Source organism: Rutilus rutilus (genome assembly GCF_951802725.1).
Source record: "Rutilus rutilus genome assembly, chromosome: 18".
Classification (NCBI taxonomy): Eukaryota; Metazoa; Chordata; class Actinopteri; order Cypriniformes; family Leuciscidae; genus Rutilus; species Rutilus rutilus.
Genome location: NC_140231.1, coordinates 2,975,464 through 3,119,642, shown reverse-complemented (window position 1 = coordinate 3,119,642; position 144,179 = coordinate 2,975,464). Strand labels below are relative to the sequence as shown.

Below are 144,179 nucleotides of genomic sequence, written 5' to 3'. Positions count from 1 at the left end.
CATGACCAAAGTGCTGCACAACAGGCAAAATGGCACATCACTCTACAATAGAATTCATTAGAAATTGTAAAATTACTCATTTAAATACTAATAATTTAAAAGAAAAACATTATACAAAAAATCACCAGAGAAATATAAAACATAAAAGGTGCTACGAAGTTACGCATAAGCCATAAAAAAAATTGATATATTTTAAGAGATGATTTAAATGTAGATAGAGATGATCTAATGAAAAGAGGTAAAGTGATATTTAATTGATATTTTGGAATCGATAACAAACATTCTCAAGAGAATACAGATATTCTTCATCACAAGGTTCAAGACTTTAGTGTGAGTATTAAGCACAGAAATTATTCTCCAAAATGTTTCTTTAGGACCCGGCACAAAGTTTAAAAGACATTTTGTAGAATTGGGATTTCATGCATTCATTGGTTTCATGATCGGGTAAAATACTGTTTTTGTGTGATGTTTGTGTGATGTGTGTGTGATGTGTGTGTGATGTGCCATGAACTGATTTTGAACACAGTGCCGTAAGATTGCAGTCTTCCGGGGCTTATTATTGTAAGCCTATTTTAATATCTACACGTCAAGCCCGTGATTTTCTTATTCATCCATTCATTTTTTCATTGCTCAATAACTTTAAGAAGTCCTCTTTATATAATTACGTAACTTCTGTCCTGTCACTGGCCATATGTGACACAGGGGATCTTTGTCATTAAAGTTTTCTTCACCGCATTAAGACATAATGTGCAGAAGACTTCTTAAATGTATTCAGTGTTTTTCCTTATTTAAGGTATTTTCACCAAATATCCTGTGCTGGACTTGATTTGTTAATATAGTGATGTGATCAAATGTCAACCCTGTTGTCTGTGCTCTGTATTTTGCTTAATGTATTTATGTTTTTCATGCATTTTTTTTCTTTTGGGACAGTGAAAAATAAAATTGCACCAACAATTTATAATATTTAATTGGGCCAACAAATTGTTCCATTGACTCAGCATATTATTTCTGATTGAGTTAATGTCAAGACACTTTTTGAGTTGGAGAGGTCTGAATTATTATTATTATTATTATTATTTTTACAGTGAGCTGAGAGTCAGATCCGAACATTCTCTGGGAAGAATATGGGATGAAAAAGATCTGAGATGTAAGTAGGGGTAATGCCATACAGTGCTTTAAATACAAACACTAAAACCTTCAAATCAACTCTATATTGAACAGGTATGCAATGAGGAGATGCTAACACAGTAAAAAGAGCAGAGAACCCCAAGAAAAGTGAAAAAAATGATGCATAGAAATATGTTAAATGCTGTGCATTGGTAAAACAGTGAGATTCATTTATTCAATGATTCCTGATGCCAAACAAAGGTATCATCAATAGCTTGTTTATTGTCATTTCATGCCATTTAAGTCTGTAACACATGCGACAGGTTACAGGTAAAGTTAGATAAAGTTAGATCAACCATAACACACACACAAAACAAAATCATTCCAGAAACGTTCAAGTGTGACATGTTATGCTGGAGTAACACAAAAACACAAGATTAGATTCACAGTAGTCCACATTTGAAGTGGATCAAAAAAGTTCATCAAAGTTTTCCTAAGACAAGAACGGGTATTGTTCAAAAATCATGTGTAACTTTGACGAAAGGTTTTGATCCACTTCAAATGTGGACTGCTGTATACCAACCAAATGATATGCACTTCATTACATTTATTGATTAGGATGTCAGGTCGTTTTAGCTAGATTACGGTGACGTTTTAGCGTGCCTTTTTGTTAGTACAAGTATAATATGTCATCAAAATGCTTTAAATGCGGTTTATTGGCTCTGTCTCTTGAGTGCCTCCTGCATCATGGTGGCGATGCGGGACGTTTGCACGAGGAGAGCCTGGTGGTTCTCCACGAGGAGGCTCTGAAGACGGGCCATGCTCTGCAGGTGAGTGATCTCCTGTTCGCCCCGGTCGCTCGCGAGCCGCAGGACCTTCAGCACCTCCACCTGAACGCTGGCCGCCTCCTTGTTCTCCTGCACCAGCTGATTCAGGCCCTTCACCATCTCCCCCAGCCAGCCCCTGCTCTCCTGCTCCTCCTGAATGAGCTGAGCGAGAGAAAGCTTCAGCTCGTCCAGGCCACAGCACGCCGGGGACGCCGGGGGCGCCGGGGACGGGGACGAGCTCTCATCCACATCACTCACTGTCATATCATACGGGCTGATTAGCTCTTCATTCGCTAAAGGGAGCACACATACAGTAAGCTGCAAAATTTCCCCACAAACAAGTTATAGAATTATATGTCACACTCTAAAAATGCCCAACTTTGGGTCAAATATGGACAAAGCCAACTGTTGGGTTAAAAAATGTCATTTAAAAAATTTAACCCAACGACAGGGTTTATCCATATTTGACCCAAATTTGGGTCGAAACAACCCAGCATTTTTTAGAGTGTAGAATTATTAAATTAAATTACAGGTCCCTGAGCAAGACTTCACATTACATTACAGGTTCAGTACACACTCTAAAAAATGCTGGGTTGTTTCAACCCAAGTTTGGGTCAAATATGAACAAACCCTGCCGTCGGGTTGATTAGCTCTTCATTCGCTAAAGGGAGCACACATACAGTAAGCTGCAAATTTTCCCCACAAACAAGTTATAGAATTATATGTCACACTCTAAAAATGCCCAAATCTGGGTCAAATATGGACAAAACCAGCCGTTTGGTTACATTTTTTAATTACATTTTTAACCCAACGTTTGGGGTTTGTCTATATTTGACCCAAATTTGGGTTTAAACAACCCAGCATTTTTTAGAATGGCAGTGTTCTTCAAAACTGTCCCTCTGCCCTGAAACCCTAATCAAAAACACCTGAGCAAGATCATCAAGGACTCCAGAGTTACTGAACTCTATAAAATGCAGGGTTGTTTCAACCCAACTTTGGGTCATATATGGACAAACCCAAACGTTGGGTTAAAAATTTTAATTTAAAAATGTAACCAAACGGCTGGTTTTGTCCATATTTGAACCAAATTTGGGTTGAAACAACCCAGCATTTCTTTATTACATTAAATTGCAGGTACCTGAGCAAGATAAGCAAGGACTCCACATTACATTACAGGTTCAGTACGCTCTAAAAAATGCTGGGTTGTTTCAACCCAAGTTTGGGTCGAATATGAACAAACCCTGCCGTTGGGCTGCCGTTCTTCATTTGCTAAAGGGAGCACACATATAGTAAGCTGCAAAATTTCCCCACGAACAAGTACTGTAAAAAGTTATTGTTGGTTTAACTTAAAACAGTAAATTTTAAAGTAAAATTTTAAGCTCATTGAAGGTAGAAAATGTAAGTAATGCAATGAAGAAGATTCGTTTAATCAACAGAAACTCGAAATATTATGTTATCTGAACCACATAAATGATCTAAGTTGATTTAACGAGACAAAAAATGTTTTGACAACAAATCATGAAAATGTTTTTTTTTTTTGCAGTGTGTCCTATATGTAGGTTTCCTCACCACTGCCCTAAAAACCCTCATCACAAACACAAACACTTCAGAGTCACTACACTGCAAACAAACACTTTCATGATTTGTAGTCAAAAAGTTGTTTGTTTTGTCAAATCAACTTGGATAATTAATGTGGTTCAGATAACATAATACGGTAACACTTTACAATAAGGTTCATTAGTTAACATTAGATAATGTATTAACTAACATAAACTAACAATGAGCAATACATTTGTTACTGTATTTGTTCATCTTTGTTAATGTTAGTTAATAATAATACAGCTGTTCATTGTTCATGTTGGTTCACAGTGCATTGACTAATGTTTATCAAGATTTTAATAATGCATTAGTAAATGTTGAAATTAACATTAACAAAGATTAAAAATGCTGTAGAAGTATTGTTCATTCTTAGTTCATGTTAACTAATGTAGTTATTAATGTTCATGTAATATTAATGTAGTTAACTAATGAACCTTATTGTAAAGTGTTACAACAGTAACTTTTTACATTAATTATTACATTAAATTACAGATACGGTGAGTTTGATCTGGCTTTGAGCTCAACTCTGCCGGGCCGGATTTGAGGAACCCTGCACATACAGTCAAGATACCAGATATCATTTTGTATATTTTTTCACTAGTGTGTGCAGGACACTATAGTTCATTTCTGTAAGTGAGGAGAGCAAAATAAAATAAATTGTGACATATTATACCCAAACATTCTTACAGCGACTACCAGTAACATTTATAGAAATTAGGGACCAAATATGATTCGGACACTTTGAGCTGATCATGTTTTGCTGAAGTGTTTTGTCTTTAATTGCTAATGCTCTTTTCACACACAGACTGAACACAATGAAGCATTGCTTGGTGATTGGTTGAGCTAAACTGGTATTATCTAATTGTGTAGTTAAATTTAACAGCTGACAGATATTCAACATAATTCATGTGTGAGACAGTCTAACAGAAGGACGGACAAAACCAGTCAAATATCAACTGAGTTCTGCTCATATTTCATTACCATTTTCTAAACTATAGCGAATAAACTGATAATGTGAGAGATGTTGAAGGAGTCTGAATAAATGTAGTTTTGACTATTAATGAAGTTTATGAAATGATTTGTTTGGTGGTTTGACATGGTACACTTCATCTCAACTAAACTCACTCAGTTTAATGACCTCGTATTAACTGAAAGACTTAATGGATTGCTTTTAAACTTTCACTCTGCAGGAGCATTTCAATAATCCAGTGAAGGCAAAAAGATGCTTAAAAATGCAAAACATTTTCCAGGAAAATATGTAAACCTCCTTAAAAATGTTTTTAGTTTTTTGTGCATAAAGCAGTTTTATTCTCAAAACAAGACAAAATAATGGCAACGGGGTGAGAAAAATCAACGCAAAGTTCATAATCTTTCTCAAAATGACATTTCTTCTCTTCCCGATGATGCGTTTACAACCTGTCACTAGTTATGTTTCCATCCACCAGTTTTTATGCGCATTTTGGGGATATCACATAAAAAAAATGCTGGATGGAAACGGCAAGATGTGCATCAATACTAAAAATGTGCACAAATGTATTTTTTAACCAATAAGAATACATGCACATAAACTACGATGGAAACACATTTACTAAATAAATCCCTCGATGCGCAACATAAAACACACGTGACTTTGCCTCAGCGGAAGCTGTGATTGGATAACTGGAGTAGCCAGTGGACCAATGGCGTCGCAGCATCTCTAATGTTGGTTTGGTGTTTCTGAAACTCCGGAGTCGAAGTGTGTGATCAGAATAATTTGGTGTAATTCCCTCCAGAAGCGTCTCACACACACGAGTGTGTTCCCGAACACCAGCATCCGAACGCTAGAGAACATGACAGCGTTTACTGGGTTTCGTCTGACGCTCTGAGACACACTCGATTATGATGGAGGGAAAAAGAGCCACGATGGCGGATTTTGGCCGATTGCGGATATTTCGCCTCAATTTCTGATTTGACGATTTTGTTCTCTTGAACACATGAGGTGAAAACCCAGACAGCAACATAGTGTCGGCCCAGATCCGGACTGTGTTGAATCCACATGTGCCAGATGTGGGCCGGATCTGGGCCGACACTATGTTGCTGTCTGGGAACGCTGCTTTATTCACAAATGTTTGATGTGATATTCCAATTCCGTGCATAATTTAAACACATGAGAAAACCACAACCATCCGATCAATTCCCGATGGACAAAATCAGGTCCCATCCTACATTTGTTCTCGTCCCTAAAGCCGTTTCAATTGGATATACGTCACAATAAGGGAAAAAAAGCAACTTCCGTCTCATGCCGACTCTACTTTACCATACTGGAAAACAAAGTCTTATTATCTTTCACAATTTTGCTTCTCAAGAATATTTGTCTTGTTTTAAGGTGTTTAGATATTTTTACTGGAAAACAAGATAATAATAATAAAAAATGTATGGAATTTGTATGTATATTTTGTATCTCCTTTTTGTACTGTATGATGTGTTATGGACCTATGTCTGCAATAAAGCTTTAATAAAAAAAAAAGATTAAAAGCTTTTTTGCTCCACAAAAAGAAGACCTTCCTATAGAACAACATGAGGGCGATTAAATGATGACAGGATTTTCATATTTTGGAGACTTATATCTCTTTCAGAAAATGTAAAGCAACTTAAGATGTACAGTAAGCGTTCCTTTACACATGCAAACACAGTTCAACATCAAGTCTTGATTGTCATTCTGCATCAACGACATTACCCAGTGCTGTTGTTGAACTGAGGTGGACATCACGAAAAAGTGAAACGTCAGAATGTGGTTTGTGCAAAATTTAAGGCGTGAAATGCGAAGTAGCGGAAATTGCGAGACACGACTTTGGATCGCAGTTTTTGCAACAACACAGGGTCTTGTCACATTTTTGAAGAAGGGGCCCGAGCTTTATTTTTAACTTCGGAAAGGGGAAACGAGAGCAAGGCCTGAGATGTCAGTACGCGAGCGGGGAAACGTCTGAAGCGCAGTAGAAGAGCCCCTCTGATTGGGTCCCTCAGGAAACACATTGCACCGGTGGCCCGTTGCACAGCCACATCCCAGGGGTCTGTTTCCCATTCCCACTTTCACTTCTGCTTTGAGTCGGACAGGACTAGACAGGACTGTTACAAAGCTGGCCATCAAAGCCACAAACATCACACACCTGTCTTAAAAACATTCTGTTTCCCGTGCGCAGCGTTCACACACACCGCTGACATGATGCACTGCAACATTAAACTAATGCACTGTAGGATTGTTGTTATTGAATGCATATTTCAAGAATTGTTTTGGACAACAGACAGTGTCAAAATTATGGGTAACACTTTTCCTTCATTAATGAATAACTACACAGGAACAAATGAGTAACGCACTATTAACACTACGATTAACTAACGAGAAACTCTGATTAGTGAGTAATAGCGCTCAGCTGAATGTGGTAGTTCACTATTCGCTATCAGTAACTATTTTTCATACCTCACTAAAGACTAGAAGAACTACTATACAAGTTCATGATTAATATTAATAATGCATAATGTATGATATAAGGTAATGGTAACCCATTAGTAATGGATCGAGTGTTACTACATCCTTCTAAAGGAACTACTAATTTGGATCTAAAGTGAAAAGCGTGATAACTTTCTAATATTGACTGAAGTCATTGTAAGCTTTTGAGATTTTTGTAAGATTTTGGATAGTAATAATTCAAGTGTTACTACATCTTTCGAAAGGAATTACTAATTATTTGGATTAGTATCTAAAGTGAAGATCATGGAAACACACGAGTAATGAGTAAAAGTGTTACCAAATACACCCGAAGGAATTACTAATCAAAATCTTACAGCTTACAATGACTTCAGTCGATATTAGGAAGTTATCAAGCTTTTCACTTTACAATACTAATACAAATTATTAGTAGTTCCTTTAGAAAGATTTAGTAACACTTGAGTCATTACTTGCGGTTACCATTAGCTTTTATTATGATAAATTATGCATTATTCATGTTAATTATAATTAGCGAATGGTGAACTGACACATTCAACTGAGCGCTATTACTTACTAATTTGTTAATCTGAGAATGTTAATAGTGTGTTACTTATTTGTTCCTGTGTAGTTATTCGTTAATGAAGGAACATTATTATAAAGTGTAATAAAGTACTTACAAATCAGTCGCAAACTATTAGTTTGTAGTTGAAATATTGTAGTCTCTACATTGTTAATATATTAATATAGGCTATATACAACTAGTTAGTTCTTCATGCACGGTCACCGTAATTAACGAAATTATTATTGTTTAATTAGCTCATGTGTAAAGAGTTAGATAATGTTTTTATGCTTTGTTAACAACTTATTAAATGTAAATAGTTCTCACTTTAGATTAGGTCGCGGGAAATGGACAAATTAAAAAATCATCATGTCTGTGGAGAGTCTCGTAAACAAGTGAACCACATGTGCCAAAATGTATGTGTGTGTGGTGTGTGTGCGCGCGCGCGCGTGTATGTGTTTGTGTGTGTGCGTGCGTGCGTGTGTGTGGGGGGAGGGGTGCTTAATGTATTTGTAAACATTCTAAGGAACACTGAATATGAACGCAATTAATGTCTAATAAAGGTAGTTTTAAAGCACTTAATGACATTTTTCATTTTTCCTAAAATCCACAGTGAGAATATTTACAGTTGATAAGTTGTTAACAAAGCATAAAAAAACATGATCTAACTCTTTAAATATGAGCTAATTAAACAATAAAACTTGTGTTTAATACAGTGACAATGCAACAAGAGTTAACTATAAACTAATAGTACGTTTATGATTTGTAAGTACTTTATAACTGTATACTTATTATAAAGTGTTACCAAATTATGTCTTAAATTGCTCTCAGAATGAGGGTTACAAATCATAATTTTTTTTATCATTATTTGTTTATGGATCTTTGTATTAATTAAAAACATTTTTTAATTAAATTAATTACATTTTAAAGATTTTTTTTTTTAAACAAAGTGAGAAATAAAACAAACAAAATTAGTTTAAATTATAGCTTTTTATAAATGTTTATGTTATAAATTGTATATGTCAAAAATGTATTAAAAAAAAAATTTGTTGGAAGAATCATTTTACCAGTATACAGAAATAGAATTAGCCCGAAGTAAGTAAACAAACAAACAAACAAACAAACAAATAAGCATTTTAAAATCAAAGTTAAACATCCTTTATTTCTTTTTGCCTTTCACAACTGGACGATAACAGTTTTATTCCCTGCAGGCTAATGCCTTTTGTAAATGAAGCCTTCGTCAGCATGTGTCAGGCTGATGCCATCGCTAAGATTTGATTTCTTGCAGAAGACATAAAGCGAAATTGGGGAGAGGACTGGAGGTCTAATTTTACACATCTATCAATAAAGTTAGTATAGAGATAAGAATTGACGTACCTTTAGCCATACAAGGCAGTACAGCAATGAAGAGGGTGATAGAGAGCATCCTCCGGTTCATCTTTGTCACTTTAGGTTGGTAAAAACTGTGGTCTGCTGGTCTGAAACACTGCAGGAAAACTGGCTTAGGTGTGATGACACAATTTACTAAAGCCTCGTGCATTTTAACTTCCTCTCCAGACTGTTGAACTTTGAGTCCACTGAAAAAGCAACTTAGCCTTTTTTTACAAATCAGTTTTTTCTGTGCATCAGATGTAAGATGCATTTTCCTTTAAATTAGACATTAGACAATAAGACGTTGCATTTTTTTAAATCAGAACTGACATTTTAAGAGTGTTTACTATTATGTCATTAAATAAATAAGTAATATCATTATGTATTGTATGGCAGAAGAAATAAGAATAAAAGAATAAGAGCTATAGTTTAAGTTACTATAAATTAATTAACAACTTTTAAGTTGTTACTATAAGGTCAAAAATGTTGGTCACTAATACACTGATGAGCACAAAACATTATGACCAGTTACAGGTGAAACAAATATCACTGATCAACACATATTTGTCATGTACTGCTCTGATATACAGTTAGAAGATCTTTAGAAGAGCTTTTATTTGGGATAATCCACAGTTGTAATCCATAAACAGGCACGGGGTTAAAAACACGGGCTAACAATCCAAACATAAAACAAGGACCAAGAAGCACAGGCAAACTAGGGAATCCAAAGAAGGCAAAAGATCAAAACCATGAAACCGGGAACCGGGGGCCTGTACCATGACGGTAGATGAACAAACTCAGGGTTGCAGGATTAGTGTCGAGTTGACAAAACCAAACCAATCCAACCAGGCTTTGTTGGAACCGTGATGCTGATCATCAACTTTCTCTGTCAACTAAGGCTTTATACTGAGTTTATGTGTGACATCAGAAGCGAACAGCCAATCACATGCTGAGAAAGAGTGAAACTGAGATTCATTTCTCGCGATAGAAGCAGCGCGATTCACTTATTAAATAAAAGTATTAAAATATTACGAATTTAAACAAATTTACACAGCAAGAAGAAAATAGCTGTCTATCAAAGAGGACGACTAAAAGCACAGCGGACTTTTCCCTCCACAGACGCACGTCGGTAAATTAGGGAATGAACTTGTGCTCCCGGGGGACGGTGCAGCGAAAAGAGGAGGCGTGTTCCGGCGCAATCGTTCCCTGGTGCTATTTTGCAGTTTCAGAAAACAATTCCGCCACTGACCAGGAGAAACCTCGTCTAAAGTCAGTGACGTGTTCAGATGCTATTTTAAGGGCGCAAGCTTGGCCATAATGTACGCGCGCATACACTTTCCTTCTCTCATCTACACAGACGTAAGCAGCAGTTCCCATGTTTGCAAACCATACATAATAACAAGGAACAATATTACCACACAAGGGAAATCTGCTAAACCACACTGCTAAAAGCCAAACCACTTTCATGGTGCCTAAAACCCAGGGTTGGCGCAAACTAAACTGAAACATAGCTGGCTAGCCACCTAAACTGGCTTCACGGTATATGCCCCAGGACAGAACGGCTCAGAATTGCAGATGTAACACAAACAAGACTTTGCAGCACATGAGTGGAAACACAGGGCTCATAAATGCAGAGCTAAACAAAATAATCACACACAGCTGAACATAATCACACATAACGAGTCAGGCAATGGCTACTGCGAAATGGAGTTTATGATGAGGTAGCAAAGGAGACGGAAGTAGTGCCCTCTGGTGGCGATCATGGGCACTACAGCTGGCAGATGTGACATAGCCCCCCTCTTATACTATGTGGCCCATTGCCTGACACCATGGGCGTACATTTCATGGGGGGGGGGGGGGGGGGTAATAAACATAAAATTTCTAATTTCTAATTTCAAAAAGAGCAATTTTTGAAGGGGACATAAATAATACAGCCAAAATTGTACTTGTAAGGATATGTGGCAAACAACACAAAGCGATATTTGTTTCAATGTGAGTTAAGTTAATTGGTTCACCACGGGGTCATATTAAAATTATTAAATTATTTTGCATCCGCCACATAGTATTTTAGGTTTCGTCTGGGACAGAGGACGTCTCTTACTTGGATATTCAACTGCAGCAGCCCACTGATCTTAACATTTGCCTAAAATTAGACTTACTATTCAACAAGCTACCAAACAGACTAGATAACGCTATAATCGCTAACATACACACACTTGTGTGAGGTAAGGGTTGCCAGGTTTTCACAACAAAACCCAATTGCCACTCAAAACTAGCAGTTTTTTGGTGTGGTTCCCATAGTAAAAATAACATTCCAGGGGGTAATTAATAAATATTGCGTTATTGGTGTCACTTAAACCCACAGACTTGAAAAACAACCCGTGGCAACAGTGTAAAAGTAGCCCAATTCCGCAGGAAAACACTTTGCAACTTTTGGGAAAGCAGGTAGTGGACCAAAGCACTGTGAGGCAGGGGAGAGGAGACTCAGATTGTTTCTAAACATAAAACGCTTTTTTTTTTTTTTGCAGTGTTTGCGTTTGTATTGGTTTTATACTTACACAATTATTTGAAGTATATATCATATATTTTATTTACAATTCACAGCGTGGTTTTTAATATTTTTAGGGGGGGACAACCCTCAGATAGGGTGGGTCCTGAGCAGAGCAGAGAGAGGTTGGTGTTGACCTCTAGGGCCGAAACGAAACAGGCGGAGAGTTCAGTAATGGCCTCTGTGGCCATAACAGCGCAGGCAGGACATTCAGGAGTGATGTCTGTGGCAAGGCAAGCAGAGTCTTCAATCACGGCCTCCTCTCTGGTCGTGACCAAACAGGCAGGGAGTTCCAGATTTACCTCTGTGGTCATGACAGGACAGACTGAAACAGGACAACATCCGTAGACGTATCAGGGCCAATAGAGAGTAAAGGGAAGACCTCCGTAGATGTATCTGGGCCAATAGAGAGTAAAAGGAAGACCTCCGTAGACGTATCAGGGCCAATAGAAAGTAAGGGGAAGACCTCCGTAGACGTATCAGGGCCAATAGAGACTAAAAGGAAGACCTCCGTAGACGTATCTGGGCCAATAGAGAGTAAGGGGATTGACCTCCGTAGACGTATCAGGGCCAATAGAGAGTAAAGGGAAGACCTCCGTAGACGTATCAGGGCCAATATAGAGTAAAAGGAAGACCTCCGTAGACGTATCAGGGCCAATAGAGAGTAAAGGGAAGACCTCCGTAGACGTATCTGGGCCAATAGAGAGTAAGGGGAAGACCTCCGTAGACGTATCAGGGCCAATAGAGACTAAAAGGAAGACCTCCGTAGACGTATCTGGGCCAATAGAGAGTAAGGGGATTGACCTCCGTAGACGTATCAGGGCCAATAGAGAGTAAAGGGAAGACCTCCGTAGACGTATCAGGGCCAATAGAGAGTAAAAGGAAGACCTCCGTAGACGTATCAGGGCCAATAGAGAGTAAAGGGAAGACCTCCGTAGACGTATCAGGGCCAATAGAGAGTAAAAGGAAGACCTCCGTAGACGTATCTGGGCCTATAGAGAGTAAAGGGAAGACCTCCGTAGACGTATCAGGGCCAAAAGAGAGTAAAAGGAAGACCTCCGTAGACGCATCAGGGCCAATAGAGAGTAAAGGGAAGACCTCCGTAGACGTATCAGGGCCAATAGAGAGTAAAGGGAAGACCTCCGTAGACGTATCAGGGCCAATATAGAGTAAAGGGAAGACCTCCGTAGACGTATCAAGGCCAATAGAGAGTAAAGGGAAGACCTCCGTAGACGTATCTGGGCCAAAAGAGAGTAAAAGGAAGACCTCCGTAGACGTATCAGGGCCAATATAGAGTAAAGGGAAGACCTCCGTAGACGTATCCGGGCCATTATAGAGTAAAGGGAAGACCTCCGTAGACGTATCAGGGCCAATAGAGAGTAAAGGGAAAACCTCCGTAGACGTATCTGGGCCAAAAGAGAGTAAAAGGAAGACCTCCGTAGACGTATCAGGGCCAACAGAGAGTAAAGGGAAGACCTCCGTAGACGTATCTGGGCCAATAGAGAGTAAAGGGAAGACCTCCGTAGACGTATCTGGGCCAATAGAGAGTAAAGGGAAAACCTCCGTAGACGTATCAGGGCCAAAAGAGAGTAAAAGGAAGACCTCCGTAGACGTATCAGGGCCAATATAGAGTAAAGGGAAGACCTCCGTAGACGTATCCGGGCCATTATAGAGTAAAGGGAAGACCTCCGTAGACGTATCAGGGCCAATAGAGAGTAAAGGGAAAACCTCCGTAGACGTATCTGGGCCAAAAGAGAGTAAAAGGAAGACCTCCGTAGACGTATCAGGGCCAACAGAGAGTAAAGGGAAGACCTCCGTAGACGTATCTGGGCCAATAGAGAGTAAAGGGAAGACCTCCGTAGACGCATCTGGGCCAATAGAGAGTAAAGGGAAAACCTCCGTAGACGTATCAGGGCCAAAAGAGAGTAAAAGGAAGACCTCCGTAGACGTATCAGGGCCAATATAGAGTAAAGGGAAGACCTCCGTAGACGTATCAGGGCCAATAGAGAGTAAAGGGAAGACCTCCGTAGACGTATCTGGGCCAATAGAGAGTAAAGGGAAGACCGCCGTAGACGTATCAGGGCCAATATAGAGTAAAGGGAAGACCTCCGTAGACGTATCAGGGCCAATAGAGAGTAAAGGGAAGACCTCCGTAGACGTATCTGGGCCAAAAGAGAGTAAAAGGAAGACCTCCGTAGACGTATCAGGGCCAACAGAGAGTAAAGGGAAGACCTCCGTAGACGTATCAGGGCCAATAGAGAGTAAAGGGAAAACCTCCGTAGACGTATCAGGGCCAATAGAGAGTAAAGGGAAGACCTCCGTAGACGTACAGTATCAGGGCCAATAGAGAGTAAAAGGAAGACCTCCGTAGACGTATCTGGACCAATAGAGAGTAAAGGGAAGAACTCCCCAGACGTATCAGGGCCAAAAGAGAGTAAAAGGAAGACCTCCGTAGACGCATCAGGGCCAATATAGAGTAAAGGGAAGACCTCCGTAGACGTATCAGGGCCAATAGAGAGTAAAGGGAAGACCTCCGTAGACGTATCAGGCCCAATACAGAGTAAAGGGAAGACCTCCGTAGACGTATCAAGGCCAATAGAGAGTAAAGGGAAGACTTCCGTAGACGTATCTGGGCCAAAAGAGAGTAAAAGGAAGACCTCCGTAGACGTATCAGGGCCAACAGAGAGTAAAGGGAAGACCTCCGTAGACGTATCAGGGCCAATAGAGAGTAAAGGGAAAACCTCCGTAGACGTATCAGGGCCAATAGAGAGTAAAGGGAAGACCTCCGTAGACGTATCTGGGCCAAAAGAGAGTAAAAGGAAGACCTCCGTAGACGTATCAGGGCCAACAGAGAGTAAAGGGAAGACCTCCGTAGACGTATCAGGGCCAATAGAGAGTAAAGGGAAAACCTCCGTAGACGTATCAGGGCCAATAGAGAGTAAAGGGAAGACCTCCGTAGACGTACAGTATCAGGGCCAATAGAGAGTAAAAGGAAGACCTCCGTAGACGTATCAGGGCCAATAGAGGGTAAAGGGATTGACCTCCGTAGACGTATCTGGGCCAATAGAGGGTAAAGGGAAGACCTCCGTAGACGTACAGTATCAGGGCCAATAGAGAGTAAAAGGAAGACCTCCGTAGACGCATCAGGGCCAATATAGAGTAAAGGGAAGACCTCCGTAGACGTATCAGGGCCAATAGAGAGTAAAGGGAAGACCTCCGTAGACGTATCAGGCCCAATACAGAGTAAAGGGAAGACCTCCGTAGACGTATCAAGGCCAATAGAGAGTAAAGGGAAGACCTAAGTAGACGTATCTGGGCCAAAAGAGAGTAAAAGGAAGACCTCCGTAGACGTATCAGGGCCAATAGAGAGTAAAGGGAAGACCTCCGTAGACGTATCCGGGCCATTATAGAGTAAAGGGAAGACCTCCGTAGACGTATCAGGGCCAATAGAGAGTAAAGGGAAAACCTCCGTAGACGTATCTGGGCCAAAAGAGAGTAAAAGGAAGACCTCCGTAGACGTATCAGGGCCAATAGAGAGTAAAGGGAAGACCTCCGTAGACGTATCCGGGCCATTATAGAGTAAAGGGAAGACCTCCGTAGACGTATCAGGGCCAATAGAGAGTAAAGGGAAAACCTCCGTAGACGTATCTGGGCCAAAAGAGAGTAAAAGGAAGACCTCCGTAGACGTATCAGGGCCACCAGAGAGTAAAGGGAAGACCTCCGTAGACGTATCTGGGCCAATAGAGAGTAAAGGGAAGACCTCCGTAGACGTATCTGGGCCAAAAGAGAGTAAAAGGAAGACCTCCGTAGACGTATCAGGGCCAACAGAGAGTAAAGGGAAGACCTCCGTAGACGTATCAGGGCCAATAGAGAGTAAAGGGAAAACCTCCGTAGACGTATCAGGGCCAATAGAGAGTAAAGGGAAGACCTCCGTAGACGTATCTGGGCCAAAAGAGAGTAAAAGGAAGACCTCCGTAGACGTATCAGGGCCAACAGAGAGTAAAGGGAAGACCTCCGTAGACGTATCAGGGCCAATAGAGAGTAAAGGGAAAACCTCCGTAGACGTATCAGGGCCAATAGAGAGTAAAGGGAAGACCTCCGTAGACGTACAGTATCAGGGCCAATAGAGAGTAAAAGGAAGACCTCCGTAGACGTATCAGGGCCAATAGAGGGTAAAGGGATTGACCTCCGTAGACGTATCTGGGCCAATAGAGGGTAAAGGGAAGACCTCCGTAGACGTATCTGGGCCAATAGAGAGTAAAGGGAAGACCTCCGTAGACGTATCTGGGCCAATAGAGAGTAAAGGGAAGACCTCGCCGACAGGTTTTGTGAGATCACCGACAAATGCCCAAAATCATAGGCAAATCGATGCTCGTTCACGTGAGTGACAATCACACAGTGTGAATGATCAAAGATGCGATCTGAGAGAATCAACGATGAGTCACAGACGCCCGTGAGATATTTGGCATGCTAAATATCTGGACCTGTCTGTGATTCAAAATCCTGCTGTGTGAATGTGTTCTGACTGAAAACTACATCGGCGAAGACCTACAGCCAATGAGAGAGCAAGATACAGGACAGCAGGATGTTCGGGGAGGAGTTATAGACCACAATATCAGTATTTATGATTACAATTATATCAAACAGACACAAAGCACAAACATTTGCTTAACCAGCAGCACATTGCAAAATGATTTATTTACCCCCAACTCTCATTGCAGAACACACAGTCCTTGCTCCCCTCGTCTCCCCAATGATTCCCTCCTGCATAATCCATTTTTTTCTTCTCCTTTTCGCTGCAAATCAGCGCACAGACAATTTGGATCGCAATCTTCTTGCAGGCTGTCATTTTTAATAACAATTTCAGTCTCGCGCGAGAACTCCGGTCTCACGCACGCGTGATCTTGTGTTTGGTTGTGAAATGTAGTTTGCGAACCAGCCAGAAGTTGTCTGCGATTCTTTCTTTTGTTAAAGCATGCAGTGTGAAACCTCTTGTCGCAGATCCATCGTGCAGTGTGAACACAGCAGTGACTGAATGTTACCCCACATGGTCGTGCAGTGTGAAAAGAACAGAGACCCGACTACTTTGAAAATCGTGCAGTGTGAACTCAGCATTAGTAGCTTCAGGTGCAGCGTCCATGACAGCTTTAGACTCTGCCATGCCGGCCAAGAGTAGTTGTCGGAGCCATTTTAATGCAGTTATATATTTATCCATTGGGTGTCACTCTAACAATCTACCACCAACACCAGTGGCCTAGTGGGACGTGATAGTAGTAGTGAGGCAAAAACTGCCTATTTTGGGCAATTGATTGCAGAATCAGGAGAAAATAGCTCATCTCTAAATAGTGCATTAACAAACTTTCTAAACGAGAAGGTATGCGAAGAAAACCATTGTTGGAGCTGAACATAAATTGAACACTTAGTACTTATTAGTACTTGTTTTCTAAAGACCTTGGTAAATTTGATTAATTTATCTATTAGAGAAAGTAAATTCCTCTCAAATTGTAAAACTTCTATATAACCCCAATTACATTTTTTACGAATTATAGGCCAATTTCTATACTCCCTGTAATTTTTATGAAAACAATTCTGAAAACTTAAAAAGTCATATTCTTACAATTTATGTGAATGTTAAAGGTGCAGTCCGCAGCTTTTTTTGTGTTCAAAATTGACAAAGTTTATATAATAAACGAGTACATCGTGAATCCATTTTCCAAACCTTGGTTTTGTCTTATCCTGAATCACTACGGTACGCCTATTCACCTTATTCCGCCCCGCCCACTTTTACTTCTGTCCAGTACTTCCGTTGTAAACCAACTTCCGGTTTAGCGGACCCTCATTCAATTTCGAGGAGAACTGCAGAGAAGTCTCACTGATAAAATGTCACATAAGGTAAGCTAATTTGTGCCAAATGTGCTATGTACGTGTGTACCAACAGCACAGCAATGCACTGTTTCTCAGGGTAATTTTTAAACGACTTTTAGGTGTCGGAATTTTTTTTTTTTCAGCTGTTATGGCAGCCACGGACTGCACAGTTAACACTGGCCATCTCTAATTTCTTTACATTGGAAGGCAATTAAATTAAACTAAGACAGATAACAGATTGGACCAGGGCAAACAAAGCGCTAAGTAGCTAAACCAGGAAGTGAGATTACGCGGATGGCGCCACCCAGTGCTACTTCCGGAATAAGGTGAATAATAAGTGTTTATATTGGGACTATTTTAGACCGGAGTATCCAGTACCTGCGTGACTCGTCATAGACATAAACAGAGAGAAGTAGCTCCGGCAACAATGTTCTTCCGCAAGACGCATGCAGTTCTGTTTATTAACCAATAGAGCACCAAAAGACTGCAGCTTTAAGTGAAGTGCGACACTTTATGTGTCAAGCACTTTTTGTGAAATACATTTTATTATAATTTATTATATTTTTATAGGCTAAATAGGAATTAGGTGAAATTAAAAAAAAAAAAAAAAAAGTAATAATAATTGGGTCGTGGCTTAATGACCATGGAAAATGTGGGTCCCATGACCAAACCAGTTGAGAACCACTGAAATAGTACACACAAACAGTGTTATTTCAACAAGAATACTCAGTATATGACTACCTTGAATTGAAACCGATAAAGGTGTCTCTTTTGATAACCTGAATGAGAGCAGAGCGCTGTTATCATCAATGAAGTTCTTCATGGCTAAAGTAACGTGTACGACCAAGAAATCAAAGTAGCTTGCAGGATGAGCCCCCTCTGTTGGTGAAAATAAAAAAAAAATTTTGCAGTGTTTTGAACTTGATGTAAAACTGGGCACAGGATACCTAAAACCGGGACTGTCCCCGGCTAGTCACCCTAGTGAACAGGGGAAAAAGCCTCAGATGTTACTGAGAACGGACTTGCTCATTTGAGATCATCTGAACTTGTTATATATGAATACTGAGGTCAGGTTTATATTCTTACTTTTCTTTTCTCATAACATTACGTCACATGACCACTAGATGTCATGCTGAATTCAGACAACACTATGTCCATCCATGAAAGTCAGCGTTAAATAAAAATGGACCCGTTAAACCTATTATAAACCTATGTCAAACTTGACCAGTGTACGTTTTTATGCAACTGACTCCAGCTGCAAAATTACAGTCTACAGTGTTCATGAAACTTACTGTAGAAATGAACCAAATTTCCTTTTGACCCACTTCACCAAGCCCTCGTGTCGATTTGTGTCAGTCCTTGGCTCTGCCACTGGAGAATGAATAACAGTTAAACTGAATCATGTGTGCCTTTTTTTATTTTTTTTTATTGAAACAAATGACTCAAAAACATTGATTCCAGCATACCAGCATACAACAATGCTTCACAAGACAAATATCACATCTTTAAACAAATTACAGTTTCTCTCAGTTGCTAAAACACAGTTTCTGAAACCTTGCTCCATTTTCTGAAACCATTAAACACAAACCCTCGTCTTCAAGCTCTATTCACAAAACCTCGGACTCCTCTCGCAAAATGAAACTTTCGCCTCAAAACAGTTTCACCTGTGTTCAAAATCAAACACTGCTCTCAAATCATAAGCAAAGTTATCAAAATTATATACACTATCAAGTAGTCAGAAAACAATACACCAAAAAATAGAAAACACATTGTTCAAAACATATAGTTCTCGAAAGATATCTATGGACTGCTATTCTGTTTGTAGACTTACCCGTGACACCTTACTGTACCATCAAAGAGTTCATTTGTGACATACTGTATAACTGTACTTGATAAAAGGAAATAAAAAGAAAAGTAAAAAAAAAACATATAGTTCTCAGGGAGAAGTACATTTTTTATCTCAAAACAAATTTCATATTTTTCTGTCATTGTCTTTTGATGAACGAAAACATGTTCTATCATAGCAGCTCAAAATTGATCAGAAATGACTACTCTGCTTTGCTCTTTGCAATTTATTTTTGTTCTTCCTCTTCTTGTACCCCTATTTCTACAGTACTGTACCCTGCATCTCACACACTTGTCCTTTAGTCTCTGTGATACTGTAATTCTTGTTCTTTGTTGATATGAACCTGCAACCAGTCAAAATCAATTGAGCAGTCAGTGCTGTTAACAAATGGAAAGCACAATGTTCAGGCCATACAATTTGTTCATTGTTCAGTATACAGTATACAGTATGCACTGTACAGTATACATTACTAAAAGGGACAAAAATCAAAGGAATAAAGATGTGATCAATGTGCTTTTTCTTGTCTTTGGGCTGGGTCAGGTCAGGCCAGGCCAGAGCACTTCGTCGACATCACAAGCAATATTGTCCCTCCTCCTTTCTTGCCCTCCTCCCACTCTTCCTCTCCTCCTCCTCTTCCTCTTTCTTGCCCTCCTCCCACTCTTCCTCTCCTCCCCCTCTTCCTCTTTCTTGCCCTCCTCCCACTCTTCCTCTCCCCCCCTCTTTCTCTTTCTTGCCCTCATCCTCCTCTTCCTCTCCTCCTCCTCTTCCTCTTTCTTGCCCTCCTCCTCCTCTTCCTCTCCTCCCCCTCTTCCTCTCCTCCCCCTCTTCCTCTTTCTTGCCCTCCTCCTCCTCCTCTTCCTCTCCTCCTCCTCTTTCTCTTTCTTGCCCTCCTCCTCCTCCTCTTCCTCTCCTCCCCCTCTTCCTCTCCTCCCCCTCTTCCTCTTTCTTGCCCTCCTCCCACTCTTCCTCTCCCCCCCTCTTCCTCTTTCTTGCCCTCATCCTCCTCTTCCTCTCCTCCTCCTCTTCCTCTCCTCCCCCTCTTCCTCTTTCTTGCCCTCCTCCTCCTCCTCTTCCTCTCCTCCTCCTCCTCTATCTTGCCCTCCTCCTCCTCCTCCTCTTCCTCTCCTCCCCTCCCCCTCTTCCTCTTTCTTGCCCTCCTCCTCCTCCTCCTCCTCTTCCTCTCCTCCCCTCCCCCTCTTCCTCTTTCTTGCCCTCCTCCTCCTCCTCTTCCTCCTCGTCGCCCACCTCGCATACGCACTCGTCCTCGTCCTCTCACATTGTTTCTTCTATCCATTCTCAGACTTTCTCTTTCCCATCTTCAACAACCTGTTTCCTCTCTGAACTGGCTTATATTGGTTGTCACATCTTTTGAAACAGGTTAAATCAGTTTTGAGTGGTTGTGTTCAATCAATGACGTGTGTTCTCTATTTGTATTTGACTGTCGCCACTTGTGGATGACGTGCATTACAGTGCAGAATGTGTTTAGAGTTTTGCTGAAAAGTCTAAGTGAGATCTGCACATTGTGTTTTACCATGTGAAATGGTTTAAGGTATTGACAACAGACTGTACAACTAGCTAAATGAGTTCAGGCAACTGAGAACTTTATTCAGCCAATGGGTTTTAGTGTTTTAGCAATTGAGAAAAACTGTAACAAGTCATAAAAAAAACAAAAACTAAATATTTCCTCCTTTTTCCTATTGAGACATTCAAGATTCATAGAATTTAGTAAACATAGTGGGGACATTACAATATAAAGAATTTCTCCATAAAGTTTAACACATTTTTTTTTTTAATTAACTTTAACGACTTCTCCATCTCGATTAAGAATAAATTACATTTAGGTATGCATTTTGCACATTTTTGTTTATGGATGTAATATTTACCATGCAAGATGTAGAAGTTCACCACATATTCAGACATTTCGCTTCTGTGAGTGAAAGAACATACAACATCTTTTAGAGATCATATATAATTCACCTTTCTTGGGGCAAAAAGAAAAGAACTAACATCAGACCAACATTTTAAAGATAAATCACAGATGTGAGCCAAGTCTTCCTCGTGTACAGTACAAAAAAAGTACATTTGTTGTCAATGTCCATGAACTTTGATAACAAATCTTTACATGGGTAGATTTTGTGAAGTATTTTAAAATGCACCTCTTTAACTTTATTCAGCATGCAATATTTATTAGGATTTAACCATGCCTCTTTCCAATGAATATCAGCGATTTGTTAATCATGTGTGCCTCGATAACCAATCACATTATAGCCTTGACATCACTGAATTGCTGTGAGAGTTGTGACGGTCAGTTATTGTTTGCTGATATCATTATAAATTAACGTGAACAGCTTTTTCTTTGGTGCAAACTATCAAAAATAGATCAATCCAAAACTATTTTTTAATGGGCCTTAATCACGGTAGCACCGTATTTAATTTCTGACAGGAATGAAGACGAGGCTGTGAGGGATAGAAGTCGGTACAGTGCATTCAGTGGATTGAAACAACATATTGTTCAACTGACAAAACATCTTTCTGAGATAAAAAAAAAAAAAAAAAAAAAAAACTTTCAGTAGACAAAAACTCCCATAAAACCGTTTTGAAAGTTGCGAGTTGTGAAAAAATCATGATCTCATATCTCGCCTCGTTTTCATCCGAGTCAATGTGTCTAAGCTGACTAATGGCTAACAGGGTGAAGGTTATGAGGCACATCTAGGGAGACGATCAAGCCGAAATCAACAAGAAAACTACAAAAGGCCTGGAACAGGAAACGGGAACACAACCTTCAAAATAAAAGTCTAGACAAGACACAGAGCGCAAGAGTTACGCTTTGACATATACAGCAATATTATGTTTGATTGGCTCACAAGGAAAATGTGCATCTTCAGTGATTTACCCTGACCGGAGCTAAACACACAATATCACACTGAAATGTGCTTATTATTCAGGAACAGGCTTTATGTAGAATTATAATTATTAATGAAAACTTCTTTTAGAAGCATTATAAGGGGAAACATGTAATGTAAACCTATTGAAGGCAGCCACTGTTTTATGGTTTCTATGTAAGATCCAGATGCATTATTATCATCATCATCATCATTGTTTTTATACATCTCAGTTTTTTATTGGGTGTTTTTTTTTTGTTTATTGTTTTTTTTTTTTTTGCATAACATGAAAGGTCATAGAATCCAATACTAATACTATAATCTTTTTAACAGGTGAATTAAAATGGCACGGTTGCAGATATAAATGATTAGGCCATTGTAATTACTGAACAACAAAAGGTGATTATTGCAATTCAAATTTGTTAAGTGCTTTTCATAGTACATAATGCAATTGATTTATAGTTGGATAGGAGAACATTGAAAGATTACACACTTCAGCGTTATATTACTCATGTGTAGATTTAAAATGCGTATCAAAATGTTGGGATTGGTTCATCACAAAGCGGGACAGTAGAAGATATGGTATTTGTCTTCGAGAGGACATTTGTTTCCACTGTAGATGCGCACATAACACAAGACAACACATAACATGTTAAATTATAGACATCATAATACAATCTAAAACAATCACAGACATCACACACACACATAAGATGACGTATATGACAATTATTAGCATGCTGTTTGTGTGAGAGCCTCGTTCCGCTGGACAATCACCATCTCGTCTATGCGTTCATTTGTCCAGAGGAAAGTTTTTCCAGATGCACGAATGCTTCCAGATGGATGTGATTCTCCAGGGTTTACGGCTTGTTAGTCGTGCACAAGCACGGGGTCGTAAGGTCACGCACCGTTGAACAGACAACATGATGATAAAGATCTCGTTGCTTTGTGTCCTTCAGTCTGCCACAGTCGGCCAAACACAGAGATCGCAGGCCTTGTAGCAACTCGTACCATCATAACTTACACATAATGTCATAAGTAAATAAAATGTTCATGACAAAATCATTTTCTCAAAATGTAATTAAAAATCTTGAGCCCCACATTATGAGAAATGTATTAGCTACATTAAAAACTAACCATGTTATCATAATATCTTATTATTATTGTTTATTAAACATAATTTACAGTTTTTTAAAAATATAAATCCAGTCTTAAACTTCCCATGAATGCACTTTTAGTTTATTAGTTATCTAGAAAATGAAAAGTGGCTCTATAGAGATTTATATCACTAAAATTATAAATAAATTATACATTTTTGTAGAATATAAGCAAGTTTATATCTCCCTTTTTCAAAAATGTATGCTTAACAATTAGAAAGCAGAATCATTTTTATATTTTGTTTATTTAGTGCATAAAACTTAATGTACATAGTGGATAAATAACTTAACGTTTATTTAGCACGTCATAATCACAACATTTTATGAAAATGTCACTTTCACAATGTAGCCGAATTACATTTTGTGCTCAACTTTGTTATATTGAAAGATAATTATTATATTGTTTGACTGATACATTATGCGCTGGTATAACCTTATGAACTGTGATTACATTATAAGTTTCTACAGTGTGTTCATAAAGTAATACATCTGTCTTATAAGCTATTAAATTACATGAAAAATGATTACATTGAAAAAAACGTTATCACATATGAGCCTTTATTGTGAACATTTTATTACATTAATAATATAATACTTATTACATTATGCTTTGTTATTACATGACGAGTACAGGCCAGGTTTCTAAATACATTATAAATTAAAGTAAAGATTGGATCCTGACTTAAAAGTGTCATCATGTAATGTGTCCACATGCATCGCAGGGGATATTGTATTTCTGTCATCATTTCAGAACGTACAGTCATAATTTCCACCATCTCAAGTAATGAACTTTGTTTTTGTGGAAGAAATGCCAGACTCCTAATTGCATTGGATGCATCCTAAATATGCACAAATAAATCACATTTTCACATGAACATGCATAATTTTTAAAAAGTTAAAGTCTTTTGCAGTAAATCTATTCTGACTCGTAACTCAGATCTCTCAGACCGCATGAAAACCAGTCAGTTTTATGCAACACAAGAGTGGCTTTAGAGCTGATTCCCTGCGCAACGTGCATTGAAGGGTCAGTGAACAAACTGTTTATGTAAAAGCTCAACTTAAAACCAGACCTGATGTTTGTTTCTCCCCTTAACTACTGAGTTAGCACAGTGTATTCTTGCTGTGAGCTCTGGAGGCGTCCTGCATGTGTTGAAGTCATCAGGAGTCAGTGTGCAGACATGCAACTCTTCAGACGGCAGATACAGTCAAACACACACACCCCTAATGCACTTATTCTGATATAAACATACTCTTTTAAGCCCAGTATCCATGTGCTGTATACATCTTGACCTGCATAACAGATCTATCCAGTCTTAGCATGCTATAAACAAGAAACTTTTCAACTGTTTCAAAACAGAGCAGAACATCGGAAGTTGTAAAACTTCAATATTCTCCGATGTAATAAGCACAAATGATTATTATTAATGGCATAATGGCGTATCTGAATTGACGTAAAAGTTGAACTCGGGACATTTGTGAGCTTCGAGGAGAAGCGTCTGGAGGAACAGCGTATGGATCGCCTGGAAGTCATTATAAAGGGAAAATACTGGTTACTTCTTTACAGCAGTCTCTTATTCCCTGGGGATTTCCAGGAGAAGGCCAGTGTTTAAAGCAGCAAACTGCACAAATAAACATTTTGTAAGAAGAAGTAAGAAACCTTTTCAGTTTAGACTATATTTGGCCCATATTGGACCTGAATAGAATTAGTTTCACATTGCCAGACTCATCAGCATTGTACGGAAGCTTGTCTCCGCCACAGAATAAAACATTTTAAAAGATAATTGCGACTTTTTATCTCACAATTGCAGGTTCACATCTCGCAATTCTGAGAATGCAATTTCTCAGAATTGCGAGATATAAAGTCAGAATTGCGTGAAATAAAGTCGCAATTGCGTGAAATAATGTCAGAATTGCGAGACATAAAGTCAGAATTGCGTGAAATAAAGTCAGAATTGCGAGACATAAAGTCAGAATTGCGTGAAATAAAGTCAGAATTGCGAGATATAAAGTCAGAATTGCGTGAAATAAAGTCGCAATTGCAACTTTATATATCACGCAATTCTGACTTTATAACACATAATTGCGAGTTTAGATCTCTATAAAGTCCAATTCTAAGGAAAAAAAGACCGGCTTTTTTTTTTTTTACTTCAGAATAGTTTATATCTCCCAATTGCGTATTATAAAGTCAGAATTGCGAGATATAAATTTCAATTTATAGTTAGGCTGAATTTCAAGTAGCCTATATTTCTCGCAATTGCGAGTTTATATCTCATAATTCTGACTTTATAACACGCAATTACGACTTTATATCACGCAATTTTGACTTAATAACGCACAATTGCGACTTTATATCACGTAATTCTGAGATAAAAAGTCTGAATTGTGAGATTAAAAAGTCGCAATTACCTTTTTTATTTGTCACTCTGTGGCGGAAACAAGCTACCATAGCATTAAGCTTGGTATGAAGCTCCGAAGCTTCAACTCCGGTTTGAAGTAGAAAAATCCAAGTAAAAACCAATCAGTTTGTTTTATGCAATATAAGAGTGGCTTTAGAGCTGATTCCCTGTGCAGTATGCATTGAAGGGTCAGTGAACCAACTGTGTTAGTAAAGCTTAGCTTAAAATGAGACGTGATGTTTGTTTTTCCCTTAACTCTTCAGTTAGCATATAGGGGATTGCTCTAACAAGATGCCTCAAGCTGATCCTGGCCAAACAAACCGAAGAACGGGCCAGTGAACACGACACAAATGCCAGCAAACAAACACAACTCTTGACACGGGCCACACAGTGGCCTTGGTGAGGACAATGGATCGCTTTATAGTGTGTGTACAACAGTACACAAATCTTAGATTCTTTTCTTGTGTATTTTATGACTCTTATCTGTTGACCCAGTGATGCAATAGCACCACAAATCAAATCCCGAGAGGGCGATCAGGGTGGAGTTTAAGGATCCTGCTTATTACACACTTACTTAGCAAGTCATCAACGTGAAAGTTGTTAGCATTAGTGTGATCCGAGAGATATGTGAGATATGTTCAATTTAGCCATCGTGATCACGACTGATACACAATATAACAAGTATTCCAGAGAACCGAGACATGAGAAAACACACATGTTTGATTCAATTAAATTCAATAGTTAAATTCAAACATTTATAACTTCTGTTCAAGTTTTTGCTGTGTTTATTCCCTGAATGCTTTTCTGTGTCTTTCATCATGACTCGCATAAGCATGAACCATAAGCACAACATTGTTTATTTATGTGAAAAGGCTATATAAAAGAGTGTTTTGTGTTCATTTTGTTGCTAGTCTTCACACACTAGATGGAAAACAGGCTGATGTTAGAAATTCACTAAGCGATTAACAAGCTTGGCCTTGTGTTGACTGGACTTTGCCCTTAGAACAGTTATAAGCCCTTAATGGCTGAATGACTCCATTTAAATGTCCAGGTTTGGGAGTGGAATAATATTGATCATGACATGATTGTTGTAGTCATAACTAATACATATTTTCTCAGGCCTACACTCTGAAAAAAAAAAATGCTGGGTTGTTTCTTTTACCCAAATGTTACACTCTAAAAAATGCTGGGTTGTTTTAACCCAATGTTGGGTCAAATATGGACTAACCCAACGTTGGGTTAAAAAATGCAGTTTAAAAATGGACAAATTGCATTTTGGACAAAATCAAAAATGGACAAAAATGCAATTAAAAAATTGACAAATTGCATTGGTTACATTAAAAATGTAACCCAACGGCTGGGTTTGTCCATTTTTAAATTGCATTTTCAACCCAACGTTGGGTTAGTCCATATTTGACCCAACATTGGGTTAAAACAACCCAGCATTTTTTGTTGAGCTTGTTGGGTCATTTTGTTGGGTTATTTTTCCATAGTTGGGTATTTTTTGTTACCCAGCCATTGGGTTAGTGGCTGGGTAAATCTGGTTACAAATTTGGTTTCAAACGTAAGTTATTAAATAATTAACTTTTAAAAAAGCTATTTCATTTACCTGTACAAGCTGTATAATTGTTGAGTTGTCATTCTTTTCTGCACTTTTTTATTCATACACATGTACAGGTTGTTTTAACTCTTGCCCATATTTTTGTGCATTCCTGAGTGTTGTTGCTTATTAATAAATGTTCAGCTTTTGTGTTTTACTGTTGGCCTGTGTTGTTACTATAGTAATTACGTGTGTGATTTTAATTTTCGACGTATTCTGGGTTTATTTTAAGCCAGCAATATAGTAATTTTTAATCAATAGTTGAGTTTAATAAAACAAACCAGCATGTTGAGTCAACATTTAACCCGCTGGGTTTGTCCAATTTTGACCCAGAACTGGGTTGCCAAATAACCCAAATTGGGTTGTTTTTAACCCAGCATTTTTTTTAGAGTGATTTCAGCTATGTTTAGGTAATAAGCTACACAATTTCTCTGTATTTATATGATTTGTTTTTAATTCCTGTCATAAATGGACAAAAGATAATCACAAAGGTGAGGGAATGCTCTTATTGGTTGCAGAACTACTCTAAAATACTCGGAAATACTCTAAAAAATGCTGGGTTGTTTCAATGTTGGGTTACATTTTTTAATTACATTTTTTAACCCAACGGTTGGGCTCGTCCATATTTGACCCAAATTTGGGTTAAAACAACCCAGCATTTTTTTTTGTAGTGTAGAGTCTTCTGAAGTGTTCAGAGCAGATTTTGTGTTAATAAATAGAGACCTCGTTCTGTCAGGTGACCTGACAAAAAAAGAGTAATGCTTTGTAAGCTTTTTACGATTGTTCTTAATCTCAAACCTTTGATCCGATACCCTCTTTTCTTATGCCAGATTCTCTGTTTCCCATATGTTTGTATGCATTTGTCTATGATTCAAAAGAAACGTACATGTCATCGTCTCACAGACCATCAGCTCACATGTGTGAACCCTACTTGGACTTTGGCATGTCAAATTTTTGGGATATAATCAAACCATATCAGTGGCCTAGTCTTATGTCATGTCACAAACACAGCAGAACTCAAGAAGTGCAGGTACTTTTAATAAGGGTTGAAGCAGATCACCAACACACAGTCAAACATGCATTGTTGTGCTGTATTTATTTTAGAAAGGCTTTACGTGGAGTTTTTATAAAACATAGTAATGTTATGTGTGTAAGTAACTAGTTTAATACCAGTTTATGAGATAGAGTAACATGTTTTAACAAGCTACCTTGGCATTCTTGTGAAAAAGAAGTGCACTTAATTGTACAAAATATTCACTTGTTAAAAAATTGTACTTGCAAATTATATAATATTACTGAAATAAGTGTACACTTAAGGGTACAATTTCATGACTAGGTTTTTTTTAAAGGTGTAGTAAGCGATTTCTGGGAAACACTGTTGAAATTTAATGACACTCAAATGACCACACCCCTTCCTTCATTGCTCCGCCCCCAAAATAACACATGCGCTATGCAACACAGGCTGGCGCATCAGACAGCAGCTTGAGCAAGAATGGATGAATCAGCTGTGATTCAACAACAATAGCATACAACAGCTTCGAGCAGATCGAGCAGATACCTGGATAGGTGGATCGGTCCAATCCACTTTGTTTTTTCTCCCGTTTATAAAGCCGAGACTATTGTATAAACCCAATGGGTGTTTTTCAGCAGACACACAAAATGGATTCTGGTGGCCACTGATGGCACAAGACATCAGGAGGTTCATCTGAGGTTGTCAGGAGTTCACCATGTCTAAGACCTCTCGCCATTTATCATCTGGCAAACTTCTCCCGCCCTACTCAAGCCAATCAGGTAACGGCCACATTTGCACTGACCAATCACGTTCTCTCTTCAACCAATCACGCTTAGCTTGACAATCAGGGCAGGAACATATTCATTTTACACCCCTCAAAGGAACTGTATTCTACGGAAGCTTGTTTCCGGAATAAAACATTTTAAAAGATGATTGTGACAACTCTGAGTTTATATCTTGCCATTCTGACTTTTTTCCTCGCAACTCTGAGTTTATATCTTGCAATTCTGACTTTATAACGCACAATTCTGAGTTTACATCTCGCAATTCTGACTTTTTTCCTCGCAACTCTGAGTTAATATCTTGCAATTCTGACTTTTTTCCTCGCAATTCTGAGTTTACATCTCGCAATTCTGACTTTTTTCCTCGCAACTCTGAGTTAATATCTCGCAATTCTGACTTTTTTCCTCGCAACTCTGAGTTTATATCTTGCAACTCTGACTTTTTTCCTCGCAATTCTGAGTTTATATCTTGCAATTCTGACTTTATAACGCACAATTCTGAGTTTACATCTCGCAATTCTGACTTTTTTCCTTGCAACTCTGAGTTTATATCTTGCAACTCTGACTTTTTTCCTTGCAACTCTGAGTTTATATCTTGCAACTCTGACTTTTTTCCTTGCAATTCTGAGTTTATATCTTGCAATTCTGACTTTATAACGCACAATTCTGAGTTTACATCTCGCAATTCTGACTTTTTTCCTTGCAACTCTGAGTTTATATCTTGCAACTCTGACTTTTTTCCTTGCAACTCTGAGTTTATATCTTGCAACTCTGACTTTTTTCCTCGCAATTCTGAGTTAATATCTTGCAATTCTGACTTTTTAACGCACAATTCTGAGTTTACATCTCGCAATTCTGACTTTTTTCCTTGCAACTCTGAGTTTATATCTTGCAACTCTGACTTTTTTCCTCGCAATTCTGAGTTTATATCTTGCAACTCTGACTTTTTTCCTCGCAATTCTGAGTTTATATCTTGCAACTCTGACTTTTTTCCTCGCAATTCTGAGTTTATATCTTGCAATTCTGACTTTTTTCCTCGCAATTCTGAGTTAATATCTTGCAACTCTGACTTTTTTCCTTGCAACTCTGAGTTAATATCTTGCAACTCTGACTTTTTTCCTTGCAACTCTGAGTTAATATCTTGCAATTCTAACTTTTTTCCTTGCAACTCTGAGTTAATATCTTGCAATTCTGACTTTTTTCCTCGCAATTCTGAGTTTATATCTTGCAATTCTGACTTTATAACGCACAGTTGTGAGTTTATATCTCGCAATTCAGACTTTTTTCCTTGCAACTCTGAGTTTATATCTCGCAATTCTGAATTCTTTCATCTTTTCCTCAGAATTGTGAGATATAAACTCGCAATTGTGAGAAAAAAAAGTCAGAACTGTGGGATGAAAAGTCGCAATTTACCTTTTTTAATTTGTATTCTGTGGCGGAAACAAGCTTCCATAGTATTCTATGGGCGCTTTGTTCAAATTGAGCTGAAGTTGTATTTGTGTGGTCAAAACAGCCTGTTTCCAAAAGATTGTTGGAGTTTAAGGCTTCTTTAAATTTCCATCAGGATCAGTAAATCAGGATAGACTCAGGATTACAAAGGACAAATGATTTGCACATTTGCTTTGACCAGCATCAAACGGTTGCAGACGAGACATGGCACAAATGGCAGATGGTGGATGAAGTCCATTTATTTGTGGATTCGTGTGCACGTCTCGAGGCTCGAAATGTTTAAAAATCCACAAATGCACAAGAAACGATCCACAAATGCGTGCAGCCGTCCACAAAATGTACAGGAAGCGATTCACAAGTGAATGCCAGGCAGAATTGTGCTTGTGACTTAAAAAGATATTCGTGAATATATATTTTCTTATTTGCAAATTTAACTTTATTTATTTGTGAATTTAAGTCATTTTTGTCGAACTCCTAACATATATTTGTGGATCTCATTATATTTATTTGTGGATCATCATAATATTTGGAATAACGGAACAATTCTAACCCTGTTAGATGTACTTAAGTCCTTTAAGGGGTTAAACTATTTGCATTAATATAAATTCAAACTTTAATAACATTTGTAAATAACATGCAATTAAGTGCACTTCTTTTCACATAGTTTGCCATGACAGAAGGCACTTTGTACCTATACCACTGTCTTTCATGCTGAAGGCTAGTATACATTGAATACTGGGTGACAATAATGCAAAGCTGTCAAAACGGAGCCCGGATTCAGTCCACCGATGTCAATGGAAGTTTAAAATGCAGTAAACATGATGTGTGGAAATAAGGAAGCATAGAATCAACAAATGAAATGCCTAAGGCTGTATGTCGGAGCGTAGTATTCACTTGCTATGCATTATGTGACATCAACCTCAACTCCTTTTTTGACACACAACACTATTAAGTATTAAACAGGAACATCTGTCAAACACAAATTTGTGTTATTCATGGAAAGGCCTTTGAATTGCCCCTCATTTGATGTTTTCTTATTCCATACGGCTCCCTAAACGTGTTAACGCACATACTGTACTCTGATGTTGGACATTGCGTCACCAGTAAATACATCTGCTACTAATATTACATAGGGTTATGCTAACAACATGAATGAAACAGTCTAACTGTTTCCAATATGTTCACTGACTTCAGGAATTGGTTAGGGAATCTATATTACCATCCCGCTGATTCTCATACTGTGAGGCAAATGATTAATTTAGAATTCTTGGACTGTTGTTTGGAAAAACAATGTTCTAAAGAGCTGATGTCAAAGAAAATTGATTACTGAGAAACAAACAGTGGTGAATTTAAAGTCCCCCTGTAGTCAATCATTTTATCCCTTAAAACTCATCTTTGATCACCAAAATGACATTTGTAAACGTTTTTTCCTCGAAAATAAATTTCTTCATGCCTTAAAATAGCTAGAATGTAACTAGACACCCTTGCCTCATTTAGTATAAGTGGTTCTATGAATATGCAAATGAGCCCCGCCTCCACTCACTCACTCAGCTCAGAGATCCACTCGTTGACGATCACACGTTGATCTGATTGGTTACAAGGTAGTTTGTGACGTCAGAAACACCAGCGATTTGTGTTTTTGAGACTGTCTTTGGTTCACTGCAGTTTTAAGGAGAAAATACTTAGCGTTGAATTATGAATTTGCACATGGTTTGTCTTAAAGCATATTAAAAACAACCACATAGACATATTTAAACAACATTAAAAACTTGATTAATGTTCAAACCATCATGTGAAGGTGAGGATTACCCATAGCCATTGGTTGCTTCATTGTACCGTGACCTTTGAGCAGTGTTCGAATTGTGTCAAAGCTCTTGGGGGGTCCCCACAAAAAAAAAAAAAAAAAAAAAAACGTAATAATATAGGCTACATATTTTCATTTATTTATTTCATATAATAAAGTATAGAATATTTTTGTGGATTGAGCTCGGTACCTCTAGGGGGGTCCGGGGGCATGCCCCCCCGGAAGAAAATTTTGTACATTTTAAAGATAAATTCATTAATCTGGTGCACTTTGAGTCACCCGAATCTGCTGTTAAAACTAAATAATCCACCCGCCAACCTCCCGAACCTATGATAGGCTATTCTCTGATTTAGATGTCTGCATCTGATCATCACATTTCAATTATTCAAATTCTCAGTGTTAAGCATGATAATATGATGAAATATCACACTGTAGGCTGATTTAAAATTAAGATTTATTTAAAATAAAAGTTCTTCTTTTGTCAAAATTACATGTCCAGCCTAAACAGAGGCTTTACTCCCTTCAAACTTAAATTGTCAATGTGTCATTACATCACTGTTGGAAAACACTCTTATCAGAATAATGTTTTTAGCTTTATAAAGGGCATTTCTTTCCCTAATTTGTACTCTCTATACTCTTTCCCTACTCTCAGGGAACTGAGGTTACGTTAGTAGCCTAACCGAGTAGGCCTACGTTATTTCTTATTTTATTTTTTTGATATTGAAAATTGTTTTAATCAGGGCATTTGTCCGGTTGGGCAAGTAGGCTACAATTCTCTTTCACTTGTCCCTTAAAAAACACACGCACGTGTCCCGGACAACCGTTAATGTCGAAATTCTATTCAGATCAGTAAATTACCAAACAATCATAAAAGAAAGAAATATTATCTTACTGTCATCGTGAGGTGAAAATGAGGATCCACTCTGCCAGACTCTCGTGAAAGTGCTTATCTATAGCACGAAATTTATTTCTCGTACCATTTATTCGCCAAAAATAGTTTTTGCGTGCATATGATACGCACTTTATGGTGTGTAATACGCACGTACTCCACACCCCTAATCCTACCCAAGGGGTTTGCAGTGTGTATCATTTACACGAAAAAAACAAACAAAAAAAAACGATTTTTGGCATATAAATGGCACGATCAATAAAATGTCTCTGTTTATAAATTTGAGCGTCTTTTCAGACGCAAATCTAATTTGAATTACTTTCTAATAGGAGCGGCAGCGAAATACTTCGATTAAAAAAATATATATTACCTAATAAATTATGTTTCTATTATTTTAGTTTTAATGAAAAACCAGGGGACCCCCCGAGGTAATTTTTTTGGGCCTTATGGGGGGTCCCTTGATGCTTATGGGGGGTCCCGGACCCCCCCAGCCCCCCCTCAATTCGAACACTGCCTTTGAGACATTTCTTTTCTTTTTTCTTTCACAAAAATAAATGACACTGTCACTGGGTGTTAATCCATATTGCCAGTAATTTAGAGAGTTTTAAGGCACTCTTCCTTTTTAATTGTTTTAAGGATTAAAATAATCATTTTTAAATGCCTTAAAACATGGAGAAACTTTAATACATCTACGTTTGTGTAGATAAAACTTGGCTACAATCAGCCAGAGCCGTTGAAAAACATTAATATTTAACGTTTCTGCGATCAACAAAGTTGTGGGAGCGTTGAGTTTGTGTATGGTTGACATGGCGACGCTGGCCCTTCCTCCCCCGGAGCCCCTGTGTGTGTGTGTGTGTGTGTGTGTGTGTGTGTGTGTGTGTGTGTGTGTGTGTGTGTGTGTGTGTGTGTGTGTGAGAGAGTGTGAGTTCAGTTGCTCCTCCTCACTCCTCAGTCAAGCACTGGTTTATTAAAGAGTGAATGAGGACTGCAGTTTTCCTGCTGTGGATACTGGATACTGTCTGAATCAAATATGTCTCACACTGTGACTCTCGCCGGTCCCTCGCCGTGGGGTTTTCGTCTGGTGGGTGGACGGGACTTCAGCACACCGCTCACCATCTCCAGAGTACGTCTTTTCTCGTTCTTCTCTTTTATTGATGGACTGTTTCGCCCCTTTACAACCGGCGTGCTATTTCATTGTTGTAACGTGGACATTTGGGTTTACTTCTCTAAATGTGGCTTTACTTCTCTAAATGAACTTGATGAACTTTGTTTTTCTTGTTTGTCGCGTCGGTTCGCCTCGCTTATACAGTAGTTTATCTCACACTCTGTAACGGAAGATATTTCAATTTCACTTAAGCTATTATGCTCAGTAAACTTAATAGAGTTCTTGTTTCTGTCCCGTTAAAATATCAACGTTATCTCCTAAAATTTCTTTGGAGAAAACCAGGAAATAATTAGACAATAGTTGACACTTATTAGAGCATATAGCTGTAAAATTTATTTGGCCTTTGAACAATATTAAAGGATAAATGTTTGAGCTCATATTGAGACCTCTCACTTTGAAAACTTCAGTACCTTGGCTTTTTTTATTATTTTTTTTATTAAAATTATTATTATTTTTAATATGCTGGAGATTTGAGGAGAAGTCTCCATTTAATCTAACTGCTGTCTAAGAGAAACATTTGAGATATTAAAGTAATCTTCTGTGTTAATATCACTTTCCTTTGGGCATTGACTTCGATGCTTCTCAAATGAATGAAAAGCTGAATCATGCTCGACAAACCCTATCATTTACTGCACATTTGTGGTCAGTAAATGCCTATGTCAGAAGAAATCTTATTCGACTGCCTTACACTTACATTTAGAAAAATGGCAGCTGGTTGTCACCGATTAATATTTACAGCCAGTCAGGGCTTTATCTGTGGTCATGGATGTTTAGTCTAGTCCAACCAACCTTCCACTGTCCAATGGATGAATGAAGGTGATGCTGGTACAGTTTTCTGCTTGTTTATTGGAACGGCTAAAAACTCAGTTTGAAAGTACTATCTATCCCCTACAATAGCCTATACAAAAAAACAAACAAAAACAAAACACTGGGTTAAAAATAAAATACAATTTGGGTTGTTTTTAGCCCAACAGCTGGGTAAATATAGGACAGAACACATGTTGGGCTAATCTTATACCAATACAATTGGGTTGTTTATTTAACCAAGCATAATGAGTTGATTTTATTAATTCATTTTTACAATAATACTATCTTATTTTATAATTGAATTGGTAGGCCTACTTACAGATTAACTTAAATCCTCCTTTTGAAAAATACTCTGCAGGTTTTATTAAGGGAAATTTTTGACTTTTTTAAGACCAAATAAAGATAATTTACTGAATAAATTAAAAGGAGAAAACAATACATCAATATGTCTAGGGAGAAACACGAGTTTGCACCAGCAACACTTGAGAGTTTGAAAATACAACTTTAAAAAGATTTTGATATCCATTGCTTTTTAATTTATTTATTTATTTATTATTTATTTATTTATTTCAAGCAAGTAGTGTGACAACAGAAAAAAATACATAATAATAATAGGAATAATAATAGTAAGAATAATAACTTATACACTTATGCTTGAAATGGAGTGGGGAGAAGTAAAACTTATTGAACCCCACCCCAGTCTGTCAAAGAATACAAACAAAATAGCTGCTTCCTACTTCAACTATCTCAAAGAGAGAAGGAAAAATACAATTATTTATATATATAAAAAAATAATAGTAATAATAATACCTCATTAAGAAACAGTATTATAGTTGCACATATGCAAAACCACACATACATACTATACATATTCATACAGATATTACCTCAGGTAACAATGAATATCAAATACCAACAATGGTAGACGTAATACCACAAGGGTAAATAACAACTAATCCAACACTCCACACAATATGAATACAATCAAACCTCATTATCATTGTAATGGGACCAGACCTTTTGTTTGTAAAGACGTTTGAAAAGGTGAATGTTGTTGTAATTCATTTTACAACAACAAAAACAGTAGCTTGAACTGCTCTCATCCACTAGAATATAAGATCTTCTGATCACACTGCAAAAAAATCATGTTCTTCCTCAGTATTTTTGTCCCGTTTTCCAATGCAGTGTCTAAAGATTCTTAAATCAAGATGCAATCACTGGAAATACAAAATGACTTGTTTTATGTAAAACCGATCGAAATGAATTGAGCTCATGCTTCAAAACAAGAACAAATATTTGCTAATGACTGACTCCATAACCTGCCCATAAACAAACAGTTCACAGTTCTGAGAACATTTTTTAACATCCTTATAGTATTTAGATTTGACAAAGGAGTCAGGTGTTTCCATCACGCGAAAAAAGGCCGATGCGACATGTGACTTACCTTTATGTTGCTTTGCACAGTAACTATGACATAAAACGTAAAACAAAGAAGAAATGCACCTTTTCAGCAACACCTGAGAACCGGTCTCTCCTGAAGAGGATGCAATAGTCTCTCGACCGCTGGATAACACAAAAACGACCCAAACACTGAAAAATCCTACAGGCTAAACCCAGCGTTTGAGTCGAGAAAATAACCTTGTGTTTTGGTGCTGAAGAAACATCTGCACCATGTAAAGATAGCAGCTTGATGCTGAAAGCTGGTGAGAGGCTCATCAGCACCACAGGATTGAGGATGGATCTGGTGAAGCGAAGCTACCGCTGGAAGGCTTGGCTTCGGATATCTTGCTTTTACGTCCTATGAAGGCTTCCATCTGGCACTGTGGATCCAGTTCCCAGTAAATGCTGAGATTAAACCTCAGGTTTTGTTAGGGAAAGTGTCTGTTAGGGTTGCAGATGGTAAGTTGCCTGTTGCCAATGGAAAACCTCCAAATGGAAAAAAAAGTTGGTATTACATTGTGAGTGTGTAAATGAATAGGCTTGGATTTGGTGCTGGAAACCCAAAGCACAGGACAATAGAGACACCAGGATAACAATATTCATGATTCTGAAGCTGAAAATACTGAATTATTTCAGACGAATATTCTCCGTCACTGACTAGATGTACTTAAAATAATGTAGGACACTTTTTACTGGTAACATCAGACATTTGGCATTATCAGAACACACAAATATTCCCCCAATGCATTATTATACTCAACATTATATGAAGTTCCTAAACGCAAGTTAGGGAGGAGTGAGCCCATCTAATCTTTCAATCAACAGCCTGAGTATATAAGCAGCCGCTTACCTCTCTCTTGCATCAGCTGTTCCAGTATCCCTCCACCTCCCCAAACTCCACCTTCATCTCAGGTACCTTGCCCTTCAATTATCATATCCTACTTTTAGCCACTGGGGGGGTATATCAAAGCTCGAGTTGAAGCTGCTTCATCGAGCCCCTCTTCAGTGGACAGCAAGCCAAATAAGTTTAACCTAATATCTTAAAGATTTTATGGGCAAACAAACTCGTTAAATAGTAGTTATAAATGACACTAAAACTTTGAAAACTTATGTTAACTCTCCACAATATTGTCACTATCCACAATGTTTTTTTTTTGTATTGCGATATATATTATGACACGATATATTCCAAGATGCAGTTTTAGTCAAATGAATGTGGACATTCAGACAATATGGGAGATATATGGAGATATTGTGCTTAACTTAAATGCAGTTACTTGGGATATCCACAACCTTGGACCATTGGTTTGTTGCAAAATGCTTTTGCTTCCGTGCTTCTGTTGAACATTTGGGGTTTTCCTGGTGAATGTGAAAGTGCTGAGGTAAAAGTTCATTGAATCATTGCCAAGTGCAATACACAACAAATTGTTAGCACTTGTCCTAACTGACAAATGTGGCTATCCATTTACAGGAACTCAGAACGGTGCGATGTCTTCACTCTTCAAGTCTTCACTACAAAATTACTGAGAATATCAGAATCTCTTTTTCATTCCTTCTGTAAACTTGAAAGAAGTCTGAACCAGATAGTCGTACATACGCCGTCTTATAAACACATTTACTCTGCTTATCTTCAATGTCTGACTGGCTCCCTCTGGGATTTCACAGGGCTAATTTATTGCATCCAGGGCCTTCCTCTTGTTTTCGCTCTGTAAGGGCATGCAGTAATGCTGGCAGGCCGAAACTCATTGTCCACTTTTGCTCAGCTCCACATTTATAACACACAGACACATTCCAGGAAGCCATGTGACATTATTCAAAAAGAGATTAAGTAGCCACTAGGAGATTCTGAGGCACAGGATTCATCAAAGTTCACAGCGTCACGGGCATGGTGCCAAGCTACACTGCTAAAGTTGAGTGTCTACTTTCTATGGGTGGTCTCTCGAATGGTGGGTTCTTGGCTGTAATTGGACAAAATGGGTTGCTCTGTTCTGACAGGGTCACAGAGAGTAGGAGGGGGAAAAAACAATGCTAAAAATCAATCAAACTCTATGGTATTTCAATGCAAATTGGTAGAGATCACCATGGACATGTTGTTCCCCCATTCTTGAAAAACAATTACCAAAACGACACAAGTTAAACCAAAATATGTCCCAGTGTACAATAAACACGGGTTGAGTTGCAGCAAGGATAAACAGGGTTGGTGCCGGCCACAATGAGAGCATGAACCCATTGATTCAGTGTTGTGTGGGAAGCAATTTTGTTACTTAGTTTGTTGGTACTTGATGTCCACTGTAATCTGAAGTGATCCTGAAACTAGAACAACTTCTCTATACTTTGAGAGTAATCATTGATTTTCCTCTACTTTTTGGTATTTTTAGTCCAAAGGTAAAGTAAACAGAAGTGCCAAAAGTTAAGCAGTTGTACATTGAAGGCTGGTTCAACATTCAGAATATTGGTTACATTGAAAGCAACCATTTTTATGTCCAATGTTTTCCAAATCACAGTAAGCCATTATTAATCGGAAGCTTCCTAGTGTGTGTGTGGGGTTTGATTGAATTCCCATTGCAATCATCAACAGGTTTAATGGATATAAAGCTCATATTTAGATCTACAGTGATCCTTTCTCCTCATTATTCTCTCTACATTTACAAGTTTTGATAATGTAGGCTATGTATAATGTTTTTAGCTTCTTATTTTCTTTCTTTTTTTGGCCAAAACAGTGAGGTCACATTACATAACTTGTTCTTTGTGGCTCAGCAGGGTAAACCAAGATGTTTCAAGATAAAGCAAGCACCATGTGACTACTAGTATAACTTCATACACGTGCAATGAGGCCTGTTAAATGGGACGAATTAGCCTTATTAGTAGGTCAAGAGCTTCTGTTTGCTGAATATTTAGGGTTGTACGTATGTGCTTGGCTTATTATAGGCAAGTGAATGAGTCATTTAGGTAATGACTTGGATGTGGGCTACATCCCACTGTAATAACAACAGCCATTGGTCCCTATTCTTAAGACAAGTGTTCTGTACTTAAGGACAATTTCAGGCAATTTCCTGGCTTAACATCTAAACTGGTGTTTTTAGACGTCTATGATTACTTCAAGTTAATTGTATCTATATAGTTAACTATAGTATGTAGTGGTGGATATAGTGCTTAAGTTTAATTACGTTTACTATGCAGAAGCATTACAATATCGACAAAAGAATTCACTACTGTATTAAAATGTTTTGATGCCTGATTTCTACATCCATCCATTTTTCAATCCACTTGATTTCTAAGATCTCTCACAAAGTTTTATTGTGAAACAATTTTTTTTTTTTTTAAGAAAGTAAGAGATGAACAGAGTTAGTAGATTTACAATAGTGACCCTAACATAAAATGGTTATTGGCTATTTGCATTTCAGTTTCTTAGATCTCAAAGCCAGAGGGTACTGACTGTGTCAGAGAATGAGATATGATATGATATGATATATGTTATTGATGTCATGTGTAGAGAACATGAGGGCTAACATATAGCCTAAATGCTTTTTTGAAGGATTTCAGCCATTGTTTACTGTAATTGAACAAATTACTGTTCAGTACATTAAAAATAATCTTGCTTCTCATGAAAACCGCTTGTCATTAAATCCACGACCAGATCAATATTTCGCCATAAAATCAAAAAAAAAAAAAAAAAAAAAAAAGAAAGAAATGATGACATTCTTTTAATCAGTCTACTATTTTGTTCCTCAATGTTAGAAGAAGAATCTCTTTTGTTACTGTAAAGGCTAGACTCATTGGAAAAGCATGACTCTACTAGGGCTGCACGATATTGGACAAAACTGACATTGCAAAAAAAAAATCTGCAATATTGTGATTTGAAAACAATTTCACCAGATTAATTGAATAGCCTAGCTCATTTTAAAATCAAACTAATCAGCCTACTTGTACTTAATTTAATCTCTAGATTGATTGCAGTGAATCTGCATAGAAAATAAAAAAAACTAATTACAAGCATAGATAAATACAATAGAACAAAGAGGCAAATTAAATAAACTTTATGCTTTATGTTTTCCAGGTTAGTCTAACAGTATTCAGATACAGAAATTGAATAATCAAATTTAAAATAGCACTGAATAGTCTTTACTTTATAAATTAAATATAATTAATCTTTGTTAAAGATACTAAAGTGATTTTCTCTGTGTATTTTGTTGTTTGATAAGCACTGATGACACAGACAGCCGTGGGTATATTAGGCTGCTGTCACTTTAAGACCGAATGCACGGATCCAATATAATGATACGCATCCATTTTCTTTCTCAACTCTTTACGTTCACTTAAAACGTAAGCAACTGTGTTACGAGGACACTTGCCGAGGCGGACGAGTCGATGTGTCCGTTCAAGCACAAAAAGAAAAAACTCCACAAAAAACTCCCAAAATGTACCTATACCTCAACACTAGAGGTAGTAAAACACCAACAGCATTTACTCCTTTTCACACAAATTATTAGGGATGCACGATATATCGGCCACCATATCGGTATCGGCCGATATTTGTTCATTTTTAATGTTATTGTTATCCGCCCGATAAGAAAATGCGGCTGATACATTAAAGCCAATAAATAATAGATTATTTCCTTCAGCTGAAACACTGCAGATACACACTGTTCAACATGATGGCTTTAAATTGCTTGAACTATGATTGGAGTCACTTCAAACAAGGAAAATGCAGTAAAAGTGCAACATGTATTGTTTATGTATTAAAGTGCAACAAGTCTGTCATATAGACTACATCAAATTATAATGAGAACATTATAATAATTGTGTGTTTGGGACATGGATTTTAATTGGTGAGACTTTTGTTTTTGTAATCAGGCTCTCAAACGATATATACAAATTTGGATTTGCATTTATCGGCCAATATATCGGTTATCGGCTTTCAAAATAAAGAATTATCGGTTATCGGTATCGGCCAGAATTTTCAAATCAGTGCATCCCTATAAATTATGATTACAGGGACAGATTTTTTTGATTAAGAAAGACTTATTTTTGCTCAGTTTCTTGCGTTAAAACCTCAAAACACTGTTCCCATGATTTGCAAACTAATACATTTGGACATTTTCATCACATAACCAGCTCTATATTTATGGCTTTTCTGATGTAGTAAGCATGCTCGGTAGCTCATCTGGTCCAGCATTGCACTTGTGGGAAACACAATTAAAGAGCTCAAAGACTTCTAGAATCGAGTTCAATTGGCATGGTTGCTTTAGCAAATATCTTTTTATCTCACGTTTGCTTTTGTTAACACTATCGGTTATGTTTAGGGTAGGGTTTAGTGTAGGTGGTAAACATGCTATACGCAACAACTCGTTAAATATTGTGATATCATGATAATGCTTCAGTGTGTAAATATATAAACACTGGAAATTATATAACCAACATACATGTTTCATGTTCTTTCTGTGAGTAGAAAGCATCCTAACCACTTCTGATAGTGAACAGCAGTGTTTTACTGTAGCATTACATAAAAAGTAAGTGTCATTTCAACGTCAATGTAAACCCCTGAAGTAATATGTAGTTATATCAACCTGAAAACGTAACATCAGGAAAATCCAGGTAAACAAAAACACCTCAAACTAAGGGTGGACGAATCTTTTTGCTATTGTACTTTCTGTTTGTTATTAAAAATAAGAATTTTTAAATCGCAAACAATAGGACAAATACCATAAAACAAAGATACAAATGAAATATACAGGGCTTTAATTTTTTTTAGGCAGGCCTACATTAGGTTTATTTATAAGTAGCACTTAAGTAATAATTAATAATCAAATGTAAAAATCAAACACTGTTTAGTCTTCACTCGATGAATTAAAAATACATGAACTCTTATTAAAGCTACACAAATGATTCAGTCGAGATCAGCGAGTGATTTTCTATTTCCAGTGTGGATAACATCTTTGGTTCTAGTGTCTTTTGTCCCATCGCGTTGCACCGCTCTTGTCTGGTGTAGGCACTGTGTTATTGCATTAAAATCATTCAGTTATCACAAGCCATTGCAATATAGACATCGCATTGCTATATTTTGCATATTATATCCTATAATGGTAAGTTATTTTTAAACTCGATAGAGCCTGTAAGCGCTATTCACCTAATATTCACCAAGATCATGGTTTGATTAAATTTTATTAATGCTGATTTTAATACAAATAAAAATAAACAGGTTGTTCTGTTCTGTATTAAATTGTAGTGATGAGAATAATTTTTTTTCTTGCATTACAGTAATAAGACCGTTACAGTTATGTTCAGTTAGTTTCTGTTTTCATGGACTTTTGGTTTGTTATTTTCAGTCTCAAATGTGTTTGTTTGTATCAGGGGCTGTTTACAACTAAAACTGTAAAACTGTGTATGCGTTTTTTGGCCGCTCATTTACACGACAACGGCGTTTTGGTGCAAAGTGAAAGTTTTTGAAAACAGTTTAAACAACAAAAACGTGAACCGTGAAGACGATGACGTGATGCACACGTGTATTATGTGTTCAGTCTGTAGTGTTTCATCGCCATCTACTGGCCTGGCAGCAGAATACAGCGTTTTTAGTCGTTTTCGCGATGACAATGGTGTCATCTGTGCGTGGAAAACTCAAAGGAAAAACTTCTCCATTTTAAGCCTATCGCTGTCGTATAAACGTACCCTTAAGGGGGCCGCACACCGGACGCGCAGCTCAGCGCCGCGCCGCGCCGCGCCACGTCTAGGACAACTCTCACCTGAAAATCCGATAACATCAGCAATTTTCTGATTTCTGTAAATAAATATAAAACTAAATGTATATTGCAGCACAGGGTTAAGTCCGTATATACATTAACTACGATTTGAGACACATAAATGTAAATTTAATATAAAACTATGTAAATGGCGCTCTGTGGCGCGGCAGGATTTTGAACACGGTCCTGAGCCGTTGCCGAGCTGCGCGTCCGGTGTGCGACCCCCTTTAGTTTCCCGCCAGTCATCAGTTGTCATGGACACTCATGTAATCATCACACCTGTTTGTTATCATCTCATTATCACTGTGTAGCCTATTTCAGGGTAGGTTTACACGACAACGATATGCTTAAAACGGAGTCGTTTTTCCCGTTGAGTTTTCACAGATGCACGTTTACGTTGTTTACACGGAGACCATTTTAAGAAAACGTGCATTTTGAAACCCGTTTTCAAACGTTTGCGTTTTCAGGCACTCAAAACACCGTTGTCCTGTAAATGAACGGCCAAAACGCATTAAAAAGTTGTATGTTTTTAGTTGAAAACGGTGTCGTGGAAACGGCCCCTAAGTTGCTCTGTTTCACCCTTCAGTTGTCGGTTGTAGTGTGTGTTTGTGTGTAGACATTGCCTTCATCTTCGTGGATTACCTGAGTTTGTTGTCATTAAAAGACCCTTTTGTTCAGTGAAACCTTTTTGAACTCTTTTTCATCTTCGTAACAAAGACAGACACAAAGGTTGTGATTTTGTTAAATGTTCGTGTTCAATGAGAATTTAGGGGGAAATGTTTCTTTATGCAAAATATTATTTATTTTCTCCTTTTAAATTTTGGGGTGAAATGAATCAGACATTTCTTTGTGAGATTTACGCTAAGCATTATGCACCTGAATGTTGACAGACAAGGTCTTACAGTGACTATGAAATTGCCTCATAAGCATGGATGCCTCACATTGAATAGTCAGCACATCTCACGCTAGTCAACTGAGTAATTGATCATCTGTCATTGGTGTAGTTGTAGGCTTTGTTTTATTGATGGTTTCCAGTGAGTCAGTAATGGTACCCTTGGCTCCAGGCATTGCAGTGTTTGTCCTGGGTGTGGTACTTCCTTAACCTTTCTTCTGTTTGTCTTTTGTTAGATAACACCTGCGAGTAAAGCAGCGCTGAGCGACTTGTGCCCTGGAGACACCATCCTAACCATCAATGGAGAAAGCACAGAGACCATGACACACATGGAGGCCCAGAACCGCATTAAAGCCTGCACAGATCAGCTTGTGTTGGCCATCAGCAGGTACTGCCTGTATATCTGCCTTACTATCCTCACATCCAGGTGCTGCTTGTTTTCACGAAGATATAGACCTTATGCGCCAGAGAAACGAGGGCGCCGCCATCTTTAGAATATTGTCTTTGAACTTCCGGTTTTGCGGTTGCTCTATATTTCTATGGCGCTGCTGTCCAGGAGTAATTAGCTTTTGAAGTGGATTTACTTAATGTAAAGTTAACGAAAGTTATCATGAGGATTGTAATGTTTAAAGCAGATGACTTAACAAATGTCAGTCGACCGGGAAGATTTTAAAACGAGCCGTTCATTAATAAACGCAAAATCGCTGTGAAAATACAGACCGGAAGTCAAAAGACAACGAGCGCGGCGCTGAAAAGGGGCGGGGCTACAGACCTTTGACTTTTGTCTTTGAACTTCCCTTTTTTTTGCTGTACCTCTGTATATTTCTATGCAACACTAGATTTCTACCATCAGGCTCTCAAAATTATATACAAATTTGGATTTAGATTTATCGGGGAATATATCGGTCATCAGCTTTCAAGAATTGAAAGAATTAGTTGGTGAAGAGGATTTACTTATTGTAGCCTAGAATTAATGAAAGTTATCATGAGCATTGTAATGTTTTAAGCGGATGTCAGAACAAATGTCAGTAGACCGGGAAGATTTAAAAAAAACGAGCGATTCATTCTAGGGATGCACCGATATGCAAACTTTGGCCGATACCGATAACCGATAAGTCTTTATATTTGAAAGCCGATAACCGATATATTGGCTGATAAATCTAAATCCATATATTTATATAATTTTGAGAGCCTGATTACAAAAACAAACATCTCACCATTAAATACCATGTCCCAAACACACAATTATAACGATGTTCTCATTATAATGTAATGTAGCCGATATGACAGATTTTGCGCTGAACTGTATTTTCCTCCTTGAAGTGATTCCAATCATATTTCAGCAAATTCAAAACCATCATGTTGAACAGTGATCATCTGAAGTGTCTCAGCTGAAGGAAATAATACATTATTTATCGGCTTTACTACATCAGCCAAATTTTCTTATTGGGCCGATAACGATAACAGTAAAAACGAACATATATCAACCGATACCGATATGGTGGCCGATATATTGTGCATCCCAAGTTCATTCATAAATCAATAAAATATATAAATCAGAAGAAACAACAAAAGCGCAGCGTTAAAAAGGTGCTACATACGGTCTATAGAAACAGTCAGTGTTTTGAGACGCTGCACATGTGCATTGGAGGATCTAGCCTGTTTAATGAATCTATTTGAGAACAAGTAACTACATTTATAATACAGTTCAAGTTTCTTATTTAATTGTGAGTTCAGCAAGTTTTAGAAATTTCAGGATTCCCCTATTTAAGTAGATTGGACTTGGTCTCGGATGGAACGGACTTTTCTTGAAAGGGACTTTTTGTTTTTAGTCAATTCTGTGTGACAGAACAGAAAGAAACTGTGCTCAACTTGAGCATAATTTTCCCCAAAACTTTAATCTGTCACCATGCCAGGCTATACCATCGAAATTACAATATGATAGAAGACTATCCTTTTCAACACACACAAAATTTTTAGTGTGAGAGTGTGAGATTCACCGAGAGGCATCATATGCTACATCTTGCCATATTTGGTGTGTGTTCTCTGAGCAAGCAGCGCGTGTTATTTGGAAAAGCCCTGACCTCTTGGAAGACCTGCTCATTTATCATCTTTCGACATTAAGTGGTACATTCACATAGGAGTAGTAAATTTATTTAAGGATACTCTGGGTTGTTTATACTGAGCATTCGACTGGGAACGTTTTCCTCCGATTACATTTCAAAACTTGTTTTTTTTACACCATTACTAGAGTAACTTTAACGTTTGCCTGTGCAAAACTTTCCAGCACAACACTAGGATTGCTAGACGTTTTATGCATCGATGCAGGATCATTCACATCAGCATCGCAAAAAAACATTATATTTCATCGCTCTAGTTGGGTATTTATTCAGTTCCTTAACCACTAGCATGAGCAGTTGTAATAGTGATGCTTGCCTTGCCAAACACCACTAGTTATTATTGATCTAGGTTTCCATTTGGAAATTGAACTCTAAACAGTCTTAGAGAGAAAACAGAATTCCACGTTTTGTCAACATTAGTCTTTTTTTCATGGCCTGCATAGATAGCTCTGTGAAGGTCACGTGACACCGTTGTAAATGCAAAAGCATGGCCCCCTGTATCTATTGGTATGTGACCTTTAGCATATGCCAATGACTCATTTGTATTTGTCTGCGCTCTTGCTGGCCTGATAAGCAACGCTTCGTTCCAGTGTGCATGATGTGCTCGAGCGGATCACAGGCTGCAGCTTCTGTTTTCCGTGTGCTCGGATGGAAATGCAATTACATGGGACACGGCACCCAGGATCACACTGAATCATATTCTCCTTGAGACCGTAGAGATGTGAAAACATAAATTACTAAACCCAACCACTGTGTTTCTTGTTCACACTGTTTATGTTGTTTATTTAGCATTTAAAAAAGCAATTTATATGTTATTAGCTCCTGCTTCAGATTAGAGATTAGAGATGATGAACTGAAAAAATGCATGACAAATTATGAATTTACCTGAATTGGAAAAAAAAAAAAAAAAACTTTAATAACTAAAAATTCTAGTTTAGATTCAACAACATGTGACGGAAAACATTACACAGAAACACACAGAAATTACAGCAAAAAAAAAGACCTGACTGGTCGAAACGCTGCACTGTTTATAAACACATTTTTCAAGCTGTAATTTCAGTGTGCCGACATTATTTTATTTTTTTGTTCATTGATTGTTATCTACACCAGCTAAACACCAGCGATTTCAAAGCGTGTTTTTGAGACTGTCTTTGGTTCACTGCAGTTTTAAGGAGAAAATACTCAGCAATGGTGTCGACTTATGAATTTGCACATGGTTTGTATTAAAGCATATTAAAAACACTTCATAGACATATGAGTAACATTAAAAGCTTGATTTTCACCACAGACAAACATTTTAAACATCATATTTTCTCACATCAGGCCCAAACAGAGATTAGATTGATTTGCCCCCAAACACCCATGGCTCATTGGTTATTATTATGACATTTCCTTCTGAATTTCAGTCTTTCTCTTCAGGAAAATGGACCAAAAATATGAATTGCTTTCTTTAGAGCAGTGGTTCCCAACCCTGGTCCTAGAGAACCCCTAATACGGCACATTTTTGATGTCTCTCTTATCTGGTCACCGTGATTTTGTCACCAAGGAAGACATATTTTGTTGATCCTGGAACAACATTCATGTCCAAATATTTTGTCCTAAACCTAGCCCTACCCATCAGTTATCCCTAAAATCAGAGAGGAATGATATGTGAATAGCACTGATTTACAAGCACCTAACCCTGGCCGTAAGCCTATTTTACTTGTCCCTCAAATCTGATTGGTTAAATGAAATGTTGATGTTGATCCAGGAACATGTTGTACTTGGTGAGATCACGTTCACCCACACCTATCTAAGGTCTTGGAGTCTTTATGAGCTGATGAGTTGAATCGGGTGTTTTTGATTAGGAAGACATCTAAAACTAGTTCTGGGAGTCCTCCAGGACCAGGGTTGGGAACCACTGCTTTAGATTACGAATGCATCCATAGCAATAGCAAGCAGATCAAAGTTCATGGCTGTAATGTAGACTAAAGCCTATTGGTGGCTATTTCCTAAAAAGGGACATGCCATTTGTCCTACCTTCATGAAGGCTGTGACACACCAAGCCGTTTCGCCTGTGTCTGGGCCAAAAAGTTGTGCTTGAACACACCACAAAAACTACAGCCAACGGCCAACTAGCACAAATGTTCTGAGAAAATAACTGTCTATACCAGCAGGTGGCAGTAGTCTGTATTCGACATTAAAAAAGGGAAAGCCGGAAGGACTGTAAAAGACTGTAGCGAGACTTCCACGACACAAAATCGGCACAATACCAAAGGATTCTTTCTTTTTATAACAGCGGAAAAACCTTAAGATATGGTTCATACAGACGACAGTAAGACATCATTCAAAACTGAAAAGGGTCTATTTTTATTTGTGTACACTCACAATAAAAACATCGTTGTGCTTTTGTAAAATGAAGAAAACTTACAGGATGCCACTTTCTGCCGTCCCGGTTTCCCTTCCGTGAAGTTTGTGGAGCTTGTCACAAAAATTCATCTATACTTAGCATTATGCTACTAGCAAGCTCTTGTGTGCATCTGAACTCTTGTTTTGGGCTGATGCGTAGATAGTCTCTTCTTTTTCTTCTTCTTCTGCTCTTTTTCCTGTTGTTGTGGTTAGCAAACAGCATTGCATTACCACACGGCCCCCCTCCTGGACTGGAGTGTGTATCGCCTGTGACTGACTATATTCGTCGTCTGACTGTATGAACCGAACCGTGACGTCCATGCCGTGATACATGTACCGTTACACCCATATCACCCACACCGGGACTCTGGAGCCTTAAGTCGGCTTGGCTCCCTAATTTATGCCTGGTCAAAGGTGAAAGCCCACTGGGTGACCCCTCCATGCCCGGAGTCCGGAGCCCCAACTTGGCTTGGGTCCTGAGTTTTGCCCGGTCAAAGCTGGACAGAAAGTGGCGGTATCCCAGAGCCGGACGATCCCAGGGGCTCAGGACTGTGGGTAATATAGGGTCCCTCTGGGATCTCTCCATGCCTGGAATCTCAAGCCTTAACTCAGCTTGGCTCCCGAATTATGCCCGGTTATACATAAAGGACTTTAGGACAAAACGGATCTCATTTGAATGAATGCGTGTAATCTGTAGGCCTATCTAAATATAGTTGTAAATTAAGGTAGTAAGTAAGGTAAGGGTAAAAGGTTAGTAAGGTAAAAGCACACAAATAAATGTTATCATTAAACATTTTCAGAAAATGTACCAAAGTTTGCAAGTAGAGGGATTCCTCACTGAAACACATAAGGTGGGCTTAAATGGTTCCACAGTGAGTAATGGTGAAAAATGACAATGTTTTCCTTTAAAAATGTAAGATATGTTTACAAATACATGCATGGAGCTTAAATATACTGTGGACTAAGTATCATAGTAATTTTCATTGTGCCCACATTGAGAAATGTTACGTTTTTTTCATTCAAGGTTAGCTTGTGTTGGCTCTAGTTTGCATGCGTTTTGTGGCGCCGTACCATTTAAGCCCATCTTTAAAAAAAGTTACTTTATGAAAATAATCTTCTCTACAAAACAATTTATGATGTATTTTTTTTGTAAATTAATGTAAAATGATTGAAAATTCTTTGGCAGTCTAGCCTTTCTGTAAGGCTAACGGTTTGACCTAGAGATTGGCTTTGAACGCAAGCTAATAAAACGCATCTTTCCATTTAAAGGAAAATGATATAAAATGATAAAGTACTATTTGTTCATACACAAAAAACAATACATTTATCTCTTATTTGACATAATATCAATGTAGTTACCAAAGAAATGGCTGAAAATTGCAGAAATGTGTTGATTTCTGAAGAGTCCCGAAACACCAGAGTTTTGGGGTGACTCTGTGTGAGGTCCCCTGAGACAGCACATGGGTGGGGCTAACTCAACACCGCCAAATGTGATTGGTACGCAATAAAAAATGCCAGGGAAGTAACAAATCACTTGATTGGTTAAAATAATGAGCAGCATAAAAAATTATTTTCTCTTTTTTTAATTTGACTTCAGAGTTGAAAGTGGGCTTAATGGGTACACTTACCCTAACTTAAACAATATAATAATTTAAGGCAGAAACAATGAGCTTATTGAAGTAATGAATTGTTTGTTAACAAATGATTATGACATTTAGAAAAATGGAGCATTGGTATCCCAGCAAGCAATTTTGCGTTTAAAAGGCCGTCCAAACACAGCCTGGACGTCAAGGCTAAAACAAGGCAACATTTGGGTTGTCAGTGAAAATGTAATCGACGTCTAAACCATCGCCCAAGAATAGACTAATCATCAATTAGATAACGAAGACATGAAATGAGTGAAGAAATGAAACCAAACACTTTGTAATTACTGTTTACTTTGCTTACATGATGGAATATCAAACATCTCGCAAGTTATTTGGGCAAAAACGGCATGTAACCAAATTCAAGGTTATTCTGGCCAGAAGTGGGTTACTCATAGCCGGACTATATTGGGGCTATAGTTAGCCTGACATTTGGAAAAATGTAGCATTGGAATATCCTTGTATTTCTGGCTGCTACATTCAGTGATGCCATGTCTGGTTCCTGAACATACCGGATGTGTCCCCGGTTGACTCCTGAGTCAGCACTGGACAAAGAGGTCTAATGAAACATGTCATACAAATCCACCCAGGCATATCCTCAAGCCACTGTGAAGGCAGAGAACAGCTGCTGGGAATCTCTCCGTATCTCCCTAGCCTCCTCCTTTCTCTTTGAGGAAAGTTGCAGTCTGGAAAAGGCGGAGAGTGTGCGGATGACAAAGATTTGTTTCCACAAGTCATGAAGCTGTCGGAAAGAGCGTGCTGGGCCAAGCAAGTTGAGTCATAAGACCTGGGTCAGGAAAGTGCAGGGGAGCAGAGAGAATAAAAAAGAGGAATTAAAGGAAAGAGAAAACGGGGCAGGGCTAAGTGCTTAGTGGACAATGACGCATGAATGAAGAATTGTGTGTGGATTTGAAAGCTTAGAGGAAGAAACAAAGGGAGGGGAAAACTACGTTTGCCATTTCTTGACAGTTGAAAGGGGAATTTTGAAGGGATTGGTGATGATGTCATTAGCTGAGCGTCAAATACCTGTGGGCGTTTTTTTTTTTTTTTGCGTGGGATAAAAATATAGTAGTTAAAAAGTGTCCGTTTTCAAACATGTTGTCTGCTATTGGTTCAATAAACAGGGCAACCTGAGCAAAGTCACGCTGTTGGTTGAGCTGATATGTGGAGATGTTCTGCGAAGGGGAGAAAATGTTCTTTCTTCAAGCAGCTTAAAGGTTTATGTTCTGTTTTTCAGGTTGTTTCTGGGTTTTAAGCCCTATTCGGACGGGATTAACTTTACAAGGGTGGATGGAGTAATGTAATTTTACCACAGGACGTCTGTAATAGTTAATGGCCAATTCGCACGGGTTAAGATATCTCAATAAAACTAGCAGAAGTGGGAGAGTAACTTGATTTGCGCATCGCCTTCGGATTGGATTGTGTTGGTAAAAGGCACTTACCTAACGCTAAAAGAAGTTTCATGCCTCTAACAAGTGCTGTCGATCTGATCTGAATGGTGTGTGTGAAACACTTGAGTTTTGCCACAGACTCGTTCCAGCGACTCGAACACAACTGATGCTTTTTCAAGCGTCTCCATACTTGAAAAAACGCGAAAAACTACTTTTAAACTGGAAATGACACAATATTTACGTACATATTTACAGCGGGTCTGTTCGCACGGGATTAGTTTTACCTGAGGTCATTTTTCCGGACATTTTAACTGAAGGTAAAAGTCGCCGTAATCTTTACTGACATTGACAGTAATGATCACTGAGATGCACATTCAGACAGGACTAACATCACTGAGAAGCTCTGGTAATTATTACTTTACCCCACCTCTTCGTGTTAAAGGGATACTCCACTTTTTTTGGAAATAGGCTCATTTTCCAACTTCCCCAGAGTTAAACAGTTGAGTTTTACCGTTTTCGAATCCATTCAGCCGATCTCCGGGTCTGGCGGTGCCACTTTTAGCATAGCTTAGCATAGATCATTGAATCGGACAAGACCATTAGCATCTCTCTAAAAAAAAAGACCAACGAGTTTCGATATTTTTCCTATTTAAAACTTGACTCTTCTGTAGTTACATCGTGTACTAAGACCGACGGAAAATGAAAAGTTGCGAGTTTCTAAATCACACGAGGTCCCCAGATAATACTAATCCAGTGCAAATAGGGCTTTTGTGTTAGGTGTCTTGTGTGTATATATAGCCCTGTGTTTGCTTCTTGAGTTTGTTGGTTATTGTATGTTTTGGTGCGTTATATATCATTCTAAAGCATACATATATCATACTTTTCCATTCCTGATTAAACATGGCTGGGGTCTGTACCATGAAGCCGGTTTAGCTAGTTTGTACAGTTTGTGGAGCTCGTCACAAAAATGAATCGAAACTCAGTGTATAAGTGTACAAGTGTTTCAGTCTTAGTTTGTCGGTTGTTGTCTTTGCACGTTGTGTGAAGCTGTTGCATTCCTGCTCTTTTATTATGTTTCATGTTCCTGCTCCTGGTTTTGACCCTCTAGTTGGATTATCTTTGTTTTCATTTTCAATGCATACTGCTGCAGCTGGATTCACGCCTCTCTTCGCCCCTGCTTACACGTAACAGCAAGCTACTAGCAAGCTCTTGTGTGCTGAATCTGAGCTCTTGGGCTGCGTTCCAGTCCAAAATTGTCATGCCCTTCACTCGCTAACTTCCTTAGGGGGGGGCCTTGCGACGTTCGTCTGTTATAGGACAACTTAGTTTGAATAAACGAGCAGACACTGATTAGCTACTTGATCGCCTAAATTAAAAAAATACAATTAATATTTGTGTAGTGTTCAATGTTGTTATCGATAGAGATACGCGGATGGGGTATTATTTCATCCGCCACCGCATCACAAAACTCATCATCTGCACCAACGTTTTTTGACCAGATTTCAAAGCCGGCGCCTCAATGTCACAGTTATTATATTGTCTGCTATATTTGCTTTTTATTTATTAAATACATGCAATTGGTTGATGAAACATTTAGGCTATTAAAATTAAGATACAATTTGTACAAAACGAAATTCGCTTTAAGGAAAGGCTTTCTACAAAACAAAACTTCATTAAGTGGTAAAAACCATGTCTCCCGATATATTGCGCATCTTATGATCCTATCTTTTATTACAATTGTTTTTGAGCTAAAATGTAATACACATCATATAGGCTATATACACACTGTATATGTTTCTTTTATCAAACATGTTTGGGGCCAGTCAAGGGGTGATTAAACTGCACGATCAGTTATCGGTAATGATACGTTGTTTATTATCGCAAATGTTTATTGCTAATGTTTATTATTGCAAATGTTTTTCATTTGGTTAATAAATCTCATAATGATGGCACATCACTATATCATAGTCATAGCTTTTATTTCTATCTCAGATGATTGGCGGTCGGTCAGGGGGTACTTGGCAAAGAATCAAATACAGTTGGAAACGACGTAGACCATTAATAACACAGACTGTTAACAATTGTTTTTAATTAGTATTTAAACATTCTCTATGATACATTTTTTTTGTAAAAAATATTTTAAAAACACGGTTTTGGCAGTTATAGAGTTCTAATGACGGTGTTCAACTATAACCGTCGGTCTCACGGTTATATACTAACCGTCACACCCCTACATAGAGTTGTTTGTTGTGGCGGTGATTGAACGAAATCTGTGGTGACGTCACAATCGTACTGCATTGTGGGACATATAGGTGCATGAAGTGTACATATGAAGTAGACTCGTAGACATATGACTTTTAGACTCTGTCAAAATCGAGGGAATGAGGGTCTGTCCATATAAACTTCCCTCGTCCACTTCACGAAGTGGAACGCACTTCAAAATGGCGGCAGGGATTCCCCCGAGGGGAAGTGCTTAGGGAAGTTCGCAAGTGCGTGTCTAAAAGTGGACTGGAACACAGCCTAGTTTTTGGTTGGTGCAAAGATTGTCTCCTCTTCTTCTGCTCTTTTACCTGTTGTGGCGGTTAGCAAACAGTGTTGCATTACCGCGCGCCCCCTTCTGGACTGGAGTGTGTTTCACGCATGCGATTGGCTGTTCACACTTTCATGTGCACTCGCTCCGTAGTTATTCATGAGCTCAGGATCAAAGCCTGAGTTGACAGAGAAAGTTGATGATCAGTGTCATGTTACCAACAAAGCCTGATTGGATTGGTTTGGTTTTGTCAACATGAACCTCTAATCCTGTGTCCCAGAGGTTGTCTCAGTGCTTCACGCAACGATGGCATCATGCAGACAGGAGGTCAACCTATAAACGGCTTACTTATTTCAAATTTATTTATTAGGATAAACCCCTTGAGATGCACCATCTCGTTTTCGAGAGGGTCCTAAAATACATCACAACCATCACAAAAGAACATTAATCAAATAAACAAAAGTACAATTATACATGTCAATATTCAGACAGACAACAAACAAACACACACAGAACCACAAATACAAAGCAACAACAAAAATAAATAAATAATAATAATAATAATAAAAATTAAAAAAATGTAATATATATATTTACTTATATTACTTATAGTTGACCGTGATGCATTAAACGGAGATAAAAGGAAACATTTTACTATCCAAACAATAAATAAATAAACGCAATTATTACAATGGCTAACAATTGATCATGCAATAATTTGCATAAGAAACATTTTTACAGAAATTCTACTCCTGTTTTAATGAATGAGGCCCAACAACTTCAGATACAAGTACATACACAATACAAACGAGCGAAAGTACCAAATACTCACTGATCCCACCGTAAGAGTATTATGAAATTTGACATGACACATTTTGAAACTCTATTTGAGCAGTTCATGTTTTCTGGAAACATCTGGGTATTAGTCACCTTTCTAAAACAGAATTGGAAATGCAACAAATGTAGCAAAGCCAAAGTAAATCTTTCACTATATTGCAACTCAGTTACACGTTGAAGAAATCCCAACCAGAGGGGAAAACATTTTATGTAAGACACACACTTTTAGTTTCAGTATAATAGATATATTTTTGAGCCACTAAACCCATTCTTACCTCTAACTTATTTAGACACAGCGCTTGTTTAGTATCCCACGGCAAGCAAAATAAATTGTACATAAGTAATAGTTCAATGATTATATTTTGAAACAAGTTGAAAGAACAGACTGACATGTTATCGTTTTAAGAGTCTTCTGCATTAAAACGATGCGATTGAAAACATCTCAGTGATCATAAATACAATAGAATCAACCTATGACCTATGAATTCAATATTTATAAATGAGGATTCATATACATGTCTGTCTATATCTATAATGTTGTTCATATGTATATAATTTACATTTACGTTTTATTTTTTAATGAAAGCACACGTAAAAGTACGTGTGTTATAACCACACTTAGCCTAATTCGTACATAAAAAGTCTCACACACCAATACTCATGAGATCACGCTGAGAAAAAGCCCACGTGTCCCCATGAGGAGGTCATTTAAGTGTTTGTGTCTCATAGCTGTTCTGATAAAAGACAGATTTTGAACAGGCTCACGATGCATAATTATGTGCCACATTCTGACTTCAAAACTGCTTGACGGATTATAATGGAGAAAGACTGGAAACAAAACGGTACATTGTGCGTCATCACTGCCCACTACATCTGCCTCGCTCATTTCCCTCTCATTCCCAACACACACAATACTTCACGTTGTTGATGGAGTAAGAGTATGACTATTTATTTGTCTGTGTCTTCTTATGTGACGTTTGTAATGTTCCCGAATGTAGAAGGCCTTAAACTTAATGTGACACATTAGTCTTCGCTGAGTTTAAACAATGACCAAATCACGGAAAGTAATTCCATAGCACAGGTATGGTATATATAATAATACTGCTATTTTTGCTAGAAAAAAAAAATATATATATATTATTTTTTATTAGATGTGAAAAATATTTTACATCTCATTTTTTTTTGAGATGTGAAAAATATTTTACATCAAAAAAAAATTTATTTCATCTTTTTATTTGGAAAGTAAATGATCTTTTTTTTATTAAATAAGTAAATGATCTGCGCCAGTGCAAGTTGTTAAAAAAAATCTAATCTTAAGCCCTATTTGTATGGGGACTAGTTTTCTAAACGATGTTTGAGTTACACTCTTACTCTTATCTGTCACTAATATTAAAATGGTTATTGAATGAATTCATTTTATAATGTTTTTGTTTTTTGTTTTTTTTGTCGGATGCCATCCATATTGAAAGATTGAAGACTGGTGTGCAAACGGTAGCTCAGGTGACACTAATTTAAACTACTCCCTCCCAAATGTGACAAAAAGCTCTCCTGTTCCCACACATGTCTATTATACTACGCAGCCCTACATGCAACAATAACTATATGTTCCCACTACAGCCATTTACAAGCCTCCTGTCCGCTGAAAGGGTCTCTTCATTCGAGTGGGTATATGGAAAACATTCTTTAATCAGTCACATCCAGATGGTCCTAAGTCACTCTGACATTCATTTCTAAGTCATTGCCTCACTTTGCCACATCCAAGCCAACTCAGAAGGGGGTGCATTCATGCTCCAGTGATGAGGTTTCCACTATGGGAGGGCCCACAGAGCTCTCTTTGTTGCCCAGATCTGTGTATAGCTGTGTGCATGTAGGTGGAAGTGGAGTGGGGGCAAAGGAAAACCAATGTCTTTGTTCTGCCTTTTGGTCAAAAGATGCTCAATATCTTTAGTTTTACAATTTAACTTGACCATTATGTTGTAGTTGTTGTTTTTGTTTTCTTGCATTGTGACAATATTTTATTCAATTATTTTATTATTTTATTAGTAAGCACGTTTACTGTAACCCTCATATTCTCGTTACTATGAGGAAAAAATCTCATTCTCGGTCAAATGACAATCTTCCCAACTGGACATAGTGTATATATACAGTACAGGTCAAAAGTGTGGAAACATTACGATTTCTTTTATATTTTTGAAAGAAGTCTCCAATGCTTATCAAGGCTGTTTATTTGATCAAAAAATACAGAGAAAAAAAAACTGTAATATTGTGAAATATTATTACAACTTAAAATAATAGTTTTCTATTTGAATATACTTTAAAAAATAATTTATTTCTGTGACGCAGAGCTGTATTTTCAGCATCATTACTCCAGTCTTCAGTGTCACATGTGACATCCAGTCTATCACATGATCCTTTAGAAATCATTCTAATATTCTGATTTATTATGAGTGTTGGACACAGTTCTGCTGCCTAATATATCTGATGAATAAAAGGTTAAAAAGAACTGCATTTATTAAAAATAAAAATAAAATATTTTCTAATATAAATCTTCTTTACTGTCACTTTTTATCAATTTAACACATCCTTGCTGAATAAAAGTATTGATATATTTCAAAAAAAGAAAGAAAAAAATCACTGACCAGTAGTGTATATTGTTGTTACAAAAGATTTCTATTTTTAAAACATTTGCTTCTTCTTTTTTATGTTTATTTTTGTTCTTTTTATTCATCAAAGTATCCTACAAAAGTATCACAGGTTATGAAAAAATATTAAGCAGCAGAACTGTTTCCAACTTTGATAATGAATCCTCATATTAGAGTGATTTCTAAAGGATCATGTGATAGACTGGAGTAATGATCCTGAAAATTCAGCTTTGCATCACAGAAATAAATGATCATTTAAAGTATAATAAATTAAAAACCAATTATTTTAAATTGTAATAATATATCACAATATTACATTTTTTTCTGTATTTTTGATCAAATAAATACAGGCTTGATGAGCAGAAGAAACTTATTTCAAAAACATTACAAATAGTAATGTTTCCAAACTTTTGACCTGTACTGCATATATATATACATACATACACACATACAATATATAACCAGTATATACAGTGCTATGCATAAGTTTAGACACCCATACTAAAGTTGACTAAAAAGAGGAATAAAAAATCATCTTTTGGAAATTGAACTTAATGCCTTAATTTAAAAAATTAGGAAAAATCCAACCTTTAAGGACACCAATTTTCTTTGTGAATGAATAATGCATCGTAAATAAATAAATGTTCTTCCTTAATATACATTGGCATGGTTTTATTTCAGTTAGCCTAATAGCTAGTTTGATTTGCATTGAGAGATGATCTTATGGAAAGTACCCCATGCCAATTTCTAGGTATGGTGAAGGCTATGTGATGATGTGGGGCTATTTTAATTCCAAAGGCCAAGGGAACTTTATCAGGATGCATAGTATCCTAAAAAAATAAAAAATACAAATAAATACTTAAAAATACAAATCTGCCTGCCTCTATGGGAATTTAACATAGGGGTGTCCAAACTTATGCACCCTGTATTTTAAGGAAGAACATTTATTTATTTACGATACATTATTCATTCACAAAGAAAATTGGTGTCCTTAAAGGTTGGATTTTTCCTAATTTTTTAAATTAAGGCATTAAGTTCAATTTCCAAAAGATGATTTTTTATTCCTCTTTTTAGTCAACTTTAGCATGGTTGTCTAAACTTATGCATAGGCACTGTATATATATTGGTTAATTAGAATCAGAACAAATGAAAGCAATACAACCCATACTACCATGGCTCACAGTTAAAATTGTACTTTACAAATTTTCTTTTAATTTTGAGGTGAAGTATCATGACATGGACATATCTGGAAAGTCTTCGTGAGATCCACTACCTACTTTAGGAACTCTCTCTCTCTTTTTTGTCATTTGCATGTACATTTATGCTCTAAAAGGTTTTATAAAACACATCCCCCGGTTTCACAGACGAGGCTTGAGCCAGTCACAGACTAAAATACATGTTTGAGCTGTTTTAACTGAAAGCATACATCTTAAAATACGTCAGTGCCAATGTTTTGTCTGAAGATGCACACCAGTAATGTTGGTTTCTAAGGCACATTTATAAAAGCTACTTAAATGCCATAATTTAACTAAGGCCTAATCCTGGTTTAATCTAAGCCCTGTCTGTGAAACCAGGCCATTACTTGGGCAAAATGGATTTTGCTTAAGGTTACACTTTATTAAAGAACATCTGGACTTTGTTATCCAGTTGTTGAAGACATTTGGACTGGCAAAGTAGTACAGATTTCATACCACATCAAAACAACTAAAGAAAATCATCTGAGTGGGATGAAATGCATGCTTGGGTGCACTTCTGCTTGAATATTGTAAAGTGTCAGGACTTGGATGAAAGCACATTCTAATAGCAGCACCAAATGCCAACCACGAGTGTGAATAGATCATTGATGTCAATCAATGTTGTTATCAGTTATAGATAAAGAGAAGCACACTGTTTTCACTGATGTATGTCGATATTTGCCTTCATTCACCTAACCTTTGGTCTTGTTCTTTAGATCTGGAAAGGTTTGGTCTCCAACTGGAATAGAAGAAACCAAGACAAGTCCATACACCGGAATACTGGAGTCTGAGTCACAGGTATAACCCTCATATTTGATTTCCCAATAGGATACTATTCCAGACAGCTTCATTTACATTTTAATTGAAGGGATTAAGCAGAAACTTATCCAGAGAAATTCACAAAATGCTGTGAGCATGTTGTGATCTGTTTCATTGCCTAGCAACAGCTGTTTGCTTCATAGAAATATAAACAACTACACAATGCCTAATTGTCTTTAAATGCAAAACAAAAAATTATATTACAAAAGCCTTTGCAAAATTTGAGGACTAGTTGAAGTCAAATATATAAATGTTTTGCCTTCTGATTGAACAAACTATAACAAAGATGAATAAATACTGAAACAATGAAAGTCCCCCTTTAGTTACTAATCTTCGATCACCAAAATGACATATTTAAATGTTTCTCCTTGAAAAAAAAGTCATCATGCCTTAAAATAGTTTGAATGTAACTCGACACCCTTGCCTCATTTAGTATACATGGTTCTATGAATATGCAAATGAGCCCCGCCTCCACTCACTCACTCAGCTCAGAGATCCACTGGTTGACGATCACACGTTGATCTGATTGGTTACAAGGTAGTTTGTGACGTCAGAAACACCAGCGATTTCAAAGCGTGTTTTTGAGACTGTCTTTGGTTCACTGCAGTTTTAAAGTCCCTGTAAAGTCAAAATTAAGTATTTGTTTTGAGTTTGTCACACCACAGAAAAATGTGTTATTAGCCACCCAGCCAAATTTGAATGATAAAAAAAGCAGCCAAGTAAATAAAATAAGCTATCAAAATCTTGAAAAAATGAGCAGTGGTCTCTGCTCTCAAACGCTGGGGGCGTGTCTGCTGGCTGCGCTGAAACCACACCCACTCGCGGGAAAGTTGACTGGCGGGCACGTACTGCCGATGATGGCACCAGTTGTCGCGCGATGACAGGATGAAGGCCGAGGCGGTTCGGCCCAATTCACCAGTAACAGCGGATTATCAGTGAATCCCAGTTGTCTCCGACTAAAGTTTATAAAACTATCCCGTGTAAAATGATCACTACAGAGGTGGGTGTTGGTGGTGATCCTCAGCTCTCCATCAAGGTGGCTCTTCACAAAATTAATCCACCTCTTCTTGATATGATCGTTGTTCGGAAATTTAAATAAGGACACCGATCTGTTTTGTAAGTGATCGCATCCAGGTAATACGCATTTCCGTGACGAAGGTATAGCTAGCTAGCAAATTGTAGGCTGTAGTAAATAGTACTGACAGTAACTCCCAATTAAGCGGCAAACTGATAGGGGAGGGGGCAGCCTCGGTGGCTCCAGTGCGTCATCGACAGTAGGGGCGGGGCCAGGAGCTCAGCGACTCCAGTGGGTCATCGACAGTAGGGGCGGGGCCAGGAGCTCAGCGACTCCAGTGGGTCATCGACAGTAGGGGCGGGGCCAGGAGCTCAGCGGCTCCAGTGCGTCATCGACAGTAGGGGCGGGGCCAGGAGCTCAGCGACTCCAGTGGGTCATCGACAGTAGGGGCGGGGCCAGGAGCTCAGCGGCTCCAGTGCGTCATGGACAGTAGGGGCGGGGCCAGGAGCTCAGCGGCTCCAGTGCGTCATGGACAGTAGGGGTGGGGCCAGGAGCTCAGCGGCTCCAGTGTGTCATCGACAGTAGGGGCGGGGCCAGGAGCTCAGCGGCTCCAGTGCATCATCGACAGTAGGGGCGGGGCCAGGAGCTCAGCGGCTCCAGTGAGTCATCGAGCCACCATTTTAGCCCCGCCCAAAAAAATCCTGAACACAGCAATGGTGAAAAACTGTTTAACGGTCTAACTCCACAATTCAGTACTTCACAGTTCACAGTCTTTGTAACGTGTTTTAGCAATACATTTCTAACATTTATAATGTGTTTAGATTTTTACTTTAGAATTGCCTTTACAGGGACTTTAAGGATAAAATACTCAGCAATGGTGTTGACTTATGAATTTACACATGGTTTGTCTTAAAACATATTAAAAACACCACATAGACACATGAACAACATTTAAAAACATGATTTTCAACACAGGGACTTGAATGCATTAACTAATTTTAGTTCATTAATTATAGTGTTACTTTTGAAATGAAGGGATGGACATGTTTATTTGACCCTTTAGATATGCTAATATCGTCAGTAAGACTCACAAGTTTACACTATATAGTACTTCTTGAAGTCAAAGAAGCTGATGAAGTTTAACATAGGTGCTCTTTTATAGTCACGCTGGTGCACGTCACATGACTACCTCAGCCAATAGAACTGATGTGTTTGCACACATGCTTCAGACACTGGTTCCTCTAGAAGCATTTCCATAGCATTAACACCACATTGCAGCATAGAGGTCCCTCAAAAGGGAACTAATAAAGACCAACCTCTGCTGAACTGTGTCAAAAATGGATAATGTCACTCCCTAAATATCATATTAGAAGAGGAGAATATTATTATAACCATTAATTTTTAAAACGGGTAATGTCACATTATAACAGTGTATTACATAGACAGTGAAGGCATGATATTTTCACATCAGAAAGATGACTTTTTGGCTGGTGCTCTATGGAAATTAAATGTAATAGTCCTCAATATTGCCTTTGAATTCTTCCATCCTAAAATACATTTTCAACATGACGCTAATGTTTTCTTTGTATTCACTCATGTAATGAAAAATAGCCTGTGTCAGCCATTTTGTGGCAAATGAGACAGATGGTTTCAAATCGTTCTTGGCCCTGACACTGGAATCAGATGGGCATTGCACAAATCTTCAGTAAAGTCACATTCACATTTGGTGACTGTATGTCATAACGTCTATAAAGTGTTTCAGTGATTTCCAGAGCAGATGTGTGCCTCATGCTGAGATGTAAGTCATTGTGGCTTTTGCCATGGCCACTGGAAAGTATGAATGTTGAAAATCTGTAAGAATAGCGATAGAACAAGTCACGTCATTTCCAATGGAAGGAGACACAGCCAAGCATGTGGTCGAGCCAAAGAATTTTTCAGAGGCTGTATTTTATCCCAGACTGTGTAGGTCGGAGCATAACTGAGGTATTGTTTCATTGCTCGGAAGTCTTGTCACCAGTTGTAATATGAGACAGCATTTCTTTTATGAATGGAACCAAATTGCCCATTCCTTAAAGGGGTCATATAATGCCATTTTTGTACAAGTTATTATGATTCGTTAGGGTCTAAATAAAAAGTTTGTAATACACTTTAATTAAAAATTCTCATTAGTATTGTAAGAAAACACTCATTTCACCTGATCAAAAACAGCTCTGTTTTCAGCACGCCGTTTAAGTGCATGTGTCTTTAAATGATAATGAGCTTTGCTCACCCCGCCCCTCTGCTCTGTGCGTACACCGTTTGTAATAACCCAATAACCATAACGCGTTGTTCATTATAAACTTGGGATTATGAATTATATTGAGAACGTTGTACATCGAAAACATGCCGTAATGTACCCTGAGTGTAAAAATAGCCACATTCATCGTGAAGCGTGCAAGCGATTTGCAAAGATTAATATAAAGGTTAATAAAACGTTACACTCACTTCTTCTTCTGGAGGTGCAGCAGGAACACGAATAGTTGGTACCGATCCTTTTTTCAGGAGCAGCTTCTTAGCAAAACCAGCTTTATACTGACCCTCGTTTGTAAAGCAGTCTGGTGTGTGAAATGATTCGCGCAAACATGAAAGCATTGCTGTTGATCGTGGGGAATATTCCCTTCGAAAACAAACTCAGCCACTGCGTCTTCAGCGGTTCGGATTTAGGAACATCACAATGATGCTGTGTTCCTTATTACACCCGAGAACAGAACACCACACTCGCTTAGACACCATTCTGCTCCAGCGTATCAACAACGGTGGACTATGATGACAGCTCGCTCACGAGCGGGGGCGGGTTTGTGTTGAAACACTGCTGTCAATCAACAATCGTGGGAGGGGCATCCGACCGTGTGACGTCACGCGGGAAGACGGCTCGATATGAGTCGGGGGAAAACATATAAGGAGATTAAAAAAAGACCACTGGATGGATTTTTATCATTATATGGTGGTTGTGTACAGGCACTGCCAACACACATTTCAGTACAATCAACTTGTAAAAGTGCATGTACCATTATATGACCCCTTTAAAGTTGGTCACATATGATCCACCAGGCTTTTAGGCCCTCTTTTATAGCCATAGTTATTTATGTATTTATTTATTTATTTTGGTTACCAGTAATAGCATCATCATTACTCCAGTCTTCAGTGTCACATGATCCTTCAGAAATCATTCTAATATGCTGATTTGCTCAAATGCTCAATTATTATTTGGGATGCACAACATATCGGCCACCATATCGGTATCGACCGATATATGTTCATTTTTAATGTCATCGGCCGATATATTAAAGCCGATAAATAATGGATTATTTCCTCCAGCTGTGACACTTCAGATGCGCACTGTTCAACATGATGGCTTGAATTGCTTGAAATATGATTGGAATCACTTTAAAAAGGATATCGGCATAAAATTATCATGAGAACATTATATAGTGTGCGTGAGACATGGCTTTTAATGGAAATACTTTTGTTTTTGTAATCAGCCTCTCAAAAATTATATAAAAATTTAATTTATTGGCCAATATATCGGTTATCGGCTAAAGAATTATCGGTTATCGGTATCGGCCCAAAATATTCATATCGGTGCATCCCTAATTATTATCAATTATCACTGGTGCTCAATTATCAATAATGGTTCTTATTATTATCAATGTTGAAAACGTAATATTTAATATTGTTATGGAAATTGTTCTTTTTAAAAGTTATAATAATTCAGGCTTGGTGAACATACAAGACTTCTTTCAAGAATGTATTTATTCCAAACTTTTTACCAGAACTGTATCTCATCAGTACTGAAGTCTTCCTGAATCTAAGAAGCTATATTTTGTTGTGTTTTATGTTACCAAATGTCTCAAAAATCTCACGTTGTTTGGTGCATTTTTAAGTCTTGCATGAATAAATCCTAAATTGTGTTATTTTTGAATGAATATCTCTATATTACGTGTTCGGAGAGGGAACGGTGATGTTACGGGGCTGATGCTGGGAGTGGGTTGTTTAAGTCTGTCAACAGTGGCCATATGGTTTCCATCAGGTCCTCCCTTCAACTTCCCTTGCAGTGCTCAGGTCGATATCAACCTTCATAAATCACAGGTCATTTTTCCCAAAGCAAGCCTTAATTAATAAAAGTAGGTTTGAGGTCAGTTTTGATTTATACAGTTCATTGCTAGCAGTAGCAAACCGCCTTGTTTGGTTGGTTCTGAATGTTCTGGCTCTGTGGGCAGTCACCCAGATCCAAAGGGCATGCTGGGATATCACTGTAAAACAGGTCAGTGAAATCTGATGATTGTCAGGATTTATGAGCAGACACAAACACTCCTCATAAATATCTCCCTGGTCTTTTTGTGTTTCTTTTGGGCCCTCACTGGCGATTATGGGAAACTAGCTTTAACCAGCAACGTTTACTTTTGGAATGCGATGGGAAAACTGCTCTCAGTGGTTGTGTTTTGTGTTGAACCCCTTCAGACCTGATTTGTTACCTACATGATACTTATGAAGACATAAAATCATATTAATAAAAGTTATCTTTGGATGATCAGGGGCCAATGAGTGACCAGGCATTTCTCATATTATTAAAACTTAAAATTGTATTGGTTTACACACAAAAAAAACATGTAATATCCATACCAATGGACACAGGGTCTGAAGGGGTTAATTGTGTCACCCACGTCCCATTTTCACGTTTGCTTTTCACTGGCATCTGTTGCATTAAGTAAGCATAAATGAAATGCAGTAGAAATAACAAGCACTACCATGATGTATGTATAAATAATAGGGATGCACCGATATGAAAACTTTGGCCGATACCGATAACCGATAATTCTTTATATTTGAAAGCCGATAACCGATATATTGACTGATAAATCTAAATCCAATTTTTGATGTATCTTTTAAGAGCCTGATTACAAAAACAAAAGTCTCACCATTAAAATCAATGTCCCAAGCACACAATTATGATGTTCTCATTATAATTTTATGTAGCCGATATGACGGAACCGTATTTTCCTTTTCTGAAGTGATTCCAATCATATTTCAAGCAATTCAAAGCCATCATGTTGATCAGTGCGCATCTGAAGTGTCTCAGCTGAAGGAAATAATACATTATTTATCGGCTTTAATATATCGGACAAATTTTCTTATCGGGCCGATAATGATAACATCAAAAATGATCATATATTGGCCGATACCGATATGGTTGCAGAAATATCGTGCATCCCTAATAAATACGTTACAATTTCAACAATTTATCTTTTTTGCATTACAATAATTTGCATTAAGTGAATTACATGAATAAAAAATCAGCTAAAATGTGCTTAATAGCAAAATACACATTCTTATTTCTTTAATAATACATGTATTTTTTTATATATATTCATATCTCTCATTTGTAATTCTTTTCAGGTCTCGTGAGCATTCTGACCCATTCAGAACTTCTCAAGAACCAAACTGTTTTTAAACAGTGTTGTATAGGCGGCTGATAAGGGTGTCCTGTAATATTTCCCCTGGCATGAGAAGTATGATAAACGTAGCGTGTAAAAGGAGCGTCTGTTTCAACCACGGCTGCTGTTTCAGTGATCCTCTAGGTCCACTGTACTGCAGAATAGGTTAAATAATTCAATTTAATGAGACATTAGCCTTATCCAGATTTATTAAATAACAAAAAATCTAAGCTTATGTAGTGAAAATTTATGTTAAAAAAAGGTAGAGGTACAAATGAATGCTTTTCAGTGTTAGACTACAAAACTGGCACTTTTATAAGCTATACACCAGATGTGTAGACTAGTAAATCTGCCATTTTTATTGCAGTTACACCCATTTGTGGCAGACATGTGAACTAAAGGAGCATGCATCTACGTTTCCTTTCCAGCAAAGGTCAGAACAGACGTTATTTCTAAATATTATCATTATTATATGCTTTAGATAACCATAACTAATGTTTCTATTAGTTTCGGTAGTAGTGGTTAAATCAAAGCGGAGGTAAATAATATATAGAAGATCCACAAAATAACACAAAACACCATCATGGTAACACACACGACAATAAAATAATGCAAAAACACAATTTAACAACATACGATGTACATAATGTGCATTACTGATAAAAAAAGCGAAGAAGAAACAGATTTATTAAAATGAATTGTGAAGTGTCACACAAGCTATTCTGGGAATGTCTGCTTTTCACTGCAAATTATAAGATGTTTTGTTCTTTTTTATTTCTAAAAATGGTACATTTAACTGTGTTTTACTGTAAAATTGCATGAAATATAAGGATAGATTTTTCCCCACGTATATATTAAGGGAACTACAGTTCATGTTCTGTATATGATTTCATTTTCAATGAGGGCATTTACAAAGATACTGGTGCAAAGAATTCTGTTTTTAACATTATGTGTAGAGCTCAAGAGGAAAAAAAAGAGATAAATGATATGAACCTTTCAAACCCATTATCTCGCACGTTGTTTTAAACGAGAAAGCTAGGAGAACAGCCGGCTTCTGTCCACTCAAAGATGAGAAATGCAATAAAACGCTTGTCTCGCTGCCCATTTTGAACTGTAATAAAGATTGATATGAGATATTTTTCATGGTCATAAGGCTAAAAACAACAGAAAACAGAGCCCTCATGATTTGCAGACGAATCCTCCTGCCTCCTGCTGTGGGACTGAAGTACAGAGCGCTGATGTGAACATGTATTCCTCCGCTATCTGTGAAAATACTGCCATTATTTATTCTCCCTCGGGTCGTTCCAAACCAATATGCCAATGTTATTTTTTCTTGGAACACAGTAAGATAAGCCACACATTTTGGTATCAACTCCCGAGAATAAATGTTTCTTAAACAGCAAATCATCATATTAGAATGACTTCTGAAGAAGATTCAGCTTTGATCTCAGGAATAAATTACATTTTGAAATATAATCAAATAGAAAAGTTATTTTAAATTGTAATAATATTTCACAATATTAATTTTTTTTTACTGTATTTTTGATTGGATGAATGCAGCCTTGGTGAGCAGAAGAGACTTAATTATTGTGACTATGATATCAAAACTACATCCCTCCCAAAATGGTGTCTTAATATTTAAATGGAAAAGTTGTTGACATTTGCCTGGCATTGCTTATTATAAAACATTGGTGCATTCAGTTTCACCGATTTTTTTGTGATCAGTTGTTTTGTATAATAATAGATTGAACAGCACATCTGCAAAAGTTTTGACTAATTTGCTACCATTCCTTCAGAATTTTCACCATAATTTGTTGTTTAATGAACTTTTGTTTGAACTTAATGTAGATTTATTGGCAGCCATTTATGGCAGCCATTAAGATTAAATTAAGTTTCTTCTTTTCTCAGAATTAGTCTAACCCTAACCCTTACCAGTTACCCTAACCCAAATACGATACTTTAGACAAACCGTTTAACAAAACAACAATAAAAAAGGATAACACAGATAAGTTGCCTTAAATGACTGCGGATGTCATAAAATGAGCTGCTAACTTATAATCAAAAGCTGGGCTGACCAGAGGCAAATATGTATGATGGGAATTTGTCTGCAACAGTAAATATTTACATATTTTCCGAGTAAGCTGTTTATTGAGTGCATGTCAGATCTGTAAACCTGTCAAGTATTGTTCCAATCATACAGTCATCACAATTCAGATTATATTAGCTCTTAGTTGAAACAGTGAATCATTTGCTCTTAATATTTTTTTTTTGTGAAGAGATTTGGATGGTATTACAATAGGGGTTGTAACAATATATCGTGTCACAATATATCGCAATACAAAAATGCAACAAATATGTATCGTGGATAGTGTGTGACACAAAATGTATTGTGTATAGTTCACCCAAAACTAAATTTACTGTGTGAGAAAAAAATTCAAGTTTTCAAAGTTTTAGTGTCAGACATTAAACTGCTATATATAATGTTGAATATAATGTATAATAATGCAATGGGGGAATATGTGCGTGTCCTGATAATGCCAAATGTCTGATGTTACCAGTAAAAAGTGGGCGACATTATTTTATATATATCTAGTCAGTGACCGAGAATATTCATCTACAATAATTCAGTATTTTCAGCTTCAGAATCATGAATATTGTTATTCTGGTGTCTCTATTGTCCTGTGCTTTGGGTTTCAGCACCAAGTCCGAGACTATTCATTTACACACACAATGTAAAACCAAATTTAGCATTTTAATCAACAGGATATTTTTTGTTAACCGTATATTATATGCCTTGGAGTATCGCAATAATATCGTATCCCGATATGTATTGCATCGTGACATGAGGGTATCGTAAAATACTTTTTTCTTCTTTTTTTACAGACCTTTCGACCAATCAGCAGTGGCTATAGTCCCACTCCGAAGAGTCCCTCGCCCAAGAGTCCCATCACAGGCGGTGTGTCCTACAATAACGGCAACTCAAGACCTACGTACAACAATCCAGCCGGACTGTATTCACACAACAACGGCAATGGAGCTCTTCCCAAGCAGATGTCAGGCCTCAGCCTGGGCTCTCCTCACAGGTGGGACATTTCACAGTTTTTCACACATGCACAGGAATAGCATAATGGGCCCTATTTTAAGGATCTAAGCTCATGGTCTAAAGCGCACGGCGCAAGTGCACTTAGGTCGTGTCCGAATCCCCTTTGGCTAGTTTAACGATGAGGAAAATGGTCGTTGCTCCCGGCGCATGGTCTAAAAGGGTCGTCCCTATTCTCTTAATGAGTAATGTGTGTGTTTTGTCTCTATTCTCTTAATGAGTAATGTGTGTGTTTTGTCTCTATTCTCTTAATGAGTAATGTGTGTGTTTTGTCTCTATTCTCTTAATGGGTAATGGGTGTGTTTTGGGCGTAACGTGCAAAAAAAAAAAACCAGAGTCTCATCTCCCATTCCCTTTAAAAGCCAGTTGTGCTCGCGTCATGGCGGATTCGCTATTTACATGGAGGAGTTTGCAAGCGGCAAAACTGAACGCTTCTCTTGCGAGGAAACGGATCTGCTCGTGCGCGGGGTTAAAGCGTGCAAGAAGACCATCTACATTTGATCTTTTATTTGTAATATTTGGCATGTTTGTGTGCTGCTTCGCATCCCTGTGTGTGTAATAAGCAGAGTGTGTGTGTAATAAGCAGAGTGTACACGTGTTGGACTCGCCTATAGGCTCACATCACTAACGCGCTCTTTAAATAATAAAAAAAAGACTGCGGCATTGACTTTAGACCAGGTTTCAGTTGGTCAATGGCTCAGTCTATTTCAGTTCCTCAAAAATAGCAACACTCCAACAATGCGCCTGAACACACACCTCATTTTCAGACCAGCAGCCCATGGGTGAACAGATGGGCACAAAGGCATTTGCTATTTAAACAATGTGAAAATGACGTGAAAATGATAACTGCGTCAGGCTGAAACTAGCAAAACAGACCTGTGTCGCGCTTGGGGTGAATTGGACTGGGTATATGATTGGCCCCAGTGCATTTTTCTTTGGAATAACAGTTAGACCAGGAACGCAAGGTAAATAGGGTCAGTTTTAAATTCATGTTAACTGTACACAGCTAAACTCTAGCCAACACAAACCACACCGGTCTTGCAGTGGTGCCAGAAACACATATTTATGATCCTCACAAGGCTGTGAGAAACATAGTGATTTATCAAGGAAGTGATCTTGGGGATCTTTCCCATGTTGGACATCTACAGTGCAGGTCCTGTCTTCACTCAGAGCACTTGCACACAACAATAAACATTTCAGACTGAAATATGCTACAGCTCTTCAGGCATATTGTTATGTAAAAATGAGTTCATGAGTTCAGCGAAGCACAGGACTGGAAAAAGTGAACCGTTTTCAGGGAACATCTGCCGCACTGATATTTGCAAAACATCCTTGAATTTTTCTGAAGCACTAGTGTATTTGGATGAGAGATAAGGATGATCGAGAACCGTTTGTTTGCGTGTAAAACTTGCTGTTTACTCTGAATATGACAAATCTGCTGTTTATGAATTCCTGGATTGCTGGAGTTGTCATAACACTGATCACTCTCATGGAAACTTCCAACAAGGAAATCCATCAAAGTATCTGCTGTTTTCTTGGGGGGAATCAGTTCCTTCAAAGATCTTAACTCAACAACAGTCAGACTTGTTTGGAAATGTCTACTCATTCTTTATTATTAGTAATGGTGATTTTTGTGGCCGATCACGATTACAATCACTGTAAGGAGTATTGGCCGATATCTGTCACCGATACTGAAATAAATAATAGGCACACTATTCTTAACAACAAAGTATTTAAGTATGAATAAAATAAGAGATGAGAAAGTATCATGAATTGACAACTCTTCATTTATTGGCAAGCAACATATTCCATTCGCTCATTTAGAGGTGATTAGGAACAGCTTAAAGCTTAACAAATATAGCATTCCTGTGAAATAAATTATACAGATAAAAAAACAGAGCAATCTTTATCAACAGAAAGTAATCACATATAAACCAACACTGCATAGTCTTCACTGTATATATTAAGTATAGATTAAACCTACAAAAGAGCAGTGAGTTATTTTCTCTTTGTCTTTTCTTGTTGGATTAACATTTATAACACAGACGGCATCGGGAATATTAGGCTGCTGTCACTTTAAGAGCTGAATGCACGTATCCAATATACCGATACACTTATTTCCCAACTGTTTATATTCACTTATCACAACCAAGGGTTTTTAAGCAAATATTCACCAAGCGGGGTATTTTTACCGGTTTTTGAACAGTTTTTAACCGCTAAGGCGCAAACCCGAAGCTCAAAGTTCACTTTACTCATCCGTGTTTCACTCCTTCTCGGAGCGCGTGCACAGAAAGCCGCTTGGGGAACAGTATCACTTTCACGGCTTTTAAAAACCTTGCCCCTACCCCTTGCCCCTACCCCTTGGCCCTACCTCTCCGTTTTGCGCGTTCCCGTGAAGGGGTAGGGCTGTCTCGATTCTCTTTTGGTTGGAGGGGTAGGGGTAGGGGTAGGGTAGGGTAGGGGTAAGGGGAAGGGCCAGATAGCCCTTGAAACGAAGATTTTTTGGGACCACACTTCAAACGAAGGGGTATGAGAAATGTACCTGCATACACCGGCTACAGAGGCAACATGACTGCCAATAATCATTTTCTTTATGTCACATTCAATCTTGTGTTCTTATGTACAGTCATGTTCTTCAAAGAAACGTTTGCACAAAAAAAATTCGCTGAAGTTGTTAACGATAGTCCCGCAACATAACTGGTGAATGTAATTGCTGCAGGGAATTGGCTTATCTTTTACCGTACGTCTGCCATGAACGCACTGTTTTCTTGTGGTTATATGTGAACACGATATAAACGAACAGTGCTTACACAGTTTCGTGCTTTTTGCAACATGATCAGCCAGTCTTGTATGTTCTTTATCAAACAGGGACACCTGAGGAAACCCGGAGGCTCATTCGTTTTCGCGCTGACAACGAGCAACGTTTCCTGAAGTCCAAAAATACTTAGGCGTCGAAGATATCGTCATCTCCGTTGTTTTCTGCGAACTTCAGAAGAAAAATGCAAAAAAAATAGCTGTAACTCACGCAATTGAGATGACTACAGCTGACGACGGCATCTTGGAAGTTAATGATAAACACTGGCGCATCTCCTGTGACGTAGGCGCTAGCAACGACGTATAGCGACGTGTAACGGTGTAGTAGTGGTGTCCTGTTTCTTAGGGGAATATTTTCACCCCTACGCCTTGCCACTCTGTTTCAAAGGGCAAGGGTAAGGGGTAGGCGAAGGGTTAGGGGTAGGCGAAGGGGTATAAAATAAAATTGGGAATAGAAGTTTGGGCTTCTAGGGAAGAATGAAATCGCACCACTGTGAAGGAAAGAAATGCTCTAAAATCACACAGCTCTAGTTTCTGGCTGTCATTGCTGTAGGTTTTGCTGTCGTTGCAATATCTCCAAAATTTTTGCAAATTTATTGTGCTTTTCAGACACCTAGAACTGCCAGAGCGGTGAATGTAGTGAAGAAATTTTAGATGCGCACAGAAAACTGGTCTCGGGAGTTTTGTGTCTTCTGATCTGCCTTTATAGAGACCACCCATCAAACTTTAACCAATAAACCAATAACCGGCGCCCGATCAATTTGAGCACCCTTAATTATATATATAAACTGTGATAAAAGAATTCCAAGTAATAAATGATTTCCAACATTAACAACTGCACGTTTATTACAAGATTCAGCTTTACTGTGTCCAAACTTTTGACTGGTAGTGTATGTGTGTGTCTGAATATTTGTAACAAATGTGTTGTATTTAAATTAATTTCTTTGGCTTCCATTCCTTTAGAGATGTACCGAAGCTTTTATAAATAACTTGAGAAAGTGTTTAGTTCGGTATGAAAACACATGGCAATAGCAGATGTTTATGTTCGAGATCTGGATGTGTTTTCCTTTCAGTTTCAGCCCTGAACCACCAGTGAATTCATCAGGCAACCGCAATGGTTTCGACCCGCAGTCGGACGTCTACAGGATGCTTCAGGACCACGAGGAACCCGTGTCCGCTCCCAAACAATCTGGCTCCTTTAAATACCTGCAGGGAATCCTGGAAGCTGAGGATGGGGGTCAGTTTTACTTATTTACTTCTCTCTCGGAATCAGGGCTTGACGAATGCGGGTGTATTTCAGCAGTGGCGTGTAACACAGCCAGTATTCCCTTCTAGCCAGTTTGGCAGGTTGAATTTTATATATAATACATCAAATTGTTTTTTAAAAAGGCATCTGAAATAATAAGTGCAATGTAGTGTTGTCAAAAAACGAATTGCGCATAATTTTACTCATTCCCGCTGATTTTGAGCTCAAACCCAAAGTGCGGCACATAAAGCCGCCTCTCAGGACTAAAAAAATGTCCCACTGCTTATTGCGCTTAAACAGTCGAATACACACAAAATAATGTCAAAATCCCGGTCTTGGCGAGTATTCACGTAAACACAGTCAGTCATGTTTTAAGTGAACGTAAACAGTTGAGAAAGAAACCACACGTGTAACAGTATATTGGATCTGTGCATTCTGTCTTAAAGTGACAGCAGCCTAATAAACCTACTGACAAATTATGAGATAATATTAAAAACATCTATACGACAGTTTCCCCCCCATGGTATCGATGTCAAAATTGTGCCCAGTGAAAATGCTGAGTGGCGAGTAACTTCGGAAAACCACTGTTGGAATTGTTAATTATCGATAATGTCCTATATTGTCATTTTGTGTGTGATCAAACCGATAATACAATGATTATCGCCTCAGTATGTTCAGTGGAAACAATTACATAAGAATGATGCAGTGTTTTATTACACTACATCGCTATTTACTTGTCACTAGAAATGCTACACTATTTCAAAATGTGTCTCGCTATTGATTAATGTATTTAGTAAAAGCACCGCCTTGGATTCTGGATTTTTTGGGGGCCAGATTGCTCTCTTGTCTCTTGGAGGCTAAAAGCTCCCAAAAATGTTGTGCTTTGTGTCATATAAGCCCAGAAATGTCTAAGCCAGATCCCACGGAGAAGCTTCTAGACCATGCTATACTTGCGCCTTCGCCATCTCTCGCACACTGAATTAGATCCCATGGAGCCACAGGGATCAGGGATCAAGTGTTTAAGTGTGTAATTAGTGGTATTCGTTGACAGGTTTGGAGTAGTAACCTGTCCCAGCAGTTCTTGGGAATAACGATGAGTTAATGATCTCACTTTGGCACAACAACAGTCAGATTACTGAGGCGGGCACCATTTAGACAGTTACGCATATTTTTTTATCCGGATGTTTCCTCGTTCAGCCTGAAACAGAAGATAGGAGGAGGCCTTGGCAGCTGTGCTCCACACTTGGCCATATGGCTCTGTCCCAACCATGCCCTGAAGCTAACACACACACACACACAGGATTTTCAGCTACGTCTGCATGGAGAATAGTGTCTGACCTGGGATTGAAGTGTGAAGGACATTAATTCTGGCCATCTCTTGTTCCAGGGACAGCTGCTAAGCGCTTACTCTGAGAGATATTCTTGTTTTAGGCTAAACAAGGCCTCATGGAAAGTCAGAAGTAGCTGTTCAAAGCAGTTTAAAAGTTACAATTCTGTCAATACAGCGTGTACTCTGCTGCCCTTGGACACAGAATGAGATTTTTTAATTATTTCCACGGCAGCATTTTTGGAGAAAATAAATTTGCCAGCCAGCATCAGCATTTTTATGTATTTTTTCTTCATTTTCACAAAGGTTTCATGGCCCCAAGAATATTTTGTTGTATGAATATCTGAGGATGCAATACGTCAAAAGAACAGACCGTCTGCTTTTAAACAACAACTAGCTTCATGCATTCTTTTTTATGAACACTTGAATGTAAGTTTTATTTTAAAAAGCAAAATTTTGAGTAAAAAGCTGAAAAAAATCACTTTTTTGTCAAAGACTACGTCTGGATGGGATTCAGAACGTCATCAAAACACAGATGTAGTAGATCGAGTCCATCAACACCTCAAAGCTTCACAGTCCTACAGCTCGTCCTGGGTCGACATTTCATTCGGTAACATCAGGCCGTTTTGATTTATATGCTGGTTAATGTTGATGATCACGTTATTTTACATATGCATCTGCTTACATATGAGATCGCAGCTTCTTTTTCACTTGTGTTTTGATCAGGAGATCCAGTACTCTTTCAGAAGATGAGTTATAGCGCCCCCTACCGTATAACAGTGAAAACACGCCCTAAATGAAGCGGTGTCTCGTAAATGACGGAAAATTCTGTCAATGGTTAAAGAATAGTACAAATAGTTTCAAAGTTTTGAAATGTTAAGCACCCTGAGATGTCACCCTCCAGAAAGCGTAGCGGTTAAACTGGATAATGTGTGCCTTGATAATCACATCACATCATTGACGTCATTGAATGGCTGTCAGAGTTGTACGACAGTCAATCATGCTTTGTGGATACCATAAAAATGAATGAGAAAAGTCGTTTTCAAAAATTGAAAAATTTTAATTTTCACAAAATTGTCTGTGATTTCTCTTGTAAAACATAAATTATTTCAGTATAAACTCTAAAAAAAACATGTATCAATCAAAAACCAATATTTAAAGGGGTGATGAACTGAGAAAGCTCAAATTTTCCTTGAGCATTTGACATATAAGAGGTCATCATACTATAAGAATATCCTGTAAGTTTCAAAACTGAAAACTTCCTTGTTAGTCCAATAAAAGCTTTTATTGATGACAGATTTTTCAAAGTGGGGATCTATGAGGTCAGAGGGTATCAAACCCCGCCTCCGCAGAAGAAGATCAACGCCTACTTCAACACTGCCTGTTTAGCCCCGCCCACCGCATTACATGAAACTCATTATAATATGCAAAACTCATAGCAGTGGGCGTTTACTTCCAAGTCTTCAATGCGCCCATAAAAACTAGCGTTTCAGGAGCTAGGCTCAAAACCAGGGGAGAAAATAGCCTATTACTTATTCATTTTGATGTTTTTGAATGTAAAAACCAAGCGAACGTCATAAGTTGACCTCAGACAACAATATAAAAAATTTTTTAAAGCCAGTTCATGACCCCTTTAATTGTAAACACGTTGAATATAGTTATGCTCGATAACCGGTAACTGGTCGAGCCGGTCGACAGAATCAAACTGAATTACACTTTAGCTCCGGGTTGATGACGCAAGACGCACATCCGTAGTAGGACACACACACACACACACACACCTAATGAGCCAATAAGCGTGTCCAGAAATGCAGCTATGTTTCCAGTGATCCTGGAGATCTCGATTAGTTGGTTCAGGTGTGTTTCATTAGGGTTGGAGGTAAACTCTGTTGGAAGGCCCTCAGGAACTGAGGCTACGTGCAGATGTTTTCTCAAATCAGATCTTCTCAGGCAGACTGTCCGCACTATTCATTGCAAGTCAACAAATAAAATGTGTGTGTCCATACATAACCAACCATTCTGCATGGGTTGCTTTGGTGCGGACGTAGGCCTACCCACGCATGTGACGGGGCTTTCAAAGGAAAAATGGAGGTGCATCACTTCGCTCTCTAAATTCGCGGTGCAGAACTCTTACTTCCCACATGAAAACCTCTTGGGATCTTGGGACACACCGCTTGAATACCGTACGAATACTTCTGGCATTTCTGCCTCTGGTTTTGACGTTATCATTGTATGTTGCTTTAAGAGTGATGCAAAAGACAATTTGAAATCCGACAATTTGAGATGCATCTGTCAAAATCTGATTGGAATTGCATTTCAGATCAGAGACCTATGGAAGCTTGTTTCCACCACTGAATAATAAATAAATTAATAATAATAATAATAATTGCGACTTTCTATCTCACAATTCTGACTTTTTTTCTCACAGTTGCGACTATATATCATGCAATTCTGACTTTATATCTCCCAATTGCGACTTTATTTCTCAGAATTGCGACTTTATATCTCGCAGTTGTGACTTTATTTCTCAGAATTGCGAGATATGAAGTCAGAATTGTGAGAAATAAAGTCGCAATTCTGAGAAATAAAGTCGCAATTGCGAGATAAAGTCGCAATTCTGAGAAATAAAGTCGCAATTGGGAGATATAAAGTCAGAATTGCATGATATAAAGTCGCAATTGCGTGTTATGAAGTCAGAATTATGAGATATAAACTTTTCTGAGAAAAAAAAAAGAAAAAAGAAAGTCTGTCTTTTTTTCCCTTAGAATTGGACTTTATATCTCACAATTGCGAGTTTATATCTCACAATTCTGAGAAAATATGTCAGAATTGCGAGATATAAACTCGCAATTATGTGTTATAAAGTCAGAATTGCGTGATATAAAGTCACAATTGCGAGAAAAAAAGTCAGAATTCTGACTTTATATAAGACGCAATTGCGACTTTATTTCAATTGCAATTGCGACTTTATTTCACGCAATTCTGACTTTATAACACGCAATTCTGACTTTATAACACGCAATTGCGACTTTATTTCACGCAATTCTGACTTTATTTCACACAATTGCGACTTTATTTCACGCATTTCTGACTTTATATCTCGCATTTCTGACTTTATAACACGCAATTGCGACTTTATTTGACGCAATTCTGACTTTATATCTCGCAATTCTGACTTTATTTCACGCAATTGCGACTTTATTTCACGCAATTCTGACTTTATATCTCGCAATTCTGACTTTATTTCACACAATTGCGACTTTATTTCACGCAATTCTGACTTTATATCTCGCAATTCTGACTTTATAACACGCAATTGCGACTTTATTTGACGCAATTCTGACTTTATATCTCGCAATTCTGACTTTATTTCACGCAATTGCGACTTTATTTCACGCAATTCTGACTTTATATCTCGCAATTCTGACTTTATTTCACACAATTGCGACTTTATTTCACGCAATTCTGACTTTATATCTCGCAATTCTGACTTTATAACACGCAATTGCGACTTTATTTCATGCAATTCTGACTTTATATCTCGCAATTCTGAGTCGCAATTATCTATTTAAATGTTTTATTTTGTGGCGGAAACAAGCTTCCATAGAGACCACCTCTTAATGTGGTTTCAATAAAAAAAATCTTTTTTTTTTTTTGCTGTCTAGACTTTCAAATACAAATCTGGATAAAATCAGTCTGAGCGTAGCCTGAGTTCGACAGCCCTGCTGTGAGGGATTGAAGTTCAGTGCATTCAATGGATTGTAATGTTGTTTGACAACATACCAATTGTTCCGTTTTTTTACAAAAACTCCATAAAACGGTTTGAAAAGTTGTATGTTGTAAAAATTGCGTGATCTAGGACCTTTATACAGCGTGTGCCATTGTAAAGACTGCAAGTCTATCCCTCACAGCCTTGTTTTCATCCGCATTAAAGGAGTAGTTCACTTCAGAATTAACATTTCCTGATCATTTACTCTCCCCCACGTCATCCAAGATGTTCATGTCTTTCTTTCTTCAGTGGAAAAGAAATGAAGGTTTTTAAGGAAAATATTCCAGGATTGTTCTCCATATAGTGACTTCAATGGGGTCCAACATGAAGGAGTTTCAGTGCAGCTTCAAAAGTCTCGACAAAGGAATAAGAGTCTTATCTAGACAAACCAGCGGCCATTTTAGGACAAAATAAACATTTATATACTTTTAACCACAAATTATGGTCTTGCACTAGCTGTGATGCGACACACATTACGCAATCACGTTGAAAGGTCATGAGAAAAACTTTGGTTACTTCATGCGCTTCAATCTGGGGCTTTTGTTGCAAATCTTGGTTCCTGTAAATAACACGAATGCTCCATTCTGAAAGGTCTCTTTCAAAAGAAGAACACTTGCTTTCCATTCTAAGATCTTATCTTAGTACAATAGTTGATCACGGTATCATATTCTGTGCCCTTGACTGCAGTTTGTTTTCTCTCCAGGGGTCTCACCGGTGGACAGGCACGGGGTGCGAGGCTTGCGTTCCCCGGTGAAGTCCCCGGTGCCGAAGCTGGGCAGCCCCATCACGGCTCCTCTGGCGCCCATGGCCGGCCTACAGAAGCTGCCTCAGTGCACACGCTGCGGGAACGGCATTGTGTAAGTGCCATGTGTTGCTGCTTACGGGGACATGAACGTTTATAATGTTTACTGGGGTGCATTTATAATGTTAGGACGATTTTTACATAAAAAAATTGTCATAATTTAGAAATAAAAGGCATTTTTCCTACCCTGCATGATTTTAGCCCTCTGGTTTAAACGCTCTGTTTTAAGGGGCGTGTCTCTGTGAGACTGTAGTGTAAACGCCCACTGCTGTGATTGGCTGACAGCTTTGCATATTAAATAAGTAGCACATGTGGAACTTTTAGAACGTTTTTACAATTAGAGATAGGTTTACAAATCGTGAAAAGTGTTGATTATAGTGTTATATTTGAAAAGAAAGGGATCTCGTCACTGCAACTCGATTTCTGCACACTAACGAATGCTTTCATCATAACTAACTGTGCAAACACAATGGAAATTAGAGATTTGTTGATTATAACGGGAGTTTTGGCGAGAGCCCAGAATTCAGTCACTGACCCAGACAGCAACATAAGCCGCTTTCCGACCAAGTAGTTACAGGAACTTAGTTCTAGGAACTGTCCACTTCTAAACAGTTCTAAGAACTACTCTCCCCCAAACTGGTAGGAGGGGTAAGGGAGTGACGCAAGCACGGTGACTTTTATTTTGACGGCGCGACGGACCTTTATTTTGATGGCGCTGAGAACGCCAGAGCAAACACTGCTCGCATTCTCTGTGTTTATTAGTTAGCGATCTGTCTACCAGTACTGTTTAATATCTTATCAGATAGAACTGTTATAGAAAGTAGACAGTATATGAAAAAAGGTTATTAGCCTATGCCGTGTGGTTGATGTCCAGTGTTGCTAGCTGGGCAGATAAACATAATCATGTTTGGCTTGGTCCCCTCAAAGTTGCGTTGGATTTTCTCTTCAGCATAAAGGTTTAGAGACCCATCTATCACTGTTTTCCATGTTTGTATCTAGTTTCTGGAGTAAATATAGGCTATAATCTGTGTGTTTACATTCTAGCTGTTTTAAAAATGGCGGGTGCTGGTGCTTCGCGTGCGTTCGGTCAATCAGCGTACACTAACGTCACGGATAGTTCATATAGTGCTGGTTTAGACCCTACTCTGAAGTAGGACCCAAATTAGTTCCTACAAATGGAGTTCCTAGAACTAAAATCGTTCCTAGTTCCTGCGGTGCGAACACGCCGACATCCGGGTACTTTAGCCAATAGTTCTAGGAACTGTGAAAAGGTTCCTCCGGTCGGAAAGCGGCTATTGTGTCGGCCCAGATCCGGCCCACATCCGGTGCAAGTGGATTCCACACGGATCTTGGTCGGGTGTGGGCCGGGTGTGGGTCGGGTGTGGGCTGGGTGTGGGCCGGATCTGGGTCGGGTGTGGGTCGGGTGTGGGCCGGGTTTGGGCCGGATGTGGGCCGGACCTATGTTGCTGTCTGGGGATAAACTTGCTCTGTTTGATTTACAGCTCCAGCGATTGTAAAGGGATCGTTCTTTAAATCTCTTTAAACATATAATTTAATCACAGTTTAAATAACAGATTATTTTGTGTGTTGCGCCGTTCCTGTCGGATCCGATATAGAAGAAGGCGCAGCATCGTTTTTTTATTTCAGTCTCTCTGCAAATCCAGTGGCGCTGCACAACATGCTGCACTCTTCAAAGGCATCTTTATCGCTTAGTTGCTCGATCCAGTGTTAGCGTCACGTCTGTTATTTACCCACTACTTGTCGTGCTCGAATCAGTGGGCGGGGCTACTGAACTTTAGGGTTAGTGATGTCACCAACCCAGGAAGAAGCTCGTTGTAGTCCGTTTGTTGTAGTCCTTAAAAAGCGATTTCTGTAAAAGCAAATATCTCCCTTTGCTTTGAACTCTGAGCGTCGTAACTTTGCAGATGTTGTTTATGCTCAAACAGCAACATTACACACTAACTAAAGTTAGAAAAGTCAAATCATAATCAACCACCCCTTTAAATATACAGCAATATTTCCTGAAGAAAGCCCTTAAATGAACACCAAGACACTAGATAGTATTCAACAGACTTTAGAAGCCAGTATATCTTTCTTTTATCATCTTTAAACATAAGCCTGTAAGTCGTGTCTCGCAGTAAATGAATGATTTCAACTCTGACATGCTCATTGAGGACGTGATTGTTAAATGAAGCCAGACCTGCCGGAGCATGTGGCACAGGTGTTCCCGATCATGATAATACTGTAAGTCACTCTTCTGCTGTTGGCACTTTCCCACAGGAAAAATGAGTAAACAGTGATGTCATATGATAAGAACAGTTCCACAGAAGAAGGAAACAATGCGCCCATTGTAAATGCTGTTGATAGATATTATAGCCTTCAAATATGTCCTTGTTCATAGAGATTTTATAATAGGAAGAATTAGTGATAAGAGATTGTCCAATCAGCCGTCAGGTCTGCATGAAAGACATTTGTGCTTTCTCTTTTATATCATGGCTGGGTCATGACATTTCAGAACTATTTTTCATCCCATTTATGAAAGGGATTTATTGTTTGCTCGTTTACGGACTAAACATTACCTGTTAATCCGACTTTAGCAATTGCTGACCACCATTTTTATCATAAAAGCCTTTTCTCTTTTAAAAGTTTAGTATTAGGATAGTTTTTACAAAATTTGTTGGATCGTTTTTTCACTTTAAAATAATGGTCCGGATCACTAGTAGTTCCTAAAGAGTGAGTAGGTAACACTTGAGTAATTAGCAATGCATGTTGAGAGTAAAAAAAGACAGTTACGCACATCTCAGACACTTGATTATTACTTAATTCGTAATTCTTTATCATTTGTCATAGTTGAAATTTATTAAAGTCCCCCTGTGGTGAAAATCCAGCTTTTAATGTAGTTTATGTGTCTATGTGGTGTTTTTAATATGCTTTAAGACAAAGCATGTGTAAGTTCATAAGTCGACACCATTGCTGAGTATTTCCTCCTTAAAACTGCAGTGAACCAAAGACAGTCTCAAACACACGCTTTGAAATCGCTGGTGTTTCTGACGTCACAAACTACCTTGTAACCAATCAGATCAACGTGTGATCGTCAACCAGTGGATCTCTGAGCTGAGTGAGTGAGTGGGGGCGGGGCTCATTTGCATATTCATAGAACCGCGTATACTAAATGAGGCAAGGGTGTCGAGTTACATTCAAGATATTTTAAGGCATTTTTTTTTAAATATGTCATTTTGGTGATCAAAGATGAGTTTTAAGGGATAGAATTGACTACAGGGGACCATTTTTTTAAACCAACATAAATACAAATTGTACATTTCTTTTTTTTTTGTATAAAGATTTGTCCTTTTCTTTCTCCTAGACCATTGACCCAATTACCAAATGAAGTGACAATAAAAGTAACAATAAATGTCATTTAACAAGTGTCTTCTAACTGTTTTAACACAGGGGAACGATTGTGAAGGCCAGAGACAAGCTGTATCACCCCGACTGCTTCATGTGCGATGACTGCGGGCTGAACCTCAAGCAGAGAGGATATTTCTTCATCGATGAGAGTCTGTATTGTGAGACTCACGCCAAGGCTCGTGTTCAGCCTCCCGAGGGCTATGACGTGGTGGCCGTCTATCCCAACTCCAAAGTGGAGCTGGTCTAAGCACACACACACACACACACTCACACACACACACACAGGTTTCGTTGAGGATTCAGCTTGGCAAAGTGGAAATGAGAATAACAAAACTTTAACTTTTTTCAGTCCCTGCTCGACTTCATCCTGGACTCGCGTTCTGTAGTTTTGCTAACCTCGTACTGAAATCCACTTTCCCCCGCAGCCTTTCTAACACTCTGACGGAGCAATTCTGGGTTTGCTTTCAGAAGAAAGTTTGAAGTGTAAGATAACCGAACGGCCCAGACGAACATCTGTTCACCTAGATTCCAGTGGCACACCAGCGGTTTATTTCTCTGAACGCTGCGGTGAACTTGAGGTGCTCAGAAAGGCCACGAAGAATGTCTCAAGCCGTGTGGAAAATGGAAATGGTATTCATTTATTCAGAGAGTTTGGGACGGTATGTTTATTCTTTGGCTAAGAAGGCGAGCTGTGTGTGTTTTTCTCGATGAGCAAGCTTCCCTCACCACCACATCCAGCTTTATCTGAGGAAAATGAGTCTGTAGGAATGGAAAAATATCACTTTGATCGCAGATTTAAGGCCCTCGCACACTGAGTCCGGTTTTTTGCGCATTCGTCATCCTAAAAATTCGTCACGCACAGGAACTTTGCACACTGAGTTTGATACGTATTAATTAATCCGTTGTGGAAAAAATTTGCAAAACAATACAAAATGGAGTTTCAAGCAGTGAGGATGATTTTGTTCTTAAAAATACAAAATCTGAAATACAGTTTCCTCTGATAACAGATTACTCTAAATTGTAATGTGGACTCATGCATTTTCTGTTAAAGGAGCAGTGTGTAATTTTTAGCGGCATCTAGTGGTGAGGTTTGCGAATTGCAAACAGCCAGTCACTCACGGCCTATCCCTCCCTCTGCAAACTCGAAGGAGAAGCTACGGTGGCCGACGTAGGATCGGAAGATGTCGTCGTCTGAGTCTGAGTCTGAGTCAGTAGAGAGTACCAAGTCAAGCAATGAGGTTTCTTTATATTAGATTATATTTTATATTAAATTATATTTACTTAATTATTCAGTAAAACCACATGTTATTGCGATTGTTATTTTTACTTGTTCATCATTGTGTTAGTCTTTTATTCACTGACTTTACCATAGCTTGTTTCCATGCTAGTTAGTATAAGATAAGAGCATCAAAGCAGCTAGGTAAGGGGAAATAGCTAACGTTACGATGTCCGAGGCGTCGTTCAGACAGCATGTTTTTCTCCACGTTTGCAGAGTCAGGGACAACCTCAGTATTCTGCTGCATCTTTTTCTGACGAAACGCGCTCTGTAGCGCTGTCTGTTCGCTGTCGGCTACGGTAGAAACATGACGTCACAATAGAAGGGGGTGCCCGCGGTTATGTAGATATAAATGACTCATTCTAAGCTAATAAAAACATAACGGTTCATTAAGTAAGCTCTTTATACACCACTGACAACATAGTTATGGATCTTATATTGCATTTCTGTCAATAGATCCTCAGAAATATTACACATTGCACCTTTAAGTTGCTTTGAAACGATGTGTATTGCGCTATACAAATAAATGTGATTTGAATTGAAATTGAAAAAGAGAAAAATAAAATTGGGTCCATCATCCAATCGTGAGATTTGCGTAGAGAGGAAGGAGAGTTCAAAGTTTACCTCAGGATGTCAGTGGCTCAGTTTGATGCTTATATACTACATATTAAAAAGAAGAACCACCAGTTACCGTGAACCAGTTGATCCTGAACAGTTCTGGATTTTGGCGTTTGCTTGTACGGTGGCTCTGAATTGTCAAAAAAGCTCTCAAAAAGCTCGCTAGGGATGCAAAAAACGCAGAAAATTTAACCGATCAAATTTCTTTCTGACGGACCAAAGTTTCGGAGGTGTGTGTACGTGATCGACACGACGTGAGGTCGTATTTATTTTTTAACGACAATTTTGGACTCGGTGTGCAAGGACCTTACATGCAAGTATGTGAATACGATTTGACATTTGGCTTTCCTAAAAGTATCAAAACACAATTTCTATTGCAACTGCGCATGACGTTCTCAGAAAAAAACTCTATGATGGTTTTCTCATTCACATCAACTACCATCATAGTGACGCAACCGTTTGAAGAGGTCTTGCTGAATCATCACACCACCTTACCTAATATCTTCTTTCGCCTGTTTAGTAAAGTCATCATGTTTTCTGTGTTTAAAGCTAGCCACCGGAAAACATTTGGTGTAATGGCACGGACGTTTCTAGGTGACTCGAGAACTGATGTTTGTTATGTAAACGCATTTCATGTACAAAAGCAGAGCTGAAATGTGTTGGCCAAGCATTTGTGACTGCGTTTGCATATTTGCGCACATTATGTGATTTAAACTTTGATTTGTTTGATTGTGTGGATGGCTTCTTCGTGTAAAACAAAACCAGAATAGTAAAGTAGATATGCTTTTATTTTTTTTGTCTTTTCTTTACCTGGTGATGCTTTTGTAAATTCTGTAAAAAAAAAAAAGAAGAAAAAAAATAGAGAAATGTTTGTGTTTCTAGTTTCTAATGAATGATATATACGTGTGTGTGGGTTTTGTTGTATTAAGAGTCTTCTGTAAATAATTTGAATGCTAACAGATCATCTTTAAACATAATAACAGCAAAAACAGAAAAGGAATTCTTTCTTTTTTTTCCACCAAGAACTTAATTCTCATTCCAAACCCTTTCTTTCTTCCGTGGAAAACACAGAAATAATGCTTTTTGAGCTTCCAAAAAACAGCATGAAAGTATTATAAAGGTATAGTCCATATGTCTGCAAGTTCTCTGAAGCCATATGATAACGTGTAAGGAACAGACCAAAACTGAAGCCAGTATGTTGAGGCTTTCAGTTTTGGATCATACTTTTGAAGTTTTGAGACAATTTCTCATTTGGGATGTGCATGCAAAGTTTTGACACTGATGCGTCTTAGAAAGACTGTACAGTTTTTGGCTATATTTATTGTTCATTGGTCAAATCAAGCCCAATTGATTTCTATGCAATTTGCCAAGAAGCAACAATTTCAAGGGGTCCTATTACGCCGAAGTCTTGAGTTTGTTTTTGGCGTGTACTAGAATATGCTTTCATGCTTGGTTGTTCAAAAAACTTTCCGGACTTTCTGGTGCGCCATGCCGCCGGCTGTTTTGATTTTGTTTCCCGGTGCTTCCTCACTGCCTCGTCACCTCGCTTTCTGATTGTCTACACGCCACAGTCCACAGGCTGTGTGCTCGTTTGTCCCCGGGGGACACCACACACGAGGAGAAATCGGGCCAAAAAAATCCAACATGTCGGATATCCCCGATTTGAGATCGGAGCGGTCCCGACGTCCTTCCGAGCAGACGAGAGCAGTCTTAACACACCACACACGGCAGGAATATCTGATCAGATTATTTTACGATAATCGGAGCATCCTTAAGATTGTCGGAAGGGGTGAATCGGGGCTAAAATCGGCCTAATTATCCTGCCGTGTGAACCAGGCTTTACACACCAAAAGATAATCGGGCTGATTTTGGGCCGATTTCCCCGCCTTCCGACAATCCTAGCTGTGCCCCGATTATCTTGATGGTTCTACAGATTATCTTATCAGATTTTCCCTTGGTGTGAGGTGTGTTAAGCCTGGTTCACACGGCAGGATAACAACCTCGCCGGAGGTGGTACGAAAAAAGGTACAACTTTTACACAGTGGAAAACCAAACAAAGCCGAGCCGAGTCGAGGCGAGCTGGTACTGTGTAGTGGAAAAGCGCCATTATAGACCTTCTGTAGCTCCGCCCCTTTTCAGCGCCGCGCTCGTTGTCTTTTGACTTCCGGTCTGTATTTTCACTGTGATCTTGCGTATTTATGAATGAACGGCTCGTTTTAAAATCTTCCCGGTCGACTGACATTTGTTACGACATCTGCTTTAAACATTACAATCCTCATGATAACTTTAGTTAACTTTACATTAAGTAAATCCACTTCAAAAGCTAATTACTCCTGGACAGGAATACCATAGAAATATACAGAGCGGCCGCAAAACCGGAAGTTCAAAGACATTTTTCTAAAGATGGCGGCGCCCTCGTTTCTCTGGTGCATAAGGTCTATTAGATGTAAAAAATCTTTTGGTGTGTCCCCAGCATTAGGCGTGTTTGATTAGGACTGGAGCCGAACTCTTCCTCCAGAAGCAGGATTGGGCATCACTTGAGGTCCACAGAAGTAAGAAAGTCATGGAAGTTAGGAATCACAAACCAAGGGTTGGCAGATCTGAAGAGGTTCCCATGAAAGAGCATGAGCGCAGATCCATTTTCCTTCCAGCCTTAATCAAACACACCTGAACAAGCTCATCGAGGTCTTCGGGATCTCTAGAAAGCTCCAGGCGGTGGAGTTTGATCAGGGCTGGAGAGATTGTTACATAAATTCACATGTACAATACTGGTGCCATATTACCATTTGCTGTTTTCCTTCTGTCACAACAAGCCCGTGAGCTTTTGCCCATCAGACACGCTCTACAAAAGTGACCAACATTAAAATCTTTCACCGCATCTGGCTTGCTTCTTCAAAGCTCCTCAGTGTTTAAATGAGCATGTGTTCTTGTAGGAGTTTCCCCCAGCTGAGAAGTGTGCATGTAAATGAGACGGGGTTTGTGATTTCAGCTGTCGAGGTCAAACTGCAGTTCTGATGCACGGTTCACGCTCACGCTCTCCTAATCACAACCAGAACTGGTCCTGCTCCTCACATTCCTTTTCTTCTCTGACTTCTCCTCTATCCCGCACAATCTCGGACCACAGCGAGGGATGTTGCCATTGCCTGAAATACACAGTGGTTAATATTGTGGCTATATATCTCAGTTTTGCACAAACACAAGTTGGATCATGCTAAAAATACCGTGGATTGTGTTGGTACGTCATACTGAGACGTTTCCTACTCATCACGTAGTGATTGATGGATTTAAAATATAATTAAATTGGAAATATCAGATGGGTTTCTGGCAATGAATAATTGCCAAATAACTTTTGAACTGATATAATCTATCATGCATTGATCAAGTCGCTTCATAAATTGAGGTTAATCCACTGGAGTCATCGGTATCTTGCAAGCAGGGTCATAGTTTGAAAGATTGTGAAGATACAGAGGCGTGCATGCAGGAGCAGATCTCTCTGCTGAGTCACTCGCTTCACAAGACCAAGTTTGGACAAGGCGTTTGGAAGGCAGATGTGGAGAGCGCTGGCTTCGATTAAGAGCAGAAAAATAGAAGCAGATATCTGTGAATCTTCCTCTGCAACATGGCTAAAAATAAACCAGCAGCTTTGTGTATTATAAAAACCATCGGCGATCATTAGTCCACCAGAAGGTGTCTTCAAAACCCCTAAAGGCCAGCTGGAGCAGGCTCTTCATTCCTGGGCCAACGACTAGTCAAGAACACGGTGAATTACAAGCAAATATACTGGAACATTTTATTATAATGTGTTCTGGCATGTACGGGGACTGAATATAAAAGTAACTGCAGTCATATTTTATTCAGGACAAGAAAGTAAACCAGAATGTTGGCATGAAGGGTGTTTCCTTCACTCTAAAAAATCTTGGGTTATTTTTTCTACCCAAATCCTGGGTTGAGCCCTTTGGGTCTTTTTTTTTGGGGGGGGGGGTCTTTTTTTCAGTATTTGGGTCGTTTTTGTGTTACCCAGCTCCTGGGTCAGACGTAACAACCCAGTGTTTGGGTAGTTTTTGTGTTAGGGTCAGACGTAACATTAACAACCCAGGGATTGAGTTATTTATCGCAGGCTTTCTGCGCCCTCTTCAGGAGAGAGCAGTGCAGCTCCGTCAAACTGGGGCATGTCTTCGGTAATTGTATAGGGTGAATTGCCCTAATGTGGGACATTAGACAATTCACCCTATATTTGAGTTTATCTATAAATTCGTTATTGTTATGTAGCCTTAATCGTTTAATTTTATGCAAAGCAACACACAGGAGTGGATAACGAGTGGATCTAACGAGTGGATCTTGTGGAAACATCATCTTTTCGCGTGATGGAAACGCCTGATGCCTTGCATGACATTTTATGATTTTATTAAAAAAGATACAGAATATAAATGCTTAGAAAGTTAAAATGTGTTCTCAGAACTGTACACTGATTGTTTATGGACAGGTTATGGACAGTCAGTCACAGCATGTTTCGGCTACGATGAAACGCAGGTTTGTTACATTTTTACTTCTAATATTTTTTTTAACAAGCTTAAATGTTGGCAATATATTAAAAATGATATAAAATATACTAGGGGAGAGTGGGGTGATTTGTGCCAGGGGGGAAGTAGTTCTACCCCTTGTTTCTGGAAAACCATAGAAGAAATTGGTCATGTGACCACATCATTTTGAAAAGCAATCATTTTTACTCATCCTCCAAAGAAGAGAGACACATGGCTTGAGAGTTAAGCACATTTTAGTGCAAAAAAACAGTTTTTCCCTTTCAAAGTAAAATTTCTATGATTAAGGTTTTTTGATTGTAGTGTCTGAACAATTATAGACAAGCTTGAAACCATTTCACACATGTTTTAGTGCTTTAGTAGGCTACACAATGAGTCTATACAGTTAGCATGATGTTAGCTCTTAACTGCTGGATCATGCTAGTTTTTCAAACTTGTGGGTCTGGGGTGATTTGTGCCAAAGGGCCTGGGTTAAATTGTGCCAGATCCAGACCACCTAGACCTACATACTCACAGGGGATAATCTTGAGAAGTGAGGAGATGGGCATGCCTCATCATTGTTGGACTTAGGCCTGCCTGCTATTTGTTTCATTTAGCTAACACTGATTTCAGTTTTGAGTTTGCACTATGTTATTAAAGAGAAGTTTTATTCAGTTTTTAAGTGGCCTATGTCACAATAGGATGTTTAGAAATTAGCCTAGTCACTTTATTCTTATATGTTACATAATTGACAGACAGCGCTATGTCAACAGGCATCTATTGCCAAAGCCTTTTTGCCTGAAATGATTCACAAATATCATATATTGTGTTGCTATGGTGCTCTAAATGGTTGCTAGGGCATAGCTTGATAGCTTCACAATGATCCTGAGAGACTGATTGGTCGTCTGAGTAAAATGAGCCCGCCCCCTTGTCTCTATGACACTGTGATCCAGAGTTATGTTAAATACAAAATCCCTATGCAATTGACCATAGTAGGAAAAACACATGCTATGGTATTCCAGGGTGACAATATCTAAATAAACCTTAAATGAGTAATTTTGTATTGAATTTATCTTGCTTTCATATAGCATTACGGTTCATAACATTAAAATGTTCTGTTTTACTTCAGACAACACTGGCACAATTTTCCCCAATGTATTCCCCCAAAGGCACAACTTCCCCCGCACCAGGGGCAAGTTGTGCCATGAGACCACTTTTTTCCCAAAAGCTATATTTCTGAAACAATTTATTTCAGATCCAAAGTTATTGTTCTCAGGGATGCACCACATCCTGAAATATATGTACATCCTTAAGTTGAAGGCATTACTGCCATGGCCTCACTTTAAAGTCACTTTGAGTAAAAACTGGCACAACTCACCCCACTTTCCCCTATAGGCTACTGTAAAAATATGATTGAAAATAAAGGAATTCATGAAAGCCAGGGGTTATATCGAGTATTTTTTTTTTTTAAGTTTAGAGGATTAAAGTTAAACATTACTTCATGTATGAAGCACACAGAAACGAAAGAAAAAGCTAGTATTAGTAGCCTACTGAATCAACCCAGTATGATGGGTTAAATAAATAAATAAAATAATTTCTGGGTAAAAATGTGTTCTGTCCTAGCCTTGGGTTGAACACAACCCAAATTGGGTAGTTTTTAACCCAGTGTTTTTTTTTAGAGCATTCCTTTAGCATAATCCAGGGTTCTCGCTGTCATCGAAAACTTGACCAGGAATTGACCCAATTGACAATTGATCTCCTATGATCGGCTAATCGTCTAGAAGTCATTGAAATCCGTTGGTGAAAAAGTGTGGGAACCTCTTCTAAAACAGACAAAGGCACAGTCATCGATTCACCTTAGCTAAGAGTGTTTTTCTTTCTTTTCTATGTTTGTGTGTGACTGTGACAGAACGGCAAACACATAGTTAAGCAAACCACCGTATAATTAGTGGTTTCACAGAATCCAGCGGCTTCTCAAAACAGTTCATATGATGTCATCGTCTTACTAAACGAGTGTGTTAAAGAGGTCATTAGAGGCAACATGAGGGAAACCCCTGCTCTCACGAGCCTCGAACAACATGTTCACTTCTTTCATGTATAGCCCGAATAACCAGACACCGGGGTTGCCGAGTCCACGGTTTCCCCGCGGAACTGGGCGGCTCCTTTTTGTTTTGCGGGTTAGAAGTTTTACATATTTATTTTTGGTTTTTTATTTTTTTGTTTGAAATCTTTTGCTTCTCCCACTGTATAGTTTGCCCATGGTGGGACTAAGAGTGATAAGAGACAGTGTCGGGTTTTGTAGCTGCATTGACTAACAATTCATGTTAAATTGTAAGAATATTTTGACATTTTTATTTAGATTTATATTATTTATTTAACTAAAAGGGATTTTTCAGTTGGTGTTTGGTGCAGATTTCTGTACGATTTGGACAGTATGTGACTGCGAGATAGATACATTTGATTTATTTAATGAAACATGTTGGCCTGGTTTTACAGACAGGGCTTAGATTAAGCCAGGATTAAGCGTTAGTTCAATTAGGACATATAAGTAGCTTTTATTAACGTGCCTTAGAAAAAAAATATTACTGGTGTGAATCTTCAGACAAACCAATGGCACTGATTTAGTTTAAGATATATCAGTTCAAGTTGCTTTCATTTAAAGTCCCCGCTGTAGTCAATCATTGTATCCCTTAAAACTCATCTTTGATCACCAAAATTACATATTTAAAAGTTTTTTCCTTGAAAAAAAATTCTTCATGTCTTAAAATATCTTGAATGTAACTCAACTCCCTTTTCTCATTTTGTATACGAACGTATGAATATGCAAATGAGCCCCGCCTCCACTCACTCACTGAGCTCAGAGATCCACTGGTTGACGATCACACGTTGATCTGATTGGTTACAAGGTAGTTTGTGACGTCAGAAACACCAGCGATTTCAAAGCGTGTTTTTGAGACTGTCTTTGCAGGTTTAAGGAGGAAATACTCAGCAATGGTGTCGACTTATGAACTTACACATGGTTTGTCTTAAAGCATATTAAAAACACCACATAGACACATAAACAACATTAAAGCTGGATTTTCACCACAGTGGGACTTTAAAACAGTTCAAACATGCATTTTAGTCTGGGATTAACATCTCTGTCATTTAAAGAAAAGAAAAAAATTGCCCTGTATATTTTTAGGAATTCCAACAATGAAATCGGGAGCGAATGGGAACGCTCTTCTTTTTGTTTTGTTTTTTTAATGCTTTATTTGAGCATTCAGATTACAGTGTGAAACAACAAAATTAGAACACAACAATAAGTATTAAGAATAACAGAAATATAAAGAATAGTTAAAGAAAACAGAACTATAGACAGTCACTAAAAATAACCGAGAATTAAAAAAAAGAAAGAAAGAGGGCATTACTCAAATTAAAAGAAATTTAAACATTAATTAAGGTAAAAATTTGTTTGTAGGTCGTGCAAATTGTACATGAGTGCTTGTGGGAACACTGTTCATGAAACACCCTCGCTTTAGGATAGTGAAGTAACGAGAGTTCATTAGGTTTTCACAGAGCAGGAATTACATTCTCAGCATTGAAATCTTAGTTTATTAAGTTGGGTAGTCGACCAACAAGCAACAGCGAGTCCAGTCAGTCGTCGAGATCCAAGGTGCTTTACAAATGAGAAATATTGAAAAGAAAGAGCCTACTTAAAGAGATGAACTGTCTTTTAATGGAGTCGATATTAGCAACAGGACCTGGCGAAAACACCAGCTTTATTTTAATTCAGTTTCTAGGAATTTATTTGACAGCCTGGAGCCGATACCATGAAGCTGGTTTAGCTGGATAGCCAGATATGTTTCAGTTTAGTTTGCGCCAACCCTGGGTTTTAGGCACCATGAAAGTGGTTTGGCTTATAGCGTGTTCATAGTGACGCTCCACGGCTAACCTGGTGCGGGTCAGGTGATGTTCCAGGTGAGAGGTTGCGAACCGAACTTGGACCAATCAGCTGTGAGCAAAGTGTCACATGTCTGATGCGATAAAGTCACTCCACCTGTTTCAACTCCAAATTAAAGGTCACAACATTTTTAAGGATTTTTAAAGACAAAATAATACATTTGTATGATTTCGATATTATTTATGTTATTATACCCTTAATCGATCACACACGTACAATTTTAGTTCATCAATTATTATGACGCAGAGTTTAAATGAATAAATATATAAAGGTAATATAAATACGCTTTAGAATTAATAGATAAAGCAATAAAAGTACTACATGTGAGCTTAAATGTTCAGTTCTCTCTATACCGTTATCAACTGTATAAACAGTAGCGAGACTTCTTCTTTTAGTCGTCCTCTTTGATAGCTATTTTCTTCTTGCTGTGTAAATTTGTTTAAATTCTTAATACTTTTATTTAATAAGTGAATCGTGCTGCTTCTCTCGCGAGAAATGAATCTCAGTTTCACTCTTTCTCAGCATGTGATTGGCTGTTCGCTTCTGATGTCACACATAAACTCAGTATAAAGCCTTAGTTGACAGAGAAAGTTGATGATCAGCATCACGGTTCCAACAAAGCCTGGTTTGATTGGTTTGGTTTTGTCAACTCGACACTAATCCTGCAACCCTGAGTTTGTTCAACTACTGTCATGGTACAGGCCCCTGGTCTTGACTTCATCAAGGCATGATAAGTTATTTCCTGGTTTAATTGGAAGATAGAGTTGGAGATCATCAGCATAACAATGATAATTAATGTTGTTTTTTGTCAAATAAAACCGAAGCGGGCCCAGGACGGATCCCTGTGGAACAGAGGGTGTTACTGTCCGTTTCTAATGTTCGAGACAGATTTGGATGTGTGAAAATATTATCAACATTCAACCTACTTATTAATAGGACAGAAAAACATGAAGACGCTCGAAGAAGACCTCGAGGGATTGCTGATGTTGTCCAAAAACAGCAAATAACCGTCTCACCTTTCCATCAAACACTTAGCTAATCATGGGTTTGAAGCTAAGGGATATTTCACCCAATAATAAACAATAATAATAACAATAATAATAATACCTCTGTTTAACTCAAAAGATACAATGGAATGTCCATACCATGGAAATCAATGGGGTCCAATATTGTTTGGATCTGCATGTCAAGAATCTTCTCCCAAAACATCTGCAAATAATTTGTTAGACACTCAATTCAATTCAAAAGATCATCAAACGTACAGTCAAACCAACATTTATTCAGACATCTTCAACATCTCTCACATTATCACAGTTTATTCGCTATAGTTTAGAAAATGGTAATAAATGACAAGAACTTTTAGTATTGATGCACATCTTGCCGTTTCCATCCAGCATTTTTTTTATGTGATATCCCCAAATGCGCATAAAAACTGGTGGATGGAAACAGGTTGTAAACGCATCATCGGGAAGAGAAGAAATGTCATTTTGATGAAAGATTATGAACTTTGCGTTGATTTTTCTCACCCCGCTGCCATTATTTTGTCTTGTTTTGAGAATAAAACTGCTTTATGCAGAAAAAACTAAAAACATTTTTAAGGTTTACATATTTTCCTGGAAAATGTTTAGCATTTTTAAGCATCTTTTTGCCTTCACTGGATTATTGAAATGCTCCTGCAGTGTGGAAGTTTAAAAGCAATCCATGAAGTCTTTCAGTTAATACGAGGTCATTAAACTGAGTAGAGTTTAGTTGAGATGAAGTGTACCATGTCAAACCACCAAACAAATCATTTCATAAACTTCATTAAGAGTCAAAACTAAATTTATTCAGACTCCTTCAACATCTCTCACATTATCAGTTTATTCGCTATAGTTGAGAAAATGGTAATGAAATATGAGCAGAACTCAGTTGATATTTGACTGGTTTTGTCCGTCCTTCTGTTAGACTGTCTCACACATGAATTATGTTGAATATCTGTCAGCTGTTAAATTTAACTACACAATTAGATAATACCAGTTTAGCTCAACCAGTGACCAATCAATGCTTCATTGTGTTCAGTCTGTGTGTGAAAAGAGCATTAGCAATTAAAGACAAAACACTTCAGCAAAACATGATCAGCTCAAAGTGTCCAAATCATATTTGGTCCCTCATTTGTATAAATGTTACTGGTAGTCACTGTATGAAGAATGTTTGGGTATAATATGTCACAGTTTACTTTATTTTGCTCTCCTCACTTACATAAATGAACTATAGTATCCTGCACACACTAGTGAAAAAATATAAAAAATGTGCCTATATCCGGTGTCTGAATAATTTTTGGTTTGACTGTACATCCGAATTTTATGACGAAATTTTATTTCCATATTTTTTTCATGCTTTATTGGCATATGAGAGGTCGAAATGACGATGTGTGTAGACAGTTTCCCAGCCGCTGATTCGCTGCTTTATGGTGCCATCATCTGGCAGACACTAACACACACACACACACACACACACACACACACAATAATGACAATCCCTGTTTACACACGTCTGCACTTTAACCAGTTAGAAACCCGTTTTAATTTGGTGTCCAGATTTAATAACGCTTTTAAGTGGCCTTTTGGCGATCTCTGCTGGTGTTGCGATGGTCCAGCAGAACTTCTGTGTGGTTTTCAGGACCTAGATATGGCTAGAAATGTTGGTTCCTGTAGTTCACCTTAAGCTTTCTAAGCCCTTAAAGGCAGAAATTCAGAAGTAAACACTTGAACATTGTATACCACCATCATGATGCCACAAGCAATATTTATTCAATGAAGATCTAAAATGAAGCTCTATACGCATTTTTTGTCTTAGTACATTATTTTCATATACAAATATTGTGGAATCGCCACTTAGAGGATGTTCACTCAGCCTTTTCACTATATAGCAAATTACCGAAGGAGATTAAAAAACGGGTTTTGTTTGACATTCTGGCTTTATGTAGGCTAACATTCTTCACTTCTTTTTCTTTTTTTTCTTTTTTTTTGGCCTGTCTGTGTTAAAAATAATAATTATGCAATCAACAATGGTTGAACTAAGTGTGGCGATTGCATTACTTTTTGCCAGGGGTTGTACATTATACAGTACAGGTCAAAAGTTTGGAAACATAACGATTTTTTTTTATATTTTTGAAAAAAGTCTCTAATGCCTATCAAGGTGTTTATTTGTAATAATATATATAATAATATAATATATCATATAATGATATGACGCAGCGCCTGAAAATAGTCCCCAGCTCGGTAACTTCTTCCAACGTGACCGGGACTAAGTTTGTCTAACCTATTAGACCTATTTTCAGGCGCTGCGTCATATCACTACGCCTGCTGCACCCATGGTACGGCCGCACAGTTCCTTGATTATTACGCCGGAATGAGAGTAGTTCCTAGTCATATAGGCTTAGAAAATCGCAACTTTTCATTTTCCGTCGATCTTAGTACACGGTTTAACTACAGAAGAGTCAAGTTTTAAATAGGAAAAATATTGAAACTCTTTGGTCATTTTGAAAGAAATGCTACTGGACTCGTCTGAATCAATGATCTATGCTAAGCTATGCTAAAAGTGGTACCGTCAGACCCGGAGTTCGGCTGAATGGATTCTAAAACGGTAAAACTCATCTGTTTAACTCTGGGGGAGTTGTAAAATGAGCATATTTCCGAAAAAAGTGGAGTATCCCTTTAAACTTAAAGGCAGGGTAGGTAGAAATGGTCTAAAAATTTTATTTTTCAAATTTGTTTAAACTTTATGTACATATCAATACATAATTAAAATGTAAGTACTCTGAAAAAGAAAGTAACAAAATCGAGTGTCTGTAGACCTCTCACGACTGTTTTAAAGACATCTCATTATTTCCATTCACTCCACCCCCTCATTTCTGTGCTTCTTCCAAAGCCACGTCCCCAAAACACATGAACGCGCGACTCCGACCGCTGAGCTAGAGGACGCATTATTTACCTGAGACAAGCGGAGGGGAAGGGGCATTTTTTTGCCTGGTTTGCCTTCACTAACTGCATATGCCGGTACTGTAAATTTAGATTGCTCTTTCTCTGCCATTGTTTTGGTATTCCTAGGTTCAGTGCCTTCTTCTTCTTCTTCGATAGATTTTATTGGCAGCTTGCAAACATAGTGCATTACCGCCATCTACTGGACGGAGGTGAGATCAGGTTCCGTGCCTCTCGCACTCCTCAAATCAAACGGTCGCGCGCAAGTGGGTAGGTGCTGTGTGGCAAAAGGGTGGTTGCCATGGTTGCGAGAGAGTGACAGTCGCCTAAGCCAATCCTTTGATTCGTCCCGAATCGAAATAATGAGCTGTGTTTAATACAGATTAAACGGTCTAGAGTCACTTGATTTTTATACTCTTTTTTTCAGAGTTCTTACATTTTAATTATGTATTGATATATATAGAAAGTTTTAACAAATTTGGATCTTTAATTTTTAATAAATCCTACCTACCCTGCCTTTAAGTAAATAAATGTAATGCGAAATCGAAAAAAATAAGTGATCACTTTTTACAGTGTATTATATGCTTATAAGATCTCATTTGATTGACATCACAAACTATCAGAATCATAACTTTTTGGTCATATCAATTACAAATGCATGAAATTGCATATTGCTGCTCAGTTTGGGTCTGTCCAAGTATAGGCTTCATATTCTTTCTATATCATACGTGATCATACATGAGATGAACCCTAAAAGCCTGATGCATCAAATTATCCAAAACTTAGATTTTCTTTTTAAATCTTTAGACAAAAATACATTTAATATCACTTTGCATGGTTAAACTAGATTTTAATAACAGGCCTCCTCCTGAAAGCTGTTCGCACTGCTGGAGAAGTCAGTGAATATAGCAAACAGTCAGGTGTCCTTCCAGGAGAAGTCCTGTCCAATGAGAGGCCAGAAGAGAGCGAACACAACCCCGTAAACCCGCAGCAAGCGAAGACTGTGAGTGGACGAATCGGCTCCTCTTAAACACGGCAGGTGCAGAAGGAAACAAAGAGGCCTTTTTTTGTGTAAAAGTCAGTCATGTTTCATTTGATTACAATTTCTGTATTTACAATAATAATAAAAAAAACCTTTCAAATACATGAATGCACCCGGGCGATACGGGCTTCATTTGGACGACCAAAAAACAAAAAGTCAATAAGTATTCAGAACCGCAAACATTCACAAGAACGAACGTCAGAGCCGCAGATCCGGCCCGTTGTCCATCATCAGAACCAGTGTCCAGTCCACATCTCAATATTACACGAGTCTCTGTTCATTCTGAGGCCGCTTCTGCATCTTTCTCCTTTTTCTTTTTCTTCTTCTTCTTAGCGCTCTCCGTAACCTGCATGTAAAAGGAGTCGTTTAGTACATCACCCTCACACTGAACGAACAGACGTGTGTGTGTGTGTGTGTCGTGAGCGCTTGAACCCGCTGACCTCGGGTTCCTCCTCCGCCGGAGCCTCTTCTGCCAGCTTCAGCTTCTTCTCTTTCTTCTTTTTCTTCTTCTCCTTTTTGATTTCTTCCTCTGTCTTGGATGTGTCCTGAGCGACAGCATCACCACTTTCACTTCCGCTCTCATCACGTTTCCTCTAGAACAACAGATAGTGTTAATCCAATACCAAGAGAAGCACAAAACACTGTTTACAGTCACGTTCTTAACCGTTAACATCCGCTTCTCCTCCACTAGAGTAAGCTCATACACGGCTTAAAGGTGCTGGATGCCACTTTCTCACTCTACTAAAGCATAAAAATACCATAATATGTTTGCATACGTGACCCTGGACCACAAAACCAGTCACATGGGTCAATATTATGAAGTTGAGATTTATACATCATCTGAAAGCTGAATAAATAAGCTTTCCATTGATGTATGGTTTGTTAGGACAATATTTGGTCGAGATACAATATTGAAAATCTGGAATCTGAGGGTGTAAAAAAAAAAAAAAAAAAAAAAAACCGAAACATTGAGAAAATCTCCTTTAAAGTTGTTCATTTATGTTCACGATTGTGCTGCAGTCACTCACACAAGTAAATGTTTTATATATTTACGGTAGGAAATCTACAAAATATCTTCATGGAACATGATCTTTACTTCATATCCTCATGATTTTTGGCCTAAAAGAAAAATCGATAATTTTGACCCATGCAATGTATTGTTGGCTATTGCCTCAAATATACCCGTGCGACTGGTTGTGTGATCCAGGGTCACATTTATTGAGGTTCACACACTCGTTTCTCTGAAAAACACTTCTACAGCCAGTTATTCTACTCTGAAATGAGTGTTTTTGTTTTGGTCTGTGATTCTGCACGTTGCCAATTATCCTTGTCCATTGCGCTCGTTCCATTAGAAACCGTGTGAGCATCGAGTCTGAAGAGGCGGGGAAACGACGATCTCCGAGATTTATATTTGGACTGCAGTACCTATTTCACCAATAGCTGTCAATCTTACAGACTGCACCTTTAAACACAGCATTGCCCTGATTTTACCCAGCATGCAAACATTAACCTGATTCTGTCTTGAAGTGTGTGAATGTGAGAGACGTCAAGTCTGAAGCCTTTTCTATTTTCAGCAATAGTTCGATCAGCTAGTTATTGTAATTGTTTTTAAATATCAAAGCTGATTTCCATTTCAAAAATGTCTAATAAAGCACACACAGTAGTGCTTTAAATCAGTGATTCCCAACTCCAGTCCTTGTGACCCACTGCTCTGCACATTTTGTATGTCTCCCTTATTTAACACACCTGAACCAGATCATCAGCTCATTAGGAGAGACTCCATGAACTGAACTGAGTGTGTCAGATAAGAGACCTACAAAATGTGCAGAGCAGTGGGTCACGAGGACTGGAATTGAGAACCACTGCTTTAAATCATTAATTTAATTATTCACAATAAAATAAAATAGTACTTTTAAACTATATAACATTTGAAACGCAGGGCCGTTCACAAAATTGAAATTCAACAAGCTGATTTTAGTGTGATCACAAAAAGAAAACTGAGAAGTCACATGTACCTTTGCTGCGGTCTGAGCTGTCGCTTCACTCTTCTTCACCTTTGCCGTGCTAGGAGAGAGAGAGAGAGAGAGAATAAAGGTAAATCCCATACGGCACACGACTCTTTCCCGAGGATCTGGCGATCAGTGTGTCCCGAGAGCTCCGGGGACGCCGGCACGTTGCAGACGCCAGATCCCGAGCTCAGGGTTTACTGTAGCAGACAGACTCCCTCTAAGGTCACCGCAGACCAGACAGGGATAACAGTCTGCGGAAACACCTCGGATAAACACGGAAGAGCTCCCAGAATCAGTTGCATTTGATCTTTATTGCCTTTCAGTTTTGTAATATTTCAGATCCACTGATAAATAGCACCATCCTGTGGACACCAAGAATGTAAACCGCATAAATGTATGTGTTTTAGGGCTAATTCTCACCTGGTATTAAGATTAAAATCATAATACTTTAGAGTATTAAAGCCATAAGATCGGATCACAAGCGGACGACTCTAAACACAGGTGTAAACGGGTCTAAAGCGCTTTGAGCTCGTCCACTTTCTCCACTTCCAGAGGGAGTTAAACACATTCAAACCGGTTTGCTTTCGTAGTGTAAACGCTCATGTGATCGAGTGTGTTCAAACAGCCACTAAAAGACCGTCTACTGAATAATGCGTGAACATTATGAGAAGAGCTCGAGCCAGACGGGGTTTAAACTTTATCGGCTGGAGACACGAGTTTGGTTTGAAGAGGGAAATCGAACCAAACACACTGTTCTCTCAGCGTTCCTGATTTCTAACACACACTCACAGCGCTCGGCTGATCTTGTGGCTGTAAGAGCAGAACTAAAGCTGATGCTCTCCGTGTGTTCATCTGTCGTGTTCATATGTAGATTGCGTGATCTTATTTCGTCCATTAGATTGAAAGATCTGAAAAATCCCACACATTTACCCACTCATAGACCCTCCTCTGAAGAAGTGGTTGAATACCATCTCAACACCAGCTGTAAACTGGGCCTTAAACTAGAATGTAGACCCTGGCACTCATGTGGTCCATTTGAAAACAGACTATCAATTTAGTTTTCACCTTCTGCTTTGTGAACACCATCACAATATAATTAACAAAATCAGCTCCTCCTCCAGTCATGTGTACCTGTAGTCCACGTATCCCTCTTTCCAGTCCGCAGGAGTACTGCCGTTCGGCTTGCCATGTTTGTCCAGAAGTCCTTTCTGAATCATCATTTTCTTCTGACTAGCCTGAAACGCAATGTTGTGAAAATGTTAGGGCTGTAATCTCTGTCGATTATTGGTCGATACGTTCTGGCTCCACCAAAATTCAGTCGACCAAGATTTTCTTTGGTTGATTACAGCTAGAGATGCACCGATTACAATTTTCAAGGCCGATCCCGATTTCCCATTGAGTTTGACCTGCCGATACCGATTTTAGCCGAATCCGATAAAAAGAAAAATTTCTAACCACTTTACAGCACACACAAATATTTATTTTCAATCTTTTCTTTAACCCTTTCACACGTAAGATTAAAATATTCTAACTGACATCCCCCCCCCAGAGTGAGTTTTTCAAGGCAAACGTTCCCTTTAATGTTTCCATGGCGACGCGTCACGCCATACACCGCAGCCGCACTAATACTGTATGACAGATGTGTCGCTTTTATTTCGCTTTTCCTTTTTTATTCAAAATATTCACAAACTTGCTTACCATGTCATCAACTAGCCTATCTGATATTCTCAAATACGTGTAAGTGAGTGTGTTTGGTCGTTTAAAACCCTTTATAAATAATCTTGATCTATAACATGAGATGGGCGCCGCCATGTTGTCCCGTCAGTCGGATTTACAGCACGTGAATTCATCAGTTTCTCGGTGAACTGAGAAGAATAGAGTAAACTTTATAGTTACTTCCCCTATGTTTGTCTGGTATGAATAACACATGTCGGCAAATTATATTTGAATAGATTGTTATTGCTGCTTCCACAGACATCAGTGTGTATTTTACAAACTCCAAATGTATTGTTTTACTCGTGCTTATGTGTATTTAAATATATGAAACCTAAAATAAACATTATGAGGTTGAAAACACTGCTTAGTTGTGATATATGACGCGTCGGACTCTGGCTCAGCGCCGATCACGTGAAAATCGGCCAATTCCGGTCACAAGCCAATCAATCGGTGCATCTCTAATTACAGCCCTAGAAAATGTTATGAAACGCACGTCAGCACTAAAAAGCATGTGATTTCTCAGTGTTCCTCACCTTCGGTCCGAGACCCCATTTGCGTGGATACGTGTCTCGCTCCATAATGACCCTCTTGATTTTAGCAACAACCCCGTGATCACACGTGGATATGACGGCTGTCGTCATCAGGGCCACCGCTGCGGAACACACCAGAATAATGAGAATCTGCTAACACACATTAGCATCTCTGCTAACAGATTTCACACAGCCATCAGTCTTGGGTGATAGATAGACAGTCATCTTCGCAGTAATGCTAATGTAATCTACATCACATCATCATGTGGCTTATAACAGTGCATGCTGGGATTGCAAACGTGGTTTACCTGTACAAATGGCTTCTCCTTTAGTAGTTATAATGACTATGTCTTGATTGATCTCAATGCCATCTTCATATCGCAGGACGCCTGGTAACATGATCTTAGCGCCGTAACATATAGCGTTCACCTGTCACAGAAACACGTCATTATAATCCCAAACTGAACCGATCTGAGCTGACTCTGCAGAGTGAAGGCGAGTCCCCTACAGCGCTGTCCTTCATGACGATCCTCTTGTGTGAGATGAGCAGCTTCTCCAGAGGGAAGATCACTCTCCTCAAGTACGTCTCGTCCTTGTTGTGGTCGAACTGCCACTGCGCGTCCAACACGTCGTGCATCGTCACCAGGTTATCCTACAGACACACACACTGGGCTCAGACAACTCAACGCTTTTAAAGTCATGCAACATGTTTTATTAGCTCTTCATGCGTTTAAACCGATTCTGTGCGTTTTAAATAAAAAATAGCCGCCACTTGTCGCCACCTACTGGTGTAACAATGTAACGACCATTCAAATAAACATCGTCAAAGTTACTTTTAAAAAGGTGATCGACTCCATTTTGATCACTACTGTAGACAGTGTTTATATAACTATAAACGTACATTTTGTGATCATTTTAATTATAGAAAGAACGATATTGAAGACCATTATGTCTCAACGCATCATTTTACATGTTTTTTAGCATTAGCCGTTTAAATGTTTGCTATTTTAAACCATTCAAGCGACATTAGATGCCGAATCTCTCGTGTTGTGTGTCAGAGCATGCAAGGACTAATAAAATATTTTCTCTTTAAAACAGAGAACAATTCTCCCACGACTCTGAATAGACAACTAAACAAAATGAAACAGTACAGCTCATTTCTGGGTACAAATTTATACTCAAAAATATATATAAGTAGATAGACTGGGTGGGGTTAGGAACTGGAGAGATCGATCATTACGAGCCTACGACTCGGCTTGTGTCGGCTGAAGTTTGATGAAGGAGGTCAAACAATAACCACTTCATGATATTATAAACACTCAGCCATTTTCTGTCCCAAAGATTAATTAGCAGAACTGGGGATGAAGCCCAGAACCGAACTCAACACTTTGGGTCCGGGATCTCACCGTACCATTTCTCCCAGTACACCCGAGCGAACCCTGCGCAGCTCCTGCATCTGCCCGCCGACGCCCAGCAGCAGACCCAGATGCACACACAGCGTTCGGATGTATGTGCCCGCTTCACAGCTCACCCAGAAAATACCTGCAAAACACACACACACACTCACAATCTTGCACTTCGGAAACTAAGTCATCACAGTGGATTTAACCCTCTACACACACCTTAGCAACAGAAGCGCCATTGGCTTGTATATTTTATGTGCCTGTGTGTGAATGATTGCACCAAATTATTTAATCTTTGTGAAGTGGCACAGCTTTTACATCATCTGAAAGTAAACTTTTAACATGAGCTCTATCATAAAAAAAAAAAAAAAAAAAAAAAAGCTTGATTGACTTATAATTAGACTGTATGTCAAACACTGGAGTAGGGCTGTGAAATGATTAAATCACATCCAAAATAAAAGTTTGTTTACATAATATATGTGTGTACTGCGTATTGCATGCATGTATACATATATACACACATATACATATAATATATATATGAAGACTTCAGATGCAAAAGCCTCTAAGTGCCATCTGAAATTTTCTTCTAAAATTATAAGTTTTAATCAAGCTTGTATGTTTATGGTCAGTTATTTCACTTTAATGGCAATGAAAATTACCTATTAATTGTCATTAAAGTGACATTACTGAACCTAAATATACAAGCTTGATTAAAACTTATAATTTTAGAAGAAAATTTCAGACGGCACTAAGCTTTTGCATCTGAAATCTTCATTTTCATATAATATAATATATAATATAATATACACACAAACAAATTTCTTAAATATATACATGCGTGTATTATATATACACACATCTATTATGTAAACAAACTTATTTTGGATGCGATTAACCGTGATTATTTCACAGCCCTACTCCAGTGTTTGAGATAATCATGACTGATCGCATCCAAAATGCTGTGTATAATTTATATACAAATACACACACCCACGCAAGTATATATTTAAGAAAAATGTGTTTTTATAAATTATATATACATGTATTTATATATACAAACAAATTATATGTAGTACGTACACAAACTACGTAAACAAACTTTTATTTTGGATGCGATTACTCGTTTCACAGCCTCACACTGGAGAGGGAAATCTAAATTTATAAGCCAACGTCTAATGACGGGCATCCTAGCAGGGAAATCTAGTCGTGTATGCGAGTGATCTGTAGAGGTTTGCAGTAAAGCCATCAGTCTTGGGTGATAGATAGACAGTCATCTTTGCACAGTGTGCTAATGCAATCTACATCACATCATCATGTGGCTTACAAATAACGAGTCAAGAAGAAATAATGAAGCTTGCGCTCCTAACCTAGTCTCCTCTCGGGGTCATACTCGATCAGCTTGCTCTCGTAGATGGTCCTCACTCTCAGCTGGCGCTTCACAGCAGCGATGAGCGGAGGCCTCTGGAACAGGGCTCCTGTTAAACACTCCATCGCCTGAAGAGAAACACACACACACACACACACACACACACACTGATCAATCTCTCACACAAGACCTCCTGCACTCATTCACGGTCACGGTCCATGTGTATAGAGGCTTTCGCACCGGAGGAACCTTTTCTAGTTCCTGCAACTATTGGCGGAAGATCCCGGATTTTGGTGCGTTCGCACCGCAGGAACTGGGAACTCGTTTGGAGGAACTAATTTAGCTAATAACTAATGTAACCCTAACTCTCCACACCCTAGAGTCGGTCTAAACCAGCGCTGTAGGAACTATCAGTGACGTTAGTGTTCTCTGATTGGTCGAACACACGCGAAACACCCGCCATTCTTAAAAACACACAGATTATAGCCTATATATTTACTCCACAAACTAACTCTACGAACATGTAAAACAGTGATAGATGAGCCTCTAAACCTTTACGCTGAGGAGAAAATCCAACGTCACTTTGAGGAGAACAAGAGAAACATGATTATGTATTTCTGCTCATCAACACTGGACATCAGACACACGACATACGCTAATAACTCTTCATCACTGTCTACTCTCTGTGTGTAACAGTTCTGTCTAATAACGTGTGAGACAGGACCATTAGACAGAGCGTACACTAATGAACTCGGAGAATGCGAGCGCTGCCGATCTCAGCGCCGTCAAAATAAAAGTCTCAACAACAAGCGTGTCTTACATCACTTCAGAGTTCCTGCCGGCGGTGCGAACGCAACCAGGAAAACCTTCCTATGGGAACCATTAGTTCTCGGGGAAACACACTGGTGACTCGTTCCTAGAACCATCCGGTGCGAAAGCCCCTTGTGTGTTCAGAAATGTCCGCTCTTCTTCGGTGAATCCAGGCCCTCCACTCATGCACGGTCTCCGAGAGCATCCGATACAGTAAAACACTGCAGCAGAGCGACGAGACCGGCAGAGAGAGAGGAGGGCCGAGAGACACTCAGAGAATGGATAAACAAGTTCATCATGTCACACACACACACACAGCAATGAACTGACACACTAATGGCGTTACTCAACTACAATGGTAGATTTCTGAAATTATTCACTTTTATGCGTTAAACCAAAGGAGTTTTAAAGTCAAAGAGTGTTTCAGCCTAATATTAAAGTATGAAATAATACAGAAATTGAATACTAATAATAAAAAAACTATGGTCTTCACAATGAATTAAAGCTTTTCGGTCACGTGATTCTTCTGTCGTTTGATTACAATGACAGACAGCAACAGGTTTATTAGACTCCTGTCTCTTTAAGACTGGTTGCACTCATTACAATGAACCACTTAAAGTTGCACAAACTTCTTCAAAAATAGACTGGAATAATTTACCTGCAGATATTCGATCTATTACATCATTTTGTATGTTTAAACAAACTTGATCCTCACATTTTGCGGTGGACTCTACATGCTGTCATTGAAGGTGACATTGTTTCTATTTCTTTATATTGGATGTTTATTTATAATTAGAATCATTGATAATATACTTTTTTGTACATTTCATATTTGTTATATCAACTTTGTGGTGTTATTTTTCAGTGAATGTTTGTGTTTTGTTGGTTGATGTATTGTTAAGTTGTATTTTTGTTGTGACTGTTATACACCGTTATATCTCTCTAAGTAAGTCTCTGATGTTAAAGTTGTCACTTTTTGAGGGTGAGCAAAAACGCACCGTTTTGAGTCTGTTCCTTTAAATGCAAATGAGCTGCTGCTCCCGGCGCAGAGGGCGGAGCTTCAACAGCTTGTGTCCTTTTACCTCACACACACACACACTGAACATTTCAAAAACGTTTTAGCCTTTTATGTTCAAACCGGAGTCAGAATGATGGAGACTCAAGTGACATGTACACAACATTTCTGAATGGTTAGTTGATGAATTTATGTAGCTTAAGTGTAGTTATCTTCTAGTCATTGATTAGCATATTCTGTCTTGATAATCTATAAATCGTGTTCAGGGGCAGGGTTTATGTAAGTTTAAGGGTTAGTGATGTCACTATCCTGGGAGGAATGTTGTGTAGTCTCTACCAGCTGTTTGTTGTAGTCCTTAAAAAGCGATTTCTTTAAAAGCAAATATCTCCCTTTGCTTTGAACTTTGCAGATGTTGTTTATGCTCAAACAGCAACATTACACACTAACTAAAGTTAGAAAAGTGAAATCATATTCAACCACCCCTTTAATGAATCTAATGTTTTCGTTTTGTCTCCAAGCTCTTAGACAAAAGTGCCTTTCTTTAGAATTAAAGAAAAAAAACATTAGTAATCCCTATTGGATGATTATTTCTAACAACCCCAGAGTTTATCCGTCATATTCCCCACCTCTGTTTAAAGCAGAACTCATTCCTACTTACCCTGGCTAGCTGGTGTTCGTTCTCTAGTGCATTGTGCAGCCGTACTATGCCCACATACTCTTTGCCTAAAAGCAATGAGACAAGAGTAGTAAGGAAAGGCTACTAATTTTAATGTGAGGTTGAACGGGTCAAACTGTTGACCTGGAAGTGCTGCGGATGACCCACCTGCGCTCTGCTGGGATTTAACCAATCGCGTGGCTCGCTCCACACACACGATCAAGCAACCCGTGACTTTGGGGTCAAGAGTGCCACTGTGACCCGTTTTCTCGACACGAAGAATCCTCTTGATCCACGCGACGACTTCATGGGAAGAGGGATTGGCAGGTTTGTCCAGGTTAATGAAACCAGCCCTGGGAGCACATGTTCAACATAACACTTGTGTGAACTTGAGGTACAACTTCATGATACACTCAACATTTGTGGAGGAACCATCAGTCTGGGGTGATAGATAGCAGGTCATCTTCGCACAAAGTGCTAATGCAATCTACATCACATCATCATGTGGCTTACATCACATTTTAGGGATGCACGATATATCGGCCACCATATCGGTATCGGACGATATTTGTTCATTTTTAATGTTATCATTATCAGCCCGATAAGACAATTTGTCTGATATATTAAAGCCGATAAATGTATTTCCTTCAGCTGAAACACTTCAGATACACACTGTTCAACATGATTAATTTAAAAATGCTTGAAATATGATTCGGAATCACTTCAAAAAAGGAAAATACGGTCCAGTGCAGCATATCGGCTACAGAAAACTATAATAAAACCATTATAATTGTGCGCTTAGGTCATGGATTCTAATGGTGAGACTTGTTTTTGTAATCAGGCTCTCAAACATTATATAAAAACTTGGATTTAAAAGTATCGGCCAATATATCGGTTATCGGCCAAAATGTTCATATCGGTGCATCCCTATAACATTTATTAATACGAGATTTCCTACCTGACATAATCACTTATGTTCCTCTTGAGCGGATTGGAGCCGTGTGGCAGAGGAGTGTAATGAGCCGTCCGGATGTTGAGCTTATCAAAATGCTGTAGAAAAACATGTAGGTTAGAAGCAGAAGTGACGTCAGAAAGTTAGACCGAAGTGTGTATGTGTGATCAGATGTGTCTAATCGTCTTTGTCAGAAGTGGCCTGATCCCTCGCACCAGCATCGTGACCCTGACCCGCTGACCCGACAGAACACCGGCCCAGACGAGCAGAACCACACGCCGAAACCCTGCGACCCAGAACGAGCCGCGAGGCCGGCGAGGGGCAGGAACACTAGCGCTCAGCGAATGGATAAACACGTTCATCATGACACACACACGCTTGGTGAAAGGGTTTGTGGGTAAACAGACACTGACCTTCAAGAGCAACGGCCACTGAGACGTGTCCAAGGTCGCGACCTTCGACTCGGGTTTGATCAGGAAGTCTCCACTTTCTTGAATGTCCTGATGGAAACAGTTCAGTGAGTTTATTGGTGAACTGATTTTGGAAATGAACAAACTAGTTTGTGATTAAAAAAATTATAATTGCAATACAAAAATGCAACAATACGTATTGTGGGTAGTTCACCTAAAATAAAAAATTACTGTGTGAGAAAAAAAATTCAAGTTTTCAGAGTTTTAGTGTCAGACATTAAACTACTACACATAAAATAGGATCAAATTTAGCATTTTAATCAATAGTTCATTTTTGTTAACATTTTATCATATGTCTTGAAATATTGCGATAATATTATATCGCGAGTTCAATATCGTGATATGTATTGAATTGTGACATGAGGGTATCGTTACACCCTTAGATAATAATCAGGTAGTGTTGTCAACACCAAAAATTGCACAAGTTTGTATCAATACCATCCAAATTCAAACGAAAAGTTGGCTATGATTGATCAAATGTTCCAGGCAAATCATTTTGATGTAAAATAAAAGTCTGCCCTACAGTGAATATCGTGTTATACTCATTACAATACGGAAATAAAATGGTTTCAGAATGGGAAAACTATATAAAAAGAAAAAAACAATAAAGCATGTTAGACCAGAAATTCAGTTGTAGACATTATATTTTAGTGAACGTCACAGTTTTAAGTGTGAATGTCCTGTGAAGAGCACATTCAGGGCTTTCAGACACCACATTTTTGGAGGTTTCACCAACACAACAACTTATCATGGGTCTTTAAAAATGACTGACATTGAGTGATCTAATGTAGCACTCTTATAATCGGAAATATGAGTTATTTAAATCTGACTACTTTTCAAATTGTTTGTCAAATTAACATCTCTGGAAAACGTTAGTGTTTCTGATCAAAATGAGACTTTGTTATAAAACACTGCATTGATTTCATACATATCCAGTGTAGAGACACCAGGACTTACAGCAGGTTTATCAGGAGTTCTGGGAGACACAACTAGTGGAATTATACATCACTATTCCTATGAAATACTAGATATTATGGGAATGTTTATTACCAATTATTACTCCCATTCTTACACTATTTTCATTACATGTTGCCCCAAGAACACATGGGAATGGGAAAACCCAGTTATGGCCATTTTACCAATAAAGTAAAATGGTGCACCAATTCATTCCATTTCCTAACAGTTGAGAATCATCTTTATACAAAGTTTGGTTAAAAAATAAATACTGAAAACTGATTGCTGAATGAAAAATAAAACCACTGGTTTCGCCTATACATGTAATTTCATGTCTTAGTATTTTTTTACCTACTTAGTCCTGGTGTCACTACAGAGGACATATCATAACATTAATAAAATATATTTTTTCAACAAAAAGATTAACAAAGAACACAGAAATTAAGAAAAACGCATGCATATAAATCTGCAATTACCCCAACATCTTCTGACGAAGTTTTCTGTGACCTTCTTTTCTTCTCTTTCTTGGCTGAACCAACTGAGGACAAGACAAATATCATCCATTAGCCTAAGTAAGAGAGTCAGTTGTGTAGATCTGCACATAAAGCGTGTTAAATCAAGCCTGGTTTCTTCATCGAGCGCGTGCACATAGCGGGACCACGTGGCCTGTGCGAGCAGCACGTGGCGTTTGATTTAGCGCTCTAACTTACCACGAAACAGGTTTAAAACTACATTATTAACGTTAAACGTTACATTACACCACTGTCTGTCACTGCCGACCACATTGCGATACGATAAATAAGTAGCAAAGAGAAAAATAATAATTTATAAGTATTAAGTGACCGTGAGGTTTGCAGACATGTGATAACTTAAGTAGCCGCAAATCTGCCCATTTACTTTAATTTATTTAATTGTATCATCTTTAATTTATTTACTAAGACTATTTATAAACAGTAAAGTTATCCGGCTTCCATGCCAGCAGAAATATACATTTACTTCCTATATTATTAGCTAGCTAATGACGAGTTATTTATGTTGGGGAAATAGATAAACTACCATTAATAGTTCCCCCACCTTTTATTTTCTTCCAGCATTTAATAAAATAAACAAACTAGCATTAACAGTAGAATTAATTAGCAATAAGACGCATTAATGAGAGCATTTGCACAGGTCACGCATTTCTACACGCACCCGGGAATCATGCGTGCTGATGAAGTTAAGAACTCAGCTCTGATTAGTTTACTTCTACCCTTCTTAATCGCATGATATATTGTGAATAAATGCACATTAAAGTACAGTTTAAATGTAAGCAAAATCACAGCAATCGTAGCGAAAATAACGCAAATGTGTAAAGCATGATCTTACTTTCCACGTCCGCCATCTTCGCTGCTGCGCGCTTCAGAGGACAGCAGCACGTGTGCCAGTTCGCGCATGCGCTTTACTCTGCGGAGGCGGAGAGAGCGGGCTCGCATCTCGCGGGATATGTAGTATCGCGATATTATAACGCTGAGAACGTGGAACGTGGCCGCACGAGGGAGCAAGCAGAGCCGCTTCCTATGGGATCACAGGAAAATCAGCGCCTTGTTTCAGGAATGATTAGGGTGAAATGAGGGAAGATAAAATACTCATGATCAGACATATTTACTTAATTTTCACAAAATTACAGTAAATGACTAATAAATAACGAATTCTCTTTTTTAAAACAGAGGCCACAACAAATAAAATATTTAATATTTTTTGTTTTATTTTTGGGGGAAAAGTACAAAATTATTTTAATTTTACATTTTTGTTTTCATTAAATATTAATAATAAATATATAACTTAATTATACATTTTCATCAACTTATAAAAACTATTCCTTCTACCAAAACTCTGACGTAATGTTTAATACACATCAGTTGTTCTGTTTGTGTGTGTGTGTGTGTGTGTGTGTGTGTGTGTGTGTGTGTGTGTGTGTGTGTGTGTGTGTGTGTGTGTGTGTGTGTGTGTGTGTGTGTGTGTGTGTGTGTGAGTGAGTGTTTATATCAGCATTGTACAAGATTATCCTATTCAAATCTATGTGTTAAAAGACTAGTCACTGGGTCAAAACTATCTAAAAGTGATCCAAAAGTAGTCAGATTACATTACCTAAAATGTGTAATGAAATACAGTTTTCATATCATTTTTCATAATTTCATCTCACTGTAATTTGACTAATCTACTCAGCACTGGTCTTTTATGTAAAATACTAAATTAACCATTCTATTTAAAATTGTGTTTTGACAATTTAGTTGAATAACTGATGACAATCAAGGCTTCTGAAAGGGAAATACATTTTATTAATGTATTGAAGATACGTCGTTATAATAACACAGATCATTTAAATTGAATGATTTAACTTATTTGGCCATTATGTTTTAAGATGTCTGAAATGTCACATCTAAACTTAGCAACAAAAGAAAGAAAGAAAGAAAGAAAGAAAGAAAGAAAGAAAGAAAGAAAGAAAGAAAGAAAGAAAGAAAGAAAGAAAGAAAGAAATGTCCCCTTTTCAGGATACTGTATATTAAAGATAATTTTGTAAAATAAAAAAATGCAGTGTGTGTATACTTTATATTTATTGTAGGCATTTTATTTGTATTAAGTACATAGTTTACAGCCTTGTCTGAACTAAACTAAAATGACTAAAATCAAAAACCAGTTGTAAAGAGGTAAACATTGGTATTTTTGTGCGTACATTAATTTGACATCATTTTATATAGGATACAGGATACAGGGTGTTAAAATGCTACAGATTAAACTATACATAGCATGTATGAGATTATTGCAGGATATATATGTACATTTCATTTAGTGACATGTCATATATATCCTGCATTCTCATAAGGCACAAACGCATAGGCCCTGCATTTACAACCATTTTAAGACATTTCCATCATTCCGACGTTTCGCTTAAACGAAGGATCGTTTGTGCTGTATGTAATATTGACACATAGCCGGCGTTAAAAAAAAATGGATAATGCAGTCCAAATCATCCAAATAGAAAATATTGAAGTGTTGATTCTCCCACCACCTCAGACTCGACGCTCACGCGGGTTGCCAGATTGAGAACACGTGACACAACAGAAACGAGCGTGACGAGCTTTTCACTGTTAAATCAGCTACTATATCTGCGTTTTAATATTCATCTGATCATCATAGAGCTTTCTAGATGGGTTTCGCGGATTATAAGGTCGTGTGGAATGAATCTGTGATCTCTGACCCGGTTCATTCGCTGCTTCCATAGTCGCACTACGCGGAGTTTCCCGCCAACTGGCAACCCGGGTGTCGAAATACTATGGGGTGAATTGGCAGTGGGCGGAGTCACACAGTTCAAAACAAATCAGACACTCCGACACGGAATCACTTTTCAAAGCAGAATAACTGGCTGTAGTGTTGTTTTTCAGAGAAACAAGTATGTGAACCTGTGTAAGCCCTCCTTTAATATATTTCTCTGTGAGTTTGTTGTTTCAATGTTTCAAAAAACAAAATGTACCTGTTTGTCAAAACATTAATATTTTTCTTTGATGTACCTGTTTGTCTTCACCCTGGCTCCCTTTTCTTTTCTTGCTTTTTCCTCAGATTCAAACTCTGTGTTAGTCTCAATAGAAGTGTCTTACATTGTTGATTGTTCCCTGTTTTATGTGCATGCTGCATTAATAGTAAAAAAAAAAAGTATGTGAACTTGTTTCCTAAATATCTGTAAAGCAAACATATTATGGTATTTTTATGCTTTAGAGCAGCCAAAAAAATGTTTTTACATACAGCACCTTTGATTACAACTATCCGGTTTTCTGTGGAAAGAAAGCATTTTGGGTCAAAAAGATACATCATCCACTACAAAAAAACTAATTTAATTAAAATAGTAAAATCATTCAAACAAAGAGCTGAGTTGATTGTTAAATGAGTACAGAGAGAGAGACAGATCAATTCTTATACATATATAAGAATTGAGAGTTAAGTGAAGTCTTTATATTCTTGCTGCCATAATCATCATAGGTTAATGTCCTTTCACAGAGTTGTTGTGATCCTGCTGTATGTGTCCTCTGCTATCGTCATAAACCGGTGTTTTCTCCTCGGGGTCGTCGAGCGTTCAGGCCTGGAGTCCCAGAGATCGGGCCGTGTTCAGCACATCGTCCCGGGTCAGGTAACACCCGCACAGCTGCCTCAGGCCCGTGAACGACTCTCTGCCGTGCAGGACACGCCAGTTATCAATGAACAGAACCTGGGACAAAACAACAGGCGCTGTGTTTACATGCACTGATTTACATCAATATGAATACATCAAATATGATTCTGAACGTCGTTTACACAGTGGTGTAAAGTATTGGAGTAAATGTAATTAGTTCCTGTACTTAAAGGGACAGTTCACCCAAAAATGAAAATTAGCCTATGATTTACTCACCCTCAATTCATCCTAGGTGTATCTATCATCTATCCATGATAAAAGTGCATATTCATCATAAAAGTGCATCTATCCATCATAAAAGTGCATCTGTCCATCATAAAAGTGCATCTGTCCATCATAAAAGTGCATCTGTCCATCATAAAAGTGCATCTGTCCATCATAAAAGCGCATCTATCCATCATAAAAGTGCATCTATCCATCATAAAAGTGCATCCATCCATCATAAAAGCGCATCTATCCATCATAAAAGTGCATCCATCCATCATAAAAGTGCATCCATCCATCATAAAAGTGCATCCATCCATCATAAAAGTGCATCCATCCATCATAAAAGTGCATCCATCCATCATAAAAGCGCATCTATCCATCATAAAAGCGCATCTATCCATCATAAAAGCGCATCTGTCCATCATAAAAGTGCATCTGTCCATCATAAAAGTGCATCTGTCCATCATAAAAGCGCATCTATCCATCATAAAAGCGCATCTATCCATCATAAAAGTGCATCCATCCATCATAAAAGTGCATCCATCCATCATAAAAGTGCATCTGTCCATCATAAAAGCGCATCTATCCATCATAAAAGTGCATCTATCCATCATAAAAGCGCATCTATCCATCATAAAAGTGCATCTCTAATCATAAAAGTGCATCTGTCCAAAGTCATACACACCTAGGATGACTTGAGGGCGAGTAAATCATGGGCTAATTTTCATTTTTGGGTGAACTATCCCTTTAAGCATCAAAGTATCAAAGATATGATCAACTTTTACTCACTACTTGAGTACATTTTTGAACAAGTATATGTAGTCTTTACTCCAATACATTTGTGAAGAGTAATGCAATTACACATTACATTTTGCATGACACCTAACTTTTTCTGCAGCAGTTTATTGCTGCTATAAAGAAGCGATATCGCCATCTACAGGGCACTGAAGGTACTATAACTTCTTACTCACCCAAACCTTTCCACAAGGCTGTTTTACACGAATGCGAGTGCATTAGCGCGTAGTTGCTGAATCGCTGGTGTTTCATATATGAGATGAGGCCGAAACCAGCACGTCCAGTGCAAGTAAGCTTTGACTATTTCATTTTACTTAACGTTATTTTATATATCCGTTATATTGATGAGACCTTTTTGAAGGATATTACTTTACTTATGCCCCTTTTGAGCTCTTGAGATTAACTGAGCATGTGCGGAGACTGATACCTTGCCGGGTTTGAGTTTGACCCACAGCTCGTTCTCGGGTCTCCTCAGTTCTGCGGTGAGCTCCCTGTGAGCCGCGTACCAGCGCCGCACCACATCATGAGCCACTGTGTTCATTACAGAACGGTCATAGTTATTATACCTGCAAAACAACAAAACACAACATCAGCAGCAGCCTTTGCTGTGTCTCATCCGTCTCACACACACACACACACACACACACACACACACACACACACACACACACCAGGGTCAGATATTTTTCCAGGGGCTTGGAGAAAAAAATGTCACCAAAATGAATAAAAATGCTCCAAAAAATTCGAGATATACAGGGCGAAAAATGGCACTTGTTTTTAATATTTATGAAAGCCTATAATAAAGGATATAGAGTGTTGATTTCCCGAACATCAGTACTATTACAAACGTGAAGCTTATTGATTTTACACAGCAGTACAAAGCTAAAATTATATATGCATATGGCGTCTGGAAATTGTGTAAATGTAGGCCTACGTTTTTGACCGATGTTGATGTTATTTCTAGCGAGAAATTACCATTGAAACAATTAAAGTCCTCCTGTAGTTAATCATTTTATCTATTAAAACTCATCTTTGATCACCAAAATGTCATATTTAAGCGTTTTTTCTAGTGAAAAATATTTCTTCATGCCTTAAAATATCTTGAATGTAACTCGACACCCTTGCCTCATTTAGTATACGCGGTTCTATGAATATGCAAATGAGCCCCGCCTCCACTCACTCACTCAGCTCAGACATCCACTCGTTGTAAAAATGTCCACTATATTATCGCTCAGCGATATATCAAAAGTTGTATAAATAGTAAACCCTACTTTACCTGCATACATACAGTACACTCATAACAAATAATACTATAGTTTATATTGTCACAAAATGTAAACTATATTATCGGCCAGCTCTTTATAGAAAAGTGGATATATAACAGGGACGTTTCCTCAGAGGAGGGAGGGAGGCAGTGTCTACTTAAAAAAATAAAACAAAGCAATTATTACAAAATTTGACATTAAAAAGCATAAAATTCACTGTTTTTGTATAAAGTAGCACTGCATACTCACGTAGGGTAACATGTACTATATAGCAAATCTCAACTACTATATTATCACCCAGCTCTAATCTGCTAAATGTGACAATAAGGCATGAAAATAGTAAGATATTGTAATGATTAAATCATGATTTCATGTCAATCTGCTGTGAAACAATGTGTACTATGAAATTAATTTGACTTGACATTACAAAAAGTCAAAGGTTTCACATGTCAAGAAAGCAGAGAAACACATCGGTCTCACCGAATCATGTAGACCTCGTTGTTCCAGGGATACACGTTGAGCACGGGGCCGATGCCGATCATGTGGTTGCGGTGCTCGCTCAGGTTCTCGATGTACTCGTGTTTGATCGGCACATGGGAAAGCAGCTCGAAGTTCCCGGGCGTTCGCTGGAGGACCGAGTCAGCAGCGTGGAAGCCGTCCACCAGAAGAGTCCTGCCGCCCGTTCCCTCGTGCCTCAGACAGTGAAACACCTGGATGCTTGTGGACCAGGAGAAGGATTCAAACTTACGCTTTACACTGGACTTATGACACTCAAGTAAAATAACTATTTCTATCAACTGATCACTTAGACATCAAGGCGATGTTTCATGTTTGTAGTAACAAATCAATGCTGTACATTTGAATTGAACTGATAAATTAATCGTCATATGACATGATTGTTGTCATACTCAAATAATAATCAAGTTGTAATTGTGGCTATGGCTGCTGGAAATGTACATTTAGGAAGTGTGTTGCCCCACAAAGGGGCGAAATGTAGTCATTTTTGTCATTCACCATTAGGGGTGTAACGGTACATGTATTTATCTTGAACCTTCACAGTACAGGGGCCGGTTTCACAAAGATAGACTTTGACTATGGCTCAGATATAGTAGATAGTCAGACTTCAGATAGACATCTAAATCAGACCGTTGCACAAAGCACTTAAGACTTAAGATCTTAAGTAGGACTTCACTGCAATGCATTCTGGGTAAAATAAGACACTTTTCAAAACAAAAAACATGGCGGATCGAGTAAGTGCATCAACCGCTCAGTGCAGTTTACCCCAGTGGAGAATATGTGTTTGTTGGAGGAGTATAACAGTTACAAGGACATTTTACTTGGGAAATTTAAGATCTCGGTCCCCATTGACTACCATAGTATATTTTTTTCCTACTATGGAAGTCAATGGGGACCGAGATCTGTTGATTACAAACATTCTTCCAAATATCTTCCTTTGTGTTCAGCAGAACAAAGAAACTCATACAGGTTTGGAACAACTTGAGGGTGAGTAAATGATGACAGAATTTTCATTTTTGGGTGAACTATCCCTTTAAGAGGTCTCTGTTTACTCAAAGCTCTTATAATAGTATGTAGTGATATTGAAATTTGATTGGATTTGCTTGTGTGTGTATATGTGTATGTATTGTTGGATGTTTGTTAAACTCAAACGTGCTGTGTCTGTCAGTCTTGGCCAGGACGCTCTTGTAAAAGAGATTCTTAATCTCAATGTGCTTCTTTCCTGGTAAAATAAAGGTTATAAATAGAACAGAATGTGAGTTTGAGTCCCTGCTGATCGACTACACATGCTGTGAGGAAACTGGATCTGACAGACAGGTGTTAAGCCGTTCAGGTGTTAAACTCTGATTCTCCTGTTTACCCGCAGGGTTCCTGAAAGTACGAGGTGTCGGTGTGGCGGTCCAGTGCCAGCTTCGTGTAGGCTGTGTCTCCACGAGAAAAATCTGAAGTGAAGTTCCATATCCGCCCATACATGGTCTCTCTGGAAACAAAGAATGGCCTCATTTAAGTCATTTTAATTTGAATAAACTATTATTGTGATAATAGTGATAATATTATCTCGGGGGGAAAAGCGACACGGTTCTAGCATTGCCTGCCACCCCACCCCTCATTCCTGTTACACTGCAACAATTCTCTATTTATCTAAATTTTGCACTAAAAACAGTAAGGCATTGGTGGTCCTGTGACTAAAACGACTAAAAACGGTGTATTCTGCTGCCAGGCCAGTAGATGGCGATGAAACACTATAGATTGAACACGTAATACACATGTGCATGACGGCATCGTTTTCAGATATTCGAGTTTTTGTTGTTTACACAGAGAACGTTTTCAAAAACGTGCACTTTGAAACCTGTTTTTAAAACTTTGCGTTTTCAGGCGGCCTAACGGCGTGTGTAAATGAACGGCCAAAACGCATAAAAGGTTTTACGTTTTTAGTTGAAAACGGTGTCATGTAAACAGCCCTTGGTGTAGGGAAAAACCGTGGACCTGGCAACCCTGGCATGAACTTGTAAGACTGGAAAAACTGGAAGAGAGAGCTACTCTCTAATGGAACAAAGGCAATTAACATTTGAGCTCGCCCTTGTGCACTATCGAGACGAAAGTCTCACCTCCGAATCATCCTGATCTACATTTCTTCTCCTCATCCCCCACTCCTTCTCCCTCATGCTGAGATCACCAGAAACTCACCCAAGAATCTATATGTTTTAATGTGAACGATTATCATCGAGTATTGTACATGTTTAGTATAATTTGAAATGTCTCAGTGCGACTGGTACTCATTTCCAGAGATGTAAAACAAAAGGTAATAAGGTTTTTAAGAGTTTAGAGATAGCTGGCACACAAAGGAAGACGGTCTCTAGACAAACGGTCTCACACCCCCAAAAGGTGTCAACTCTGAATGTAAATTCCCGTTGTTAGCAGATGTTTCCATGTGAAAGAGGTTCTGTCTATATAATGAAATGCAACTAGAAGATCGGCCCGTGATGCGGAGAGTCGCCGGGACTCTCAGCATCATGCATTTCCTAATGTCGGGTTCGCATCTCTTCTCTTTATTCTAGAGCATTCAATGTTATTGTATCGATTATCCTTGAACTGATTATGAAATTGGCATGATACATTTACCTGACCTGACATGCTTCTCTTGATTGCCTTTGTTATGTGTCATTATATTGCTCGAAATAAATGTATTCATTCATTCATTCATAATAAATTGTTACATTTGATTATTCTAACTGACTCTGACATTATTTTCATTAAAGAGTTTCATTAGAGAATCGTCAAACATTCGCTCACATTTAATGATGCACGGATATCATTAAAACCTTTTCATTTATGGAGTCGGATGAAATAACGAGAAAATACATATGAGAAAACATATTTCATTTAATCAAAAATACTTGGCCACGCAGAAAGACAGTAACACGCAGAGACCTTCCCCGCTGGTCGGATGCCGGATTTGGACCGATCGAGGGCGGGCTTACAAACTAGATTCACCGGGTCAAATAGAGCTATTTTTATGGAGCTATTTTTATAGAGCTATTTTTAACTGTTAATGCATTATTGTTGTGCTAACTTGCCCTAAATTCAACACAAGGGAGACTTTATTCACACACAGTATGAGTTGCAGACACGTTTTTCCGCTATCTTTTGATTGACAGGACAGTCGGTCCTGATCATCGGCTGCTTTTAAACAACTGGCCAATGGCCGATAGTAAAAACAATAGCTTTTATCGGCCGATGCTGATTACTGGCCAAGATATCAATGCATCTCTAAAAAAAAAAACCCAAAACATCATAAAAGCAGCAAATGCGACTTTTGCACTATAGTCCTGTTGTGTTCCGCAAAAGAAAAAAACATTGGATGACATTAGGGTAAATAATGATGTGATTGATCATATGTGACCCTGGATCACGTCACCAGTCACAAGTCGCACGGGTATATTTGAGGCAATAGCCAACAATACATTGCATGGGTCAAAATTATTGATTTTTCTTTTATGCCAAAAATCATTAGGATATTAAGTAAAGATCATGTTTCATGAAGATATTTTGTACATTTCCTACCGTAAATATATAAAACATTTATTTTTGTGAGTGAATGAAACACAATCGCCAACATAAATGGACTTTAAAGGAGATTTTCTCAATGTTTCGATTTTTTTGCACCCTCAGATTCCAGATTTTCAATAGTTGTATCTCGACCAAATATTGTCCTTACAAACCATACATCAATGGAAAGCTTATTTATTCAGCTTTCAGATGATGCATACATCTCAATTTTAAAAAAAATTACCCATGTGACTGGTTTTGTGGTCCATATGATCTATCGCCTATCAACACAATTGTTATTTTGGAGCAGAAAAACACGAGGCCTGACCTGATGAGGCTCACTCTTTGGGTCACGGTTTCTGTGGCTTCAAGGGTCGGTGGGACGTCTTCGACGAAGGCGATTCCATAAAGCAAGAAGCAGTTGAGGAAGATCTTCAGCTCCTCGTCGCAGCTCATGAACTTCTCCCAGCGTGCACTGGGAACCTGAGCGCTGGTGTAGATATCAGCGTCCCACAGCACACGGGGTTGCATGGCACTTCTCTTCTGGCCCTCGTAGCTGTTCTGCGCTAGCCATGCTAGGCTGTAGCGCGTCACATGACCATCTGGCCCTAGAGCGGGTCACAAAACACTTCATTAAGTTGGAACATTCAGAATATTATCCAGTTCCATCACTTCATTAGAAGATAACATATGAGTCCAGATTCATCAGTGTTTATCAGTGGAGAACGCTACTAGTGCGGTGACATGCACATCAGGATATCTGAACCTTTAAAGGGATATTCGCAATTTATTGTCATTCCCACACAAACTACATCTCCCATAATTCTCTGCCTGGACTCATTAGCACTCATTGTTTTCACCTGTGTCTCATTGCTGTGACAGGCATAATGCTGATTACTACAAAAGTAAATTTCCATTTGCCCCTATTTTTCATTTAAAAAAGCAAAAAGCTGGGTTACAGAAAGGCACTTACGATATAACTAAACCGGACCAATTTGTAAACGTTACAATATTCAGTTTCAGTTGTAAGGGAGACTCTCAGTTTGTGTAAATCCAATTAGGGTTTAGAGTACTTATTTTTTCCCACATTTAATTGTATACATGTCTAGTACAATTATGCGAATTTGTTTCATTAATACACTGTATACTTTATTTTTCTTGATTTTGAAGTGAAAAGTAACAACATGCCCCATATGATCATATGACAGATTAAAATGTTATCTGATCTAATAAAAAAATATACAAGACTAACTAAAATATTTGGTCAATAAAATGCAATTATTAACTTTTTCATATAAAATAATGGCATTTTAAATAATTAAAAAATAAAGTAATTTTTGATTTTGACAACAAATAGACACAGCTATACAGCATAGTTCAAAACATAACAATAATGAATAATTTCGAGAACACTGACTCTCAGTATTTATTCACCTTTTTCTCATGGTTTCTCAATAGAATTCATAAAAGTATATAATAGAATATCATAGTTCTAATAGTATTGTAACAGAGTGTGACAACATGCACAACTGGGATTCAAACCCGGCGAGTGTCTTCTGCTGATTAGATCAGCATTAAAGAACAGATATAAGATTAAAATTAAATAATATCAGATTTGTCAAATTTTAAATGAACACAAAAAAACAGACATGAAAGATTTATTTAGCTATGGTTAAATAAGTGTTCAGTGATATCTTCCATAGATTTTTTCAATTTTGGTGCAATTTTTTCTCTTTATAGTGTTGATATGGCAACTAGTCAATACACTAAGTTGTGTGTGGACAGTTTTAAACCATGTGTGTTATAAGCGCTCACCCCTATAGCCAACAATATGACAATAAAAAAAAAATGGCTTGCTAACCTTTCCTATGTAAGGTTATATCCAACTTTACAACTTCATCGCCATGACATCACAACACAACACTATAAACCCTGAACTGTAACTGTAAAAATTATTATTTAAACAGCTTTACAACACAAATGATACACAAGCGTTCACAGAAGAATTCATGTTAAGGGCTTTAAGTCCCCCTGTGGTGTAAATCCAGCTTTTAATGTAGTTTATGTGTCTATGTGGTGTTTTTAATATGCTTTAAGACAAACCATGTGTAAATTCATAACTCGACACCATTGCTGAGTATTTTCTCCTTAAAACTGCAGTGAACCAAAGACAGTCTCAAAAACACGCTTTGAAATCGCTGGTGTTTCTGACGTCACAAACTACCTTGTAACCAATCAGATCAACGTGTGATCGTCAACCAGTGGATCTCTGAGCTGAGTGAGTGAGTGGAGGCGGGGCTCATTTGCATATTCATAGAACCGCGCATACTAAATGAGGCAAGGGTGTCGAGTTACATTCAAGATATTTTAAGACATTTTTTACAAGGAAAAAAACTTTTAAATATGTAATTTTGGTGATCAAAGATGAGTTTTAAGGTAAAGGGGGACTTTAACTTTTATTGTATCTGACTACAAATAAAAAAAAATGATGCCTGCATCATTCCAGTCTTTTAAAGGGATAGTTCACCCAAAAAAAATGTATTCTGTCATCATTTACTCACCCTTATGTTGTTGCAAACCTGTATGAGTTTCTTTCCTCTGTTGAACACAAAAGAAGATAGAGTGAAGAATGTCGGCTGACGGTGGCCATTGACTTCCATAGTAGGAAAAAAAATACAATGCAAGTCAATGGGGTCCAACTGTCTGGTTACCGACATTCTTCAGAATATCTTCTTTTGTGTTCAACAGAGGAAAGAAACTAACAACATGATGGTTGTTTTGGGGTGAATTGTCCCTTTAAAGCCCTTTTCAGACTGAATTGGTTTTTAAACGACGTTGAATTGCAATTCTTATCACACAATGACTGTGATTTTATTTGCCAATCCAGACGGGACAAACGTCTCCGTGTTTATCACTGAGGCAGGAGTGTGTGTTTTCTAGATGTCATGACGATGTGTCTTTTGATGAATTATTTTCTATTTAATTTTAAATGATTATTTAAATAGAAGTTGATAGAAGTGGCAGCTTATAATAAACCCACGTAAATGAGCAGAGAAATCTAGACCGTCGTAAAGTCTCCTTAATTCATTTTATTGCATTACTTTTTCATCCGATGCAGTCCATGTTGCAATGACCAGCAAGATTAGTGTGCAAACGGTAGCTCAGGTTAGTCAGAAACACATGTGGAGGAGAAGAAATCGTTCACATTGGGACGGGATTAGATTTCCCAGAGGAAAAACAGCAGGTCGTTTGCTCTGGAATTTCTACAGAGGTTGTGTGAGAAAAACAGACTTGACATTCAGCCGGGATTAAAACCTCAAAGTACATTTCTCCAAGAAAACTAGTCCTGTCCGAATAGGAAAGTCAAAAGTGCCAGTATTAAATATGTTATATATATGATTATATATATATATAATTATAATATGCAAGAGCTATTGAACTCAAGTGTTAGTGTCAGAAATGGCTATATTAATGATGTGCACAATGAAGGAAATAATATAAGGACAATAATCCAGCTTTTAATGTTGTTTATATGTCTATGTGGTGTTTTTAATATGCTTTAAGACTAATCATGTGTAAATTCATAAGTCGACACCATTGCTGAGTATTTTCTCCTTAAAACTGCAGTGAACCAAAGACAGTCTCAAAAACACGCTTTGAAATCGCTGGCGTTTCTGACGTCACAAACTACCTTGTAACCAATCAGATCAACGTGTGATCGTCAACGAGTGGATCTCTGAGCTGAGGGAGTGAGTGGAGGCGGGGCTCATTTGCATATTCATAGAACCGCACATACTAAATGAGGCAAGGGTGTCGAGTTACATTCAAGCTTATTTGATATATAATTTCAAGGAAAAAAAAAAGTTTTTTGGTGATCAATCATGAGTTTTAAGGGACAAAATGATTGACTACAGGGGGACTTTAACTATATTATTAAACACCAGTTGATTGACAATCTTAGGCCAAAGTATCACAGACACTAAAGTCATGAGAAAGTGTTACTATGTAACTGATTTAAAGTGAATCTCACATGGTCTCTCTGCTGCGTTTCGTAAGAGTCAAAGTTCTGTCGGACTCTCGCGGAGCCTTATCTTTACTTAGGAAAGAGATATCCATCTTTGTTTGGGAAGAGTGTTAAACTTATCTAAGCACAATAAGACCACAGTCTCTGAGGAGAGAGGACTGAAACATGAAGACACAGGTCAAGCTGGTTCATCTTCCTATCCCAATATTAAGCAATCTTGCATAAAACAGTGCACGTTACATGTAAAGGTGCCATTTTAATCCAATTTTGTTTGGTTCGGTTTTGAAAACCAGGATGTTTACCAGGGAATAAATAAAAGTGGAACAACAACCAATGAGAAAAATCTCAATCCTTAATGGTTAGTTAACCGAAAACTGAAAACTATCTTCATCCTCTTTTCAACAACGGCTCACACGTCCGTCAAGCTCCAGAAAACAACTACAAACGTTTGCGTAATCCATATTTATCAGTAAAGATATACTTTGGCATCTTTCACATCAAAGCTGGCGAGATCGGATCAGAGATTTGGCCGAGGATAAGATTATCAGTGAATGACTGTCGTATGCACATGAGACTTATAAAAAAAATCCGTTAAATTTACGGTAAAAAAACGGCAGCTGTGGTTGCCAGAAAATTTACCGTAAAAAATATTTACGACTTAACTTCCAATTTACAGTAAAAAAACATATTTCATTATGTGATGTATTGTTAATTTTCCGACCTATTGAGGTACTAATATCTGTTTTGTACTATTGTAACACACTGACAACAACCAATCACAGTGGTGTTGAGAGTCACATGATCAATCAAAGCTCATCACAAGCAGCTTTTCCACAAGAAAAGTAAATTAATACTAATATACAGAAGCTGCACAGTGTCATTCACACACACACACCAAACACCACGGTAACACACATGACATTTTAAAAATGCAATAAACATTCATTTAACAACATTAAAGGGATACTTCAGGATTTAGCATTAAGCTTTGTATCAGTAGAAAACCTGTAGTATTCTCGAGTGACTGTGCTTCCCTCCCTCATGTCCCCCTGAGACCACAGATTTATGTATTTTTTGTCTGGAAAAAACCCTCTGATGACGCAAAAATCGTCATTTCGCCTCATCGGAGGATTTTTTGTCCAGAGGCGAGAGACTCCAGCCAGTAGGAGGAGCTGTCCCGCATGTCTTCAACTCGCCCATAGAGGGATCTCACTCACAGAATGTACACACAGTGTCAGCCATCTTTCTTTGGAAGCTAAGCTAGCAGGCTCTTGTTCTGTGGAGAAAGCTGAGTAGTAGGGGTTACCATCCTCTTTTTCCCGGACATGTCCGGCTGTCGAGATCGTCCAAAATGTCCGGGATTCAGCTTTTGCTTTCTGCAGTCGCCATTCATTGTTCACATGCACACCTTTTGTTTCAGTCTAACTGAATTGATTCCGGTTGGTGAATCTGAATGTAGTGTTTACATGAACGCTAAACAAGTGATCGGTTGATGTGCGTTTTAGCATTGCTAAGAAAATTCCCGCTCCTCCGTGAGAGATACGAGACCGGTGCGTCTCACAGGTGTGGCTCATCAGTAATCACGCCACCGGCCTCTGATCGTTCTCCCGCGGCCCTCAGCCTCGTCCTGCTCGCCACAGTAAACATGATGACGTTCTCCCGCGGCCCTCAGCCTCGTCCTGCTCGCCACAGTAAACATGATGACGTTCTCCCGCGGCCCTCAGCCTCGTCCTGCTCGCCACAGTAAACATGATGACGTTCTCCCGCGGCCCTCAGCCTCGTCCTGCTCGCCACAGTAAACATGATGACGTTCTCCCGCGGCCCTTAGCCTCGTCCTGCTCGCCACAGTAAACATGATGACGTTCTCCCGCGGCCCTCAGCCTCGTCCTGCTCGCCACAGTAAACATGATGACGTTCTCCCGCGGCCCTTAGCCTCGTCCTGCTCGCCACAGTAAACATGATGACGTTCTCCCGCGGCCCTCAGCCTCGTCCTGCTCGCCACAGTAAACATGATGATGTTCTCCCGCGGCCCTCAGCCTCGTCCTGCTCGCCACAGTAAACATGATGAATGGCGACTGTAGAACGCAAAAGCCGAATCCCAGACATTTTGTGCGATCTCGAAATCCCGGGCAGACTCGTCACGGAGACTCACTAGTAGCCTAGCCTTGTTGTTTAACTGCGCGCTCTTACCGGTAGGCGTGGCTTGGGAGTGGCCTCGTAGAGCAACGAAGCCAAGTGCATTCTGGGAGTTGTTGTCTTTCATTCACATGAGCCAAAAATAAATTTTCTGGCTTTTCTCAGTCTAGAAGGCTCCAAATTGAAAAATAATTTCACATTTCTTCTACATAAATGACCTATTTTAAATACACATTCATCTTTCCAGAGGTGAAGTATCCCTTTAAATGTAACATAAAACCCTGATGTACATAACTGATTAGAATAAACTAAGAAAAATTATGAAGAAACCGTTTTGTAACAAAAATACATCAAATGTGAAGTGTCACGCAAGGAATTGTGGGAATGGTTTTTCACTGTAAATTATACAATGACGGTCAATTTTACGGTATTTTACTGTAAAATGACATTAAATGTACTGTTAGATCTATCACAGTTGTGTACCGTGTATATAGTACGGAAACTTTCTGTTAACCAGTAAACAGTTTTTCACCGATAAAATCACAATCATTTTTGTTTTATCTCTTTGTGGAGCTTGAGATTGTGAGGGAGAGTGAATCACGCCTGTGAGACTCAAGTGACTGTGATTTCAGTGCGGTTAAACGATGTTCTGCACTCACATGTCAGGAAGAGTGTGTGTCTGCACTCACATGTCAGGAAGAGTGTGTGTTCGTCGGCTCGGCTCTTTACGGGCCTGATGTCCAGGTCGATGCTGGCCGTGTCCAGGTTACGCTGGTTGGTTTTTGAGTTGTAGCATGAAGCCGAACGGCAGTGATCTCTCAGCCAAACATAGTCAAAGTGCATTACGAGACCACCATAGTTGAGCGCTGCAGAATTATATATATGAATTAATTACACTTGTTAACAACTGTTCATCTTTTTTTACTACGGTTTATGATAGCAAACATAACATTCTATAACGATGCAACATATACAGTACAGGTCAAAAGTTTGGAAACATTACGATTTTTTTTATATTTTTGAAAGAAGTCTCTAATGCTTATCAAGGCTGCGTTTATTTGATCAAAAATACAGAAAAAAAACAGTAATATTGTGAAATATTATTACAACTTAAAATAATAGTTTTCTATTTGAATATACTTTAAAAAATAATTTATTTCTGTGATGCAAAGCTGAATTTTCAGCATCATTACTCCAGTCTTCAGTGTCACATGTGACATCCACATGATCCTTTAGAAATCATTCTAATATTCTGATTTATTATGAGTGTTGGACACAGTTCTGCTGCCTAATATATCTGATGAATAAAAGGTTAAAAAGAACTGCATTTATTCAAAATAAAAAAATATTTTCTAATTTAAATCTTCTTTACTGTCACTTTTTATCAATTTAACACATCCTTGCTGAATAAAAGTATTGATTTATTTCAAAAAAAGAAAGAAAAAAAATGACTGCACAGTAGTGTATATTGCTGTTACAAAAGATTTCTATTTTTAAACATTTGCTTCTTCTTTTTTATGTTTATTTTTGTTATTTTTATTCATCAAAATATCCTACAAAAGTATCACAGGTTATGAATTAAGCAGCAGAACTGTTTCCAACTTTGATAATGAATCCTCATATTAGAATGATTTGTAAAGGATCATGTGATAGACTGGAGTAATGATCCTGAAAATTCAGCTTTGCATCACAGAAATAAATGATCATTTAAAGTATAATAAATTGAAAACCAATTATTTTAAATTGTAATAATATATCACAATATTACATTTTTTTCTGTATTTTTGATCAAATAAATGCAGGCTTGATGAGCAGAAGAAACTTCTTTCAAAAGCATTAAAAATAGTAATGTTTCCAAACTTTTGGCCTGTAGTACTGTATATCAGTGTAAATAATCTGGATATAGTATTGATGATAGGTAGATTAATCAACAGTTTTAGTGATTTTTTGGATATTGTGTCAAATCAAATAAAATTGTTTGCTATCATTAAATTGTATTACATGAACTGACATTATAGTGGCCGTTGTTCTCAAGATATCTTTATCAGTCAATGCATTAAATATAAAAAACTTGTTTGAGCACTAGCGTATGATGAAATAGTTTCTGTATCTGATTATTTAGTTGAGATATAAAATGATTCGTCTTGATGCTTGGCAGATCAAGGTAACACTTTGCATTAAGATCCCATTAGTTAATGTTAGTCTGTGCATTAACTATCACTAACCAAACATGTGTTTATTCATCTTTGTAAACATTATTCAATTAAAATACAAATGTTCATTGCTGGTTCATGTTAGTTATCATTAAGCAATATTAATAGATACAACTTTTGATTTTAGTCATGTATTAGTGAATGGTGAAATTAACATGAGTTATAATAAGGTTCATTAGTTTACATTAGTTTACAACATGAACTAAGAATGAACAATACTTCTACAGCATTTATTAATCTTAGATCATATTAATGTCAACATTTACTAATAGGTTATTAAAATCAAAGGTTGTATTTGTTAACATTAGTTAATGCACTGTGAACTAACATGAACAAACAATGAACAGCTGGGCTTTTATTAACTAACATTAACAAAGATTAATAAATAACTGTAACTAATGTATTGCTCATGGTTAGCTCATGTTAGTGAATACATTATCTAATGTTAACTAATGAACCTTATTGTAAAGTGTTACCACTAAGTTTAATAAAGTATTTTTATTGTGAATTCAATGCAGTTACATCTAATGTTAAGAAATTAAATATTATCTCTCTCTCTCTCTCTGTCTCTCTCTCTCTCTCTCTCTCTGTCTCAGTGTCTCTCTGTCTAAGTGTCTCTCTCTCTGTGTCTCTCTCTCTGTCTCAGTGTCTCTCTCTCTGTGTCTCTCTCTCTGTCTCAGTGTCTCTCTCTGTCTCTCTCTCTGTGTCTCTCTCTCTGTCTCAGTGTCTCTCTCTCTCTGTCTCAGTGTCTCTCTCTCTGTCTCTCTCTGTCTCTCTCTGTCTCAGTGTCTCTCTCTCAGTGTCTCTGTCTCAGTGTCTCTCTCTTTCAGTGTCTCTCTCTCAGTGTGTCTCTCTCTCTCTGTGTCTCTCTCTGTCTCTGTCTCTCTCTCTCTGTGTGTGTCTCTCTCTCTCTGTCTCAGTGTCTCTCTCTCTCTGTCTCTGTCTCTGTCTCAGTGTCTCTCGCTCACCAAGGCAGTCAGACAGCAGCTGATAGTTGAATGGAGATGAATGGGCATCAGTGTGTTGTAATCTTCCTCCCAGACTCTCCAAACCTTGTTTCCAGAGCACAGATCCACTCAGTCTCTTCAACATTCGTGTTAAGGACATGATCTGCAAAACACACGCGCACATAATCTATTAGGCAGCAAAAAAAATCAAGTCAACACTCATTTTGTTAGCATAACAATAGTTACAATGTAATATAGTGTATCAAAGTGTGCCCGAGTCGACTCACTTGCGCACTTCGAGCTCCAGTGAACTTTAATTCACGGCTGGTTAAAGAGTGATGGTCATATAGCCGTTAACATTAATCATTGAACTTGATCTTCACTCCCGCCATTATGTCCGTGTTGTTATGGGGTGTTTGTGCTCACGCACGCGCTCAAACCCACGAGTTCTTCTACTATGGCGGAGGCTTCCTTCTCCATATTCATGATCACAGCTGCACCATTGGAGGAGCTTCCCGAGCATCTTTATCATAAGCTAATAAATATTAACAAGTTCAGCCGACGTGGCTGGGGCATTGCTGCCAGAGTTTGAGATTAACCCGCCAAACGCGGGGGTTTTATGTCCTTTGTAGACTATTGATCTGGCCACCTAAAATAGCTGGCTGTAGTAGTGTGTCAGTATAGGAAATATCAGTTTACATTTCCAAACATTCTTTTTGCCATTAATTGTAATAATCCAGTGAGACTTGTGTTGTGTATGCACAAGGAGTCTGACAACAGCCGGACTCTTACGAAAATTAACCATGGTTTTACTACTTTAAAAAACAAAACACATGCATGGTTGTTATTCCATGATGGTATAATCACACATGGTAACTTGTACAACAGACTATTTAAATTGAGCCGAGTACATTCTCTATATTTGGTTGACTGCATGAATATAGGCTGTGATAGCCTACTTGTAGCACAGATGTGAGAAATATACTTCTCATTTAAGTGTCTACTTATACACTTATACACTTACGTGTGTATTAAATGCATTATAGAGTCACTTTGGACTCGCAGCAGGTTTTTGATGATAGAAACGTGACTTAGTCTGGATAATATGTTTAGGGGTCCCCGGACCCCACTTGAGAACGCCACAGTTTAAAATTAGGAAAATGTTGTCATGTCATATTTCATTACCCTATTTAAAGAAGTTCGCACAATCCTAAATGTGTATATGCACAATACTTCAGAGTCCACCTTTTTGTTGAAGAAATGCAAGAATGGAATACACAACATTACAATTAGACAAGGTTATTGCACTTGTGCTCTGTCTTCCAGTTTCCACAGCATGAAGACAAGATCATACAGATTTATGAACGAACCGCTCAATTTAAAATATTCCCAGTCTACTGACATTTATTATGGCATCCGCTTTAAACATTACAATGCTCATGATTAGGGCTGCAAGATTCATCAAAGGCTGTGGTTATTTTTAATGCTAAATCTCACAGATCGGTGTGTGAGATGAATGTTTAATGTAAATGCTGCTCCATCTGAACGCCAGACGGCGCTCTCATTATGAAGTGAGTTTGGAGTAAAAACATGTTATTTTGTTGGATAAGAGGTTCATAAATGCTTCTCATGTTTGGAAAGATGTGTTGCTTTTTCACATTGTTCACTGATTCTCAAATCACCATAATATCACAGAGATCATTCTGGGTTGAGTGAGCGGCGCTGAGCAAGAAGACTATCACATTACCGCATATATATATATATATATATATATATATATATATATATATATATATATATATATATATATATATATATATATATATATATTTATTTATATTAGCGTGCTAATATTTATATTTAGCCTACTCTTCTCACATGCTCTGATGGAGAGCCAAGTCCTCCATCGATTCCATTATCTTCATCCCGAAAGCCCTGTCCGACCTCCTTGGCTCATGGGGATCTCCATCATTTACTCCTATAATACAAACCATCCTCATTTCTTCTTTTGGCAACTCCATCACCACACAGTCCGTGGCTCCAAAACTCTCCCAATCGACTTAATAGTGGGGCTTCACCCGATAGATCCTCATCCTTCACTCGCACTTTAACACATCTGTCATTCGCGGGTCAGAATGACCCGAAGTCCTAAAATTATACTTTTTGTTTTGTCCAGAAAGCTTATTTGATTTCATTTTGATACTATTTTTTTTTTTTTTGCAATTTTTTTTTATTTACCTTTAAATTTGATCAATAAATAGTAAATGAACAGTCATTTCAGCACATTCCTCACATTCTTTAAAAATAACTCACACTTTCATGCATAACCCTTTTAATTCAGCTCAAAATATCTTACATTGGATGTCTTTGCCGACCTCTTGTGGAAAAAATTAAATAATATAACATGATGCCACTAGATGGCCTTATAGCTCTATATGGAGCATATGAGCTGTTTCTGTTGGATCCTAAAGTCAGTTTGTTGTATTCAGATACACATAGACATTATAAAATATTTTTTTTTGGTAAAGTTTTAGCATTTTTAGTTAGAATTTTGAGCATTTTTAGGTTTTTCTATGTGTACTGAAGCATTCCTCGCATTCATCCATTCCTAAGGGGGTCAAATTGACAAATCGATTTGTTACTTTTTTAAATTGCAACCACAAAACTCCTCGAATCCATAAAAAATTTTGTGTGTGTATTCGTGGTTCAAGTGCGACAAAAGTCCTCAATGACCCGAGGGAAGGAAAAAAACTCCCAATTCTGGTGTTAAATGGCTCACTCCTGAAGTGATCCTTGGATCCGGCTTGGAAGAGCTTCTTTTGTGGAGTGATCGGTGCTTCCAGATCAGCCTTCGCTATCAATAAATCTATATAATTCTACATTTTGAGCTGAAACTTGGCAATGATCACAGATCGTACCTGTCTGTGGTTGCTGTAATGAGGAAGTCCTTCCAGCTTATTTCTGCCAAGTTTGACGCACAACATATTTTGCTTTCTTAACGAGTTAAAAGTTCTAGTGAAGCAAGTGGTGAACGTTTGTTTTTCCAATGTAAGTTACTGTCACTTAAAAATGTTAAGAATTTAAATCATGCATCTTTGTAACTAGTGTAATGATGCATTGTTAAATGCATTGTCGTTGTTCTTTAAATGTCTTTGTTCGTTAAATGTTGTCTTTTAGTAAATCTTTTAGAACAGTAACTGCGATAGAGCCCTTACCAAAAAAAAAAAAGGTAGGCTATAGGCCTTAGTTAATTTTGTTATGTAAACGTAATAACGTATATTCAAGTAAAAATCAAATGGTTTTGACACAGTGATTATCTAAGAATCTTGGACTCTCTCAAATTATTACAGGTCGCTATACCTGACTGCCTAGCCTAATCCTAACCCCACACCTAATCATACACACCTATAGGCCTACATACAGTAGACCGGGGATAATAATCTGGTGAGGACCAGAATCACGAACATGTTAAAACATATTTTTGAAAAATACTTAAGAAGTTCTCAAATGGTTTCTTAAGAACATCTTGTTTTCTTTCCTTAGAAGAAAATGTGGTTGGTGTTGTGTGACTGTTTAGCGGTTATACGTTAAACTCGCTGATCAGCTCAAGAATGAAAGACACTTAATTGTTTCAGACGTCTGCATTACAATGTCAATGATAATTAAATATGCCTAAGCGCCCAAACTATTTTAGTCACGACTAGTTTGATGGGTGTTCACTTGTTTTAATGTGCCGTAGGGACGCACAGAGAGATCCTCAGACTGAGGCATGAGCTCAAGGGTACGTTTACACGACAACGATATGTTTGAATCGGAGAAGTTTTTCCTTTTGAGTTTTCCGCGTACAGAAGACACCGTTGTCAAAACGATCCCCATTCACACGGAACCGTGAAAAGGACTTAAAACGATGTATTCTGCGTCCCGGCCAGTAGATGGCGATGAAACACTATAGATTGAACACGTAATACGCATGTGCATGATGTCATGGTCAGATGCGCTTTTTTTTTTTTTTTTTTTTTTTACACAAAGACCGTTTTCAAAAACTTGCACTTTAAAACCAGTTTTCAAAAGTTCGCGTTTTCAGGCCACCTAAACGCCGTTGTCGTGTAAATGAATGGCCAAAACAAATAAAAAGTTTTACGTTTTTAGTTGAAAACGGTGTCGTGTAAACAGACCCGAAATGTGAAAAAAAAGAGGCCATGTCCACAGTTTTGGTTTGAAAACGCATCTTTTTCTCTCTGTTTTGGTCTTCCGTCCACACTGAGACGGCGTTTTTAGCAACAAGCTTTTTGAAAACGCTCTCCGAAGTGGATACATTTGAAAACGCTGTTTTCGTGTTGTAGTGTGGACTGTGAAAACAGAGGTATTTGAAAACGATGACATACATTTAGTCATGTGACATATATTGAACCCATAGATATTCATGTTTATGTCGGTTTTGTGCATGTTATGTGCTATTCACTTTCACACAGTTGCTAAGATATGTTACTTCACACACTCTTCATATCACAGTCCTGCAAAGATGACAGAAAACTCACTCGCATTTGCTGTCCTGCGGTGAAACATGAGAGCAGTTTTAGACCAAACATATAATGGTGAGTGAGAGCGACCTGGACGATCAGTGAACGCTGAGATATTTAGCTAAATAAAATAATCCTGCCAGAAGAATTGCGCGATAACTTGATTATGTCTGTTCTGTCTGTGAGCTTTCGTGAGGGTTTACGCATGCGCTGTAAGGTGAGTTTTCACACAAAGTTTCAGTGTGGATGAGAAACTTTTGGAAAACGCTTGAAAATGCTAGTGTGGACGGAGAGCGTTTTTAAACGAAAACTCAGTTTTCAAGTCTATCCGGATTAATGTAGACGTAGCCTAAGAAAAAGCATTGCCACCCCATATTTATCCCAGTATAAAATATAAAATCTAAGCAGTGTTTTACCACATTTTAGCTGCTGTGCTTTAATGTGATAACATAAAAAAAGATGTAGACAGAAAAAAAATGGCAAGAAAACATGCGTGCTGCACAGCTAGTCAACTTCATTCAAGAAACCCCAGTGGTGAAATCCAGCTTTTAATGTTCTGTATATGTCTATGTGGTGTTTTTAATATGCTTTTAGACAAACCATATACAAATTCATAAGTCAACACCATTGCTAAGTATTTTCTCCTTAAAGGTAGGCTAGGCAATTTTCGGAGAGGCTAGCAACAGCAAGTTAGCTTTGAAAACTCAGAGTGCTATCAAAATCCATGCCTTCTTCAAAACACACACACACAAAAAGAGTTTGCAAAGCTTCACTAGACAGCGTTCAACTACATCATGTCTCAAAGCACAACATTTCAATAATAATGAACATAAACAATTTTCCTTCAGTGACTTGTACCACCTGACTGCTGCAGATGCATTTCGGCGTTGATAGTGTTGTGCATTTGAGTCACAAACCGCTCTGAGTATACAGTCACAGGTTTCCATCTCTTCCAAATGACAGTAGTTTGGTGTGAACGCAGCATAAGCTGGCTGTTTTGGTTGAGGAGGAACTATAAAAGCCGGCTGCTGTTTCGTTTGCGGTGCTCTGTGACTGACGCTGTCTAACTCTGCATAGCACGAAACGCACTGATCGACCCTGTTATACGTCACAAACGGGTAAATTTAGCAATAAAGCTGGTGAATTATGAATATGTATTAGGGGTCTAACGGTTCAAATTACTCACGGCTCAGTTTTGATCACGGTTTTAAGGTCACAGTTTCAGGGCCCGTCCACACGGAGACGCGTTTCGCTGTATACGTATACATTTTTTATCGTATTGGCGTTTCGTCCACACGGATCCGGCGTTTTGGGAGACTGAAACCGCTATTTTTTGAAACCGGGTCCCAAAGTGGATAAATCTGAAAACGACACCCTTGCGGTTTCGTGTGTACAGCCAATCCGTATATTTTGTGAAACGATGATGTCATCACATCACGTGTCGTCTGTGTCACGAGTAACAGCAACAACAATAATGGCGGACTTATATGATTGTATTCGTGCTGCAGAAGCTACTAAGCCTACTAGCTTTATTACAGCAAAATCTATTGCTTCTCTGCAACTGTGGTGAGCAAAAAGCGATAATCTTTGTCTTCTTCTTCTTGGTTCGTAAACAGCGCGCAAGGTTATGCGCATGCTCAAAGTCTTCTTCTCCGTGTCTAGTGTATCTCTGTGGCAGAATTACAGCGCCCCATACTGGTCTGGCATATATACTACACCGTTTTCAGTCGGTTTCAGTGGTTTCGTGTGTACGCAGATATTTCTTGAGACGACGCCGTGTTTACGGAATTTTTTTTTAGAACGAGGGAAAAAAAATGTCGGATCGGAAACGCACCGGCTTCGTGTGGACGTGGCCTCAGTGCTGTTCGGTGCTATGTTCAGGGAAAAAGGACTACTGTCAAATAAACAAAGAAAATAACCAAATAATCAAATCACAAGCAACAGCACAAATAAATACAATAGAGCAAAGATACAAACAAAATGAACAGTGCTTTTCAGGTTATTTAGGTAGCCTATATAACAGTAGTTTTCAGGTACAGAAATTGAATAAAGTAATGTAAAGTAATGTAAAGTGTCAAATAACATTGCATATAATCTTCACTGTATAGATTAAAGATTAATCATTATTGTTAAAGAAAAGTTATGAAAGCTATTCAGTCAAGAACAAAGAATGATTTCTTTGTCTTTTGTAATGTTTGATTAACATTAAAAACACAGACAGTAGCAGGAATATTAGGCTGCTGTCACTTTAAGACCAGGGGCGGCGTTTGCGTGTGGCAGAGGATGGCAGTTGCCCTAGCAGTCAGAGTTTAGATAAAACATCTGGGGCCGTATGTATAAAGCCACTCAGAGTAAAATTTTAGTCTTAAGTCTCTCAAAATTCTAAGAATGACGTCACTTTACTTTTATTCCTAGACTTAAAAATAAGTGTAATTCATAAAGGTTCCTAAGTGTCAAGACTAGGTCTCAGCTCCTAAATTATTTAAGAGAGCTGAAGAGGTCTCTTACCCTAGTTAGGAGTAACAAGATGGCAGCAGAGAGGAGGAGGCCACGCACTTTTCAATGAAAATATGATGTATTGGAGTTACAGTAAATGATGACGGAGTTGATCAAACAATAAAAGTTTGATCATCAAGGGATCCTTTTTCGAACTGACTTTTAAGAAATTTTATAGCAATGAAATTAAAGGAAAGTAGTAATAATTACATTGTTGCTGACTGGAAAAAAGCAGCAGTGCACCAGTGATGACTTGAGCTCATCAGTCCACTGTAAGTAGGGCCTCAATAGCACTATTGTGGCACTGACCACATCAAATACAGTAGTGGCTAAAAGTGATGTGCGGAGTTTTTATTTTTATTTTTTTAATGACCCTACAAGTTTGCTTAAACCATCAAAATATGAGGAAAATGGTGTTTTGTTCTTCCCTCATATTTTACAATATTTGAAATATATAAATATAAAAATAAACTTAGTGAAGATATTTATCTGACTAAATTATTTCAAGTTGCTTTTTACAATACAGATTGTTTCAAAGCAGCTTTAAAGTGATAACAGGAAAATAATGCACCAAAGTTAGTTTGGGCTGTACAGCAGCTCTAGAAGAACATAGTGCCATTGTACAGCTTAAGTAAGTTCGATGATGATTCATTTCCATTGTAAAAGATCATTAGTCTTTAGTTATCTATTTAGTTCATTATAAAGTCGCTCTGGAGAAAACAGTGATGTCATCATTCAGCTCAGTTCAGTTCAGAGACAATAGTGTCAATGCAGGCAGATCAATAATATGGTTGAAAAAAGGGCTATACAGCTACAGGTAAAAAAACAAAAAAAAAACTAAAGAGCTCACAGGAGAAAAAAAAAATCATACATTGTCTGCAACATAGTCAGTTATTAATATTTCATTGTCCTCTCTTGTTCATTTGTTTGACAGCCTGGCTAAAAATTATGTCTGTACAATTTGACATGTTTCATTGTGTTATCACAAATAAACAATTGACTCTAAGCACAACTACACAATACGCGTACAAAATCTTTAACACATTTGTAACCCTATTTGAATAAAGGGTGAATCTGACAATTTTCCTTTGCCTCACTTTTGGCCACTACTGTATGGCAGTTCATTGACTTTGCAAATCTCGCAGCAAAATAAAGACACTTTAATCATTAAAGTTTAATGAGTATTTCGGGCTTTCCTGAGTTGTTGGATCCATTGATGGAACACATGTTTGCATAATTGTAAATGAGGAGACACACATCAATAGAAAAGGATTCCACAGCATAAATACTCATTTGCGAAAATTTTGCACAATGCAAAGCATTTTTTTAAATAAATTTAAATATTAAAGTGTCTTAATTAAACGATTTTATTATAATAAAATTAAATGATTGGTGTCATGCTGTAGTGACCTCATCCTTGCAGGCTCACTATTGGCTGATTCAGTGGTTGAGGGCGGCCATTTTGGGTTGACATCACTGTAGTCCTTAGTTAACAACACTTAAGTCCCACTTCAGTCAGCACTTAAGAATCAGTCTTATACTTTACTGAAAGTTGCTTTTAGCTGCTTTATAAAAGTCTCCTACTCTTAGAAAAGTCCTACTCTTTACTAAGTATTTTCTGACACTTAAGTCAAAGCTTAAGACTATTCCTAAGAGCATTTCTTAGAAGTTTTATACATACGGGCCCTGGGCCCGTATTCATAAAGAATCTTAATGCAAAGAGTAGCTCCTAGTGACAAAATTCTAAGAATATTCTTAGAAATGTGGGCGTTTACTCTTAAAATTAAAGAAAAATTCCTAGTAAAGAAAAAAGTAATTCAGAAAGCATCCTACCCATTAAAAGAGGTCTTAAGGTCAAAATTGTTAGGAGCACGGACGAGGACTTTTAAGAGGCTTAAGAGTTTCTTTAGCAGAGGAGAAAATGGCAGAAAGACGAAGAGGGAGAAGAAATGTGTTGCAGACAATGGATAACAGTGAGTTAATAAGACGCTATAGATTAGATCATGCAGGGATCATGTTTGTGACTGATCTTTTTAGAGACACGCTAACATCTCCGACACAGCGCAGAAATGCCATAGCGCCTGAAATGAAAGTAATCACTACATTACGATATTTGGCAACTGGGAAAATTCCATGTTTGATACATTAAAACCAACATTCAAACCACCGCTTAAATAGACATGCCAGCAATCAGTGTAACTGGAAAGAGTGGAACAATTTTTATCATTCTAAGCAATCAAATAATACCTTATAGGAAATCAACAGCATGGTACATAAAAAAAGGATTTATATACACATATATAATGTGTGTGTGTGTGTGTGAGAGAACGATCAAATAGGAAAAATTACGCATGTAAGTTCAAAGTGGCGGCTTAGAATAGACCCTATACTTAAAATCACTTTTTTTTTTCCTTCTTGGACAACCAACCAATCACAGTCTTCAAAAGATCGTGTCATACATAGCAACGGGGTCAACCCCGCCTCCTCACTAAGATAAAAGTTTTTGTATTTTCCTTACTCAGAGTTGCTCTCAGATCGGTCCCAAATCGCTCTTAAGCTAAGACTCCTACATAAAAGTTTTTAAGCTAAATTAAGAGTTTTCTGAGAGGATTCTTAGAATCTTTATGAATACGGGCCCAGGGCCCGTATTCATAAAGAATCTTAATGCAAAGAGTAGCTCCTAGTGACAAAATTCTAAGAAAATTCTTAGAAATGTGGGCGTTTACTCTTAAAATTAAAGAAAAAATCCTAGTAAAGAAAAAAGTAATTCAGAAAGAATCTTAACCCTTAAAAGAGGTCTTAAGGCAAAAATTGTTAGGAGCACGGACGAGGACTTTTAAGAGGCTTAAGAGTTTCTTTAGCAGAGGAGAAAATGGCAGAAAGACGAAGAGGGAGAAGAAATGTGTTGCAATGGATGACAGTGAGTTAATAAGACGCTATAGATTAGATCGTGCAGGGATCATGTTTGTGACAGATCTTTTTAGAGACACGCTAACATCTCCGACACAGCGCAGAAATGCCATAGCGCCTGAAATGAAAGTAATCACTACATTACGATATTTGGCAACTGGGAAAATTCCATGTTTGATACATTAAAACCAACATTCAAACCACCGCTTAAATAGACATGCCAGCAATCAGTGTAACTGGAAAGAGTGGAACAATTTTTATCATTCTAAGCAATCAAATACCTTATAGGAAATTAACAGCATGGTAAATAAAATAAGGCTTTATATATATAATGTGTGTGTGTGTGTGTGTGTGTGTGTGTGTGTGTGTGTGAGAACGGTCAAATAGGAAAAATTATGCATGTAATTTCAAAGTGAAGGCTTAGAATAGGCCCTATACTTAAAATCACTTTTTTCCCCTTCTTGGACAACCAACCAATCACAGTCTTCAAAAGACTGTGTCATACATAGCAACGGGGTCAACCCCGCCTCCTCACTAAGATAAAAGTTTTTATATTTTCCTTACTCAGAGTTGCTCTCAGATCAGTCCCGAATTGCTCTTAAGCTAAGACTCCTACGTAAAAGTTTTTAAGCTAAATTAAGAGTTTTCTGAGAGGATTCTTAGAATCTTTATGAATACGGGCCCAGCTAATGATGATGCTCGTTAAAAATTTTAGTAGGGCTTTTTTAGCCCCCCTAAAAATTTGCTATAACTGTACACTAATTCGTGATTGCCTCAATGTTATTAAAAGTCATATGAACCTGGCTCCTCCCAGTATTATCCTATCTCCGCAGCGTCAGAACAAAAGCAGAGGACAACATGTGTGCATTTATTGATAGATCGTTATGATATACATGCATCTGTGTAGTTGTTGAGAAGTTGTGTGTCCCTAAGCGTCAAGGTGCCAAGCATGTGCCACACCCCACTTAGCTTGTTAATTTTCCTATTAAGTTTTAGCTCCACCCACCTAATCTCAAGCCAATTAGGACACTATCAGGCCTTATAAATGGCACCTGTGCCCACAGCACCTTCATTCTGGTGCACATGGATGCACTGTGCAGAGGACTGAGTTCTTCCTTTGTTTTTCCCTGCGTGTGTGTATTTGACCATGTAAGTGCTTTTTTGACACTTAATTATTATTCTGTATTAAGTTTGTCCTAAATGTGTTTATTTTGCTATATTTCCTGCTTAAGCATGTTCTTTAGTTATTTACATATGTATTTGAGATTATATTATGAGTAGATGGCTTCATGTATTGTTTAAGTTCCTTTATTTCCTGTGGATTCCATGTTATGTTTATTGTGAACTAAAACATTGTATTTCTGTTCTTTGTAGAAACCACACGCTCTCACGCTTACACATACACCCCTACATACACACCCATATCCAATACCTGATTTGGAAGGAAAATAAAAGACCTTAACATCAGAGTGACTAGACTGGACCTGTTTTTACTGACAGCCCCATTGGCTTCAAGCTAGCTACCTAAGCATCCTCCTACTCCTTTTCATGGTCCTTCGAGCCGGAGCTCATTGATGATCAGTGGAGATGTCTAGTCACTCCCTGCCCTTATTGTCACAGCATGAGCGCCCAAGAAAATCTATATCTTGACCACCCTAGTGACTGCAATAAAGCAGAAACTATGGCAGATTGATGCGTTACCACAGCAAAGCATGAAAGCAGTGGTTCGGTCCAAACAGGATCAAGAGGCAATGCACCAGCTTGAGACCCAAACTATCAGAACACCTGTTGACGGCGTCCTACGATATGCGGCACCCCTCCTCCGTGTAGACCCCTGGCCCCCTCTGAAGGCCCCCAAGGAGGCAGTAATTTCCCGTCTCCGCAGCTGTGAAAGGCGACTCCTTCAAAATCCACAACAGGCAGAGAACTATACTGGCGAGATCCAGAAATTAGTTAATGCTGGGTATGTCAAGAAGTTGTTATCCTCTGAAATAGAAGATACTCCTGAGTCCTGGTTCATACCCCACCACAATGTGCATCACAATGGTAAAGATCGCATTGTGTTTGATTGTTCCTTCTCCTACCGAAATCAGTGTCTGAACTCACAGTTACTTCCTGGACCAATCCTCGGGCCTTCCCTCCTTGGAGTTTTGCTCCGTTTTAGGCACCACAAGATTGCAATCAGTGGAGACATTAAATCAATGTTTCACCAGGTGCGCCTGTCAGGGGCGGAGCTACGTGGTGGCCAGGGGGGGCCACGGCCACCACTGGTCAAGGCTCGGCCCCCCTGCCGGCCCCCCCAAACTCACGGCCCACCCCCAGTCTGAGGAGGGGGATAATAAATTTAATTTAAAGAAAAAAACCCTCCTGAGTTTAAATAAATACTCATAAATAAATACTCGACCCCCGCCGAGTGAACAGGAGGGCGCGAGGGGCGGATTCGCGTTCTGTACGTAAGAAAGCTCATCTGCTGCCAGAGCCGGGATTCGAACATGAGTCTCTGGCGTGAAAAAGCTTAAGATTTCACCACTGAGCCACAGGGGAAGATTCATCAATCTACCGTTAGAGTGAGTATAGAAGAGAGCGTCATATTTGTGTCGGCGTTTGTTTATAGGTGTGCATGTTTTGTTTATAACAGACTAAAACACTCTATTTCCACCTTTCGCCGATGAGTGACGCAGATTTGAAAACTTACTCAGCAAACAAACAAAAAGACAATTATGAAAAGTAAATTGAATATTGCACTTAAAATGCCATGGTTTACATAAATAAATTATCGCCTAAAAATGACAATTCATATTGTGTCTTTCTCTTTTTACAGTCTATGGTCTTTCTGTCATTTGCACTAAAAAAGCCCCGTCTCATGTTAAGGTCCCTAACCCCTCACATAATCATGACACATCGCACTCGCTGACTCGCACATTATCTAAGCCAGTGGTTCTCAAAGTGTGGTACCGTGTGGTACTCATACTAGGCTCTCTCTAGTGGTAACGTTACGCAGAGGAAACACTGAATTTCGATCTCACCGGTGTGAGTAGAACGTGATCAACTGCTAAATTCAAACTGTGCTTTTTTTTCCCAACTAACGTGATCATTATAAAGGCGATTCAATGCTTTAGCTAACAAATTTGTGAATATTTTGAAAAAAAAAAAAAAAAAAAACCAGATCATCAGTATGAGTGGTTGTGGTCGTCGTGTGACGACACGTCACCATGGAAACAGAGTGATACGATAACGGTCGCCTTGAAAAGCTTACGCTGGGAGCAGCTAAATTTTTTTTAACTTAACTAAGTGTGTGAAAAGGTTAAATATAAATGAATGTTAGGTGGATTATTAAATTATGAAAAGTTCAAAACTGCTATTGTGGCTTCAATCTGGCAAGAAAAGTTTGGATCAGGAGGAGAATGTTTCAAGAACTGAAGAGGATGAGAGTGAACCAAGCACTAGTGCTGCTAACAACACAACAGTGGCAACTTTGAAAGCGCCGGTGAAGGCAGCAGCAGCAAACGCTACAAAACAGTGAGAAATTATGATGGCATTTTATACATTTTAATTTAATCATTAAAAAAATTACCTGTGTAACAGTGCACATCGTGCAGTGTTTATGTTAAAACTGTGTTGTTACAATGTTTAAAGTGGCTGACAACAATACATATTCTTATTATAAATAAAACTGCCTGTTTTTTTAGCTGTGCATAACTGTACTGTATTTTAATATTGATCATTATTAGTGTCCATAAGGAAGTTCAATCCATTGTTTATGGCCTGACGAGCCGCGGGAAAACCGCTACTCTGAGTGAGTTTTAAAATAGTAGTTTTTGACAATCAAGTGCCACCCCAAATAAAAGACTGGCCCAAGCTGGCCCCCCCAGAAATAATGTCCTGGCTACGCCCCTGGCGCCTGTTACCCCAGGATAAACCTCTCCTGCGATTCCTCTGGCGTGACCTGGACTGTAAAGCTCCCCCAACTGTGTACGAATGGCAAGTCCTCCCCTTTGGCACAACCTCAAGCCCTTGCTGTGCCATTTACATCCTCCAGAGGATCATCAAGGATGCTCAGGCAGATGAGTGCATTCACCATTCCATACACAGTAACTTCTACGTAGATAACTGTTTACAGAGTTTCCCTACTCCAGAGGAAGCCAGAGATCTCCTTAATAGCCTGCGCACTACCCTCTCCTCTGGTGGCTTCGAAATCAGACAATGGGCCAGTAATGATCCTCAGGTCATCTGTCACCTCCCTCCTGAAGCCAGGTCAGAACAAACAGAGCTCTGGTTATCACACCATCCTTCTCTTGATCCCTTAGAGTCTACTCTAGGCCTCCTCTGGAACTGCCATACAGATACTCTCAGATACAGGCACAGAGCCATTGAATCTACTACTCCAACTATGCGTCAT

At 38.3% G+C, this 144,179-nt stretch overlaps 4 protein-coding genes across 5 annotated transcripts in view; 1 reads left to right on the top strand and 3 right to left on the bottom strand.

The window, feature by feature from the left end:
- The window catches only part of csf1rb (colony stimulating factor 1 receptor, b), a 43,636-nt gene extending 34,546 nt beyond the window's left edge, over positions 1–9,090 (bottom strand). For both annotated transcript variants that reach the window (XM_084386866.1, XM_084386865.1), the window contains exon 1: positions 8,936–9,090. In XM_084386866.1, the coding sequence (XP_084242992.1) occupies positions 8,936–8,996 (61 nt within the window). In that variant the 5' untranslated portion in view covers positions 8,997–9,090. The remainder of the gene's footprint in view (positions 1–8,935) is intronic.
- A 25,023-nt stretch (positions 9,091–34,113) lies between these two features.
- Positions 34,114–85,489, top strand: pdlim4 (PDZ and LIM domain 4). The gene is made up of 7 exons (XM_084386875.1): positions 34,114–34,282; positions 44,437–44,588; positions 59,703–59,784; positions 69,178–69,377; positions 73,282–73,445; positions 79,254–79,407; positions 82,803–85,489. The coding sequence occupies exons 1-7, from the start codon at positions 34,190–34,192 to the stop codon at positions 83,005–83,007; spliced, it is 1,050 nt and encodes a 349-aa protein (XP_084243001.1). The 5' UTR covers positions 34,114–34,189; the 3' UTR covers positions 83,008–85,489.
- Positions 85,490–97,626: 12,137 nt separating this feature from the next.
- Positions 97,627–111,453, bottom strand: dkc1 (dyskeratosis congenita 1, dyskerin). The gene is made up of 15 exons (XM_084386870.1): positions 111,364–111,453; positions 110,475–110,536; positions 108,988–109,074; positions 108,581–108,672; positions 107,791–107,975; positions 107,626–107,690; positions 105,144–105,270; positions 103,782–103,912; positions 102,879–103,022; positions 102,679–102,799; positions 102,374–102,492; positions 101,256–101,359; positions 100,131–100,179; positions 98,556–98,708; positions 97,627–98,461 (listed from the first exon to the last, which is right to left on the bottom strand). The coding sequence occupies exons 1-15, from the start codon at positions 111,377–111,379 to the stop codon at positions 98,393–98,395; spliced, it is 1,524 nt and encodes a 507-aa protein (XP_084242996.1). The 5' UTR covers positions 111,380–111,453; the 3' UTR covers positions 97,627–98,392.
- A 1,123-nt stretch (positions 111,454–112,576) lies between these two features.
- Positions 112,577–130,355, bottom strand: tmlhe (trimethyllysine hydroxylase, epsilon). The gene is made up of 8 exons (XM_084387327.1): positions 130,142–130,355; positions 129,876–130,017; positions 127,384–127,560; positions 120,863–121,142; positions 118,346–118,465; positions 116,950–117,186; positions 115,632–115,770; positions 112,577–114,238 (listed from the first exon to the last, which is right to left on the bottom strand). Exons 2-8 carry the CDS (start codon positions 130,012–130,014, stop codon positions 114,107–114,109), a joined length of 1,224 nt encoding a protein of 407 aa, XP_084243453.1. The 5' UTR covers positions 130,015–130,017; positions 130,142–130,355; the 3' UTR covers positions 112,577–114,106.
- Between the last annotated feature and the right edge of the window lie 13,824 nt (positions 130,356–144,179).

What these genes read in the sequence shown, in the direction of transcription:
- pdlim4 (XM_084386875.1), top strand. Translation starts at nt 34,190, where the DNA reads ATGTCTCACACTGTGACTCTCGCCGGTCCCTCGCCGTGGGGTTTTCGT. An exon ending in CCTGGAAGCTGAGGATGGGG is followed by an intron (nt 73,446 to 79,253) that starts GTCAGTTTTACT and finishes TTTTCTCTCCAG; the next exon opens with GGGTCTCACCGGTGGACAGG. An exon ending in CGCTGCGGGAACGGCATTGT is followed by an intron (nt 79,408 to 82,802) that starts GTAAGTGCCATG and finishes GTTTTAACACAG; the next exon opens with GGGAACGATTGTGAAGGCCA.
- dkc1 (XM_084386870.1), bottom strand. An exon ending in CTTCGTCAGAAGATGTTGGG is followed by an intron (nt 109,075 to 110,474) that starts GTAATTGCAGAT and finishes TGTTTCCATCAG; the next exon opens with GACATTCAAGAAAGTGGAGA. An exon ending in GAGGGATACGTGGACTACAG is followed by an intron (nt 100,180 to 101,255) that starts GTACACATGACT and finishes TCTCTCTCCTAG; the next exon opens with CACGGCAAAGGTGAAGAAGA.
- tmlhe (XM_084387327.1), bottom strand. Translation starts at nt 130,014, where the DNA reads ATGTCCTTAACACGAATGTTGAAGAGACTGAGTGGATCTGTGCTCTGG. An exon ending in CAAAGAGTGAGCCTCATCAG is followed by an intron (nt 118,466 to 120,862) that starts GTCAGGCCTCGT and finishes CTTTGTTTCCAG; the next exon opens with AGAGACCATGTATGGGCGGA. An exon ending in TCAAACTCAAACCCGGCAAG is followed by an intron (nt 114,239 to 115,631) that starts GTATCAGTCTCC and finishes GTTTTGTCCCAG; the next exon opens with GTTCTGTTCATTGATAACTG.